This window comes from Staurois parvus, unplaced genomic scaffold (genome assembly GCF_062004578.1).
Source record: "Staurois parvus isolate SC_StPar_1 unplaced genomic scaffold, SC_StPar_1.0 ptg000921l, whole genome shotgun sequence".
Classification (NCBI taxonomy): domain Eukaryota; kingdom Metazoa; phylum Chordata; class Amphibia; order Anura; family Ranidae; genus Staurois; species Staurois parvus.
In genome coordinates this window covers 149029-293207 of record NW_028318717.1, presented here as the reverse complement: position 1 = coordinate 293207, position 144179 = coordinate 149029, and the positions used below count along the sequence as shown (strand labels likewise).

The 144179-nt window shown below is 48.6% G+C and overlaps 2 protein-coding genes and 1 pseudogene across 3 annotated transcripts; 1 reads left to right on the top strand and 2 right to left on the bottom strand.

Annotated features, from left to right (window-relative positions):
- Positions 1-30496: 30496 nt before the first annotated feature.
- Positions 30497-31757, top strand: LOC149442023 (uncharacterized). The gene is made up of 2 exons (XM_089656628.1): positions 30497-31439; positions 31579-31757. The coding sequence occupies exons 1-2, from the start codon at positions 30497-30499 to the stop codon at positions 31755-31757; spliced, it is 1122 nt and encodes a 373-aa protein (XP_089512754.1).
- Positions 31758-41679: 9922 nt separating this feature from the next.
- On the bottom strand, positions 41680-109780 carry LOC149442022 (uncharacterized; annotated as a pseudogene). The gene is made up of 9 exons (XR_016307252.1): positions 109634-109780; positions 89049-91403; positions 68013-68190; positions 67762-67900; positions 67620-67713; positions 66736-66932; positions 66250-66350; positions 50678-50746; positions 41680-46836 (listed from the first exon to the last, which is right to left on the bottom strand). The product of XR_016307252.1 is annotated as an uncharacterized LOC149442022 (transcript).
- Positions 109781-117563: 7783 nt separating this feature from the next.
- LOC149442021 (olfactory receptor 51E1-like) lies at positions 117564-118556 on the bottom strand. The gene has a single exon (XM_089656627.1). It carries the CDS (start codon positions 118554-118556, stop codon positions 117564-117566), a length of 993 nt encoding a protein of 330 aa, XP_089512753.1.
- Between the last annotated feature and the right edge of the window lie 25623 nt (positions 118557-144179).

The window sequence follows — 144179 nt, the reverse complement described above, 5'->3', positions numbered from 1 at the left end:
TACCAGACCCACACGCTCCTACACCTCCCATTCCCATGCCACCCTCCTCACCCTTCTCCTTCTCCTATCCGCTGGGGACATCTCCCCGAACCCTGGCCCCTCACCACCTCTCCCCCCCTCCAGGGACCCCCCTGCCCCCGCCAGCCGCCGCAACCCCCTCAACCTCATACCTGTGCGCCTCCTCCCCGCATCCATCCCCCCTCTCTCGGTTGCACTTCTGAACGCCCGTTCGGTTTGCAACAAACTAACTGCCATCCATGACCTCTTTATCTCCCGCTCCCTCAACCTCCTAGCCATCACCGAAACCTGGATACAGGCCACTGACACTACCTCCCCTGCGGCACTCTCCCATGGAGGTCTCATCTGGTCCCATTCACCAAGACTGAGCGGTCACAAAGGTGGTGGTGTCGGCCTGCTCTTATCACCGCTGAGCACCTTCCAGGTCCTCCCTAACCCCCCCTCCCTAACCTTCTCCTCCTTCGAAGCTCACTGCATCCGGCTCTTCTCACCCACCCCCCTAAGGATCGCAGTGATCTACAGGCCCCCTGGATCCATAGCCCACTTCCTGGATGACTTCGCCGCCTGGCTTCCCTTCTTCCTCTCCTCTGAGCTACCGACCATCATCCTCGGGGACTTCAACATCCCCATCAATGACAACACCCCAGCTACCTCCCAACTCCTCCACCTAACCTCCTCCTTCGCGCTCACACAACACACCCAATCCTCCACCCACATCAATGGGAACACCCTGGACCTCGTCTTCTCCCACCTCTGTACCCTCAACCAGTTCTCTAACACACCCTTCCCTCTCTCCGACCACCACCTCCTCACGTTCTCCACCTCCCCTTCCCCCAACTCCCCCCCCCCAGTGCGCCAAACCATCACCAGCTGCAACCTCCGCAACCTGCACCCGGCCCCCCTCCACTCGGCTGCCGACCGCCTACACGACAGCATCCTTCCACTGTCATGTCCTGACCTAGCCACCTCCACGTACAACGACTCACTGTCAGCTACACTAGACTCTCTGGCACCCCTAACCACACGCAACATCAAACCCAGACCACTCCAACCCTGGCAGAACGACCACACTAAACGCCTCAAACGCCGCAGTCGTGCGCTGGAGAGACTATGGCGCAAAACCAGGTCCCCTCATACATTCTCCCTCTACAAATCTGCCTTCCTCACCTACACCTCCTCCCTCCACGCCGCCAAGCAGGCCTACTTTGTTAACCTGATTAACACCCTCTCCACCTGCCCTCGCCGACTCTTCTCCACCTTCAACTCCCTGCTCTCTCCCCCCCTTCCTCCACTCAGTACCTCACTTACCGCCTGCGAGATTGCCACTCACCTCCACAGCAAGATTGACGCTATCCGCAAGGACATAGTCAACTTGCAATCTACCTCCCCATCTAGCCTCCCCCCTTCTATCACCCCCTCATCTCTCCCCTCCTCTGACCTCGCAACGGCACTGCCCCCCACCACACCCAAGGCCCTGCCTACCGTAACCCCCCCATCACTGCACTCCTTCAGCCCTACTACCACTGAGGAAGTCAGCAGAGTCTTCTCAGAAGCCCGTCTCACTACCTGCCCCCTGGACCCTATCCCCTCTCAACTCCTCCGGTCACCCCCCTCTTCCCTCATCCGCTCCCTTACCCACATCTTTAATCTCTCCCTCTCTACTGGCGTATTCCCCTCCCCCCTAAAACATGCGCACATCACCCCCATACTCAAAAAGCCCTCTCTGGACCCCACTGACCTCAACAACCTCAGACCAATTTCCCTGCTGCCACTCACTTCCAAGCTCCTTGAGCGCTTGGTCTTCGATCGCCTAAGCGCCCACCTAGATGACAACAACCTCCTTGACCCACTACAGTCCGGCTTCCGTCCCCTACACTCCACCGAAACTGCCCTCCTCAAAATCACCAACGATCTACTAACCGCCAAAGCCAAAGGCGACTACTCTGTCCTCCTCCTCCTAGACCTCTCTGCGGCCTTTGACACAGTCGACCACCCCCTCCTCCTTAATAAACTACTCTCCCTTGACATCAGAGACACCGCTCTCTCCTGGTTCTCGTCCTATCTATCCCAACGCTCCTTCAGTGTCACCTACAATGGTGCCACCTCCCCTTCTCTCCCCCTCTCTGTTGGGGTCCCCCAGGGCTCTGTCCTTGGACCCCTTCTCTTCTCCATCTACACCTCCTCCCTTGGCAAACTCATACACTCCCACGGCTTCAATTACCACCTCTATGCTGATGATACTCAAATCTACCTATCCACCCCTCACCTCACCCCCTCATTCTCCGCCCGCATCACTCACCTCCTAAACGACATCTCTGACTGGATGTCGCTCAATTTCCTCAAACTCAACCTCTCCAAAACCGAGCTTCTCATCTTCCCCCCAGCCCACGCCCCCCCCCCATCCTTTCCATCACTACCAACAACACCACCATCAATCCCGCCCAGCAAGCCAAGGTCCTTGGCGTCATTCTGGACTCAAACCTTTCCTTTCAACCTCATATCAAATCTCTCACAAACACATGCAGGCTCCACCTCCGGAACATCGCCAGGATACGTTCCTTCCTCACCCCAGACACCACTAAACTACTAGTACACTCCCTGATTATCTCACGCCTGGACTACTGCAACTCCCTCCTCACCGGCCTACCCCAGTGCAGGCTCTCCCCGCTTCAGACCATCCTGAACTCAGCGGCCAGACTCATCCACCTCACCAGCCGCTCCACCTCTGCCACCCCCCTCTGCCTCTCCCTCCACTGGCTCCCCATTGCCCAACGCATTAAATTCAAATTGCTCACCCTGACCTATAAGGCCATTCACAACACTGCCCCTAACTACCTCACCGATCTGATCCCCAGGTACCACCCTACCCGTACCCTTCGCTCTTCACAGGACCTTCTTCTATCTTGCTCCCTGGTCTCCTCCTCCCACGCACGACTGCAAGACTTCTCCAGGTCCTCCCCCATCCTCTGGAACTCACTACCCCAATCCATCAGACTGTCACCGTCCCTCCTCACCTTCAGGCGCTCCCTGAAAACCCACCTCTTCAGGGAAGCCTACCCCACCCTCACCTAACAGCCGCTGCCCTTCCCTCCTCCTACCACTTCATCCCCCACAGCCGCTTCCTCCGGTGCCTCTACCCCCTCCCTCCTAGATTGTAAGCTCGAAAGAGTAGGGCCCTCTAACCCCTTGTGTACTGTTTACTGTTACTGTTCTGTTTCATGTATTGTCCCCCCCATTGTACAGCGCTGAGCAAACCCTTTGGCGCTATATAAACACGATAAATAAATAAATAATAAATAAATAAATTATCTTGCCAAGTCTCTGAAGCCTCAGTGGGAGAGTCCATTCAGCTATTGGTACATCATCAGCCAGGCTTGAGGTCTCCAGCTAAGCCCACCTTGTCCAATCCTCCCAATACATGTTCCATCTCCTCTCCCATTATCAATGCCTCCTTTCCACATTTTATCTCTCGTTAATATTATTATTATAATACAGGATTTATGGCACCAACAGCTCAGCGCTTTCAATATAACGGGAGACAATACAGCAACAATACAGTACAATACAAGAGGGATAGGAAGGCCCTGCTCCTCAGAGATTGCAATCTAGGAGGAAGGGGCTAGTGGTACAAAAAGTAACTGTGGGGGATGGACTGGTAGGAAGAGTAGAAGATTCCAGTATTAGCTGAGGGTAGGACAGGCTTCCATGAAGAGATAGTTTTTCAGAGATCACCTAAAAGTGAGCAGAGTAGGCAATAGTCTGATTAATTGGAGTAGAGAGTTCCAGAGGATGGGGGAAGCTCTGAAGACGAGTATGGGAGGAGGAGACAAGGGAGCTAGAGAGCAGGAGGTCATGCGAGGAGCGGAGAGTATGGTTCGGGTGATATTTGAAGACAAGATTGGTGATGTAATTTGGGTCAGACTTATAAATGGCTTTATATGTTAATGTTTTTAATTTTATCCGTTGGGCAATGGGAAGCCAGTGGAGGGATTTGCAGAGAGGGGTGGAGGACACTGAGTGGAGACCAGTGGAGGGATTGACAGTAGGGATTGTCGCAAACGTGCTCACCAGAGTCTGACGCAGTCCACCATTTTGTTAATCTCCATGCCCTCAGAAACTTGATCTGCTTACATCCAAGGCTTAATGGCAAGTACCTTAACCCTTTCACCTCTCTCTGTTATCTCTTTGCTGTGCTGTTATTCTTTGTATATTTATATATATATATATTACTTAAATATTTTTCTGTAAATATTTTTATTGCACCCGTTTGACCTTTTTAGTAATAAATCTTTCTTTCTGAAAGTGTTGAACTGTTTCTATAACTCTGTATTGCAATTTACGAATTCCGGCCTCTAAAGAGACGCTACTGTGTTTGTTTAACCCTCTGCATAATCAGCCTGCGATGACCGTAGTATGCAGACAATTATCTCAATCATTATAGTGTTATAGCTGATATCGCCGAGTTTCCTCTTTCTCTGTACAAAAAGGAGGTGGTGGCAGTGTGAAGGGTTAATTGCGTAATTAACCTGACCCAGTAATAATCGCTCAGGCTGCCGGTACATCGATCTGTGGTCCATTATCTGGAAAATCATTGTGCAGGGTGCAGCTGGGTGTGGCATTGTTACGCACGTGACATCACAGTTTTAGATCAGCTAGTCCTTCAGTCATGAGTTTGGTGAGAAGGTCTGGGGTCTGACGCCGCAATCGTGACGGGGTGGCTGATACAGAATGGTTAGTAAGGTGGATGAGTCTGGCAGCAGCATTCATGATAGACTGAAGAGGGGATAGCCTGCAATGAGTTCGGCCAATCAGGAGGGAGTTACAATATTCAAGGCAAGATATAACAAGGGAGTGAATAGGTTGCTTAGTTGTGTCCGAGGTTAGGAACGGGCGTATCTTGGAGATGTTGCGGAGGTGAAGTCTACAAGATTTGGACAGTGATTGGTTTTGGGACTGAAAGGACAGATGGGAGTCTAGGATTACACCTAGTACCCTGGAATGAGGGGAAGGACTGATGATTTTGTTATTGATCTTGATGGATAAGTCAGGGGTGGGGGCATGGGCTGGAGGGAATACTAAGAGCTCAGTTTTGGAAATATTGAGTTTGAGGAAGTGGAGTGACATCCCTGCCGATATGTCACTTAGTAGGTTAATAATGGGAGAGGAGACTGAAAGGGTGAGGCGAGGGGTAGAAAGATAGATTTGTGTGTCATCAGCATAGAGATGGTACTTAAAGCCATGGGTGTTTATCAAGTGACCAAAGGAGGAAGTGTAGATGTAGAAGAGTAGGGGTCCAAGGACAGAATCTTGAGCGACCCCTAACGAAAGAGGGAGTGGAGAGGAGGAGGCAGAGTTAAAGGTAACGCTGAACGAGCTCTGCGATAGGTAGGAGGAGAACCATGAGAGAGCAGAGTCTTGGAGGCCAAGAGGGTGGAGTTTTTTGAGGAGGAGGGGATGGTCAACCATATCAAAAGCCGCAGAGAGGTCAAGCAGTAATAGTACCGAGTAGTGGCCATTGGTTGGGATGAGTACGGAGTAGTGGCCATTTTTTGGGATGAGTACAGAGTAGTTGCCATTGGTTGGGATAAGTACGGAGTAGTGGCCATTGGTTGGGATGAGTACGGAGTAGTGGCCGTTGGTTGGGATGAGTACGGAGTAGTGGCCATTGATTGGGATGAGTACGGAGTAGTGAGACGATTGGTTGGGATGAGTATGGAGTGGTGGCCATTGGTTTTAGCAGTTAGTAGATCATTAGTGAGTCTTAGTAGGGAAGTGTCAGTGGAGTGTAGGGGATGGAAGCCAGACTGTAAAGGGTCAGGAAGGTTGTTGTCGGTGAGGTAGCAGCTTAGGCGATTGTAGAGTAAGCGTTCTAGGAGTTTAGATGTAAATGGCAGCAGGGAGATGGGTCTTAAGTTGTTCAGGTTGGTGGGGTCCAGGGAGGGCTTTTTAAGTATGGGAGTGATCTGTGTATGCTTTAGAGGGGAGGGGAAGGCACCTGTAGAGAGGGAGAGATTGAAGATGTGAGTGAGGGAGCATAGGATGGAAGAAGAGGGTGACCGTAGTAGTTGTGAGGGGACAGGATCCAGTGGGCAGGTAGTGAGACGGGCTTCTGAGAAAACCTTAGTGACCTCTTCGGTAGTAGCAAGGTCAAAAGAGGAAAGTGTTGAGGGAGGTTTAGTATAAGGTGTGCTAAGTGGGATGGATGTCTGTGCAGTGGAGATGCCCCTACGAATTACTTGAATCTTGTTTTTGAAATGATTTGCAATCTCATGAGCAGTGAGTGAGGTACTGGGTGGAGGTGGAGAAAGTTGAGAGTTAAAAGTAGAGAAGAGACGACGAGGACTGGATGACAAGCTATTGATGAGAGTGACAAAGTAGGCTTGTTTGGCAGCATGGAGGGAGGAATTGTATGTTAAGAAGGCAGATTTATATCGGGTGAATGCTTGGTGAGATTTGGTTTTACGTCACATTCGCTCCAGCGCACGACTATGTCATTTAAGATCTCTGGTGTTGTCAGTCTGCCAAGGTTGTAATGGTCGGGGCCTGATGCTTCATGTTAGAGGAGCAAGTGAGTCTAATGCGGATGAAAGTGAACTGTTGTAGACAGCAGTGGCCAGGTCAGGGCAGGACAGGGGAGAGATTCTGTTATAGAGTCGGTCAGTTGCAGAGTGGAAAGGAGAAGGGTTCCGGTTGTGAAGGTTTCTGCAGGTGATTGATGATTGGAGGGATAAGTGTTTGAAGATGAGGAGACTGTGAAGGTAATGAGATTGTAATCATAGAGAGGAAAGGGGGTGTTTGTGAGGTTGTAGGATATCATCTCATGGGTGACAACCTTTCAGGCAGGTCTGCGGCTGTGACACCAGCTAGAAAGAAGTCTCTGTTCAGTGAGAAAACAACATCCCAAGCTGATGCAGGCCTTCCAATACTGAGTTACTGCTGATTTAGGGGATGTATTCAGCAGTAAAACGTAAGCCCAGCTGGCCACTTGTGTTCCATGTGGTTCTGCCAAATGGGATTCCATCAGGTGAAGATCAGAAATCCTTGTTACATGTTTTCTCTTTCCAGCTATTACTCCTCTCCATAGACTAATCACACAATACAACTGCCAGAGATCTGAACTTACAAAGTGCTGAGTGTGCGGTCATATTCCTACCACTTCTTCCGGGGGACTGACATTCCTCTGATTGGGGTTCACAATAATCACTCTGAGTGCACACATCTCTTTTTGGTGTAAAGTTTGTAAAGAAAACTTCTCCCTGGAAATATTACAACGTTGGCACCAAAGTGTAACTATGGACAAAATCACTAATGACATTAATAATGAAATCTGTCATTAGCAGAGCAGGTTTTGTTTTTCCGAGTCTCCTATTGTATTATTTTTTTTTGTCCCTCCCAGTAGATTTTTTTTGTCTACTTCCTGTAGAAGGCCAAGTCTTTTAGGAAAGATGGCAGTTGGAGGGGTCGGGGCAAATCCTATAACACTGCTGGGGGTGCTCACAACTGTCAGTTGTCATTCATATGGGGGGTTGGACCTTATAGAGAACCTATTGCTGTAACTGCTGTAGAAGCGTTAGCTGAAGTTGGGCTTTACTTGTTGTGTGTCTTACTTATAACACAGGTCTGCGACTAAAAAGCTGTTTGATTATTTTCATCTAATTTCCATTTATTTTGGTGTGCTGAAAACAAATAAAATATTGAAAAAACTCCTAAATGTCATGATTTGCCACAAAATGCAAAATTGTCTTCAAATTTCATATTATGGGTTTTTAACCAAATTTAAAGTCCAAATTACTATTAATTCACATAAGTGCATTTAAGATATAAAATGCCAAAAAAAACTTAAAGGGGTTGTCCAAATTATGTAAAAAGAAATACAGTCAGGTCCATAAATATTGGGACATTGACACAATTCTAACATTTTTGGCTCTATACACCACAATGGATTTGAAATGAAACGAACAAGATGTGCTTTAACTGCAGACTGTCAGCTTTAATTTAAGGGTATTTACATCCAAATCAGGTGAACGGTGTAGGAATTACAACAGTTTGCATACGTGCCTCCCACTTGTTAAGGGACCAAAAGTAATGGACAATTGGCTTCTCAGCTGTTCCATGGCCAGGTGTGTGTTATTCCCTCATTATCCCAATTACAATGAGCAGATAAAAGGTCCAGAGGTCATTTCAAGTGTGCTATTTGCATTTGGAATCTGTTGCTGTCAACTCTCAAGATGAGATCCAAAGAGCTGTCACTATCAGTGAAGCCATCATTAGGCTGAAAAAACAAAACAAACCCATCAGAGAGATAGCAAAAACATTAGGCGTGGCCAAAACAACTGTTTGGAACATTCTTAAAAAGAAGGAACGCACCGGTGAGCTCAGCAACACCAAAAGACCCGGAAGACCACGGAAAACAACTGTGGTGGATGAGCGAAGAATTCTTTCCCTGGTGAAGAAAACCCCCTTCACAACAGTTGGCCAGATCAAGAACACTCTCCAGGAGGTAGGTGTATGTGTGTCAAAGTCAACAATCAAGAGAAGACTTCACCAGAGTGAATACAGAGGGTTCACCACAAGATGGAAACCATTGGTGAGCCTCAAAAACAGGAAGGCCAGATTAGAGTTTGCCAAACGACATGTAAAAAAGCCTTCACAGTTCTGGAACAACATCCTATGGACAGATGAGACCGAGATCAACTTGTACCCGAGTGATGGGAAGAGAAGAGTATGGAGAAGGAACTGCTCATGATCCTAAGCATACCACCTCATCAGTGAAGCATGGTGGTGGTAGTGTCATGGCGTGGGCATGTATGGCTGCCAATGGAACTGGTTCTTTTGTATTTATTGATGATGTGACTGCTGACAAAAGCAGCCGGATGAACTCTGAAGTGTTTCGGGAATATTATCGGCTCATATTCAGCCAAATGCTTCACAACTCATTGGACGCTTCACAGTGCAGATGGACAATGACCCAAAGCAGACTGCAAAAGCAACCAAAGAGTTTTTTAAGGGAAAGAAGTGGAATGTTATGCAATGGCCAAGTCCATCACCTGACCTGAATCCGATTGAGCATTTCACTTGCTGAAGACAAAACTGAAGGGAAAATGCCCCAAGAACAAGCAGGAACTGAAGACAGTTGCAGTAGAGGCCTGGCAGAGCATCACCAGGGATGAAACCCAGCGTCTGGTGAGGTCTATGTGTTCCAGACTTCAGGCTGTAATTGACTGCAAAGGATTTGCAACCAAGTATTAAAAAGTGAAAGTTTGATTTATGATTATTATTCTGTCCCATTACTTTTGGTCCCTTAACAAGTGGGAAGCTTATATGCAAACTGTTGTAATTCCTACACCGTTCACCTGATTTGGATGTAAATACCCTCAAATTAAAGCTGACAGTCTGCAGTTAAAGCACATCTTGTTTGTTTCTTTTCAAATCCATTGTGGTGGTGTACAGAGTCAAAAATGTTAGAATTGTATCGATGTCCCAATATTTATGGACCTGACTGTATAGCACTTTAAATCTGATGATCAGCAATATATACATAAGCTAAGCAAGTTTTAGGGAAACAAATTCTTTTTCCTCATTTACCTAGTTCTCTTCCGGCCCTTTGTTGATATGTGCTCTTAACTAGAAAAACGCACTGACTCCTGTTAAATTCAGAACAAATAATATATTTATATTTGTGTATATGTTCACCAGTCCTCACCTCCAGCTGCACTCAGGTTTACGACTGTAGCCTGTTCCCAATGAAACATCCCCCACTATTCATGTGATCCTTATCAGCTTCTAATTGGGGCGGAGTTGAATCCTCATTTGAGCATCTCCCTATAAATTTAGATCAGCTCATGGGGGGAGATCACTGATGGGGGGCACAGTCTCTGATGGGGGTGCTGCGTTGAACGAGTGCTGCGTTGAAGGAGTGCAAAGCAGTTAAACACAGCAGTTGAACTAAAGCAGGAGAACTTCAGCAGCAGGAAGACACAACAACAGCAAGAAACTCTACTGCACGCTGGACAGACTGCAAGCAAACACCCTGGGAAACCTCTTACATGCCTGAGTCCCACTCCGTGTACCTTTATATAATACACCCCTCTTCTCCTTATCATATTACTATCCTCTGTTCCCAAATCTCATTTCTTTACCCCTCTGCTCCACCCCAAAACTTGTACATCTCCCCCTCATTGCTGTCATCTCCCTATTATTGCTCTCATCACCTCCCCAAAATGCCTGTTCCACTCCTCCTCATTTTCCTCTCCTCCGTTCCCAAAATCCATTCACTATATCCCTCTGCCCCTCCCAAACAATTGTATATTGTGTCCTCATTGCTTCCTTCATCCCTCTACGGCACCCACCACCTTTTCCTATTACTCCACTCTCCCAGTGACCCGAACACCTCCACTAGTAGTTTCTCACACTCCTGCACATCCCGCTCCCATGCCACCTTTCTCACCTTCTCCTAACCGCGGGGGACATCTCCCCCAATCCTGGCCCTCCACCACCTCCCTCACCCGCGCAACACCCTCCCGCCTCCACGTCCCGCCGCAACCCCCGCAACTTAGTATCTGTCCCCCTGCTCCCTAAAATCTCCCCCCCGTTTTCATGTGCACTCCTGAATGCCCAATCGGTGTGCAACAAGCTTACCGCCATCCACAACCTCTTTGTTTCCCGCTCCCTCAACCTCCTGGCGATCACGGAAACCTGGATCCAGCCCACTGACTCTACCTCCCCTGCTGCACTCTCCTACGGAGGTCTCACCTGGACCCACTCACCCAGGCCCAACGGTCGTAGAGATGGTGGGGCTGGTCTGCTCCTGTCACCACAGAGCACCTTCCGAGCCCTCCCAAACCCCCCCTCCCTATCCTTCTCCTCCTTCGAGGCCCACTGCGTCCGACTATTCTCCCCAACCTCCCTGAAGATTGCTGTAATATACCGGCCTCCTGGATCCATATCCCGCTTCCTGGATGACTTTTCCTCCTGGCTACCCTTCTTCCTCTACTCTGAGCTACCCACCATCATCCTTGGGGATTTCAACATCCCTGTCAACCTCGACAACCCGGACACATCCCATCTTCTCCACTTAACCTCCTCCTTTGCACTTGCACAGTGCATACAATCCACCACCCACTCCGACTGTAATATCCTTGATCTCGTCTTCTCCAACCGCTGCGCTCCCCACAACCTCACTAACACTCCCTTCCCTCTCTCTGACCACAACCTGATTACCTTCTCTATCTCCTCGTCCTCCAACACCTACCCCCCAAATGTCACACTACTACCAGCCGTAACCTCCGCAACCTTAACCCTGCCCCCTCCACTCCGCAGCTGATCAACTCCATGACCGCATCCTCCCCCTGTCCTGCCCCAACTTGGCTATGACTCCCTACAACAACGCGCTGTCAACAGCCCTTGACTCACTAGCGCCTTTAACCACACGCAACATCAAACCCGACCGCTCCAGCCCTGGCAGACTGATCACACCAAAACCCTCAAACTACACAGTCGTGCCCTGGAGCGACTATGGCGCAAAACCAAATCCCAACAAGCCTTCACCCGCTACAAATCTGCCTTCCACACCTACACCTCCTCCCTCCACGCAGCCAAACAAGCCTACTTCCTGACCCTCATCAAGGCCCTCTCCTCCAATCCTCGCCGACTCTTCTCCACCTTCAACTCTCTACTCTCTCCACCCCCACCTCCACCCAGCACCTCACTCACCGCCCTTGAGATTGCCAATCACTTCAAAAACAAGATTGACACAATTCGCAAGGACATTGCCGCAACTCACACGCCCTCTCAACCCGTCCCCTCTCACACAGCTACCCCCTCATCCCTCCTGCCCCTCGACATAACCCGCAGGGACTTTGTCGCTGCTCAAATTCCCTCCAACCCCCTTCCCCCTCACTCAGCTACCCCCTCATCACCCCTCTCCCACGGCCCCACCACTGCTCTGACCTCCACTTCCACCCCACCCTACATTCCTCATACTGTAGCCCCCCCAACACTCCGCACCTTTGACCTTACTACCATCGAGGAAGTCTCCAAGATCCTCTCTGATGCCCGCCTCACCACCTTCCCCCTCGACCCTATCCCCTCACAACTCCTACGACCTCCCTCCCCCTCCATCCTATGCTCCCTCACCCACATCTTCAATCTCTCCCTCTCCTCAGGCACTTTCCCCTCCCCTCTGAAACATGCACACATCACCCCAATACTTAAAAAGCCCTCCCTGGACCCCAATGACCCGCACAACCTCAGATGCATCTCCCTGCTCCCATTTACATCTAAACTCCTCGAGCGCCTCGTCTACACCCGCCTAAGCTCTCACCTCAACGACAACAACCTCCTCGATCCCCTACAGTCCGGCTTCCATCCCCTACACTCCACCGAAACCGCCTTACTCAAACTCTCCAATGACCTGCTAACCGCCAAAGCTAATGGCCACTATTCAGTGCTCCTACTCCTTGACCTCTCTGCGGCCTTCGACACAGTTGACCACCCCCTCCTCCTCAAAAAACTACACTCCCTCGGCCTCAGAGATTCTGCTCTCTCCTGGCTCTCATTCTACCTGTCACAACGCTCCTTCAGTGTTACCTATAATGCTACCACCTCCCCCTCACTCCCCCTCTCTGTTGGGGTCCCTCAAGGCTCTGTCCTCGGGCCCCTTCTCTTCTCCATCTACACCTCCTCCCTTGGCCAACTCATACACTCTCACGGCTTCAACTACCACCTATATGCCGATGACACACAAATGTATCTCTCAACCCCCCACCTCACCCCCTCGGTCTCCGCCCAAATCACACACCTACTGAGCGACATATCAGACTGGATGTCGCTCCACTTCCTTAAACTGAACCTCTCCAAAACCGAGTTTCTTGTCTTCCCCCCAGCCCGGACACCACCCCCCATTGACTTCTCTGTCACATCCAACAACGCCACCATCAAACCCACCCCGCAGGCCAGAGTACTTGGTGTCATTCTGGACTCCAACCTATCCTTCCAGCCCCAAGTCCAATATTTAACAAACTCATGCAGACTCCACCTCCGCAACATCGCCAAAATCCGCACGTTCCTAACCACAGAAACCACTAAACAGCTCATCCACTCCCTCATCATATCACGACTGGACTACTGCAACTCCCTCCTCACTGGCCTGCCTCGCCGCTGGCTATCCCCACTTCAGTCCATCCTGAATACGGCTGCCAGACTCATCCACCTTACCAACCGCTCCATCTCCACCACCCCCCTCTGCCAATCCCTCCACTGACCTCCAACCCCCCCTGCCAATCCCTCCACTGGCTTCCGATTGCGCAACGGATCAAATTCAAAATCCTAACACTGACGTACAAAGCCGTCCACCATACTGCCCCGAACTACATCACTGACCTAATATCCAAGTACCGCCCAACACGCACACTCCGCTCCTCACAAGACCTCCTTCTCCCTAGTTCCCTGGTCTCCTCCTCCCATGCCCGCCTCCAGGACTTCTCCAGGGTGTCACCCATCCTCTGAAACTCCCTGCTCCAACCCATCAGATTATCACCTACTCTCCTCTCGGCGCACCCTGAAAACCCATCTCTTCAGGGAAGTCTACCCCGCCCCCTGCTAACTTGCCAACCTCCTCCACTCTTCCTACCATTCCCCACAGCTATCTCCTCCTGTACCACTATGCCCTCCCTCCTAGATTCTCCAAGATCCTCTGGAACTCACTACCCCAATCCATCAGATTGTCACCTTCCCTCCTCACCTTCAGGCGCTCCCTCAAAACCCATCTCTTCAGGGAAGCCTACCCCACCCTCACCTAACAGCCGTTCTCCTCCACTCTTCCTACCACTCCATTCCCCATAGCCATCTCCTCCTGTACCACTACCCCCTCCCTCCTAGAATGAAAGGGTCAAGAGAACATTATCTGCATAAAGAGGATTAGTGAGCGATGTGTTGCGTAGGTCAACTCCAGAGACGTTAAGATGCAATCTGATGGTAGAGGCCAGGGGGAAGGTTTCTTTCCAACATGCCAAGAGGAAGGGAGATAGAAGGCAGCCCTGCTTTGTGCCATTAAGAACAGAGGTGGTTGGTGAAGACATATGTTGTAGTGTCACCTCTGCAGTAGGAGTTGTATAGAGAGAGTGGATGTCTCAAAGACTAAAGGGTCTCCAACACATATGTGGAGAACAAGAATAGCCAGCTCATTCGATCAAAGGTGTTTTCAGATTTTAGGCTCAAAAGAAAGACCTCTCATTGGTTTTATTGAGAACATCCTTGTTATCCATAGTCCTGGTGTTGTTTCCAGCCTGGCAGAATATTATAAACCCAACCTGGTCCTTCTGTATAATGTAGGGCAGGAAGGAACCAAACCGAGTAGCCAGAACTACTACAGGCAATAACTAGCTTTGTTTTCTGGGTCTTTGTCCAGTTTAAGGAACAACTTAACCTAAGAGTGTGACATCATAATCAAGATCAGGTGACCTTTCAAAAATCTAATAAACCGATTTGTCATATGAGGGATCAAGGTGTGAGACAAAGTTTTATAACAAAGATATGGAAGTCTATCAGTGGCAGGAGATTTATGGAGAGGTCCTGTAGGTCTGTTCTAGTGGCTGCTATCTCCTCCAGAGTTATTGGACTGTTAAGTTGCATGATATCTATGACTTTCAGCTGAGAAAGACCACTTTAGTTCAGGTAATCTTGGATGTGGGGGGGGGGGGCTCAATGTGAGATAAGTAGTGTACAGGAGATCAGCAAGGCAGAGCACAGAGGACAGTGCAGGGTATGGGGGGGTGTCACAAATTCACCCACATGCCACGCACACAGCGACTAGCTAACCGAGGCGCACACGTGCAGCCGTGACTTGGGGTAAGAGGGAATAAAGGGGACTTAACTTTGAATATATAAAACCTTATATAAGACCAGCCGGGATATACTTTCACAGCCTGCACTACCTCTTGGCCACCACCGGAGGGAGACTCCACTCCAATCCAGATGGCTGACCACACACTGGCAGATACAAATCTTATATACAATCTGGTGCACTGATTAGAGTTGAGGAGCAGCTTAGCAATCACACACCCTTCTAGGATTCCTCCAGCTATCCTACAGCTGAGTGTCGTTAGGAGGAAGTGGGCGTGGTGCTGCACAGACAGTGTGTGGTGTGTGCTGTGTGAGGTCCTGCTAGGCCTCAGTCTGAGCCAGGGACTAAATTTCTGGCACTACCCAGGAGAGGATGGCGGAGCCCGGCCATGATCCAGGAGGAGGGACCCCTGGGGCTCCTAGTACCGGTCCTGACATGCCAGCTATTGAGGACCTGGGAAAAGGCCCTAAAGGAGGGGAATCGTATGCGGATTATCGGGGCCGTGTGGCCGTCCATGTGGCAAGGATCGGGAAGGAGGAAGACAAGCTGGTCAGAATGAAAAATGACCTCAGGAAGTTCAAGTCATCTTATGATCGAGTGTGGAGCACAAAGCTGCAAGCTATGAAGCCTGAGCTGAGCGTATGGAGCAGGCAGTGCGCCAGCAAGGTGATCTAGTGGAGACCCTGAAAGCATCCAGCGGGTTCATGCAGGAGAAATACATGAATGAGGAGCGTTTCAGGCAGGCCCGTGACAGATCCCTAGCGGTCGCGAGGGGCCAGATCGGAGAGTCGGTATCATCTGGGGACCTGTCAGACCCCCCAGGTGAGGTTGGAGAAGGCAGCACAGTTGCTTCTCAGCATGCTGGAGAATGTTTAATACCGGAGGGTGAGTCGGAACCCATCCCCCCTCAGCAACAGCGGCTAGATTGGGGATCCCAGGTGGAGTGGAATTTGTGACTGCATTAGAGTCCCCCCTGCACGGACGGCGTTTCGCATTTTCAACTGATGACACTGGTGATGAGGCAGACAAGTGCCCTAGGCCACTGAAGCCCAAAAAGACTGAGAAATCGGTTTTTGTAAAGCGGGAAAAACTTCCCAGCAAGCTGGAAAACAGTTGCAAATCGCAGGAGGGGTAGGTGGTGAAGCCGCAGTTGAAAGCCTCTCTGGCTGCGGGGACTGTAAGTGATGTGTCGGACACTTGTGTGCGACAAATCTGCAGCAAATGCAAATATTGATATTATGGGTGCTTCATGTGAGGCCAATTTGGTTGGTGCAGTGTCTGCTGCGGCCAGTATAGCCCCATCCCCAGCTGCAGGCCCCGGCTCAGCCCCAGTCTCAGCCCCAGCTGCAGGCCCAGTCTCCGCCCCAGCTCCAGGCCCAGTCTCAGCCCCAGTCTCACTCCCAGTCTCACCCCCAACTGCAGGCCCAGTCTCAGCCCCAGCTGCAGGCCCAGTCTCAGCCCCGGTTGCCGGCCCCATCTCAGCCCCGGTTGCCAAGGGAGCCCTGAGCTATTCAGCTGCTTTAAAAAATAGACAGGGGGTAGCAAGACCACCGGAGGGTCAGGCAGGGGGATCACCACCAACTATAAAAAGAAGGAACGTTGTCCAGCTAAAATGGGAAGGAGGAAGCACCACCCCAAATAGAAGAGATGTTGTTGACAGAATTCTGGATATGGGCTTCAAAGCAGTAGACATATTTGCTTTTATAGCCCTGGTGGGGACCGGCGAGTATGACATGTCATTTGTGAAGCCGGAGTGCCTAGACTTGTTCTGGCAAAAATATGAAAATGAGTGGAAGGGGACCCCCAGGTGGGAGGGCCTGACACCAAAAGTTATTTCTAGACAGCCCCTTGTCAAAAATGTTACAATCCTGGTCAGGAATGAGTCGATCCCCTTGGCGGATATTATTGTATGGCTAAATCGGTTTGGGGAAGTGTTAGCACCCCTTTGGAAAATCTTGGACGATCGTGGGATCTGGACTGGGGGATGGTTGGCGACCGTAAGGCTGCAGGTGGAGGATAACATGGTGAAGCATCTCCCATCTTCGACCTTCCTTGGGAAGGACAGACTAATAGTCTTTTATGCCGGGCAGCCAAAAGTCTGCCACCGGTGTGGCAACAAGGGGCACTTCGCCTCAAGTTGTGAGGTCCTGAAGTGCTCATTATGCCAGGGTATTGGTCACGTAGCCCGTGATTGTAATCAAATTCGGTGTAACCTCTGTCAGGTATTGGGGCATTCCTACAACCAATGCCCTGAAGCATTACATAATTTATCTGATATTGCTGAGGAGTTAGCCAGGATGGATGCAGAGGAGGCGGGTGCAGGCCCAGCTCCTGATGGGGCAACTGCTCCGGATGCCCTGGTGCCAGGTGCACCGTGTGTAACCCCTAGTGTGCCTGTAACCCCCCCTGTTGTGGTGTCTTCCCCCGTCTCTGTATCCTCCCAGCTGTTGTCTGCCCCTCCTCGTGTGCCCCCCCCTGTTAGTTCCAAGTTGGGTGAGGCGGCTAAGGGGGCAGGGGTGTGTAAGCTATTTGTGGTCCCCCCGCCAGTTTTGCTCCCGCAGCGTCGCAGAGGTCGGACAGGGGGCTCGGCGGTATCTAAGGGTCAGGTGAAGGCTGGGCAGGAGAGCTTAGTCCCTGGGAAGGATGGAACATCTAAGGAGAATAAGGAGGGTGTGTGGTCTTTGGTGGGGAAGGGAGGTAGAAATAGGGCAGTGCTGTCCCCTTCTTCTTCAGTTTCCTCACTAGAGGTTGAGGTTATATCTCTTGAAAATAAGTTTGGGGTTCTTTCAGGGGAAGAGGGAGACACTGGAGAGTCTCTGTCCCCCATGGAGGAGGAAGAGGCTGGAGGGTCCCTTAAAAGGACTAGACCCCCAGCTAAAGCTGAGAAAACCAAAGTTAAGAAACGCTCATCTCAACTACCTTAATGGCAGTTCCCGCTCCGATAAAGGTGGCAACCATTAATGTTGCCAGCATAAAGTCTGTAAGTGCAAGAAGTACGGCCTTATTTTTGCTCAGCAGTATTGGAGCTGACATTTTATTTTTGCAGGAGACCAGGCTTACCAGCCTAGCTGACGTCCATCTAGCAAAAAGGGAGTGGAGGTGTGGTCCTTCCTTTTGGTCTCTTGCGGCTGAGCCTTACAGCGGAGTTGCGGTACTTTTTTCCGGCATGGTAAGGTGTCGGCGGGTCATTGAGGTGGAGATTGGAAGGTGTATGGTCTTGGACGTCCTTGTGAAGGGGCAGGAGCTAAGGCTCATTAACATCTATGGTCCCCAGTCTACGTGGGGTAGGAAATGCCTCTTTACAAAGATTAAGCCTTTCCTTTTTACGTCCCGGCAAGTTGTCTTTGGAGGAGACTTTAATACTGTCACTAGGCTTAAGGACAGGAAGGGCTCCATTGACAGGCTGGAGTATGACAGCGTTTTTTTAAATGCGATAGTTAGGGAAGCAGGTCTGGAGGATGCCTTAATTAAGCGCAGCCCAGACAGCACGGGATTCACGTTTAGGCGAGGTAGAAGTGAGAGTAGAATAGATAGGTTTTTTTTAAAGGGGGACTCCGCTTTCTCGGCACCTGAGTGTCAGGCGGTGGAGTTTTCCGACCACCTTTTGTTAACTGTGATTTTGAATGCCTCAGATACACCGCTGAAGGGAAGGGGTGTCTGGAGGATGAATTCGGCTCTGCTGGAGGACGAAGAGGTGAGACGATCCTTTGAGGAGTTTCTTCGGGCTCAGGAGACCATCCTGGATTTCTGCGGCAGTAAGTCGGAATGGTGGGAGCTTACCAAAGTGCGGATTGGCAGGTTTTTCAAGGCCCTAGGTAAGAGGAAACAACTTGAGAAATACATTGCCTATCAGCAGTTACGGAGAAAGCTTGACCGCCTTGTCTCAGAGGGTGGAGATTCTGGGGCAATCTCAGAGGTTAAGCTTCTCTTGAAGAAGTATCAGTATGATCGGCATGCCTCTTTGGTTCTGGAGAGGGACTACGGGAAGTACCATTCACCCGACCCTTACCAGAATTGTAAACGGAGCATAGCAATTAAGACGATCAGCGGCCTGAGGGATAGTACAGGATCCCTGACGAAATCCAGGTCAGGGATCTTGGAGGTTTCAAGGGCTTTTTTTGAGGATCTTTTGAAAGAGAAGCACCTTGACCGGGCAGGGATGTCAAGCTTCCTGGACTCTACACCAGGTTTGGAGAATAACACCCCGCCCACAAGTTTGACAAGTGAGATCACAGCTGAAGAGGTTGCCAAAGCGATAGACAGTCTGGCCATTAAAAAGACACCGGGGCCAGATGGGTTGACAGCGGAGTTTTTTAAGACTTTTAAATCTAGCTTGGCACCTCACCTAGCGGAGGTGTTTAACTGCTGTCTGGATGAAGGTTCGCTCCCTCCCTCCATGAGGAAGTCAGCTGTGATCTTGCTGTCAAAAGGTAAGGACCCTACGATGATTGAGAATTGGCGCCCCATTAGCCTGCTCAATGTCGATAGAAAGATCCTGGCCAAGATCCTTTTCTGGCGCTTGTCGTCAGTGGCAGACGGTCTACTTTCGCAGCAGCAGCACTGTTCGGTCCAGGGCAGGAGTACTTTTTCAGCGGTGTTAGCTGTCCGGGAGGCTCTGGAGCGGTGCAGGGCTGATGGCTGTGGGAAGTACTTGCTGGCATTGGATCAAGCTAAGGCTTTTGATCGGGTCGACCACAAGTACCTCTGGCATCTCCTTGACAGGTATGGCCTGGAGGGGAGGTTCATTGGATGGCTTCAGGCTTTGTACGGAGGGGCTGAGAGCTTCATGTTGATCAATGGTTGGATTGGGCGGCCCTTTGAGGTCGGCTCGGGGGTGCGCCAGGGGTGTCCGCTGAGCCCTCTGCTCTATGCCTTTGCCATCGACCCCTTCATTAGAAGGCTAGATGGCGGGGTGTTGGGCGGGGTGCCGGTGGGCACTACTGGTGAGCCACCTTTGAGGGTCGTGGCTTATGCCGATGATGTATCTGTATTCATCTCTGGGACCGGTGAGGCGCAGGAGGTGGTCTCGGTGATGGAGCAGTATGCAGAGGCATCAGGCTCCAAGATTAATCATGACAAGTGTGAAGTTTTCTGGATGGGCAGGGAAGGTGAAGGCTTCGAGCTTCCGGATGCCTTCCCTGAGCCCCGACAGAAGGTAAAAGTGCTAGGCATCGAATTTGGCCCTGACGACTACAGCAAAACAAATTGGGAGTCCAGGTTGGCAGATGCTGATGTTAAAGTGAGATGCTGGAAGGGGTGGCGGCTGTCCCTAAGGGAAAGGGTTGACCTAATCAAGACTTACTTGGTCCCTGTTTTCTTATACGTCAGTTTCGTTTGTCTCTTGCCGGAGTCTCTCTACACGAGGGTTTACAGCTGCTTCTTCCAGCTATTATGGGGGAACAGACTGAACCTTGTGAGGCGGGATGTGACTTATCGATCCAGGCGGGAGGGTGGCCTAGGTATGGTCAACCCAGTTGTTTTCTTCTCTCTGATGTTTATTAAACATAATCTTGGTAGCATGTTAAAAGAGAGACCGCCTGCATGGGTAGGCCTTTTCCAAGTCTGGTTTAAGCCTTTTCTGAACTGCTGGGATAGAGGCGGGCCAGTGAGAAGCTTGAGAGTCAGGCATGGTAAGCTCCCGGCTTATGTCGCTCCGTGCTTGAAGATACTGAGGCGGTGGTGTGTGACTGCGGAAGAGGTGAGATCACTCCCTGGGAGACTCCTGAGGGAGAGGGTCGTGGCCTCTGCGTTTCATGCACCATTGGCCTTGAAGGATTGCCCGGGCCATATTTTGCGGGAGGGGCTACGTTTGATAAATATGGAAAGGATTCCCTTGAAGTTTAGGGACCAGGCCTGGCTTGCGTTCCACGGCAGGCTCTATGTGAGGGGAAACCTGAAGTACCGTTCTCTGGATAACCGTGGTTGTCCGAGGACGGAGTGTGGGGGTGAGGTGGAATCTATGGACCACTTCTTGCTTCAGTGTCCCTTCAACATAGAGGTGTATAAAGAGGTGGGGAGGGCTCTAGACATCCCCTTCCTACACTGCATGTCTTATGCAGAGTGGGTATATGGGGCATTGGAAAGTCATACTGGTTTTGATTTGAACACTCTTTTTCTAGTTTGTCTAGTGACCCGTTACTACACATGGAATGCACGGTGTCAGGTTTCCATTCGGCAGAAAGTCCTTCCTGTTCAGGTGGTGGTGTGTGACATCCTTGGTGAGGTTGGGAAAATTCGGGGTCTAGAGAAAGACAGGTTGCGGCAGAGGACCTGGATAGAGGCGTGGAGGAACATCAGGCCTGTAGCTGCAATCTGTTGATCTCTTGGTGAGGTTGCTTTCCTGTTTTTCCTCTTCATTCACTCCCCTAGATTTTGCTAAGAAGTCTTTTTGAAGAAAGGCTATGTGTACCTGAAGGTCTAGGTTCCTTAGCTTTGGTTGAGTAGACAAGTAGTGTTTTTTTTAAAGCCATAAAGGCTGTTGTTGTTTAGAGGAAGTTGCTTCCCCTACAAGTGGAGGATGAATTTAATGCTTGATAAGTGGGCCATAAAGGTCTTGGTGATGTTTTTTTTACTTTTTTTTTCTGCTTCTTACCTGCCCAGTTAGTAAAGCCATACAGGCTGTTATTATTCAGTAGAAAGCATATATCTGATTTAGGGAGATGTGTCCTGTTCTTGTTTTTGTTTATGTTTCCAGTTTATTGAATACTGTATGTATTTATTTATTTTTTGTATTTTTGTATAAAATGAAAGCTGGTTGCAAGATTTTATTTCAATAAAATATTTCCAGCTATCCTACAGCTGAGTGTCGTTAGGAGGAAGTGGGCGTGGTGCTGCACAGACAGTGTGTGGTGTGTGCTGTGTGAGGTCCTGCTAGGCCTCAGTCTGAGCCAGGGACTAAATTTCTGGCACTACCCAGGAGAGGATGGCGGAGCCCGGCCATGATCCAGGAGGAGGGACCCCTGGGGCTCCTAGTACCGGTCCTGACATGCCAGCTATTGAGGACCTGGGAAAAGGCCCTAAAGGAGGGGAATCGTATGCGGATTATCGGGGCCGTGTGGCCGTCCATGTGGCAAGGATCGGGAAGGAGGAAGACAAGCTGGTCAGAATGAAAAATGACCTCAGGAAGTTCAAGTCATCTTATGATGGAGTGTGGAGCACAAAGCTGCAAGCTATGAAGCCTGAGCTGAGCGTATGGAGCAGGCAGTGCGCCAGCAAGGTGATCTAGTGGAGACCCTGAAAGCATCCAGCGGGTTCATGCAGGAGAAATACATGAATGAGGAGCGTTTCAGGCAGGCCCGTGACAGATCCCTAGCGGTCGCGAGGGGCCAGATCGGAGAGTCGGTGTCATCTGGGGACCTGTCAGACCCCCCAGGTGAGGTTGGAGAAGGCAGCACAGTTGCTTCTCAGCATGCTGGAGAATGTTTAATACCGGAGGGTGAGTCGGAACCCATCCCCCCTCAGCAACAGCGGCTAGATTGGGGATCCCAGGTGGAGCAGGAGGAGGAGGTTGGTGCCATGGAATTTGTGACTGCATTAGAGTCCCCCCTGCACGGACGGCGTTTCGCATTTTCAACTGATGACACTGGTGATGAGGCAGACAAGTGCCCTAGGCCACTGAAGCCCAAAAAGACTGAGAAATCGGTTTTTGTAAAGCGGGAAAAACTTCCCAGCAAGCTGGAAAACAGTTGCAAATCGCAGGAGGGGTAGGTGGTGAAGCCGCAGTTGAAAGCCTCTCTGGCTGCGGGGACTGTAAGTGATGTGTCGGACACTTGTGTGCGACAAATCTGCAGCAAATGCAAATATTGATATTATGGGTGCTTCATGTGAGGCCAATTTGGTTGGTGCAGTGTCTGCTGCGGCCAGTATAGCCCCATCCCCAGCTGCAGGCCCCGGCTCAGCCCCAGTCTCAGCCCCAGCTGCAGGCCCAGTCTCCGCCCCAGCTCCAGGCCCAGTCTCAGCCCCAGTCTCACCCCCAACTGCAGGCCCAGTCTCAGCCCCAGCTGCAGGCCCAGTCTCAGCCCCGGTTGCCGGCCCCATCTCAGCCCCGGTTGCCAAGGGAGCCCTGAGCTATTCAGCGGCTTTAAAAAATAGACAGGGGGTAGCAAGACCACCGGAGGGTCAGGCAGGGGGATCACCACCAACTATAAAAAGAAGGAACGTTGTCCAGCTAAAATGGGACGGAGGAAGCACCACCCCAAATAGAAGAGATGTTGTTGACAGAATTCTGGATATGGGCTTCAAAGCAGTAGACATATTTGCTTTTATAGCCCTGGTGGGGACCGGCGAGTATGACATGTCATTTGTGAAGCCGGAGTGCCTAGACTTGTTCTGGCAAAAATATGAAAATGAGTGGAAGGGGACCCCCAGGTGGGAGGGCCTGACACCAAAAGTTATTTCTAGACAGCCCCTTGTCAAAAATGTTACAATCCTGGTCAGGAATGAGTCGATCCCCTTGGCGGATATTATTGTATGGCTAAATCGGTTTGGGGAAGTGTTAGCACCCCTTTGGAAAATCTTGGACGATCGTGGGATCTGGACTGGGGGATGGTTGGCGACCGTAAGGCTGCAGGTGGAGGATAACATGGTGAAGCATCTCCCATCTTCGACCTTCCTTGGGAAGGACAGACTAATAGTCTTTTATGCCGGGCAGCCAAAAGTCTGCCACCGGTGTGGCAACAAGGGGCACTTCGCCTCAAGTTGTGAGGTCCTGAAGTGCTCATTATGCCAGGGTATTGGTCACGTAGCCCGTGATTGTAATCAAATTCGGTGTAACCTCTGTCAGGTATTGGGGCATTCCTACAACCAATGCCCTGAAGCATTACATAATTTATCTGATATTGCTGAGGAGTTAGCCAGGATGGATGCAGAGGAGGCGGGTGCAGGCCCAGCTCCTGATGGGGCAACTGCTCCGGATGCCCTGGTGCCAGGTGCACCGTGTGTAACCCCTAGTGTGCCTGTAACCCCCCCTGTTGTGGTGTCTTCCCCCGTCTCTGTATCCTCCCAGCTGTTGTCTGCCCCTCCTCGTGTGCCCCCCCCTGTTAGTTCCAAGTTGGGTGAGGCGGCTAAGGGGGCAGGGGTGTGTAAGCTATTTGTGGTCCCCCCGCCAGTTTTGCTCCCGCAGCGTCGCAGAGGTCGGACAGGGGGCTCGGCGGCATCTAAGGGTCAGGTGAAGGCTGGGCAGGAGAGCTTAGTCCCTGGGAAGGATGGAACATCTAAGGAGAATAAGGAGGGTGTGTGGTCTTTGGTGGGGAAGGGAGGTAGAAATAGGGCAGTGCTGTCCCCTTCTTCTTCAGTTTCCTCACTGGAGGTTGAGGTTATATCTCTTGAGAATAAGTTTGGGGTTCTTTCAGGGGAAGAGGGAGACACTGGAGAGTCTCTTTCCCCCATGGAGGAGGAAGAGGCTGGAGGGTCCCTTAAAAGGACTAGACCTCCAGCTAAAGCTGAGAAAACCAAAGTTAAGAAACGCTCATCTCAACTACCTTAATGGCAGTTCCCGCTCCGTTAAAGGTGGCAACCATTAATGTTGCAGCATAAAGTCTGTAAGTGCAAGAAGTACAGCCTTATTTTTGCTCAGCAGTATTGGAGCTGACATTTTATTTTTGCAAGAGACCAGGCTTACCAGCCTAGCTGACGTCCATCTAGCAAAAAGGGAGTGGAGATGTGGTCCTTCCTTTTGGTCTCTTGCGGCTGAGCCTTACAGCGGAGTTGCGGTACTTTTTTCCGGCATGGTAACGTGTCGGCGGGTCATTGAGGTGGAGATTGGAAGGTGTATGGTCTTGGACGTCCTTGTGAAGGGGCAGGAGCTAAGGCTCATTAACATCTACGGTCCCCAGTCTACGTGGGCTAGGAAATGCCTCTTTACAAGGATTACGCCTTTCCTTTTTACATCCCGGCAAGTTGTCTTTGGAGGAGACTTTAATACTGTCACTAGGCTTAAGGACAGGAAGGGCTCCATTGACAGGCTGGAGTATGACAGCGTTTTTTTTTGAATGCGATAGTTAGGGAAGCAGGTCTGGAGGATGCCTTAATTAAGCGCAGCCCGGATTCACTTTTAGGCGAGGTAGAAGTGAGAGTAGAATAGATAGGTTTTTTTTAAAGGGGGACTCCGCTTTCTCGGCACCTGAGTGTCAGGCGGTGGAGTTTTCCGACCACCTTTTGTTAACTGTGATTTTGAATGCCTCAGATACACCGCTGAAGGGAATGGGTGTCTGGAGGATGAATTCGGCTCTGCTGGAGGACGAAGAGGTGAGACGATCCTTTGAGGAGTTTCTTCAGGCTCAGGAGACCATCCTGGATTTCTGCGGCAGTAAGTCGGAATGGTGGGAGCTTACCAAAGTGCGGATTGGCAGGTTTTTCAAGGCCCTAGGTAAGAGGAAACAACTTGAGAAATACATTGCCTATCAGCAGTTACGGAGAAAGCTTGACCGCCTTGTCTCAGAGGGGGGAGATTCTGGGGCAATCTCAGAGGTTAAGCTTCTTTTGAAGAAGTATCAGTATGATCGGCATGCCTCTTTGGTTCTGGAGAGAGACTACGGGAAGTACCATTCACCCGACCCTTACCAGAATTGTAAACAGAGCATAGCAATTAAGACGATCAGCGGCCTGAGGGATAGTACAGGATCCCTGACGAAATACAGGTCAGGGATCTTGGAGGTCTCAAGGGCTTTTTTTGAGGATCTTTTGAAAGAGAAGCACCTTGACCGGGCAGGGATGTCAAGCTTCCTGGACTCTACACCAGGTTTGGATAATAACACCCCGCCCACAAGTTTGACAAGTGAGATCACAGCTGAAGAGGTTGCCAAAGCGATAGACAGTCTGGCCATTAAAAAGACACCAGGGCCAGATGGGTTGACAGCGGAGTTTTTTAAGACTTTCAAATCTAGCTTGGCACCTCACCTAGCGGAGGGGTTTAACTGCTGTCTGGATGAGGGTTCGCTCCCTCCCTCCATGAGGAAGTCAGCTGTGATCTTGCTGTCAAAAGGTAAGGACCCTACGATGATTGAGAATTGGCGCCCCATTAGCCTGCTCAATGTCGATAGAAAGATCCTGGCCAAGATCCTTTTCTGGCGCTTGTCGTCAGTGGCAGATGGTCTACTTTCGCAGCAGCAGCACTGCTCGGTCCAGGGCAGGAGTACTTTTTCAGCGGTGTTAGCTGTCCGGGAGGCTCTGGAGCGGTGCAGGGCTGATGGCTGTGGGAAGTACTTGCTGGCGTTGGATCAAGCTAAGGCTTTTGATCGGGTCGACCACAAGTACCTCTGGCATCTCCTTGACAGGTATGGCCTGGAGGGGAGGTTCATTGGATGGCTTCAGGCTTTGTACAGAGGGGCTGAGAGCTTCATGTTGATCAATGGTTGGATTGGGCGGCCCTTTGGGGTCGGCTCGGGGGTGCGCCAGGGGTGTCCGCTGAGCCCTCTGCTCTATGCCTTTGCCATCGACCCCTTCATTAGAAGGCTAGATGGCGGGGTGTTGGGCGGGGTGCCGGTGGGCACTACTGGTGAGCCACCTTTGAGGGTCGTTGCTTATGCCGATGATGTATCTGTATTCATCTCTGGGACCGGTGAGGCGCAGGAGGTGGTCTCGGTGATGGAGCAGTATGCGGAGGCATCAGGCTCCAAGATTAATCATGACAAGTGTGAAGTTTTCTGGATGGGCAGGGAAGGTGAAGGCTTCGAGCTTCCGGATGCCTTCCCTGAGCCCCGACAGAAGGTAAAAGTGCTAGGCATCGAATTTGGCCCTGACGACTACAGCAAAACAAATTGGGAGTCCAGGTTGGCAGATGCTGATGTTAAAGTGAGATGCTGGAAGGGGTGGCGGCTGTCCCTAAGGGAAAGGGTTGACCTAATCAAGACTTACTTGGTCCCTGTTTTCTTATACGTCAGTTTCGTTTGTCTCTTGCCAGAGTCTCTCTACACGAGGGTTTACAGCTGCTTCTTCCAGCTATTATGGGGGAACAGACTGAACCTTGTGAGGCGGGATGTGACTTATCGATCCAGGCGGGAGGGTGGCCTAGGTATGGTCAACCCAGTTGTTTTCTTCTCTCTGATGTTTATTAAACATAATCTTGGTAGCATGTTAAAAGAGAGACCGCCTGCATGGGTAGGCCTTTTCCAAGTCTGGTTTAAGCCTTTTCTGAACTGTTGGGAGAGAGGCGGGCCAGTGAGAAGCTTGAGAGTCAGGCATGGTAAGCTCCCGGCTTATGTCGCTCCGTGCTTGAAGATACTGAGGCGGTGGTGTGTGACTGCGGAAGAGGTGAGATCACTCCCTGGGAGACTCCTGAGGGAGAGGGTCGTGGCCTCTGCGTTTCATGCACCATTGGCCTTGAAGGATTGCCCAGGCCATATTTTGCGGGAGGGGCTACGTTTGATAAATATGGAAAGGATTCCCTTGAAGTTTAGGGACCAGGCCTGGCTTGCGTTCCACGGCAGGCTCTATGTGAGGGGAAACTTGAAGTACCGTTCTCTGGATAACCGTGGTTGTCCGAGGACGGAGTGTGGGGGTGAGGTGGAATCTATGGACCACTTCTTGCTTCAGTGTCCCTTCAACATAGAGGTGTATAAAGAGGTGGGGAGGGCTCTAGACATCCCCTTCCTGCACTGCATGTCTTATGCAGAGTGGGTATATGGGGCATTGGAAAGTCATACTGGTTTTGATTTGAACACTCTTTTTCTAGTTTGTCTAGTGACCCGTTACTACACATGGAATGCACGGTGTCAGGTTTCCATTCGGCAGAAGGTCCTTCCTGTTCAGGTGGTGGTGTGTGACATCCTTGGTGAGGTTGGGAAAATTCGGGGTCTAGAGAAAGACCGGTTGCGGCGAAAGGCCTGGATAGAGGCGTGGAGGAACATCAGGCCTGTAGCTGCAATCTGTTGATCTCTTGGTGAGGTTGCTTTCCTGTTTTTCCTCTTCATTCACTCCCCTAGATTTTGGTAAGAAGTCTTTTTGAAGAAAGGCTGTGTGCACCTGAAGGTCCAGGTTCCTTAGCTTTGGTTAAGTAGACAAGTAGTGTTTTTTAAAGCCATAAAGGCTTTTGTTGTTTAGTGGAAGTTGCTTCCCCTACAAGGGGAGGATACATTTTATACTTGATAAGTGGGCCATAAGGGTCTTGGTGATGTTTTTTTACTTTTTTTCTGCTTCTTACCTGCCCAGTTAGTAAAGCCATAAAGGCTGTTATTATTCAGTGGAAAGTATATATCTGATTTAGGGAGATGTATCCTGTTCTTGTTTTTGTTTATGTTTCCAGTTTATTGAATACTGTATGTATTTATTTATTTTTTGTATTTTTGTAAAAAATGAAAGTTGGTTGCAAGATTTTATTTCAATAAAATATTTCAATAAAATATTTCCAGCTATCTACAGCTGGTCGTCGTTAGAAGGAAGTGGGCGTGGTTGTTGCAGACTGCTGTGTGTGTGTGGACTGTCCTGAGCTCCACAGGCCTCATCTGGAGCCTGGAGCTCAATTTTGGAGCCCATCCCAAAAAGGATGGCGGAGCCCGGCCGTGATCCGGGTGGAGGTGACCCCCCAGCGCTTAGTACCGGTCCTGATGCCATGCCAGTGGAGGACCTGGGAAAAGGTCCTAAAGCAGGTGAAAACTATGCGGCTTACAGGGGGAGAGTAACATCTCATATCAGAAGGATTGGGAGCGAGGAGGAGAAGCTGAAGCAAATGAAGATGGAGTTGAAGCATTTTAAGGCTGCCTATAATCGTGTATGGAGCACAAAACGTCAGGCCATGCGGCCAAAGCTGGAGGAAATGGAGCGTGCTGTCCGGGTGCAAGGAGACCTCGTGGCCACGCTCAAAGCTGCGAGCGGCGCCCTCAGAGAGCGGTATGTCAATGAGGAGCGATTTAAACTTGCCTGGGAAAAGTCCTTTGCATCTGGGAGAGGCCGGGTGGAGACCCTGTCATCAGAGGATTCCTCCGATCATGCAGCAGCAGCCCCAGCAGCAGAGTGTCAGCATGCAGAGGAAGCCATGGATGCCGTGACGGTGGAAGAGGAGCAGGGATCTATCCCTCCCCAGCAGAGTGTCAGCATGCAGAGGAAGCCATGGATGCCATGACGGTGGAAGAGGAGCAGGGATCTATCCCTCCCCAACAGCCAGTGAGGGATTGGGCTTCAGAAGTGCCGGATGAAGCTACAGAGGGGGTGATGGAGTTCATTGAGGAACTGGAGTCCCCCCTGCAGGGGAGACAGTTTGCGTTTTCCTCAGCGGACACTGACCCGGAGGATGATGTGGTTCCCAAACCTGTGAGACCCAGGAGGAAGGAGAGAGCTGCTTTTGTTCTACTGGAGCGTTTGCCCAGTGAGATAGAGAAGGCAGCCGGCTTGAGGGAGGTGAGCGGTGCCACAGTGAAGCTGCAGGAAGCACCAGGGACTGTAACTAAATCTATGGATGGTTCTGTCATGTCTGCTGGTAATGTTGTGCCTTTTGTGGTATTAGATGACCTGGATCCCATGTGTGTGCCTGACTCAGCTGCAGCTGTGTCTACTTCAGGTCTTTGCTCTGACAGTGTTTCCATCCCTGCTGACGCTCCTGTTCCCCCACATGTTTCCACCTCTGCTGCAGTCATGGCTCCTGGTGGGTTTCCCGCACATGTTTCCACCTCTGCTGCAGTCATGGCTCCTGGTGGGTTTCCCGCACATGTTTCCACCTCTGCTGCAGTCATGGCTCCCGGTGGTGTTCCCGCACATGTTTCCACCTCTGCTGCAGTCATGGCTCCCGGTGGTGTTCCCGCACATGTTTCCACCTCTGCTGCAGTCGTGGCTCCCGGTGGTGTTCCCACACATGTTTCCACCTCTGTTGCAGTCGTGGCTCCTGGTGGTGTTCCCGCACATGTTTCCGCCTCTGCTATGGCGGATCCCGTCTCAGTACCCACCCCTGCTGCAGTCATGGCTCCCGGTGGTGTTCCCGCACATGTTTCTGCCTCTGCTATGGCGGCTCCCATCTCGGTACCCACCTCTGCTGCAGTCATGGCTCCCGGTGGTGTTCCCACACATGTTTCCGCCTCTGCTATGGCGGCTCCCATCTCGGTACCCACCTCTGCTGCAGTCATGGCTCCCGGTGGTGTTCCCACACATGTTTCCGCCTCTGCTATGGCGGCTCCCATCTCGGTACCCACCTCTGCTGCAGTCATGGCTCCCGGTGGTGTTCCCGCACATGTTTCCGCCTCTGCTATGGCGGCTCCCGTCTCAGTACCCACCCATGTTCTTGCCTCAGCCCCGGTCACGGCTCTTGCCAATGTTCACAACCATGTTCCCGTCTCTACAACGGTGCAGGCAGCAGTCTGTGTACCCACCCCTGATCCCGCCTCTGCTCCGGTCTCAGCTCCCGTTGCTAGTCCTACCCCTACCCCCGGCCAGGCTCCTGCACCCGCTTGTGGTCCCATCCCTGGTCCCGTCTCTGCACCTGTCCCAGCTCACGGCTCAGCTGATCCTTCTGTCCCTGCATCTGTCACAGCTCCCAAGCCAGTGTTGAGTTACTCTGCAGCCGTGAGAGGTGGGCAGAGTGCAGTGAGAACCTCAGAGGCACGAGTTGGGGAGGCAGGTACTGTGATAAAGAGAAGGAATGTGGTACAAATAAAGTGGGAGGGTGGGAGTCCCACCCCCACTAGAAGGGAGGTTATTGATCGTATATTGGACATGGGCTTCTGTGCCAGGGACATATTTGCCTTTATTACACCCATTGGCACAGGTGAATACGATATTTCCTTTGTGAGGCCAGAGAGCCTTGATCTGTTCTGGCAGAGGTATGAAGGGGGGTGGAGGGATACCCCCAGGTGGGAGGGACTGAGGCCAAAGGTGGTCTCCAGGCAGCAGGTAGTCAAAAACATCACAATACTCGTCAGGAACGAGTCCATACCGGCGGCAGACCTGGTAGTATGGTTGAGTCGCTTTGGGGAAGTGCTGAGTCCACTGAGAAAACAGCTTGACGACAGGGGTATATGGACGGGGGGATGGACAGCGGTGGTGAAGCTGCGAGTGCAGGGTAACATAGTGAGTCATATCCCATCATCAGCCTTCATTGGCAAAGATAGGCTGGTCATTTTTTATGCGGGCCAGCCTAAAGTATGCCACAGATGCGGGAGCAAAGGGCACTTTGCCTCTGGGTGCGGTGTACTGAAATGCTCATTGTGCCAAGAGGTTGGTCATGTAGCTAAAGACTGCAATCAAATCAGATGTAATCTGTGTCAGGAGTTGGGTCACTCTTACAGTAATTGCCCAGAGGCTCTGCATAACCTGCCAGGGGTGATGGAAGAGCTGGCTAGAATGGAGGCTGAGGAGGCTAAGGAAGTAGAGGCAGGTCGGGTTTTGGTTGAACCAACAGTTGATGCTGGGCCAGCCTCAGGGGCGCCCAGTGTGTCCCCCAATGTGTCTGTCATTCCCCCTGTTGTTAGTATTCCCCCTGTTTCTGTCTCTTCCCAGTTGTCATCTGCCCCTCCTCGTGTGTCTCCCTCCTCTGGCCAATCAAAAATCAAGGAGGCTGCTAAGGGAGCAGGGGTTTCGGGGCCCTCAGGGTCTTCTTCTCCAGTTTTGCTCCCTCGTCGACGGAGGAGTCAGGTGAAGGGGGATGGGATGTCGGGAGGTAAGCAGGAGTGTTCAGGCTCAGGTCCTGGGGTTGAGGGGTCTGGGACAGAGAATAAGGGGGATGCGTGGTCTGTAGTGGGGAAGGGAAATAGGAATAGGCCTTTAATTTCCCCTGGCATCTTCCCTCTCCTCTTTAGATGTAGAGGAGGTACATCTGACCAACAGGCTTGGGACTCTGTCGGGGGAGGATGGGGACATAGGTGAGTTCCTATCCCCGATGGAGGATGAGGATGCTGGGAGTTCCCTAAAGAGGTCTAGGCCTCCGGGAAAGGGTGGGAAAACAAAGGTTAAGAAACGTCCATCTCAAGTATCCTAATGGCAGTTCCCGCTCCGATAAAGGTGGCAACCATTAATGTTGCCAGCATTAAATCTGTAAGTGCTCGTAGTACAGCCTTATTTTTGCTCAGTAAGATTGGTGCTGATGTTTTATTTTTGCAAGAGACCCGGCTTAATTGCCTGGCCGATTTACATCTGGCAAAAAGAGAGTGGAGGTGTGGCCCATCTTTTTGGTCTCTTGCGGCTGAGCTTTACAGCGGAGTTGCGGTACTTTTTTCCGGCATGGTAACGTGTCGGCGGGTCCTTGAGGTGGAGATTGGAAGGTGTTTGGTCTTAGACGTCCTTGTGAAGGGGCAGGAATTACGTCTTATTAATATATACGGTCCCCAGTCTACGTGGGATAGGAAATGCCTTTTCACAAAGATTAAGCCATTCCTTTTTACGTCCCGGCAGGTTGTCTTTGGAGGTGATTTTAACACCATTACTAGGCTCAAAGACAGGAAAGGCTCCACTGACAGGCTGGGATATGACAGCATTTTTTTAAATGCGATAGTCAGGGAAGCAGGTCTGGTGGATGCCTTGGTTAAGTGCAGCCCGGACAGCACGGGGTTCACTTTTAGAAGAGGTAGATGTGAGAGTAGGATAGATAGGTTTTTTTTAAAGGGGGACTCTGCTTTCTCGGCACCTGAGTGTCGGGCAGTGGAGTTTTCCGACCACCTTTTATTGACTGTGACTTTGAATGCTTCAGATGCGCCGCTGAAGGGAAGGGGTTTCTGGAGGTTGAATTCGGCTCTGCTGGAGGACGAAGAAGTGAGACGATCCTTTGAGGATTTTCTTCAAGCACAGGAGACCATCCTGGATTTCTGCGGCAGTAAGTCGGAGTGGTGGGAGCTTACCAAAGTGCGGATCAGCAGGTTTTTCAAGGCCCTAGGTAAGAAGAAACAACTTGTGAAATACATTGCCTATCAGCAGTTGCGGAGGAAGCTTGACCGCCTTGTCTCAGAGGGTGGAGATTCTGGGGCAATCTCAGAGGTTAAGCTTCTCTTAAGGAAACATCAGTATGATCGGCATGCCTCTTTGGTTCTGGAAAGGGATTATGGGAAATATCACTCGCCCGACCCTTACCAGAACTGCAAACAGAGCATAGCAGCCAAAACGATCAGTGGTCTGAAAGATAGTACGGGATCCGTGACAAAATCCAGGTCAGGGATCTTGGAGGTCTCGAGGGCTTTTTTTGAAAATCTTCTGAGGGAGAAGCACCTTGACCAGGCAGGGATGTCAAGCTTCCTGGATTCTACACCAGGGTTGGAGAATAACACCCCGTCCACAAGTTTGACAGGTGAGATCACAGTTGAAGAGGTTGCCAAAGCGATAGACAGTTTGGCCATTAAAAAGACACCAGGGCCAGACGGCTTGACAGCGGAGTTTTTTAAGACCTTTAAATCTCGCTTGGCACCTCTCCTGGCGGAGGTTTTTAATTGCTGTCTTGAAGAGGGCTCACTCCCTCCCTCCATGAGGAAGTCAGCTGTGATTTTGCTGTCAAAGGGTAAGGATTCTACGATGATTGAGAATTGGCGCCCCATTAGCCTGCTCAACGTCGATAGAAAGATCCTGGCCAAGATCCTTTTCTGGCGCTTGTCGTCAGTGGCAGACGGTCTACTTTCACGGCAGCAGCACTGTTCAGTCCAGGGCAGGAGCACCTTCTCAGCGGTGTTAGCTGTCCGGGAGGCTCTGGAGCGGTGCAGGGCTGATGGCTGTGGGAAGTACTTGCTGGCGTTGGATCAAGCTAAGGCTTTTGATCGGGTCGACCACAAGTACCTCTGGCATCTCCTTTACAGGTATGGTCTGGAGGGGAGGTTCATTGGTTGGTTGCAGACTTTGTACAAAGGGGTTGAGAGCTTCATGTTGGTCAATGGTTGGGTTGGGCGGCCCTTTGAGGTCGGTTCGGGGGTCCGCCAGGGATGTCCGCTGAGCCCTCTGCTCTATGCCTTTGCCATCGATCCCTTTATTAGGAGGCTCGATGGTGGGGTGTTGGGCGGGGTGCCGGTGGGTGCAACTGGTGAGCCGCCTTTGAGGGTGGTGGCCTATGCTGATAATGTGTCTGTTTTCATCTCCGGGGCCAGTGAGGCGCAGGAGGTGGTCTCGGTGATGGAACAGTATGCAGAAGCATCAGGCTCCAAGATCAATCAGGATAAATGTGAAGTTTTCTGGATGGGCAGGGAAGGTGAGGGCTTCGAGCTTCCGGAAGTCTTCCCAGAGCCCCGGCAGAAGATCAAAGTGCTAGGCATCGAATTTGGCCCGGAGGATTATAGCAAAACAAATTGAGAATCCAGGCTGTCAGATGCTGATGTTAAAGTGAGATGCTGGAAGGGGGTGGCGTTTGTCCCTAAAGGGAAAGAGTTGACCTAATTAAAACTTACTTGGTCCCCATTTTCTTGTACGTCAGTTTCGTCTGTCTCTTGCCAGAATCTCTCTATACGAGAGTCTACAGCTGTTTTTTCCAGCTATTGTGGGGAAACAGGCTGAACCTTGTGAGGCGGGGATGTGACGTACTGATCCAGGCGGGAGGGTGGCCTAGGTATGGTCAACCCAGTTGTTTTCTTCTCTCTGCTGTTTATTAAACATAATATTGGTAGCATGTTAAAAGAGAGACCGCCTGCATGGGTAGGTTTTTTCCAAGTCTGGTTTAGGCCTTTTCTGAACTGTTGGGAGAGAGGCGGGCCAGTGAGAAGCCTGAGGGTCAAGCACGGTAAGCTCCCGGCTTATGTCGCCCGTGTTTGAAGATACTTAGGCGGTGGTGTGTGACTGCGGAGGAGGTCCGGTCACTCCCTGGGAGGCTCCTGAGGGAGAGGGTCGTGGCTTTGACATTCCATGCACCTCTGGCCTTGAAGGATTGCCCAGGCCATATTTTGTGGGAGGGTCTGAGATTGTTAAATATGGAGAGGATTCCCTTGAAGTTTAGGGACCAGGCCTGGCTTGCATTCCACGGCAGGCTCTACGTGAGGGGAAATTTGAAGGGCCGTTCTCTGGATAACCGTGGTTCTCCGAGGACGGAGTGTGGGGGCGAGGTTGAAAGTATGGACCACTTCTTGCTTCAATGTCCCTTCAATGTAGAGGTGTATAAAGAGGTGGGGAGGGCTCTGGACATCCCTTTCCTGCACTGCATGTCTTATGCAGAGTGGGTATATGGGGCATTGGAAAGTCGTGCTGGTTTTGATTTGGGCACACTGTTTCTAGTTTGTCTAGTTGTCCGTTATTACACCTGGAATGCACGGTGTCGGGTTTCCATTCGGCAGAAAGTCCTTCTGTTCAGGTGATGGTGTGTGACATCCTTGGTGAGGTTGGGAAAATTTGGGGTCTTGAGGAAAGACAGGCTGAGGCGAAGGGTCTGAATAAAAGCGTGGAGGAATATCAGGCCTGTAGCGGCAGTCTGTTGATCTCTTGGTGTGGTTGCTGTCCTGCTTTTCTCCTCTTTTTCACCCCCTTAGATTTTGGTTGAAGGTTTCTTTTTGAGAATGGTCACGGACACCTGATGGTCTAGGTTTCTTAGCCTTTGTTGGGTAGTATAGTAAGTTTTCTAGTTTTGTTAAAGCCATATAGGCGAATAATTTAAAGTGTGTGGAGGTTTCCCCTCATAAGGGATATGTTATTTATGTGTGATGGTGGGCCATATGATGTCCTGGAGATGTATCCAGTTTTTTTCTTTGTTTATTTCTGGTAGGAAGTTTATGTTATTTATTTATTTTTTTTTATACTTTTGTAAAAAAATATGTTTGCTGGTTGCAAGATCTATTTTTGAAATAAAAATATTTCCAGCTATCCTACAAGCCAGAACCCCCGGTGTTAATCACTCTTCCACTGTCCACAACCCCCCCCCCCCCCACACCAGACACACCACAAATGGTAGATGGCCACCACCCAACAGTTTATCCACAGAACGGTCTGTTGGGACACCACACACACACGCAGATCTCCATCTGGCAGATCTGTTACCTTTACAATCTGCACGCAATCTGCCCACACACAGTGCAATTGCATACAGATTGGCAATGAGCTTGACTGAGCAAATAAAGACACTAACATACAATGCAATCTAATCCAGGGGTCCTCAAACTTTTTAAACAGGGGGCCAGTTCACTGTCCCTCAAAGTGTTAGAGGGCCGGACTATGGTTTATAAAAAAACTAAGAACAAATGCGGACACAGTACAGGAGATGAGCAGAGACTGCGGACATAGTACAGGAGATGACCAGAGACTGCAGACATAGTACAGGAGATGACCGGAGACTGCGGACACAGTACAGGAGATGAGCAGAGACTGCAGACAGTACAGGAGATGAGCAGAGACTGCGGACAGTACAGGAGATGAGCAGAGACTGCGGACACAGTACAGGAGATGACCAGAGACTGCGGACACAGTACAGGAGATGACCAGAGACTGCAGCCATAGTACAGGAGATGACCAGAGACTGCGGACACAGTACAGGAGATGACCAGAGACTGCGGACACAGTACAGGAGATGACCAGAGACTGCGGACACAGTACAGGAGATGACCAGAGACTGCGGACACAGTACAGGAGATGACCAGAGACTGCGGACACAGTACAGGAGATGACCAGAGACTGCGGACACAGTACAGAGATGACCAGAGACTGCGGACATACAACGATGGTGGGAATACTGGGCCAGACGCTCCATAAGACACACAGACATTTCCCCCCAAGTGTGTCTTATGGAGCGAAATAGTGCCCCATCGTTGGTGTCAGTGGGAGGAATAGTGCCCCATCGTTGGTGTCAGTGGGAGGAATAGTGCCCCATCGTTGGTGTCAGTGGGAGGAATAGTGCCCCATCGTTGGTGTCAGTGGGAGGAATAGTGCCCCATCGTTGGTCTCAGTGGGAGGAATAGTGCCCCATCGTTGGTCTCAGTGGGAGGAATAGTGCCCCATCGTTGGTCTCAGTGGGAGGAATAGTGCCCCATCGTTGGTCTCAGTGGGAGGAATAGTGCCCCATCGTTGGTCTCAGTGGGAGGAATAGTGCCCCATCGTTGGTCTCAGTGGGAGGAATAGTGCCCCATCGTTGGTGTCAGTGGGAGGAATAGTGCCCCATCGTTGGTGTCAGTGGGAGGAATAGTGCCCCATCGTTGGTGTCAGTGGGAGGAATAGTGCCCCATCGTTGGTGTCAGTGGGAGGAATAGTGCCCCATCGTTGGTGTCAGTGGGAGGAATAGTGCCCCATCGTCGGTGTCAGTGGGAGGAATAGTGCCCCATCGTCGGTGTCAGTGGGAGGAATAGTGCCCCATCGTCGGTGTCAGTGGGAGGAATAGTGCCCCATCGTCGGTGTCAGTGGGAGGAATAGTGCCCCATCGTCGGTGTCAGTGGGAGGAATAGTGCCCCATCGTCGGTGTCAGTGGGAGGAATAGTGCCCCATCGTCGGTGTCAGTGGGAGGAATAGTGCCCCATCGTCGGTGTCAGTGGGAGGAATAGTGTCCCATCATCAGTGGGAGGAATAGTGCCCCACTGACACCAACGATGGGGCACTATTCCACCCCCCACTGACACCAACGATGGGGCACTATTCCACCCCCCACTGACACCAACGATGGGGCACTATTCCACCCCCCACTGACACCAACGAAGGGGCACTATTCCACCCCCCCACTGACACCAACGAAGGGGCACTATTCCACCCCCCCACTGACACCAACGATGGGGCACTATTCCACCCCCCCACTGACACCAACGATGGGGCACTATTCCACCCCCCCACTGACACCAACGATGGGGCACTATTCCACCCCCCCACTGACACCAACGATGGGGCACTATTCCACCCCCCACTGACACCAACGATGGGGCACTATTCCCCCCCCCACTTACACCAACGATGGGGCACTATTCCTCCCCTCACTGACACCAACGATGGGGCACTATTCCACCCCCACTGACACCAACGATGGGACACTATCCCCCCCACTGACACCAATGTTGGGGCACTATTCCCCTCCACTGACACCACTGATGTACTATTCCTCCCACTGACACCAATGACGGGGCACTATCCCCCCCCCCACTGACACCAATGATGGGGCACTATTCTTTCCACTGACACCAATGATGGGACACTATTCCTCCCACTGACACCAATGATGGGGCACTATTCCTCCCACTGATACCAATGATGGGGCACTAATCCCCCCCCCCTACACTGACACCAATAATCGGGCACTATTCCTTCCCCCACTGACACCAATGATGGGGCACTATTCCTCCCACTGACACCAATGATGGGGCACTATTCCTCCCACTGACACCAATGATGGGGCACTATTCCCCCCCACTGACACCAATGATGGGACACTATTCCTCCCACTGATACCAATGATGGGGCACTATTCCTCCCACTGACACCAATGATGGGGCACTATTCCTCCCACTGACACCAATGATGGGGAACTATTCCTCCCACTGATACCAATGATGGGGCACTATTCCTCCCACTGACACCAATGATGGGGCACTATTCCTCCCACTGACACCAATGATGGGGAACTATTCCTCCCACTGATACCAATGATGGGACACTATTCCTCCCACTGATACCAATGATGGGGCACTATTCCTCCCACTGACACCAATGATGGGGCACTATTCCTCCCACTGATACCAATGATGGGGCACTATTCCTCCCACTGACACCAATGATGGGGCACTATTCCTCCCACTGACACATAACTTGCTGACCCCTGTTCCAGTATACCTGGTTGCAGCAGCACCATCAGCACGGCACACTTACCTGTCAGCTGTCCTTCACTCCGGCCTCTCCCTCACTCGGCTCCGCCTCCTCACAGGTGACTGGCCGCCTGTGTGCCTTTCCTGAGCTACAGTTCTGACGCCCAATCACCGGTGAGGAGGTGGAGCCGAGCGGCAGGAGTGAGGGAATGGCCGGAGTGAATGAAGGAGCAGCGCTTCCTGGACTGGATCGTCGTGGGACTGGGACCGGAGCCAGGTAAGGTACAGCAGCCCCCTGCCCACCCCTGTACTTAGTGTCCCTTCCTGTCCCGCCCCTGCAGGCGGGCCGGATAAATGGCCTCGTCGGGCCGCATGTGGCCCGCGGGCCGTAGTTTGAGGACCCCTGATCTAATCTCTCCGGAGATATGAGCCCATGCTTAACTAGTAGCCGACCGCAGATAGCCGAATGACGGCTGCAGTGCGGCCGGCCAGTTCTGAGTGGACGTCATATGACGTCCCCCCAGAACGCGCTCTCCTGCGCGCCCCAGGGGGCGCGCACCCGGCGATCTCCGTGATCGCTGTGTCCTACGGACACAGCTGATCACGTGATGTGGTAAAAGGCCAATCACAGCGGCCTTTTACCACGTGATCAGCGGTGTCCAATGAAACGCTGATCAGAGGGAAATGCAAGTGCCGGTTCTCAGCTGCACTTTCCTCACGCTGTCAGATCGTGAGGAAAGTACTGCCGAGAACCGGCAGTTGTCAGAGCGGGGATCGGCACCGATCATCAGGGCACTGATGATCGGTGCCCAGCAGTGCCACCCGCAAGTTCCGCCCACCTGTGCCCAGCAGTGCGCCCACTAACTCCACCCACCTGTGCCCAGCAGATCACCCACCTGTGCCCAGCAGTGCATCCACCTGTGCCACTCTGCAGTGTCACACACCTGTGCCCAGAAGTGCCACCTACCTGTGCCCAGCAGTGCCACCCACCTGTGCCCACCAGTGCCACCCACCTGTGCCCACCCACCAGTGCTGCCCACCAGTGTCACCCAGCAGTGCTGCCAGTCAGTGCCACCAGTCAGTGCCCAGCGGTTGTGCCAGTCAGTGCCGCCAGTCAGTGCCCAGCAGTGATGCCAGTCAGTGCCGTCTATCAGTACCCATCATCAGTGTCACCTATCAGTGCCGCCTATCAGTGCTGCATATTAGTGCCGCCTATCCGTGACACCTCATTAGTACTGCCTATCAGTGCCCTTTAGTGCTGCCTATCAGTGCCGCCTATCAGTGCCCATCAGTGCTGCCTCATCAACGCACATCAGTGAAGGAGAAAAATTACCTGTTTGAAAAATTTTATAATAGAAACAAAGAAACCTTTTTTTTTTTTTCAAATTTTTTGCAACTTTTTTATTTATAGCGCAAAAAGTAAAGCGCCCAGCGGGGAGTAAATACCACCAAAAGAAAGCTCTATTTGTGAGAAAAAAATGATCAAAATTTCATATGGGTACAATGTTGCATGACCGCGCAATTGTCAATCAAAGTGCGGCAGCGCTGAAAGCTGAAAATTGGCCTGGTAAATAAGGGGGTAGAAGTGCCCGGTAGGCGAGGGGTTAAGTACACAGAAGTCACTTATTAATTTTAAGATTTAATATCCCGAAAGTGGGCGGAGCATAAAATATGTACAAAGTATAAAAAGTTACAGAAATACAAAAAATACAAGAAGACACACATAGACTATTCACTATAAAATAAAAGGGAATCAAACTTTTACCAAGATTTACCCTCCTGACTGAGGAAATATAGGTGGCGCCAGACAACAATGTTATAAATGATAGTATAGATCCTAATTAATAGACCAGCTGCAAAGTCTACCCTCAGTGAAGGTGCAAATATATAGAAATAAGACTGCGCTAGTAACAAATACAAAACACAATATATACCGGGACATAAACAGACCAAGAATATAACAAACTCAAAAAAAATATATCATATTTTTAAAAGTCCCAAAATATATCATAAAAGTCCCAAAAAATATATGTGATAATGAAGATAAAAAATGAAGATGAAAAAATTATTATTTGAAATAAAATCCACCGAGTGAATCCACCACCAAATGAACTGAATAAACTCACCAGAGCAGGGGCGGACTGACCATTTGGAAACTCGGGCACTGCCTGAGGGCCCAGGGTCAGTAGGGGGCCCCATGAGATGCCCCTGGTACATTTTTCATAGGCTTTTTTGAGTTTGGGCAAGGACACAGGGACCCCATGATCCCCTATTGCCCGGGGGCCCCATGAGTTGTCAGTCTGCCCCTGCACCAGAGCAATATGCTGATTATATGATAAACCAGCGTAAACGCTTTTTTGCTCCGGGAGCAACGATCTGCAGACAGTTAAAACACAGCTTAGGCTTGGAAGAAACGATTTCCTGGAGCAATACTCTGCAGGAGACTCTGAAGATCCACTTTATTCACATCCCATCTTGTTTTAAGAGGTATTGGAAAGGCCGCTCGGAATATAAAAAAAGAAGCTCGTGGTGCAGTACTTCTTAACCACTTCCCGACCGGCCGTTGCATATAAACGGCCGGACGGTGGCAGTGCAGGGTCGGGTGGCCGTCTATAAATGGCCTCCCCGCACCCTGCTTGTGCGTGCTCCCTGGGAGCGCGCAGCACCGCGATCCGGTGCCCGCTGTGTCCTCCGGACACAGTGAAACACCGATCGTCGGACGGGACCTCTGTACGAGGTCCCGATCATGTGATCACTGATTGGCCAATCAGTGATCACATGCAAAGTAGTAAGCAAGATGTCACTTGTGACATCATTGCTTACTACGTGTGAAATCTGTGAATGATCACAGAGGTCACATGGTACAGGGCTATTCACAACAGCCCTTGTACCATGTGACAAGCTGTGACCAATCACAGCTCACTCAGTACTTCTCAATGGCTGCAGGAATGCACACAGAGAGAAAGAGAAATGATTGCTTTTACATCCTATATGGGTGTAAAAGAAATCAGTGTAAAAAAAACAAAAAATCTTCATCACCCCCCACAAGTAGTACAGTGTCACCATGGTGACTGCACTGCTAGGGTGACAGTATGTAAAAATAAATAAATAAAAATAATATAAAAAAAATAAAATAAAAATGTAAAAAAAAAATTTAAAAAAATTATAATTTTTGGTTATAAACTAATTTGTTTTTTTTTACTGAAAAGATAACGGAATACATTTTGGCAAAGATTTATGATGAAATATTATTTATTTGCAAAATTTTATTTAAAAAAAACACTTTTGTTCAAAATTTTTGGACTTTTTCCATTTACATAGCAAAAAAAATAAAAATCCCAGCGGTGAATAAATACCACCAAAATAAAGCTTTATCCGTCTCAAAAAAATGGTAAAAAATTAATTTGGGTACAGTGTTGCATGACCGCGCAATTGTCATTCAAAGTGTGATAGCGCTGAAAGCTGAAAATTGCCCTGGACAGGAAGGGGGGGAAAGTGTCCAGTCTGGAAGTGGTTAAAAACACTGCTTTAATAATGACAAAAACACACAAGAAATGGTGTCCAACCGACAGCAGCATATTCAGCATAAAACAGATGCCAATAGACCCAGCCACAATACATATGTGCTCTTGCGATGCTAGGAGCACGCTGACGTCACAACACTTAAACCACGCCTTACTCTGTGAGGACGTCGAATGACAAAACACGTAGGGCGTGGTTTGAGTGTTGTGACGTCATCTGTTTCAATTTGTGTGTATGCGCATGGGGGGAATTTAAACAATTTTTTTTTCTTTTAACGATTTTTATTATTTTTTTATGTATTTTTTAAACTTTTTTTTTCCATCTAACTTTATCCAAATTCAGCATTTTTAACCTCCTCGTAATAACAATAAATTACAGGAAAATGCTTAACTTTTTACTAAGTATTCTCGTTAAAAAAAAATGTACAGAACTGAGATATTGCCATAAATACAAACGTTCTGGGACCAGGGATGTCTTAATTTATGGGCAATGCCCAGGGGCCCCATGATAATCTTGTATTACAACATACTTGCCAACTGTCCCGGATTTGCCGGGACGGTCACAATTTTTACTAAGCTGTCCCGGGGTGGCCTGGGCAGTGTCCAAGAACCTGCACTGTCCCCTCCTGATCCCTGTATTGTGCCCTCCTGACTCCCCCCTCTACTGTGCCCTTCTGCCCCTGATTTACGGAATGTTTTCCTATTGTTTCCATTTTATTGAAAATACTAACAAATACAAATATAGGTTTAATTTTATCAACAAATTAAACTTTAATTATTCAGAGTAGGTGTGTAAATTGGGACAGACTGGTGTGGGTCCCGATGTATTACTTTGCCCAGGAGCCCATGATGCTATTAAGATGGCCCTGTCTGGGATATAGAGAGGGAAAGGCCCGGGGATTAAAGTGGTTAATGACAGATTACAGCATTCATGTAATTATTGATTTTTCCCATAGTTACGCTCTATGGTGTATTGTTTCCAGGGTCAACAAAATGTTCTTTTTTTTAAAGTTCTAAAGTTTAACCAAAAAAAAAGAGATCTGTCCACTCAGAGCCATTAAAGAGAACCCCAATCAGAGGAATTTCAGTCCTGCAGAAGAAGTTGTAGGAATGTGACTGCACACTTAGCAGTTTGTAAGTTCAGATCTCTTGCAGTTGTACTTTGTGATCAGTCTATGGAGAGGAGGAGTAGATGAACAGAGAAGCAAGATAATGAGGACATCCAATCTTCACCTGATGAAATCCCTTAGACTTGTGGCAGAACCGAATGAAACAAGTGACCATCTGGGCTTAAGTGGTCCCATTGAACACATCCCATAAAACAGCTGCAACTCTCTGTTGGAAGGTCTACACCGGCTTAGGAAGTTGCTTTCTCCGAGGCTTCTCCATGGCCAGTGTCCCATCCTCAGACCTGCCTACAAACCTGTCATCCATAAGAGGAGGAGGAACATTGGAAATGAGGCATGGATCGTGGGAACCCAGGTGGAACATATATCAGGAGGTGGGCTTAGCTGGAGTCCTCAAACTTGGCTGCAATAACAACAGTCAGCAGAACCTGGAAAGGACTCTCCTCTCTGAGGTTTCAGAGGCTCGGCAAGATGCTTCTTGATTGCAACCCAGTCTCTGGTACTGAGGCAGTGTTAATCAAGTATTAACTCAGGATCTGTCAATGAAGAAAACACTTGGGAACAGATCAGTTAGAACGGATGCAAACGCATTACATGTTCAGTCAAAGCTCCATAAAAAAGATACAGATGAGGATCACGAGGAAACACAGTTCAGTCATCAATCCTTCTCCGAAAAAAAAGGTAAAATACAAAACCGTATGCGCCAATAGGAGAATGATTGGTAGGACTGGTGCAGGCATATGGAATTAAAAGTCCATTATAAATCCATGATAAAAAGGGGGGAGGGGACTTAGAGATAAGATGGTCCACTTGGGCAGCTGGTTTCCAGAGTAGAAGACGGCTCTCTAGATGCGCACAACGGTAAACAGAAATGGAAAAAGTGCCTCTAAGTGTAATGCCACAAATGTATTTATTAAAAACAATGTAGGTTAACAAATGGCAACTCAAGTGCTCTAAAAGAGTAAAAGGTGCAAAATAAAGCCCGTGCGGGGTCCTGGATGGTGAAGCTTGGGAAAGGAGCGATTCTGCGCACCCTGGTGGTGTCCCCCGATGTGCTATATTTAGCTCCTGTGCTGCCCTAGGAAACATTAAATTGGGAACCAGCACACCCCTCCCCCCCAGTCCATGCCAACCTCTAAAACTGGGCGCCCCCACTGCCACTAAAATTAAGTACCCCTAGCCCCTGCTGCCACTAAAATTGGGCATCCAGCACCGCGCCCCCTACAGCCACTAAAATTGGGCACCAGCACCCCCACAAACCCCCCTGGGGCCAGCTGCCACCACTCTCTTCCAAACAAGCCCTTGCCGTAGCTTGCAGAGAGATAGAGTTAGTCAAGCACTAACCTTAACCTCTCTGGAGCCAATTTCCTTCTTTGTGCCAGAAGCTTACACCTTCCAGCAGCATACAGCCTCCTTGGATTCCATGGCAGAAACTCATCAGGTCCCCAGGTGGCTCTCCCCCCCCTTCCTCCCAAAAATTGCTGCCCTAGGCAAACGCCTTGCTTGCCTCATGGTAAATATGCCGCTGGTCCCGTGCATGCTCCGAGACGTGTTGCGTCACTTCACCTCTGGTTCAGCATTGCGGTCCATGCTTGGCTCCACAAGCCTCCAGAGCTATCGGCCTTGTCTTCTCCACTGAGCGGCTGCTTGAGATCCATCTCCTGCCATTCCGAAGTGATCCCTGGCCAGACTACTACACCATTCAGCACATTGCACAGACTTTATTTTGTGCCCTTTACTCTTCCAGAACACGTAAGTTGCCATTTGTGAGCCTACATTGTTTTCAATAAATACATGGATGGTATTACACTCAGAGGCGCTTTTCCCATTCTGTTAAAAAAAAAAAAAAAAAGTAAAATAGTCGAGGACTTTCTAGGTGTGTGCCTGATGGAGATAAGCACTAAACTCCATGCTCCATTCATTATATTCCTTTTTGCTCACGGATTTTATTTTGTCCTTCAAAGTAGCATTATACCTTGTTTGCTTTTTTTTTACGAGCTTGTGAGATGACACGAGGTGTGAAACTAACGAGACACCAGCAAATCTTTCATTACGGCTTAGCTGCTACATCTTTTACAACCCTACCCCCCCTTCCCTTCTTCCGGAGGTTCCTCTCTGCAGTAAAAGCGTGTGAATCCTCTGGTGTTTGATTAACTCAGAACACTGATAGGACTTCTCTCCGGTGTGAACCACTTGGTGTATGATAAGATACTGCATCTGTGTGAAAGCTTAATCGTATTCAGAGCACGGATGTGGTTTCTCTCCGGTGTGGACCCTCTGGTGTCTGTTAAGAGATAACTTCACTGAAAAACCTTTGCCACATTCAGGGCAAAGGTACGGTGTCTCTCCTGTGTGGACCCTCTCATGTACGATAAGTTCGGACTTCCGTTTATAAGCTTTGCCACATTCAGAACATTTATGTGGTTTCTCTTCGGTGTGAACCCTCTGGTGTTCGTTAAGAGTTGCCTTCACTGAAAAACCTTTTCCACATTCAGAGCAAAGGTACGGTTTCTCTCCTGTGTGGACCCTCTCATGTACGGTCAGTTGGTACTTCTCTCCAAAAGCTTTGCCACATTCAGAACACTGATGTGGCTTCTCTCCGGTGTGAATCTTCTGGTGTTGAGTAAGTGCTGCCTTTCGTGCAAAACCAGTGCCACATTCAGAACATTTATGTGGTTTGTTTTCGGTGTGACCCCTCTGGTGTCTTTTAAGCCCTCTGTTGTCTGTAAAAGCTTTGTCACATTCAGAACACTGATATGGCTTCTCTCCAGTGTGAAGCATCTGGTGCGAGATGAGATCTCTCTTCTCTTTAAAAGATTTGTCACACTCGGAACACGGATATGGCCTCTGCCCAGTGTGAACCATGTTGTGTGTGTTAAGATGTGCCAATATTTTATAAGCTTTGTCACATTCGGAACACTGATATGGCTTCTCTCCGGTGTGAACCCTCTGGTGCGTGGTGAGCTCTTTCTTGGTATTAAAAGCTTTGTCACATTCAGAACACTCATATGGCTTATCTCCGGTGTGAATCCTCTGGTGTGTGATAAGATTTGACTTCATTGTAAAAGCTTTGCTGCAAGCCGAACACTGATATGGTTTCTCTGCGGTGTGAATCATCTTGTGTGTGATAAGATTTGATAATCGTGCAAAAGCTTTGTCACATTCCGAACACTGATATGGCTTCTCTCCAGTGTGAGTTCTCATGTGTATGATAAGATATGGCTTGCTTGCAAAAGCTTTGACACATTCTGAACACTGATATGGCTTCTCTCCAGTGTGAGTTCTCATGTGTGTGATCAGATTGGATTTGCTTGCAAAAGCTTTGACACATTCTGAACACTGATATGGTTTCCCTCCAGTGTGAGTTCTCATGTGTGTGATAAGATGTGATTTGCTTGTAAAAGCTTTGACACATTCTGAACACTGATATGGTTTCCCTCCAGTGTGAGTTCTCATGTGTCTGATAAGATGTGATTTGCTTGTAAAAGCTTTGACACATTCTGAACACTGATATGGCTTCCCTCCAGTGTGAGTTCTCATGTGTGTGATAAGGCGTCTCCTCGCTGCGAAACCTTTGTCACATTTAGAGCATCGATACGGCTTCTCTCCATCGTGTGCCTTGTGGTGTGCGATACGTTTGGCCTCCATTGTAAAAATAAAATGGAGAAAACCTTTGTCACATTCCAAACAAGAAATGGCTTCTGAAATGGCTCCTCTTACGTATACAAGGGTTGGATTTGATTGTCACTTGTAGAACACTGAAATGACTTCGTGCCTGTCTTTTTTTTTTTTTTTTTTAAAGCATGTATATTGTTGCACCCCCAAGTGATTTCAATTTTAAAAGTATATGGTACTAGATATAAATAAAATGTCTAAATATATATTTTCAGTAGTTGGGTCAACTTCCAGTAAAAATCCAACTGAGAGTGCTGATAAGTGAAACGCGTTGACCTCTTCGGATGATCTGACACGAAGAAGCCACACTGAATTGAACAGACCATGTATTATGACTACGGCGTGGGGTTTTGTTGGGTTTTTCTTTTTGTGAATGTTGGTTTTAAATTTTGTAATAAAAATACATATTTTTATTGATGAATAGACCGTTCCTTAGTACCAGTAAAGTCCGGCCTTTTTTTGTACTTTCTCTTTTTTTTCTCTCCTGTTGTCCGCAGAGGTTTGATCAATGTTGAAGAGGATCCAAAACATTTAGAACACCGATAGGTCTTCTGTCCTGTGTGAATCCTTCAGTGAACTGCTGTAAAGACTTTCAGCCACTTAAGACACCCATTTGGTTCATTTGGTGTTTATGAAGATAAACGTGACGGAAAACCTGGTTCATCAATCTACCTGTATAGAAAAGAAAAAAATAATAAAAACCAGAATTTTATATAAAATAACTAAAGTTGCTTTCTATTTTTAACGTTCATTATTAAATATAATAATATACAGGATTTACCCATATGGAAGAGAAATATATTTTCAATACATTTCGAAAAAAAATTATAAATGTGACATATATTTACAATACATTGGCCTACGCAAATATATTTTTAAACATGTATTCCAAAAATGTCAATTAAAATATATTTTCCAAAAGGCATATATTTAAAAATATATTTTTCAAAATATACTTTCCAGATATTTTTTGAACATCTAAAAAAAAATGCATTTAAACATAGATTTTTAAATATACTTGTAAATGCATTCCAAATGACACCTTGATATATATCACAGCGTACGTTCTGAATATATTTTTAATAATATATTCACAAATGTATTGAAATATATTGAATACGGCCAACATTGTAGTATTTGAAATATATGTCGATATATTTGGGAAGAATATATTAAGAATGTATTTTTAAAATATATTTGTCTTCCATGTGGGTATATGGCTCCAACAGTTTGCTCATATAAAGGGAGACAATACAGCAACGGTACAAGTCAATACAAGAGGGGTTTGGAAGGCCTGGCTCCTGGGAGCTTACAATCTAATAGAGAGGAGCTGGTGGGACAAAAGGTAATAATTGTGAGGAATAAACTGATGGGAGAAATAGAAGATTTGGTTATTAGCTGAAGGCAGGAGATAAATGGGCCGTTATTTAGCTCCTGGAATCAGAAGTCCTAATCTGGTCCTTTCTGCACGGCAAAAACATTTAATACATTAGATACATTCCTATCTCAGCTCTCACTACAAGGTGGGACAAGTAACCTTTTGTTCTAAATTTTTGTACAGAGGCAGGGTGGGGTTAAGGCCTCAGATTTCTTTTTTTTTTAAGATGGCTGCCAGCAGGGTCGGGCTGACCATTTGGAAACTCGGGCACTGCCTGAGGGCCCAGGGTCAGCAGGGGGCCCCACGATATACCCCTGGTACCTTTTTCATAGGCTTTTTTGAGTTTGGGCAAGGACACAGGGGCCCCATGATCCCCTATTGCCCGGGGGCCCCATGAGTTGTCAGTCCGCCCCTTGCTGCCAGATTGCATGCTCATGTTTGCTTCTGAGGAGGGATGGCGTGACTATAAAAGAAAGAACATTTTTTAACCCCTCGCCTACCGGGCACTTATACCCCCTTCCTGCCCACCGGGCACTTATACCCCCTTCCTGCCCAGGCCAATTTTCAGCTTTCAGCGCTATCACACTTTGAATGACAATTGTGCGGTCATGCAACACTTGATCCATATGAAATGTTTATAATTTTTTTGTGACAGATAGAGCTTTATTTTGGTGGTATTTAATCACCTCGGGGGTTTTTATTTTTTCTTAAACAAACCAAAAACCACTGAAAATTTTGAAAAAAAAAAAGTTTTTTTCTTTGTTTTTGTGATACAATTTTGTAAATAAGTGATTTTTCTCCTTCACTGATGTACGCTAATGAGGCTGCAGTTATGGACACTGATAGGTGGCACTGATGGGCATTGACAGGCATCACTGAGGGCACTGAAAGGCAGCACTGATATATGACACTGGTAGGTGGCACTGACTGGCACTGATGGGTGACACTGAAAGGCCGCTCAGATGGCATTGATATGTGGCATTGATGTGGCACTGAAGGGCACTGGCAGGTGGCATGGATGAGCACTGAGAGCTGGCACTGATGGACACTGACAGGTGGCACTGCTGGGGCTACACAGATCATCAGGGCACACTGATCATCAGTGCTCTGATGATCAGTGAACATGTCCCCTCCGAGGGATGCCAATTACCGGCTCTCCTCTCCTCTGTCAGCGTGACAGCTCGTGGGGAGAGAAATGCGATAACCGGCATTTCCCTGTTTACATGTGATCATCTGTGATTGGACACAGCTGATCACATGACCGAGCCGACATCTTCAGGTCTTTCCGTGGATCGGTGATCCGCTGTGTCCAAGGAACACAGCGCACTACCGATCGTCATGCTGCGCGCTCCAGGAGCCGCACATGCGTGGTTAGAATGGGAGGACGTCATATGACGTCCTCCCAGAACAAGAGAACCACCTTGCGTCCATCATATTACTATATGGCAGGCGGGAGGTGGTTAAACATACGTTGCACCCCTCTAGATAGGCAGGTGGAGCTAGTTTTAATTGCAGAAAGAAAGGCTGAGTAGCAACCTGGGCATGAGTCAGCCAGGACAATTTAGGTCAGGGCTGATGGGTCTGCAGATCAGTTCCCTGAGACCTCCCCCTGCTCTAGAGACTTGAGAGGTTTCTAGAAGGCAATGGGTGGGGATGAGGAGGGGCTGATCCTCATACTTAAGAGATACTGACCCAGGCAGGAGGCTTGGCATGGGGCCAGGTCAGCCCTTAAGTGTGACTGAGCCTGCTCAGCAGCAGGAGAGTTTGGGTGGGAGATAAAGTGAGAGGCTGGGATGCAGGAGCCTGGGAGGGGGCCCAGTGAGAAGGCCTACCTCCAGGCTGAAACTAAAAGGAGGATCTCTCAATCTCAGCAGTCCCCTGAGAGAAGACAACCTGTGCAGCAGGGAAGGAGCCAGCCCAGTGGAAGGCCTGAAGGCAGCTACCAATGCAACAAGCTCATGGGAGAGGAAGAGTGAGTGGTCCTACATCCTCTGGGCCAGTTAAGGGGAAAAGGCATTCGGGTGGGAAACCTGAATAGTCCCCATCTGGGACTGTGGTTTTGCAAAGACAGATTTTGGGTACCCTTGCCCAGAGATTGACCCAGTACAGCTGGATGAGGAAAGGATTCATCTGGGGTGGTACATCAGGAGAGGCTGGAGAGCTCTCCAGGAAAAAACCCTGTTTGCTGTAGAGACTTGTACATAGTTGCCAAGGAGTTGTCCTCAGTTGCGGTTCCCTTGGGCATCCCATACACCCCCCAACCCCATCCAAGTTCAATGCCCCTAATATAACTAAAGTATGTAGATCCAGCACAGGGTTCATTCTCTAGCTGCCAACATCCCAAAGGCTATGTACCCAAAGATATGTCCCCCGACAATTTGTACTGGGACTTTTAAGGCAACTCAAGACAAATGATATAAACATGCAAATCGTTTTATTACAAAATTGTTGTGAAACATCATAATTTGGCACGTTACACAAATGTTAAAATCATACATGGAAGGAAATGGAGAAAAGGCCTGTAAACTTACCGTAGGCTGAAGGCTGGTGTTCACCCTCTCCTGTAAGCCAGAAGAAAGCGAAGGGCGAGTAAACTTCAGCTGAAAAGACGCATTTCAGAACAAAAGTCTTTCTTCAGGAGTGTGCTGAAGGGGAAGGATGGCCACGAAAAATTCTACAAAAGGGGGGCGTGTTCAAGATGGCGACTGGGGCGGCCGCATAATCTGGAGCTCTGCCACATCTCTACCGAATCCACTGCCATCCTGGTGGCAGCGGACTGACAGAACTCCCCGGAGGTCCCACCGTCCCTGCTGGTACTTGACGGAGGAGAACCGAGTGCTTTGAATCCTCTCCGTGGCAGCGGACCATCGCGGCCTGTTGCGACCTAGTGAGGCCTCGGTGGATGCCGGGCTCACACCCAGCCAAGGGACACGTGAGTGCGGTCCATGGTGGGAGAGGGTGTACGACCATCAGGCCCCACCACCCGGACCATCGGGCCCCCTCACCCGGACCCAGGGGACTGCGGCCTACAGTTAAGCAAGTTTTCAAGTTCTCCCACTTCATGGAGGGGTCTGACATTCACATTGTAGGTGCATTCCCACTCTGAGAGACAGAATTTAAAAAAAACAATTCAGGAAATCCCATTGTATGATTTGTAAAGAATGTATTTGTCTCGCACTGCTGAACAGAAGTATTTGAACACCTAAAAAACAGCAAGAATTCTGGCTCTCAAAGACCTGTTACTGTGCCTTTAAAAGTCCACCTCTACTCCACTCATTCATCTAACTTAGTAGCACCTGTCTGAGCTCTTTAAAGACACCTGTCCACCCCACAGTCAGTCAGACGCCAACTACTACCATGGGCAAGACCAAAGAGCTGTCAATAGACACCAGAGACAAAATTGTGGACCTCCACAAGGCTGGAAAGGGCTACGGGGCAATTTCCAAGCAGCTTGGTGAAAATAGATCAACTGTTGGAGCAATTGTTAGATAATGGAAGAGGCAAAAGACGACTGTCAGTCTCCCTCGGACTGGGGCTCCATGCAAGATGTCACCTCGTGGGGGATCACTGATGATAAGAAAGGTGAGGAATCAGCCCAGAACTACAAGGGAGGAGCTGGTCAATGACATGAAGAGAGCTGGGACCACAGTATCAAAGGTCACTGTCGGTAGAACACTACGCCGTCATGGTTTCCAATCATGCATTGCACGGAAGGTTCCCCTGCTCAAGTCATCACATGTCTAGGCCCGTCTGAAGTTTGCCAATGACCATCTGGATGATCCAGAGGAGGCATGGGAGAAAGTCATGTAGTCAAATGAGACCAAAGAAGAACTTTTTGGTCTAAACTTCACTCGCCGTGTTTGGAGGAAAAGGAAGGATGAGTTGCATCCCAAGAACACCATCCCTACTGTGAAGCATGGGGGTGGTAACATCATGCTTTGGGGGTGCTTTTCTGCGAAGGGGACAGGACGACTGCACTGTATTAAGGAGAGGATGAATGGGGCCATTTATTGTGAGATTTTGAGCAACAACCTCCTTCCCTCAGTCAGAGCATTGAAGATGGGTCGTGGCTGGGTCTTCCAACATGACAACGACCCGAAGCACACAGCCAGGAGAACCAAGGAGTGGCTCCGTAAGAAGCATATCAAGGTTCTGGAGTGGCCTAGCCAGTCTCCAGACCTAAATCCAATAGAACATCTTTGGAGGGAGCTGAAACTCCGTGTTGCTCAGCGACAGCCCCGAAACCTGACAGATCTAGAGGAGATCTGTGTGGAGGAATGGGCCAAAATCCCTGTTGCAGTGCAAACCTGGTCAGGAACTACAGGAACCGTCTGACCTCTGTAATTGCAGACAAAGGCTTCTGTACCAAATATTAACACGGATCTTCTCAGGGGTTCAAATACTTCTGTTCTGCAGTGAGAGACAAATGCATTCTTTACAAATCATACAATGGGATTTCCTGAATTTTTTCTTAAATTCTGTCTCTCAGAGTGGGAATGCACCTACAATGTGAATGTCAGACCTCTCCGTGATGGAGAAGTGGGAGAACTTGCAGAATCGCAGGAGGTTCAAATACTTCTGTTCCTCACTGTACGATTCTCAATACAGGACGGCGTAGCTGGACTACACTGTCTCCGGATTTTGTTTCGTAAGAGAAGTTTTAGGACCACACAACACATGTGTGGGTTTTTATTGTAGACGCCTAACACTTTTCACCTCTATAATTTTCTGATTTCTTGACTCTCTCAATTTTTTTCCACTCCTATTTCTACTTTTCATTTTCTCTGCCCTCTGGGGGGGCTGTTTGGAATTTTTTTTTCCTCTCTCCCTCCCTGTTTCTCTCGTTTGCCCCCTCCTTTGTCTCTCACTCTTTTGCTGCACGTTATAGACCTTGAGTAGTACTTTTTTTGCCATCCAGACCAGGGGCGGACTGACCATTTGGAAACTCGGGCACTGCCCGAGGGCCTGGGGTCAGTAGGGGGCCCCATGAGATGCCCCTGGTACCTTTTTCATAGGCTTTTTTGAGTTTGGGCAAGTACACAGGGGCCCCATGATCCCCTATTGCCTGGGGGCCCCATGAGTTGTCAGTCCACCCCTGATCCAGACAATGTCTACTAAACCCACATCCGTACGAGCCCACCATACACTTTCTGTGGCATCTCTTAATGCAAGAGGTCTAAATATACCTGAGAAAAGTTCACAACTCTTGACTTACATGAAAAGCTTACGAGCAGATGTGCTCTTCATCCAAGAAACCCACTTTCATGCTGATCATATCCCTAAATTTTCCAATGCTAATTACCCAACAGTCTACCATTCAGTTAATACAGAGGTGAAAGCAAAAGGTGTGTCCATTTTGATCTCCAAATCACTCCCGCCCACAATTACTGAGTCTCTCGAGGACCCGGAGGGAAGGTTCCTCTTCCTTAAAGGCACCCTCTACAACAAACCGCCAACATTTACAGCCCCAATACGGCACAAGTGAGCTTTTTCCGTAAAGTTTATAATACACTTGCAACATTTCAATTGGTTATCCTGATTCTTGGGGGCGATTTTAATGTAGCACTGAATCCGTTGGAAGACACTTCGACAGGCTCTTCATCGAAACCCTTCCGAGCACTTAAACAGAGGAAAATTGAACTGAACGAACTTCTTCTCCATGATACATGGCGTACTCTACACCCCTCTGACAAAGACTACACTTTCTTCTCCGCACCCCACAAGCGTTATTCCAGAATCGACTATCTCTTTCTTTCACAAAAAGACTAACACACATTAACCACTTGCCCTCCTGAGGATTTACCCCCCTTAATGACCACGCCTCTTTTTGCTACTCGGCGCTGCACTAATTCAACTGATAATTGCGCGGTCATGCAATGCTGCACCCAAATGAAATTTATGTCCTTTTTTTCACACAAATAGAGCTTTCTTTCGGTGGTATTTGATCACCTGGGCGCTTTTTATTTTTCATGCTATAAACAGAAAAAGGCCAAAAATTTTGAAGAAAAACAATATTTTTTACTTTCAGCTATAAAAAAATATATAGTAAACTCAAAGTTGGTTATAAATTTAGGCCAAAATGTATTCTGCTCCATGTTTTTGGTAAAAAAAATCCCAATAAGTGTATATTGATTGCTTTGTGTGGAAGTTATAGCGTCTACAAACTATGGTATAGATACTGCAATTTACGCCATTTTTCTGCTATACAGCGCTGCGCTAGTTTAACGGACAATTGCGCGGTCATGCAATACGGTACATAAATTAAATTTACATCCTTTTTTTTCCCTCAAATTGAGCTTTCTTTTGGTGGTATTTGATCGCCTGTGTGGTTTTTATTTTTTGCGCTATAAAAAAAAAAGGCTGACAATTTTGAGGAAAAAAAAACAATATTTTGGACTTTTTGCTATAAAACATGTCCAGTAAAAAAAATAAATAAATAAATAAAATTTAGTCATAAATTTCTGCCAAAATGCATTCTGCGACATGTCTTTGCTAAAAAAAAAAACCCAATACGTGTAAATTAATTGGTTTACATGAAAGTTATAGCGTCTACAAATGGCGGGAAAGATACTGGGATTTTTAGGTTTTTTTTATACTAATAATGGCGGGACTGCGGTGGACATTCTGACATTGGGGGGTACTGACTTGGGGTCACTGACATCCCCAGTGACACCAATACAGTGATCAGTGCAAAAAAAAAAAAACACTGACACTGTACTAATGGCACTGGGGAGGAAGGGGTTAAGTTTATTTTTTAGGGAAGGGTTATCTGTGTGAGGGGAGTGTTTTACTAGGGGGCGGGGTGGGGGGGTGTACTGCAGGGAACACCGCTGATCGGGAGAGAGAAACTCTTCTGTCCCGATCAGCGTGTCCCGGAGCTGTCAGGGAACTGACAGAAAGCAGAGCTACTGCAGCTTTGCCCCGTCAGCGATTGCCGCCGATCGCCGGGACATAGCCGGTAAGGACCGGCTGTGACCCGGTGACTGACATCCGCGGCTGTGATAGGCGGGACATGTAGGGCGGCGGCGCGCCTCGCGCGCGCCCCCTACCTATTTACAAAACACACATTTTAAAACGTGGTTTTGCTCAGCCATGCCGCCCTGACGCCATATTTATACAGTGGCTGGGCGGCATGTGATTAAAATCAGCCTCTATTGAACCAATGATTCTTTCTGACCATCACCCGATCATGATGACCCTACATCTTCCCGATGCCCCACCTATGTCCAAAACATGGAGATTAGATCCCTTTCTCCTTACGGACTCATCTGTTACCCTCCAAATTCGTGAATCTCTGACCAGTTATTTTAAGGAAAATACGTCCCCGGAAACGACACCTCTCATTCAATGGGAAGCACACAAATGTGTGATACGTGGGCTCCTGCTCTCCATCACTGCTTCTCGAAAACGTATAGCTCAGGCATCTCTTACTTCTATACTTCATAAAGTACGTAAACTGGAATGCTCACATAAATGCTCCAAGGCCGTAAACTCTGCGACCGAACTTGACCAGGCACGCAAACAACTTCGAGACATAGTGGAAGAGAAAACCAAGCGTAATTTTACTTTATCTCAGAAACTCTTTTATGAACATGGAAATAAGAGCGCAAATTTTAGCCAGGGCCTTGCAATCTAAAAAAGCGGCTCGCACCGTTCATCAACTCAACTCCAAACAAGGTCACGTACTTAAAACTTCTGCAGATATCGCAGCCGAATTTGAGAAATATTATACTACCTTCTACAACCTACCCTTAGCCCCAAAACCGACAGGGGATATTAGATCACGCAAGGCCATTAGCCAGACTTTTCTCTCCTAATACCTTCCTAAACCTATCTGCCAATCACAAGCAAGAGAACTAGATGGAGCTTTGACCCTGACAGAACTACAACAGGCTATCGCACAATTAAAACCAGGTAAAAGCCCGGGCCCAGACGGACGTATAACCACATATTACAAATCCTTCATAGACTTCCTCGCACACCCATTCCTAAAGGCCTTCAATTCACTAGATACCCCAGGACAGTCCATGCGCCATCTTTCTGAAGCCCACATAACGCTTATACGGAAAGACAACAAGGACCAGACATCTCCAGCTAACTATCGGCCAATCTTCCTCCTGAACGTTGATCTAAAGATTTTCACCAAAATATTAGCCAATCGTTTACTACACATCATAGACCCCATTATTTCCACTGACCAGGTAGGGTTTGTACCCAGTAGAGAGGCAAGAGACAATACGATCAGGGCGATAAATGTACATTATTGGTTGACACAGAAGAAACAATCTGGCTTCTTCCTCTCTCTAGACGCTGAGAAGGCCTTCCACAGATTGGCATGGGACTACATGGAGGCCGTTCTGACTGGCCTTGGGCTCCCTCCTCGTCTCTTGAACTTTATCATATCTTTATATACAACACCAACGCCTAAAGTTAGAGTCAATGGCCTCCTTTCAGACGCCTTCTCGATAAGCAATGGGACCAGACAGGGTTGTCTACTATCCCCCCTCCTATTCATTCTCACTTTGGAACCTTTTTTGAACTGCATTAAACAGAATGACATCAAAAGGAATTTCAATCAATGGCAAAGTCCACAAAATAGCTGCCTTTGCCGAGGACATCTTACTTTTCCTGACAGACCCGCATATCACGTTACCTAACTTACTACACGATTTCAAATTATTCCAGTACTTGGCCAATTTTAAAATTAACTTCAATAAATCCCAGGCCCTTAATGTCTCCTTAACCCAAGATATGGTCAGACAGGCGAAAATGAACTTTCCGTTCTCATGGCAGTCTGAGGCCATTACATACTTAGGAATCCAATTACCGACTCGCCTGACAGAACTCTATGCCAAAACCTTTTTACCCATTTTACGTAGCATCACCAAAGATCTACAGACTTGGGACAAACCATTCTTTTCTTGGTTTGGCAGAGCAGCTATTATTAAGATGAACGTGCTTCCTAGACTACTATACCTGATGCAAACGATTGCAATCAAACTGCCCAATTCCTTCTTTAGGTCCTATAAAACATTATGTACCTCTTTTTTATGGTGTAATAAACGCCCCAGAATCGGTTTTGAACAACTTACCATGCCTAAGACGGGCGGAGGTATTGGACTGCCTGATATCACCCGTTACTACAGAGCCTGTCACATGGCAAGAATAGTAGATTGGTCTACGAACCGCAACCGTAAGGCTTGGGTTAATTTGGAAGCTGCATTTTCCGGGACCCCGCTCACCACTTCTCCTTGGCTGAAAAATTCCCACATCCCGTCTGAGTTCAGGGAACACCTTCTTATAGGCCCTACTCTATCGTCTTATCATCTGATAAGTCAGAAAATGGATTTTTCTTCGGCCCCTGGTCCACTCACTCCTATCAAAATGAACCCAGACTCCCCCCCTGGTATGTCCTGTGCCTTTCTCGCCGGGTCTAACCCCCCAGACAATTTGAATCTGCATCAACCCTTCAAGGATGGGACATTCTTACTTAGAGACCACCTTTTGAACAAATGGCCATCCCTAACCCTGACGCCGTGGATGTACAGACAGCTCCACCACTTCATACATAGCTCATCACACCTAAAAGGCTATACTAGACCACTCACCCCATTTGAAAAACTTTGCTCAACGGACTCTCCTCAGAGACATCTTATATCTAAGCTCTACACAAGCCTCGAAAACCCCATTGACCTTCCGTCTAGGAAAGCTTGCAAGGCCTAGAGCTCTGACTTACAACTCCAACTATCGCCAGAAGACTGGGATCACATTTACGAACATTTACACAAAGGGTCCATATGTGTCTCTACACAAGAAAACAATGTTAAACTATATTCCAGATGGTACAGAGTGCCGGCACTACTTCACAAATTTGACCCTAACATCTCAGATTCGTGTTGGAGATGTCACCAGGCGATGGGTACACTCCTACATATCTGGTGGGATTGTCCATTGCTGCAGCCATTCTGGGAGAAAATCCAACCCATAATCACGCAAGTAACTACGTACTCCCTAGACCTCTCCCCCGCACAATTCTTGCTCCACCGCTCCACACTTCCATGTAGGACGTACCGTAAATCCCTTGCCATGCACATGGTAAACGCGGCAAAACAATGCATCCCAGTCCACTGGCGTTCAACACCATTCGAGAATGGGATGCAAGGATCAACAAAATTGATGAAATGATTTCTGTAGCAAAAGACCATCCCGAGAGATTCAGGAAGACATGGGCTTGTTGGAGTCATTTCAAAGCCACCACTGCCTATCACCTATTATTGCATGAACAGCCTACACCTCCTGATTGAATGATTGGACACAATGTTGCCTCGGGGGACGCTCTGTCTGCCGGTGACGCATTTGAGGCACATTTAGATTGAGAATTGGCATCGTTGGCCTGTCTTTTGGATTTCTGACCCACGTGTTACCCCATTGAATGATATTGTACGTATTGAGTCCTAAGCTATATGGCTATCTTTCTGGCTCCTACAAAACAATGTGATTTATTTTATCTGCAGCTACCCATTCTAACATCCCCTCCACTCCTTACCCATTCTCCCCTTTCCCCATCCTCCCCCCTACTACCTCATTCTACATCTCCTCTTCTATCTATTCACCGCTTTGACTTCTCCTTATCTCACACCTCTTGTATGCGGCAGGAAGGGGGTAGAAGTGCCCGGTAGGCAGGAAGGGGGTAGAAGTGCCCTGTAGGCAGGAAGGGGGTAGAAGTGCCCGGTAGGCAAGAAGGAGGTAGAAGTGCCCTGTAGGCAGGAAGGGGGTAGAAGTGCCCGGTAGGCAGGAAGGGGGTAGAAGTGCCCGGTAGGCAGGAAGGGGGTAGAAGTGTCCGGTGGGCAGGAAGGGGGTAGAAGTGCCCGGTAGGCAAGAAGGAGGTAGAAGTGCCCGGTAGGCAGGAAGGGGGTAGAAGTGTCCTGTAGGCAGGAAGGGGGTAGAAGTGTCCGGTAGGCAGGAAGGGGGTAGAAGTGTCCGGTAGGCAGGAAGGGGGTAGAAGTGCCCTGTACGCAGGAAGGGGGTAGAAGTGCCCTGTAGGCAGGAAGGGGGTAGAAGTGCCCTGTAGGCAGGAAGGGGGTAGAAGTGCCCGGTAGGCAGGAAGGGGGTAGAAGTGCCCGGTAGGCAGGAAGGGGGTAGAAGTGTCCGGTAGGCAGGAAGGGGGTAGAAGTGTCCGGTAGGCTTGTGGTTAAGATCAGCTAACAAATCTCGGCCTAATAGGGACACTGGGCAATGCGGGATCACATGACATTTATGGTACCAAACCTGTCCATCCATTGTCTGTACTGGAAGGGGAAATATAATACAAGTGGGTGTCTCTTTTCCCTCTATTCCTATTGACTTTGTGTTACTGGAGAAAATATCCAAGGGGGGGTCCCATACTTCTTATGCCAACCTTCGTACAGCTGTCTACCCAACTAACATGGGGCAAGGCTCCATTCATCCATGATTGGATAACAATAGATCCACTTTCCCATTATTTAACTGCCTCCCTCCATCTTCCAGCCATACCTTTGTAGCCTCCCTGGCGGTATTACCGAGTGTAGCTCGGGGTAAAGTTTCAGCACCGCAAGCGGTAAACCCCCCCCCCCCGAGCTACACTCGGGATTACCATGCGGCGTTGCTCCGGGATCTGTTCTTCTCTTACCTTGTCCTGCGCTCCCGCGATGTCCCTCCTGCAGTGTCCCCTGCAATGTCCTCTTCATCCGTCTTCCGGGTTCCATTCCCTGTGACGTCATGACGTACGGGGGACGGAACGGCGGGAAATTTGAAAATGACATTCACTAAATACACTAAAATCACATCGTATAACATTCCTGTATCAAACCATTTCACATACATTTTGTCCCGAGTGCTTTGTCCGGCGCCCTGCCTGCATTTTTACTGTTCTTTCTGCCTGGAAACGGAGAAACGTCCATGGCGTCCAAAAAGCGTCCCTTTAGGTCAAAAGCGGTTTTAGACCGGCTAGAGAACAGCGATAGTAAATCAGAACCACTTGCAGAATTGAGTGATAATGATTCGTGGGGGAAATTCCTCATCAGACACTGAAAACGATTTTACAACTTTTTGGTTTGATTATATTATTGAATTAAATTTATTATATTATTATTTTTTATGATTATTTATTAAATTATAGTTTATGATTTCGTGTTTCTAGTTTTATCCTCCCCGGGATGTTTACTAGACTCTTGTTCAGACAGATTTCAGTGAGTTATTCCTAAGAATTACAGGCCTACAATAAAAAAAATACATATTTCCATGCAAAAAAAAGTACCGCTTTGAGCACAGAAATCCTGACATCATCAGACCACTGGGGAGGATAAACCTTCTTATAAGCTCTGTGGCAGTTTCAGGGCAGGGCCATTAGGGGGCCCCATGAGATGCCCTTTTTTCATAGGCTTTTTGAGTTTGGGCAAGGACACGGGGGCCCCATGATCCCCTATTCCCCGGGGGTCCCCATGAGTTGTCAGTCCCCCCTTGGGGGGAGCAGTATCCTGGTTAAAAAGGACGTGTAGGAAGAAATTAAAAGATGGAGGATTGCAAGTTAATTGTAGAAAAGATATTGGGAGATATTACAGATGAATTTGAATGGGATAATTGTCCAATATTTAACAACGAGGATAATATTGAGTTGGGACATAAGGCGTGGTCCCCAAAGCGGGGGATGGATAAATATCCCCCTGACCTAGGGAACAATGGGACGCAGCGTGGGAGGAAGGTAAATGTGAGTCGGTAAGGCTTTACAATCATTTGCTCCAATTGTAGCATGTAGACAAAATATTACTGAAACTGCCACAGAGCTTATAAGAAGGTTCCTCCCCAGCGGTCTGATGACGTCAGGATTTCTGTGCTCAAAGCGGTACATTTTTTTGCATGGAAATATGTTGTTTTTTTATTGTCGGCCTGTAATTCTTAGGAATAACTCACTGAAATCTGTCCGAACAAGAGCCTAGTAAACATCCCGGGGATGATAAAACTAGAAACACGAAATCATAAATTATAATTTAATAATCATAAAAAATAATAATAATAAATGTAATTCAATAATATAATCAAACCAAAAACACTGAAATGTGAAATAGAGCGCCAAGTTCGCACATCGCTGAGCTCAGTCGCAGAATCGTTTTCAGTGTCTGATGACGAATTTCCCCCACCAATCATTATCACTCAATTCTGCAAGTGGTTCTGATTTACTATCGCTGTTCTCTAGCCGGTCTAAAACCGCGTCTGACCTAAAGGGACGCTTTTTGGACGCCATATAATTAGACAGCTTTTTGGACGCAGCTATAATTAGACAGACAGATAACCTCTCCTCCCTTAACAAAACTACAAACAAAAGAAATAACATTCAATCAGTATATACAATCTACAAAGTATACAGTCCTGACACACTAGTCTAGCTACAAAGGGGTTTTTAAACATACCGCCGATATTTCCGATAGGCTGACAATAGACTGCAGCTGGACACGTGTGTAGTCCTCTGGAGGAGGTGTAAAATGGCTGCCAGGAAATGTCTCTAAGACCTCATGGTGAAGCCCATAGGATGATGGGAAAACTACTGTGGCCTTTAAGCTACAAAATATGTAACTACAGAAACTGATCTATAAAACTGTAATACAAAAGAGCCACTAGATGGCGATGTAACTACAGAAACTGATCTATAAACTGTAATACAAAAGAGACACTAGAGGGCGATATTACACTTTCCCTCACATTCCATATCATAAGAAGCTAACAATGGACATTATTATTATTATTATACAGTATTTATATAGCGGCAAAGGGTATGCTCAGCGCTGTACAATAGCAAGGGGGACGGAACATGAGACAAGACAGTAACAATACAATACACGAGGGGATCGAGGGCCCTGCTCCTTGGAGCTTACAATCTAGGAGGGAGGGGAAGGTTGTACAGGAGGAAGTGGCTGTGGGGGATGGAGTGGTGGGAGGAGTGGAGGAGGTTAGTTGTTAGGTGAGGTTGGGTGTTAGGTGAGGGCAGGGTAGGCTTCCCTGAAGAGGAGGGTTTTCAGGGTGCGCCTGAAGGTGAGGAGGGTAGGTGACAGCCTGATGGATTGGGGTAGGGAGTTCCAGAGGATGGGGGAAGTCCTGGAGAAGTCCTGCAATCGGGTGTGGGAGGAGGAGACCAGGGAGATAGAGAGTAGGAGGTCCTGTGAGGAGCGGAGGGCACGGGTAGGGTAGTATTTGGGTATCAGGCCAGTTATGTAGTTTGGGGCGGCATTGTGAATGGCTTTGTAGGTCAGAGTTAGCAGTTTGAATTTGATACGTTGGGCAATCGGGAGCCAGTGAAGGGATTGGCAGAGGGGGAGGCAGATGTGGAGCGGTTGGTGAGGTGGATGAGTCTGGCCGCTGAGTTTAGGATAGACTGGAGTGGGGATAGCGCTCGTTTGGGTAGGCCGGTGAGGAGGGAGTTGCAGTAGTCCAGGCGTGAGATGATGAGGGAGGCCGGTGAGGAGGGAGTTGCAGTAGTCCAGGTGTGAGATGATGAGGGAGGCCGGTGAGGAGGGAGTTGCAGTAGTCCAGGCGTGAGATGATGAGGGAGGCCGGTGAGGAGGGAGTTGCAGTAGTCCAGGCGTGAGATGATGAGGGAGGCCGGTGAGGAGGGAGTTGCAGTAGTCCAGGCGTGAGATGATGAGAGAGGCCGGTGAGGAGGGAGTTTCAGTAGTCCAGGCGTGAGATGATGAGGGAGGCCGGTGAGGAGGGAGTTGCAGTAGTCCAGGCGTGAGATGATGAGGGAGGGTACGAGTTGTTTGGTGGTGTCTGGGGTGAGGAATGTGCGTATCTTGGAGATGTTGCGGAGGTGGAGCCTGCATGATCTAGATAGCAGTTGGATGTGGGGTAGGAAGGAGAGGTGGGAGTCCAGGGTGACACCTAGGACTTTGGCATGTGGGGTGGGAGAGATGGTGGCGTTGTTAGTAGTGATGGAGAGGATGGGGGGGGGCACGGGGAGGGGGGGAAGACCAGGAGCTCGGTTTTGGAGAGGTAAAGTTTGAGGAAATGGAGCGACATCCAGTCTGATATGTCGTTTAGGAGGTGGGCGATGCGGGCGGAGAGTGAGGGGGTGAGGTGGGGGGTGGAGAGGCAAATTTGGGTGTCATCGGCATAGAGGTGGTAATTGAAGCCATGGGAGTGAATAAGTTTGCCAAAGGAGGAGGTGTAGATGGAGAAGAGGAAGGGCCCGAGGACAGAGCCTTGGGGGACCCCGACAGAGAGGGGGAGGTGGCAGTGTTGTAGGTGACGCTGAAGGAGTGTCGGGATAGGTAGGAGGAGAACCAGGAGAGAGCGGAGTCCCTGATGCCAAGGGAGTGCAGTTTGGCAAGGAGGAGGGGGTGGTCGACAGTGTCGAAGGCTGCGGAGAGGTCGAGGAGCAGGAGGACAGAATAGTGGCCATTGGCTTTGGCGGTTAGCAGGTCGTTGGTAAGTAGGGCGGTTTCGGTGGAGTGTAGGGGACGGAAGCCGGACTGTAGGGGGTCGAGGAGGTTGTTATCAGTGAGGTGGGCGCTTAGGCGATTGTAGGCCAGGCGCTCAAGGAGCTTGGAAGTGAATGGCAGCAGGGAGATGGGTCTAAGGTTGTTAAGGTCAGTGGGGTCAAGGGAGGGTTTTTTGAGTATGGGGGTGATGTGCGCATGCTTGAGGGGGAGGGGAAGGTGCCGGTGGAGAGGGAGAGATTGAAGATGTGGGTGAGGGAGCGAATGATGGAGGAGGGGGGGGTGACTGGAGGAGCTGTGAGGGGATAGGGTCCAGGGGCAGGTGGTGAGGCGGGTTTCAGTGAAGACATAAAGATATGCTGAAGGCATGACAGGGTGTGAAATGGTTGGATACAGGAATGTTATACTCTGTGATTTTACTGGATTTAGTGAATGTCAGTTTTTAAACATTTCAAATTTCCCGCCGGTTCCATCCCCCGTACGTCCCGACGCTCACAGGGGGAGGAACCCAGAAGACGGATGACGGCATCGGCCGGAGGAGATGGCCGGGGACACTGCAGTAGGAACATCGCGGGAGCACAGGACAAGGTAAGTGATCGAGGGATCCCAGAGTATTCCCGATAATTAACCCCGAGCTACACTCGGGAACACCGCCAGGGGGGTGAAGGTTCTATATCCTGGTGCAGATGTCAACCAATTCTTACCTCCCTCAAACATATAATCCGTGTCCCATGCTGGGGCTCCCTTCCCCCACATCTCTACCTCTGGCTGTTCATGCAGGCACATACCCAGGGGCGGACTGACAACTCATGGGGCTCCCGGGCAATAGGGGATCATGGGGCCCCTGTGTCCTTGTCCAAACTCAAAAAAGCCTATGAAAAAGGTGTCAGGGGCATCTCATGGGGCCCTCTACTGGCCCCGGGCCCTCGGGCAGTGCTGAGTTTCCATATGGTCAGTCCTCCCCTGCACATACCCTTTATCATATCCATACACATTGTATCATTCCCTCCTTCCCGGGGAAAACTGGCTCCTCCCAATCCTTCTGACCAGCCTGCTAAATCCTCCCCCCATGGACTACCATCATAGTAGTCAGAAGGAGGAACTCGCCACAAATCCTTTACAAGTCTCATTTATGGGAACAATTGCATTTTATTTCCTTTCTGCTTTCTATTTCTATGTTTTCTTAACAGTTTAACCGCCTCCCACCCGCCATATAAGGAGATGAGGCAAGGCGGTTCTCTCATTCTGGGAGGAGTCATATGACATCCTCCCATTCTCACCGCGCATGTGCGGCTCCGGGAGTGCGCAGCACGGCGATCGGTGGTGACCTATGTGCCTCGGACACAGCGGATCACCAATCAACGGAGAGAGCCAAAGATGTCGGCTCGGTCATGTGATCAGCTGTGTTCAATCAACAGGGAAATGCCAGTTATCAGCATTTCTGTCCTCACGAGCCGTCACGCTGACAGAGGAGAGGAGCGGAGAGCCGGTAATCAGCATTCCACAGAGGGGACATGTACAGTGCGCCCTGATGATCAGTGTAGCCCCAGCAGTGCCACCTGTCAGTGCCCATCAGTGCCACATATCAGTGCCCATCAGTGCCACATATCAGTGCTTGATCAATGCCACCTGTCAGTGCCCATCAGTGCCACATATCAGTGCTTGATCAATGCCACCTGTCAGTGCCCATCAGTGCCACATATCAGTGCTTGATCAATGCCACCTGTCAGTGTCCATCACTGCAGCCTCATTAGCGCACATCAGTGAAGGAAAAAAATAATTTACACAATTTTATAACAAAAACTAAGAAAAAAATTTTTTTTTCAAAATTTTCAGTGGTTTTTCCTTTACATTGGTGTCAGTGGAGATGTCCCTTACATTGGTGTCAGTGGAGAAGTATGTCCTTACATTGGTGTCAGTGGAGAAGTATGTCCTTACATTGGTGTCAGTGGAGAAGTATGTCCTTACATTGGTGTCAGTGGAGTAGTATGTCCTTACATTGGTGTCAGTGGAGAAGTATGTCCTTACATTGGTGTCAGTGGAGTAGTATGTCACTACATTGGTGTCAGTGGAGAAGTATGTCCCTTACATTGGTGTCAGTGGAGTAGTATGTCCTTACATTGGTGTCAGTGGAGAAGTATGTCCTTACATTGGTGTCAGTGGAGTAGTATGTCACTACATTGGTGTCAGTGGAGTAGTATGTCACTACATTGGTGTCAGTGGAGAAGTATGTCCCTTACATTGGTGTCAGTGGAGAAGTATGTCCTCACATTGGTGTCAGTGGAGTAGTATGCCCTTACATTGGTGTCAGTGGAGAAGTGTATATATTAATATCACACCAAAGATCTATATTGTACAGACATGTACTCAGGTGATGACATCCCAGCAGGGACAATATTCTGGGTCCAGGTAGGGCTCCTTTCTCAGGCGTGTGATGAGATGCACAATACAGTGCAAAGGCATTCAAAGTGAAATCCACCAATCAGAAAACATCGCAGGGAGCCACCCGACGTGACCTCTGACACCATGAGACATTGAAAAACTGTCCAAAACCGACAAACGATCCTCTCCATATCTCATAACCATAGTGGCCGTGTCTGGGGTCATCGCCTTCATTATCGCCTTCATTTATCTGTGATAAACATTTCCCGCACTTTCCCCCGTGTCAGATCTTTGATGGATGACAAGTTCTGATTTATTTGTGAAACATTTCCCGCACTCAGGACAGGGATAGGGCTTTCCCCCTGTGTGAGATCTTTGATGGATAACAAGGTCTAATTTCTTGATGAAACATTTCCCACACTCAGGTCAGGAAACCGGCTTTCCCCCCGTGTGAGATCTTTGATGTACAACAAGGTCTGATTTCTTGATGAAACATTTCCCGCACTCAACACAGGATTTCCCCCAGTGTGAGTCTGATTTCCATGAAAAATATTTCCCGCACCAAGGACAGGACCTCGCCCCCCCTCCCCCCCATTTGAGATCTTTGATGTACAACAAGGTCATTTCCATGAAAAACATTTCCCGCACTCTCGTCAGGAATGCGGCTTTCTCCCCCCGTGTGAGATCTTTGATGGATAACAAGTTCTGATTTCTTTGTGAAACATTTCCCGCACCCAGGAAAGGGATATGGCTTTTACCCCATGTGAGATCTTTGATGGATAACAACGTCTGATTTCAATGAAAAACATTTCCCGCACTCAGGACAGGAGATATGGATAAAGGGATATGGCTTTTTCTCTGTGTGAGATCTTTGATGGATAAAAAGATCTGATTTCATTGTGAAACATTTCCCGCACTCAACACAGCAATTCGGCTTTCTCCCCCCGTGTGAGATCTTTGATGGATAACAAGTTCTGATTTCTTTGTGAAACATTTCCCGCACTCAGGACAGGAACATGGCTTTCCCCCTATGTGAGATGTTTGTTGGCTAACAAATTCAAATTTTTGGGAAACATTTCCCGCACTCAGGACAGGGATACGGCTTCCCCCCGTGTGAGATCTTTTTTGGATAACAAGTTCTCATTTCTTTGGGAAAAATTTCCCACACTCAGGACAGGGATACGACAAGTTCTGATTTCTTTGGGAAACATTTCCCGCACTCAGGACAGGGATACGGCAAGTTCTGATTTCTTTGGGAAACATTTCCCGCACTCAGGACAGGGAAACTGCAAATTTTGATTTCTTTGGGAAACATTTCCCACACTCAGGTCAGGGATACGGCAAGTTCTGATTTCTTTGGGAAACATTTCCCGCACTCAGGGCAGGAATACGGTTTTCCCCCGTGTGAGATCTTTGATGGATAACAAGTTCTGATTTCTTTGAGAAGCATTTCCCACACACAACACAGGAATATGGATTTTCCGCAGTGTGAGTCTGATTTCTATGAAAAACATTTCCCGCACCAAGGACAGGACTATGGCACCCCCCCTCGTTTGAGATCTTTGATGTATAACAAGTTATGATTTCTTTGGGAAAAATTTCCCGCATTCAGGACAGGAATACAGCTTATCCCCTGTGAGACTTTGTGAGATCTTTGATGTACAACGAAATTTGATTTCCATGAAAAACATTTCCCACACTTGGGGCAGGAATACAGTTTTTCCCCCGTGTGAGATCTTTGATGGATAACAATTTCCTTTTTCTTTTGGAAACATTTCCCGCACTCAACACAGGAATACGGCTTGCCGCCCGTGTGAGATGTTTGATGGATAATAAGTTCCTTTTTCTTTTGGAAACATTTCCCGCACTCAACACAGGAATACGGCTTGCCGCCCGTGTGAGATGTTTGATGGATAACAAGTTCTGATTTCCATGAAAACATTTCCTGCACTCTAGTCAGGAATACTGCTTTCCCCCCGTGTGAAATCTTTGATGGATAACAAGTTCTCATTTCTTTGGGAAACATTTCCCGCACTCAGGTCAGGAATACGGCTTTCCCCCATGTGAGATCTTATATGTATGAGAAGGTCTGATTTCCATGAAAAACATTTCCCGCAGGAAAGAAATATGGTTTCCCCCGTGTGAGATCTTTGATGTACAACAAGGTCTGATTTCTTGATGAAACATTTCCCACACTCAACACAGGAATATGGCTTTCCGCCAGTGTGAGTTTGATTTCCATGAAAAACATTTCCCGCACCAAGGACAGCACTACAGCACCCCCCCCCCCCCTCCCCGTTTTAGATCTTTGATGGATAACAAGTAATGATTTCTTTGGGAAACATTTCCCGCACCCAGAACAGAACTGTGGCTTCCCCCCATGTGAGATCTTTGATGGATATTGTTACGGTCGCCCGATCGCCACCTTCAACATGCGACAATCGCACGACTGCGACCAACAATAATACGTCACGCCCGCGGCGTCAGACCCCAGACCTTCTAACCAAACCAATACGGTGACCGCAGGCCGATTGGACAGAGGATTAAACACACACAGTAGCGTCTCTTCAGAGGCAGGAATTGGTGAATTGCAAGTAAGCGCTTAGAGACAGTTCAACACTTTCAGAAAGAAAGATTTATTACTAAAAGAGTCAAACAGGTGAAATAAAATATTTACAAAGAAGATGTGACTAAGATATATATTTATATATAAAAACAGCTCAGCCCAGAGATAACAGGGAGGAGTTAGAAGGGGAAGTTACTTGCCATGTTCATCCTTGGGGTCGCAGATCCAAGTTGCAGAGCGAAGGGTCTCTGATCTCCTCTGTTATGATGTCACAATTAGGAGATCTCTTCAGCTTCTCTCTTTAGGCCGGTTACCTCAGTTATTAAAAGTCCCCCAGCAGGAGGAACGGCGCCGAGTACCTGACCAATACGCTGTTTAGGGCGGGGTCAGTCGGGGAACTCTGAATTAGAACCAACATCTGTCATAATCCATGACATGAATATCGGGGAACCTGACTGGAGGAATGTTCATTTCATTCTGTCACCTTTAGCTGTTCGGGTTTATGAGGTTCCAATCTCCTCCAATCCCGGGGAGAAGCCGCCTCATCTGTTGTATGATGGGTGGAGCCTACACAGGTTCTGGGGTCAGAGCTCCCCAATCCCGGGGAGAAGCCGCCTCATCTGTTGTATGATGGGTGGAGCCTACACAGGTTCTGGGGTCAGGGATCCCCAATCCCGGGGAGAAGCTGCCTCATCTGTTGTATGATGGGTGGAGCCTACACAGGTTCTGGGGTCAGAGCTCCCCAATCCCGGGGAGAAGCTGCCTCATCTGTTGTATGATGGGTGGAGCCTACACAGGTTCTAGGGTCAGAGCTCCCCAATCCCGGGGAGAAGCCGCCTCACCTGTTGTATGATGGGTGGAGCCTACACAGGTTCTGGGGTCAGAGCTCCCCAATCCCGGGGAGAAGCCGCCTCACCTGTTGTATGATGGGTGGAGCCTACACAGGTTCTGGGGTCAGAGCTCCCCAATCCCGGGGAGAAGCTGCCTCACCTGTTGTATGATGGGTGGAGCCTACACAGGTTCTGGGGTCAGAGCTCCCCAATCCCGGGGAGAAGCTGCCTCACCTGTTGTATGATGGGTGGAGCCTACACAGGTTCTGGGGTCAGAGCTCCCCAATCCCGGGGAGAAGCTGCCTCATCTGTTGTATGATGGGTGGAGCCTACACAGGTTCTGGGGTCAGAGCTCCCCAATCCCGGGGAGAAGCCGCCTCATCTGTTGTATGATGGGTGGAGCCTACACAGGTTCTGGGGTCAGAGATCCCCAATCCCGGGGAGAAGCCGCCTCATCTGTTGTATGATGGGTGGAGCCTACACAGGTTCTGGGGTCAGAGCTCCCCAATCCCGGGGAGAAGCTGCCTCATCTGTTGTATGATGGGTGGAGCCTACACAGGTTCTGGGGTCAGAGCTCCCCAATCCCGGGGAGAAGCTGCCTCACCTGTTGTATGATGGGTGGAGCCTACACAGGTTCTGGGGTCAGAGCTCCCCAATCCCGGGGAGAAGCTGCCTTACCTGTTGTATGATGGGTGGAGCCTACACAGGTTCTGGGGTCAGAGCTCCCCAATCCCGGGGAGAAGCTGCCTCACCTGTTGTACGATGGGTGGAGCCTACACAGGTTCTGGGGTCAGAGCTCCCCAATCCCGGGGAGAAGCTGCCTCACCTGTTGTATGATGGGTGGAGCCTACACAGGTTCTGGGGTCAGAGCTCCCATATCCCGGGGAGAAGCTGCCTCATCTGTTGTATGATGGGTGGAGCCTACACAGGTTCTGGGGTCAGAGCTCCCCAATCCCGGGGAGAAGCCGCCTCACCTGTTGTATGATGGGTGGAGCCTACACAGGTTCTGGGGTCAGAGCTCCCCAATCCCGGGGAGAAGCTGCCTCATCTGTTGTATGATGGGTGGAGCCTACACAGGTTCTGGGGTCAGAGCTCCCCAATCCCGGGGAGAAGCTGCCTCATCTGTTGTACGATGGGTGGAGCCTACACAGGTTCTGGGGTCAGAGCTCCCCAATCCCGGGGAGAAGCCGCCTCATCTGTTGTATGATGGGTGGAGCCTACACAGGTTCTGGGGTCAGAGCTCCCCAATCCCGGGGAGAAGCTGCCTCACCTGTTGTATGATGGGTGGAGCCTACACAGGTTCTGGGGTCAGAGCTCCCCAATCCCGGGGAGAAGCTGCCTCACCTGTTGTATGATGGGTGGAGCCTACACAGGTTCTGGGGTCAGAGCTCCCCAATCCTCTGAGGAAGGCTGGCCTTATCATGACTTAGGTGAGGAAGGCGACACTTCTGCAGACTGCCCGGCACCAGACTGAGGATGCCCTAACCTGGGGCTGACCCATAACCAGCCCCCCACCTGTCACTGTGCCTCTCAGGAAGGGAGGGGGAGGGAGAAGAAAGGACTGAGGAATACTCCTAATATAAAGGGGAACTCCGCCTCCAACTCTGATGAACAGGTTTGCTACAATATTGGCTTCTATGAGTGAGGGGGAGGAGCTGAGGGGACACACCCAGGACCACCAGGACTGGAGCCTGACTGCCGCCATGTTCACAATTCCCCAATTAGTGAAGTGACTAGGTCAGGGACAGGGACTCGCTGCTCAGGGACAGGGTGTCTAGCACAGGGAAAGGTTCCAGTGGGGGAGGGACAGACTAGGGACCACTCACCTGTGTCACCAGCCAGGAGCCCTTCCACATCCAAGTTCCTTGTTGTCAGACCACCTTCCACCCTCCTCCTCTGTCAGAGGCTGTCGGCATGAGAAGTTGTTTTGGGAATCCTCTGCAATGTTAGTGCTGCTGGGCCAGTTCAGCCGTGTTACATTGTTTCTGTTCCCACCTTGTCACAATGTTTCTACCAATACACGTTCCTGCAATCTCTGGTCTCCATGTGTATTCTCTCCTCTCTAGGTGTCAGTCACCTGGCCCCGCCCACACGTGTACAGCAGGCGGGTGCGGAATGACGTCAGTGGGTTACTAAAGGCCAATAGACTGGGCACTCTGCAAGTGCCGCCGCCTCATTGGCCCCAGAGATTAGTGAATGGGGTGAAGCTTCACTTTGTAAAAATCATCCAATCAGGTGCAAGGAAAATACTCCCAGCATGCCGCGGTCATTTCATCCACAAACACATTGTCAGCCATCATTTTCCTCAGCGGCATTTTTCCAATGATGACAACAAAATGAAAATGAGCGACATATTCATCAATGGAGGGAAACTGAGGAAAATCATTTCATTTCCACCAATGAATGACAATGTGAGGGAGGGACGTTCACCTATGGGGACTTCCGGGGTCCTTGGAGCTCCACCTGTAAAGCCCGAGAGTGCTTCCCCTCCCAGCAAGCAACGTATTGACTGTAGTGTGCTGAGTGGTGTGCCTAATACTGTGTGCCTTCAGGACCTCCTCACACCACCCCGAGAACTGTGTGCCTTCAGGACCTCCTCAGACCACCCCGAGAACTGTGAACCTTCAGGACCTCCTCAGACCACCCCGAGAACTGTGTGCCTTCAGGACCTCCTCAGACCACCCCGAGAACTGTGTGCCTTCAGGACCTCCTCAGACCACCCCGAGAACTGTGTGCCTTCAGGACCTCCTCAGACCACCCAGAGAACTGTGTGCATTCAGGACCTCCTCAGACCACCCAGAGAACTGTGTGCATTCAGGACCTCCTCAGACCACCCCGAGAACTGTGTGCCTTCAGGACCTCCTCACACCACCCCGAGAACTGTGTGCCTTCAGGACCTCCTCAGACCACCCCGAGAACTGTGTGCCTTCAGGACCTCCTCACACCACCCCGAGAACTTTGTGCATTCAGGACCTCCTCAGACCACCCGGAGAACTGTGTGCATTCAGGACCTCCTCAGACCACCCCGAGAACTGTGTGCCTTCAGGACCTCCTCAGACCACCCCGAGAACTGTGTGCCTTCAGGACCTCCTCAGACCACCCAGAGAACTGTGTGCCTTCAGGACCTTCTCACACCACCCAGAGAACTGTGTGCCTTCAGGACCTCCTCACACCACCCCGAGAACTGTGTGCCTTCAGGACCTCCTCACACCACCCCGAGAACTGTGTGCCTTCAGGACCTCCTCAGATCACCCCGAGAACTGTGTGCATTCAGGACCTCCTCAGACCACCCCAAGAACTGTGTGCCTTCAGGACCTCCTCAGGCCACCCAGAGAACTGTGTGCATTCAGGACCTCCTCAGACCACCCAGAGAACTGTGTGCATTCAGGACCTCCTTACTACCCAGAGAACTGTGTGCATTCAGGACCTCCTCAGACCACCCAGAGAACTGTGTGCATTCAGGACCTCCTCAGACCACCCAGAGAACTGTGTGCATTCAGGACCTCCTCAGACCACCCAGAGAACTATGTGCATTCAGGACCTCCTCAGAACACCCAGAGAACTGTGTGCATTCAGGACCTCCTCAGACCCAGAGAAATGTGTGCATTCAGGACCTCCTCAGACCCAGAGAACTGTGTGCATTCAGGACCTCCTCAGACCACCCAGAGAACTGTGTGCATTCAGGACCTCCTTACTACCCAGAGAACTGTGTGCATTCAGGACCTCCTCAGACCACCCAGAGAACTGTGTGCATTCAGGACCTCCTCAGACCACCCAGAGAACTGTGTGCATTCAGGACCTCCTCAGAACACCCAGAGAACTGTGTGCATTCAGGACCTCCTCAGACCCAGAGAAATGTGTGCATTCAGGACCTCCTCAGACCCAGAGAACTGTGTGCCTTCAGGACCTCCTCAGACCACCCAGAGAACTGTGTGCATTCAGGACCTCCTCAGACCACCCAGAGAACTGTGTGCATTCAGGACCTCCTCAGACCACCCCGAGAACTGTGTGCCTTCAGGACCTCCTCAGGCCACCCAGAGAACTGTGTGCATTCAGGACCTCCTCAGACCACCCCGAGAACTGTGAACCTTCAGGACCTCCTCAGACCACCCCGAGAACTGTGTGCCTTCAGGACCTCCTCAGACCACCCCGAGAACTGTGTGCCTTCAGGACCTCCTCAGACCACCCCGAGAACTGTGTGCCTTCCGGACCTCCTCAGACCACCCAGAGAACTGTGTGCATTCAGGACCTCCTTACTACCCAGAGAACTGTGTGCATTCAGGACCTCCTCAGACCACCCAGAGAACTGTGTGCATTCAGGACCTCCTCAGACCACCCAGAGAACTGTGTGCATTCAGGACCTCCTCAGACCACCCAGAGAACTATGTGCATTCAGGACCTCCTCAGAACACCCAGAGAACTGTGTGCATTCAGGACCTCCTCAGACCCAGAGAAATGTGTGCATTCAGGACCTCCTCAGACCCAGAGAACTGTGTGCATTCAGGACCTCCTCAGACCACCCAGAGAACTGTGTGCCTTTAGGACCTCCTCAGACCACCCAGAGAACTGTGTGCATTCAGGACCTCCTCAGACCACCCAGAGAACTGTGTGCATTCAGGACCTCCTCAGACCACCCAGAGAACTGTGTGCATTCAGGACCTCCTCACACCACCCAGAGAACTGTGTGCATTACAGGGCCTCCTCAGACCACCCAGAGAACTGTGTGCCTTCAGGACCTCCTCAGACCACCCAGAGAACTGTGTGCATTCAGGACCTCCCCAGACCACCCAGAGAACTGTGTGCATTCAGGACCTCCTCAGACCACCCAGAGAACTGTGTGCATTCAGGACCTCCTCACACCACCCAGAGAACTGTGTGCATTCAGGACCTCCTCAGACCACCCAGAGAACTATGTGCATTCAGGACCTCCTCAGAACACTCAGAGAACTGTGTGCATTCAGGACCTCCTCAGACCCAGAGAACTGTGTGCCTTCAGGACCTCCTCAGACCACCCAGAGAACTGTGTGCATTCAGGACCTCCTCAGACCACCCAGAGCACTGTGTGCATTCAGGACCTCCTCAGACCACCCCGAGAACTGTGTGCCTTCAGGACCTCCTCAGACCACCAAGAGCACTGTGTGCATTCAGGACCTCCTCACACCACCCCGAGAACTGTGTGCCTTCAGGACCTCCTCAGACCACCCCGAGAACTGTGTGCCTTCAGGACCTCCTCACACCACCCAGAGCACTGTGTGCATTCAGGACCTCCTCACACCACCCTGAGAACTGTGTGCCTTCAGGACCTTCTCACACCACCCGGAGAACTGTGTGCCTTCAGGACCTCCTCCCACCACCCGGAGAATTGTGTGCCTTCAGGACCTCCTCAGACCACCAAGAGCACTGTGTGCATTCAGGACCTCCTCACACCACCCCGAGAACTGTGTGCCTTCAGGACCTCCTCAGACCACCCCGAGAACTGTGTGCCTTCAGGACCTCCTCAGACCACCCAGAGAACTGTGTGCATTCAGGACCTCCTCACACCACCCCAAGAACTGTGTGCCTTCTGGACCTCCTCAGACCACCCAGAGAACTGTGTGCCTTCAGGACCTCCTCAGACCACCCCGAGAACTGTGTGCCTTCAGGACCTCCTCAGACCACCCCGAGAACTGTGTGCCTTCAGGACCTCCTCAGACCACCCCGAGAACTGTGTGCCTTCAGGACCTCCTCAGACCACCCCGAGAACTTTGTGCCTTCAGGACCTCCTTACGCCACCCAGAGAACTGTGTGCATTCAGGACCTCCTCAGGCCACCCAGAGAACTGTGTGCATTCAGGACCTCCTTAGACCACCCAGAGAACTGTGTGCATTCAGGACCTCCTTACTACCCAGAGAACTGTGTGCATTCAGGACCTCCTCACACCACCCAGAGAACTGTGTGCATTCAGGACCTCCTCACACCACCCAGAGAACTGTGTGCATTCAGGACCTCCTCAGACCACCCAGATAACTATGTGCATTCAGGACCTCCTCAGAACACCCAGAGAACTGTGTGCATTTAGGACCTCCTCAGACACAGAGAACTGTGTGCATTCAGGACCTCCTCAGACCACCCCGAGAACTGTGGTCCTTCAGGACCTCCTCAGACCACCCAGAGAACTGTGTGCATTCAGGACCTCCTCACACCACCCAGAGAACTGTGTGCATTACAGGGCCTCCTCAGACCACCCAGAGAACTGTGTGCCTTCAGGACCTCCTCAGACCACCCCGAGAACTGTGTGCATTCAGGACCTCCCCAGACCACCCAGAGAACTGTGTGCATTCAGGACCTCCTCAGACCACCCAGAGAACTGTGTGCATTCAGGACCTCCTCAGACCACCCAGAGAACTGTGTGCATTCAGGACCTCCTCAGAACACCCAGAGAACTGTGTGCATTCAGGACCTCCTCAGACCCAGAGAACTGTGTGCATTCAGGACCTCCTCAGACCACTCCGACAACTGTGTGCCTTCAGGACCTCCTCAGACCACCCCGAGAACTGTGTGCATTCAGGACCTCCTCAGACCACCCAGAGAACTGTGTGCCTTCAGGACCTCCTCACACCACCCCGAGAACTTTGTGCATTCAGGACCTCCTCACATCACTCAGAGAACTGTGTGCCTTCAGGACCTCCTCAGACCACCCCGAGAACTGTGTGCCTTCAGGACCTCCTCAGACCACCCAGAGAACTGTGTGCATTCAGGACCTCCTCAGACCACCCAGAGAACGGTGTGCCTTCAGGACCTCCTCACATCACTCAGAGAACTGTGTGCCTTCAGGACCTCCTCAGACCACCCCGAGAACTGTGTGCCTTCAGGACCTCCTCAGACCACCCAGAGAACTGTGTGCATTCAGGACCTCCTCAGACCACCCAGAGAACGGTGTGCCTTCAGGACCTCCTCAGACCACCCAGAGAACTGTGTGCATTCAGGACCTCCTCAGACCACCCAGAGAACTGTGTGCATTCAGGACCTCCTCAGACCACCCAGAGAACGGTGTGCCTTCAGGACCTCCTCACACCACCCCGAGAACTGTGTGCATTCAGGACCTCCTCAGACCACCCCGAGAACTGTGTGCATTCAGGACCTCCTCAGACCACCCCGAGAACTGTGTTCATTCAGTTTGACCCTTACCTTGAAGCTAAAACTAACCATATACAACACAGTGACAGATGATGTTTGTTTTTGTATCGCCTTCTGACAGCGATGAGGTCTGGGCACGTTTACCTGTTGGACTGATGACTGTCATTGATGAAAGTCTGCCTGCTTCTCCAAATCATCTCCACCTTGACCCAAAGTCTATCGCCATCATAGCCGAGGGAGGTATTGTAATAGAGGATCTCCAGAACCCACCTCAAGCACTTTGCCTCTTCTTTGGACTTTTATATGCTTTACACCTGGAATACCCTAAAGCCATGAAAAACACTTAACTTCATTCAAAGAGTGACGCTGGGCCTGGGGGGGAACAAACTCCCACCAAAACTGCAGAGTCTTCATCTCCTGTTGAGTTACAATGTTTGTCTTTGTGTTTTTGTTTTGTTTTTCTGCATGCCTGGGACCTGTTTTCAATGGACTAAAGTTAGCTGACGTCACAGAGCTCAGAAACCTTCGTGTGTTCTAAAATGTATTGTAATAGATGTTCAAGCGCTGCATCAAAATGATCTGCCAATCCCTTCATTGGCTCCCGATTGCCCAACGCATCAAGTTCAAGCTGCTAACCCGGACCTACAAGGCCATTCACAATGCCGCCCCGAACTACAGAACCGACCTGATACCCAGATACTACCCTACCCGTGCCCTCCGCTCCTCACAGGACCTCCTACTCTCTAGTTCCCTGGTCTCCTCCTCCCACGCCCGATTGCAGGACTTCTCCAGGACTTTCCCCATCCTCTGGAACTCCCTACCCCAATCCATCAGACTGTCACCTGCCCTCCTCACCTTCAGGCGCACCCTGAAAACCCTCCTCTTCAGGGAAGCCTACCCCACCCTCACCTAACAACTAACCTCCTCCACTCCATCCCCCACAGCCACTTCCTCCTGTACCACCATCCCCTCCCTTCTAGACTGTAAGCTCCAAGGATCAGGGCCCTCGATCCCCTCGTGTATTGTATTGTTACTGTCTTGTCTCATGTTCTGTCCCCCTTGCTACTGTACAGTGCTGAGCAAACCCATTGGCGCTATATAAATACTGTATAATAATAATAATGATCTGTCTCTGGTCCTTACATACCAAATCACCAAAATAGAAAATATAGACCTACCTCAGTGCTTGTACAGAACCAATACAGGCTAAAGTAATGTCATATATTGCCATTGATGTTCAATTGCCTCAAAGTAATGTATCTGTGATCATACAACAAACATACCTGAGTGGTTGTATGTTACCAATGTGGGCTAAACTCATTCCATGTCTCACAATTGGTATTAAAGCCAACCGACTGCCTCAAAGTGATCTGTACTGACATGGAATAAATGCATGGAGTGATCTGTACTGACATGGAATAAACGCATGGAGTGATCTGTACTTACATGGAATAAACGCATGGAGTGATCTGTACTGACATGGAATAAACGCATGGAGTGATCTGTACTGACATGGAATAAACGCATGGAGTGATCTGTACTGACATGGAATAACCGCATGGAGTGATCTGTACTGACATGGAATAACCGCATGGAGTGATCTGTACTGACATGGAATAAACGCATGGAGTGATCTGTACTGACATGGAATAAACGCATGGAGTGATCTGTACTGACATGGAATAAACGCATGGAGTGATCTGTACTGACATGGAATAAACGCATGGAGTGATCTGTACTGACATGGAATAAACGCATGGAGTGATCTGTACTGACATGGAATAAACGCATGGAGTGATCTGTACTGACATGGAATAAACGCATGGAGTGATCTGTACTGACATGGAATAAACGCATGGAGTGATCTGTACTGACATGGAATAAACGCATGGAGTGATCTGTACTTACATGGAATAAACGCATGGAGTGATCTGTACTGACATGGAATAAACGCATGGAGTGATCTGTACTGACATGGAATAAACGCATGGAGTGATCTGTACTGACATGGAATAAACGCATGGAGTGATCTGTACTGACATGGAATAAACGCATGGAGTGATCTGTACTGACATGGAATAAACGCATGGAGTGATCTGTACTTACATGGAATAAACGCATGGAGTGATCTGTACTGACATGGAATAAAGGCATGGAGTGATCTGTACTGACATGGAATAAACGCATGGAGTGATCTGTACTGACATGGAATAAACGCATGGAGTGATCTGTACTTACATGGAATAAACGCATGGATGCCGTTGTCTAGTTTGTACATCTCTAGAATATATGCAATGAGTTTATTCCATGTAAGTACAGATCACTTTGAGGTAGTTGGTCAGCTTTAACAATAATGGTGTGAACCTCCTGCGCTCACTAGTGTTCAACTCTATATATAGAGAAGAGAAGCTGCTAACATTAAATCACATACCAATGATTACCATAGACATATAAATAATAAATAATAATGTAGCGCCACTCACATAATAAACAAGTGCATATAAATATATGTACCAAGTGTATCAATTAGTGAAAAATGCCAAATCAACTATTGACCAAATGATTGCATGCAAAAATCCAAACAATTATATGTGAACACAAAATGTGATGGTGATAATAATTGAAAACAATTGATGCTGATTAAATACAATCTTCAAAAATAATTATAATGACCTAAATTATATGGAGAACATATATATCTCTTTATAGAAAACATATGGAAGATTGTATTTAATCAGCATCAATTGTTTTCAATTATTATCACCATCACATTTTGTGTTCACATATAATTGTTTGGATTTTTGCATGCAATCATTTGGTCAATAGTTGATTTGGCATTTTTCACTAATTGATACACTTGGTACATATATTTATATGCACTTGTTTATTATGTGTATCTTTAAACTGAACCTCTCCAAAACAGAGTTTCTTGTCTTCCCCCCCCCAGCCCGGACACCACCCCCCATTGACTTCTCCATCACAGCCAACAACGCCACCATCAAACCCGCCCCGCAGGCCAGAGTACTTGGTGTCATTCTGGACTCCAACCTATCCTTCCAGCCCCAAGTCCAATCTTTAACAAACTCATGCAGACTCCACCTCCGCAACATGCAAACTCCGCCTCCGCAACATGCAGACTCCACCTCCGCAACATGCAAACTCCGCCTCCGCAACATCGCCAAAATCCGCACGTTCCTAACCCCAGAAACCACTAAACAGCTCATCCACTCCCTCATCATATCACGACTCGACTACTGCAACTCCCTCCTCACTGGCCTGCCTCGCCGCTGGCTATCCCCGCTTCAGTCCATCCTGAATACGGCTGCCAGACTCATTCACCTTTCCAACCGCTCCATCTCCGCCACCCCCCTCTGCCAATCCCTCCACTGGCCTCCACTCAGTGTCCACCACCCCCCTCTGCCAATCCCTCCACTGGCCTCCACTCAGTGTCCTCCACCCCCCTCCGCCAATCCCTCCACTGGCCTCCACTCAGTGTCCTCCACCCCCCTCCGCCAATCCCTCCACTGGCCTCCACTCAGTGTCCTCCACCCCCCTCTGCCAATCCCTCCACTGGCCTCCATTCAGTGTCCTCCACCCCCCTCTGCCAATCCCTCCACTGGCCTCCACTCAGTGTCCTCCACCCCCCTCCGCCAATCCCTCCACTGGCCTCCACTCAGTGTCCTCCACCCCCCTCCGCCAATCCCTCCACTGGCCTCCACTCAGTGTCCTCCACCCCCCTCCGCCAATCCCTCCACTGGCCTCCACTCAGTGTCCTCCACTGGCTCCACCCCCCTCTGCCAATCCCTCCACTGGCTCCACCCTCCTCTGCCAATCCCTCCACTGGCTCCACCCCCCTCTGCCAATCCCTCCACTGGCCTCCATTCAGTGTCCTCCACCCCCCTCTGCCAATCCCTCCACTGGCCTCCACTCAGTGTCCTCCACCCCCCTCTGCCAATCCCTCCACTGGCCTCCATTCAGTGTCCTCCACCCCCCTCTGCCAATCCCTCCACTGGCTTCCGATTGCGCAACGGATCAAATTCAAAATCCTAACACTGACGTACAAAGCCGTCCACCATACTGCCCCGAACTACATCACTGACCTAATATCCAAGTACCACCCAACACGCACACTCCGCTCCTCACAAGACCTCCTTCTCTCTAGTTTCCTGGTCTCCTCCTCCCATGCCCGCCTCCAGGACTTCTCCAGGGTGTCACCCATCCTCTGGAACTCCCTGCCCCAACCCATCAGATTATCACCTACTCTCCTCTCCTTTAGGCTCACCCTGAAAACCCACCTCTTCAGGGAAGCCTACCCCACCCCCTGCTAACTTGCCGACCTCCTCCACTCTTCCTACCACTCCATCCCCCACAGCTATCTCCTCCTGTGCCACCATCCCCTCCCTCCTAGATTGTAAGCTCCAAGGAGCAGGGCCCTCAATCCCCTCATGTTTTGCATTGTATTGGTATTGTTCTGTCACATGTTCTGTCCCCCTTTGTAATGTACAGCGCTGAGCGAACTATTGGCGCTTTATAAATACTGTATAATAATAATAATAATAATAAAAACTACTATAGGCAATAACTAGCTTTGTCCAGTTTAAAGAACAACTTAACCTAAGAGTGTGACATCATAATCAAGATCAGGTGACCTTTCAAAAATCTAATAAACCGATTTGTCATATGAGGGATCAAGGTGTGAGAGGAAGATCTATAACAAAGATATGGAAGTCTGTCAGTGGCAGGAGATTTATGGAGAGGTCTTGTAGGTCTACAGTGGCTGCTATCTCCTCCAGAGTTATTGGACTGTTAAGTTGCATGATATCTATGACTTTCAGCTGAGAAAGACCACTTTAGTTCAGGTAATCTTGGATGTGGGGGGGATGCTCAATTCTGGGTCAAATGTGAGATAAGTAGTGTATGGGAGATCAGCAAGGCAGAGCACAGGGGACTCAGGAGAGAACAGTGCAGGGTGGCAAGTAGAGAACAGTATAGGGGGGACAGGAGAGAACTGTACAGGGGAGGGCAGGAAGGAACATTATAAGGGGGCCAGAAGAGCCCAGCATAGTACAGGGAGGTCATGAGGGAATAGTACAGGGGTGCCAGGAGAGGACAGTATGGGGGTCAAGGAGAGGATAGTATATGGGGGCCATGAGAGAACAGTATAGGGGGGACAGGAGAGAACTGTACAGGGGAGGGTAGGAAGGAACAGAATCAGGGGGCCAGAAGAGCCCAGCATAGTACAGGGAGGTCATGAGGGAATAGTACGGGGGTGCCAGGAGAGGACAGTATGGGGGTCAAGGAGAGGATAGTATATGGGGGCCATGAGAGAACAGTATAGGGGGGACAGGAGAGAACTGTACAGGGGAGGGCAGGAAGGAACATTATAAGGGGGCCAGAAGAGCACAGCGTAGTACAGGGAGGTCATGAGGGAATAGTACAGGGGTGCCAGGAGAGGACAGTATGGGGGTCAAGGAGAGGATAGTATATGGGGGCCATGAGAGAACAGTATAGGGGGGACAGGAGAGAACTGTACAGGGGAGGGCAGGAAGGAACATTATAAGGGGGCCAGAAGAGCACAGCATAGTACAGGGAGGTCATGAGGGAATAGGACAGGGGTGCCAGGAGAGGACAGTATGGGGGTCAAGGAGAGGATAGTATATGGGGGCCATGAGAGAACAGTATAGGGGGGACAGGAGAGAACTGTACAGGGGAGGGCAGGAAGGAACATTATAAGGGGGCCAGAAGAGCACAGCATAGTACAGGGAGGTCATGAGGGAATAGGACAGGGGTGCCAGGAGAGGACAGTATGGGGGTCAAGGAGAGGATAGTATATGGGGGCCATGAGAGAACAGTATAGGGGGGACAGGAGAGAACTGTACAGGGGAGGGCAGGAAGGAACATTATAAGGGGGCCAGAAGAGCACAGCGTAGTACAGGGAGGTCATGAGGGAATAGGACAGGGGTGCCAGGAGAGGACAGTATGGGGGTTAAAGAGAGGATAGTACATCGGGGCCACAAGAGAACAGTATAGGGGGGTCAGGAAGTAACAGTATAGGGGGGCCAGGAGGGAACAATATAAGGGGGGTCAGGAAGGAACAGTATAGGGGGGAAAATAGAGCACAGAGGTCCCTAGAGGGTCTTCTACAATCTCCCTTTCCATCAGAGAGGGTACAAGGAGGCCAGGAGGAAACAGTACTGAAGGGTTGCAGCGGTTTTCCTCATGCAGAATAGCTCAGGAAAGCTGCTGGATCATATCTGGTGTGCTGATCCCCACCCGTCCTCCTCTCTTGTCCCTGGGATAAGACCTGGGACAGACAGAAGGGGAGGGCTGGCTGGGATCAGGACATGACAGGGATGCAAGTTGTTCCCTCTGCAACTCTGCATCTTGACTATTAGCTATGTGGGGATGCGATCTACCCGTCTTCTGCTTGTGATGGATGGGCAGATCCTGGTGGAGCCATTGGGGACCTCTCACGGAACCTCGGTTGAGAAACATTTTTCTAGATGGTGGTCTCACCATTTTATTGAGAGGAGGAAAAAAATACCACTTTACTGAGCAGACTATAAGAAAACATTATACTGTGATGGTGGAGAACATCAATAGGAAGTTTAAATGTTATAAAGATAAACTAATTTGTCAAATGTACCCTCTTACCTGTCAATTAAGGCCTGAGAGGAGGACAGAAACTATCATCTACTGTATCCCAACACTCAGTCAACTGTAGGAGGTACACGATGGAGCCCACAAGCAAACTAAATTGGAACCTTATCCCTGCAGTGACCCCTAGTGGCAGATTTTTCTTGTCTGAGAACTGAACTGAGAAGAACAGTGTTACTTGAATTGTATTCCAGGCAGGGGCAGACTGACAACTTATGGGGCCCCCGGGCAATAGTGGATCATGGGGCCCCTGTGTCCTTGCCCACACTCAAAGCACACCCAAAAAAGCTTATAAAAAAGGTGCCAGGGGCATTTCATGGGGCCCCCTACTGACCCTGGGCCCTCGGGCAGTGCCCGAGTGCTCAAATGATCAGTCTGCCCCTGATTCCAGGCTTTGAGTGTCTTCAGCTGAACTTTCCATAAAGTGTCAGAAACCCTTCATTAAGGTCTTCATGTTATATACAATAGTTTAAATACTGTCATAGATATAATATTTATCATTTTAAAAGAACATATTCTACACTTTTTATTTTATTTTTTTTTCAAATTTTCTTGACTTTGGAAAGAAAATGAAAAAAAATTATTTTCAATTTTTTTGTTTTTTCCAGGCCTTCTCATCTCAAGCCATAAATCATAGAGATCAGGTGTTTTTCTGTTAAGGGGACAGGACAACTGCACCGCATCAAAGGGACGATGGACGGGGCAATGTACCATCAAATCTTTTGTGAGAACCTTCTTCCCTCAGCCAGGGCATTGAAAATGGGTGGTGGATGGGTGTTCCAGCATGACAATGACCCAAAACACACGGCCAAGGCAACAAAGGAGCGGCTCAAGAAGAAACACATTAAGGTCCCGGAGTGGCCTAGCCAGTCTCCAGCCCTTAATCCGATTGAAAATCTGTGGAGGAGCTGAAAGTTCGAGTTGCCAAACGTCAGCCACCAAACCTTAATGACTTGGAGAGGATCTGCCAAGAGGAGCGGGCCAAAATCCCTCCTGAGATGTGTGCGAACCTGGGGGCCAACTCCAGGAAACGTCTAACCTCTGTGATTGCCAACAAGGGATTTGCCACCAAGTACTAAGTCATGTTTTGTGAAGGGGATCAAATCCTTCTTTCCCTCATGAACATGCAGATCAGTCATCATTTGTTAGACGCATTTCTGCTGAATTTGTTGTTGTATTCTGTCTCTCAGTGTTACACCGAACATTCCATTTTTAGACCGATCATTTCTTTGTGAGGGGCAAACATTCAACATCAGCCGGGGAGCAAATACACATTTCCTTCACTGTAATATAATACCCACATTTTTGGTAAAATATAAGAGATTAGGTTGCATCGAGTAAATAGATACCAAACATAAAATTGTGTGCACCCGGGAAATGGCGACAAACTACTGTACCTAAAAACCTTTACAAATTTGCAGTTAATCATGAACAATGGCCCTAGAAATATTACTCTGACTCTGAGATTTGTAGCCATACCTAACAATTGTGGTGCAATCATTGTTTACACTACCCATGCTTTTGTTTGAATTTGTGTGTATGTGCATGGGGGATTTTAACCACTTGACCTCCAGAGGATTTACCCCCCTTAATGACCACGCCTCTTTTTGCTACTCGGCGCTGCACTAATTCAACCGGTAATTGTGCGGTCATGCAATGCTGCACCCAAATGAAATTTACATCCTTTTTTTCACACAAATAGAGCTTTCTTTCGGTGTAATTTGATCACCTGTGCGCTTTTTATTTTTCACGCTATAAACAAAAAAAGGCCAAAAATTGTGAAGAAAAACAATATTTTTTACTTTCAGCTATAAAAAATATATAGTAAACTCAAAGTTGGTTATAAATTTAGGCCAAAATGTATTCTGCTCCATGTTTGTGGTAAAACATATCCCAATGAGTGTATATTGATTGCTTTGTGTGACAGTTATAGCGTCTACAAACTATGGTATAGATACTGCAATTTACGCCATTTTTCTGCTATACAGCGCTGCGCTAGTTTAACGGACAATCGCGCGGTCATGCAATACGGTACATAAATGAAATTTACATCCTTTTTTCCCCTCAAATTGAGCTTTCTTTCAGTGGTATTTGATTGCCTGTGCGGTTTTTATTTTTTGCGCTATAAAAAAAAAGGCTGACAATTTTGAGGAATAAAAAACAATATTTTGGACTTTTTGCTATAAAACATGTCCAGTAAAAAAAAAATACAAAAATCAAATTTAGTCATAAATTTCTGCCAAAATGCATTCTGCGACGTCTTTGCTAAAAAAAAAACCCAATACGTGTAAATTAATTGGTTTACGTGAAAGTTATAGCATTTACAAATGGCAGGAAAGATACTGGGATTTTTAATTTTTATTTATACTAATAATGGCGGCAATCAGCGACATATGGCGGCGACCAGCGACTTATGGCAGGACTGCGGCGGACATTTTGACACGGGGGGGGAACTGACTTGGGGTCACTGACATCCCCAGTGACACCAATACAGTGATCAGTGAAAAAAAACACTGAAACTGTACTAATGTCACTGGGGAGGAAGGGGTTAACATTTTTAGAATTTGCTGTGTAAGGGGAGTGTTTTACTAGGGGCGGGGGTGTGTACTGGACGGGGGGAGGGAGGGGGGAGCTGATCCAGGGAGAGAAACTCTGCAGCTTCTCACAAGCTGTCAGAGAACTGACACAGAACAGGGCTGTGTGTAAACAATGCAGCCCTGCTCTGTGTCAGCGATCACCGTCAATCGCGGGAAAACGACCGGTAAAAACCGGCCATGACCCGGCGGCTGACACCCACGGGACAGGTAGGGCGGGCGCGCGCCCCCTACCTGTTTTGAAGGCAGCCGTTTTAAAACGTGCTTTTGCCTATGAGTGCCGCCCTGCCGCCGCTAATATGCGGTGGCTGGGCGGCAAGTGGTTAAACTATTTTTTTTTCTTTTAATGATTTATATTATTTTTTTTCATGTATTTTTATAACTTTTTTTTTCCATCTAATTTTATTGTTATTACGAGGAGGTTAAAAATGCTTAATTTGGATAAATTACAGGAAAATGCTTAACTTTTTACTAAGTATTCTTGTTAAAAAAAAATGTACAGAACTGAAATATTGCCATAAATACAAACGTTCTGGGACCAGGGATGTCTTAATGTATGGGCACTGCCCAGGGGCCCCATGATAATCTTGTATTACAACATACTTGCCAACTGTCCCGGGATTTGCCGGGACAGTCACACTTTTTACTAGGTGGCCTGGGCAGTGTCCAAGAACCTGCACTGTCCCCTCCTGATCCCTGTATTGTGCCCTCCTGACTCCCCCCTCTACTGTGCCCTTCTGCCCCCCCATCTTTGATTTACGGAATGTTTTCCTATTGTTTCAATTTTATTGAAAGTACTAACAAATATAGGGTTAATTTTATCAACGAATTAAGCTTTAATTATTCAGAGTAGGTGTGTAAATTGGGACAGACTGGTGTGGGTCCCGATGTATTACTTTGCCCAGGAGCCCATTATGCTATTAAGATGGCCCTGTCTGGGATATAGAGAGGGAAAGGCCCGGGGATTAAAGTGGTTAATGACAGATTACAGCATTCATGTAATTATTGATTTTTCCCATAGTTACACTTTTTGGTGTATTGTTTCCAGGGTCAACATGTTCTTTTTTTTAAAGTTTACCCCAAAAAAAGAGATCTGTCCACTCAGAGCCATAAAGAGAACCCCAATCAGAGGAATTTCAGTCCTGCAGAAGAAGTTGTAGGAATGTGACTGCACACTTAGCAGTTTGTAAGTTCAGATCTCTTGCAGTTGTACTTTGTGATCAGTCTATGGAGAGGAGGAGTAGATGAACAGAGAAGCAAGATAATGAGGACATCCAATCTTCACCTGATGAAATCCCTTAGACTTGTGGCAGAACCAAATGAAACAAGTGACCATCTGGGCTTAAGTGGTCCCATTGAACACATCCCATAAAACAGATGCAACTCTCTGTTGGAAGGTCTACACCGGCTTAGGAAGTTGCTTTCTCCGAGGCTTCTCCTTGGCCAGTGTCCCATCCTCAGACCTGCCTACAAACCTGTCATCCATAAGAGGAGGAGGAACATTGGAAATGAGGCATGGATCGTGGGAACCGAGGTGGAACATATATCAGGAGGTGGGCTTAGCTGGAGTCCTCAAACTTGGCTGCAATAACAACAGTCAGCAGAACCTGGAAAGGACTCTCCTCTCTGAGGTTTCAGAGGCTCGGCAAGATGCTTCTTGATTGCAACCCAGTCTCTGGTACTGAGGCAGTGTTAATCAAGTATTAACTCAGGATCTGTCAATGAAGAAAACACTTGGGAACAGATCAGTTAGAACGGATGCAAACGCATTACATGTTCAGTCAAAGCTCCATAAAAAAGATACAGATGAGGATCACGAGGAAACACAGTTCAGTCATCGATCCTCCGAAAAAAAAGGAAAAGGGTAAAATACAAAACCGTATGCACCAATAGGAGAATGATCGGTAGGACTGGTGCAGGCATATGGAATTTAAAGTCCATTATAAATCCATGATAAAAAGGGGGGAGGGGAGTTAGAGATAAGATGGTCCACTTGGGCAGCTGGTTTCCAGAGTAGAAGACGGCTCTCTAGATGCGCACAATGGTAAACAGAAATGGAAAAAGTGCCTCTAAGTGTAATGCCACAAATGTATTTATTAAAAACAATGTAGGTTAACAAATGGCAAATCAAGAGTAAAGGGTACAAAATAAAGCCCGTACGGGGTCCAGGATGGTGAAGCTTGAGAAAGGAGCAATTCTGCACACCCTGGTGGTGTCCTGCAATGTGCTGTAATTAGCACTGGTGCTGCCCTAGGCAACACTAAAATTGGGCACCACTAGCACCCCCTGTCCCTGCCAACCACTAAAACTGGGCACCCTCTCTGCCACTAAAATTGAGCACCTCCCACCACCACCCTCACCTCCCCCCTAGCCCCTGCCGCCACTAAAATTGGGTATCCAGCACCCCGACCCCAGCCACCACTAGAATTGGGCACCACTACCAGCACCTCTACAACCCCCCCCGGGCCAGCTGCCGCCACACTCTGCCAAACAATCCCTCCCGGCCCTTGCTGCCGCTTGCAGAGAGATAGTTAGTCAAGCACTAACCTTAACCTCTCTGGAGCCAAGCCCAGTGTCTTCCTTCTTTGTGCCAGAAGCTTACACCTTCCAACAGCCTCCTTGGATTCCATGGCAAAGGCTCACCAGGTCACCAGGTGGCACCCCCCCCCCCAAAAAATTGCTGCCCTAGGCAAACGCCTTGTTTGCCTCACGGTAAATATGCCGCTGGTCCCGTGCATGCTCCGAGATGTGTTGCGTCACTTCTGGCTCTCGGAAAACCTCTGGTCCAGCATTACGGTCCATGCTTGGCTCCACAAGTCTCCAGCGCTACCGGCCTTGTCTTCTCCACTGAGCGGCTGCTTAAGATCCATCTCCTGCCATTCCGAAGTGATCCCCGGCCAGACTACTTCACCATTCAGCACCTCACACAGACTTTATTTTGTGCCCTTTACTCTTCCAGAACATGTAAGTTGCCATTTGTGAGCCTACATTGTTTTTAATAAATACATGGATGGTATTACACTCAGAGGCGCTTTTTCCATTTCTGAGAAAAAAAAAGGTAAAATAGTCGAGGACTTTCTAGATGTGATGTGCCTGATGGAGAAAGCACTAAACTCCATGCTCCATTCATTACATCCCTTTTTGCTCACAGATTTTAGTTTGTTCTTCAAAGTAGCATTATACCTTTTTCGCTTTTTTTACGAGCTTGTGAGATGACACGAGGTGTGAAACTAATCAGACACCAGCAAATCTTTCATTACGGCTTAGCTGCTACATCTTTCACAACCCCCCCCCCTTCCCTTCTTTCAGAGTTTCCTCTGCAGTAAAAGCGTGTGAATCCTCTGGTGTTTGATTAGCTCGGAATTAACTGTAAAAGCTTCATCACACTCAGAACATTGATAGGGCTTCTCTCCGGTGTGAACTGCTTGGCGTTTGATAAGATACTGCATCTGTGTGAAAGCTTTAATCACATTCAGAGCACAGATGTGGTTTCTCTCCGGTGTGGACCCTCTTGTGTTCGTTAAGAGTTGACTTCACTGAAAAACCTTTGCCACTTTCAGAGCAAAGGTACAGTTTCTCTCCTGTGTGGACCCTCTCATGTACGATAAGTTTGGACTTCTCTTTAAAAGCTTTGCCACATTCAGAACACTGATGTGGCTTCTCTCCGGTGTGAATCTTCTGGTGTCTGGTAAGTGTTGCCTTTTGTGCAAAAGCAGTGCCACATTCAGATCATTTATGTGGTTTGTCTTTGGTGTGACCCCTCTGGTGTCTGTTAAGAATTGACTTCCCTGAAAAGCCTTTGCCACATTCAGAGCAAAGGTACGGTTTCTCTCCTGTGTGGACCCTCTCATGCATGATAAGTTGAGACTTCTCTTTAAAAGCTTTGCCACATTCAGAACACTGATGTGGCTTCTCTCCGGTGTGAATCCTCTGGTGTCTGGTAAGTGTTGCCTTTTGTGCAAAAGCCATGCCACATTCAGAACATTTATGTGGTTTGTCTTCGGTGTGACCCCTCTGGTGTCTTTTAAGCCCTCTCTTGTCTGTATAAGCTTTGTCACATTCAGAACATTGATATGGCTTCTCTCCAGTGTGAAGCATCTGGTGCGAGATGAGATCTCTCTTTTCTTTAAAAGCTTTGTCACACTCAGAACACGGATATGGCCTCTGCCCTGTGTGAACCATGGTGTGTATGTTAAGATGTGCCAATATTTTATAAGCTTTGTCACATTCGGAACACTGATATGGCTTCTCTCCGGTGTGAACCCTCTGGTGCGTGGTAAGCTCTTTCTTGGTTTTAAAAACTTTGTCACATTCGGAACACTCATACGGCTTCTCTCCGGTGTGGATCCTCTGATGTGTAATAAGATTTGACTTCGATGCAAAAGCTTTGCTACAATCCGAACACTGATACGGTTTCTCTGCAGTGTGAGTCATCTCGTGTGTGATAAGATTTGACTTCGATGTAAAAGCTTTGCCACATTCTGAACACTGGTACAGTTTCTCTCCGGTGTGAACCCTCTCGTGTGTGATAAGATTTGGCAGCATTGAAAAAGCTTTGTCACATTCCGAACACTGATATGGCTTCTCTCCGGTGTGAGTTCTCATGTGTGTGATAATATGTGACTGCTTTCGAAAAGCTTTGCCACATTCTGAACACTGATATGGTTTCTCTCCGGTGTGAATCATCTCATGTGTGATAAGATTTGACTTCATTGCAAAAGCTTTGTCACATTCTGAACACTGGTACGGTTTCTCTCCGGTGTGAACCCTCTCGTGTGTGATAAGATTTGGCAGCATTGTAAAAGCTTTGTCACATTCCGAACACTGATATGGCTTCTCTCCGGTGTGAGTTCTCATGTGTATGATAAGCTGGCTCCTCACTGCGAAACCTTTGTCACATTTAGAGCATCGATGCGGCTTCTCTCCATCGTGTGCCTTGTGGTGTGCGATACGTTTGGCCTCCATTGTAAAAAAAAAAAAAAAAAAAAAAACCTTTGTCACATTCCAAACAAGAAATGGCTTCTGAAATGGCTCCTCTTACGTATACAAGGGTTGGACTTGATTGTCACTTCTAGAACACTGAAATTACTTCTCGCCTGTTGTCTTTTTTTTAAGCATGTATATTGTTGCCACCCCCAAATGATTTCAATTTTAGAAATATATAGTACTAGATATAAATAAAATGTCTAAATATATGTTTTCAGTAGTCGGGTCAATTTCCTGTAAAAATCCAACTGAGAGTCCTGATAAGCGAAATGCGTTGACCTCTTCGGATGATCTGACACGAAGAAACCACACTGAATTGAACAGACCATGTATGATGACTACGGAGTGGGGTTTTGTTAGGTTTTTCTTTTTGTGAATGGTGGTTTTAAATTTTGTAATAAAAATACATATTTTTATTGATGGATAGAGCGTTCCTTAGTACCAGTAAAGTCCGGCCTTTTTTTGTACTTTCTCTTTTTTTTCCTCTCCTGTTGTCCTGAGAGGCTTGATTAATGTTGAAGAGGATCCAAAACATTTAGAACACCGATAGGTCTTCTGTCCTGTGTGAATCCTTCAGTGAACTGCTGTAAAGACTTTTTAGCCACTTAAGACACCCATTTGGTTCATTTGGTATTTATGAAGACAAACGTGACGGAAAACCTGGATCATCAATCCACCTGTAAAGAAAAATAAATAAATAATAAAAGCCAGAATTTTATATAAAGAGCTAAAGTTGCTTTCTATTTTTAACGTTCATTATTAAATATAATAATATACAGGACTTACCCATATGGGAGAGAAATATATTTTCAATATATTTAGAAAAAAAAAATTATACATGCGACATATATTTACAATACATTGGCCTACGCAAATATATTTTTAACATGTATTCCAAAAAAGTAAATTAAAATATATTTTCCAAAGGCATATATTTAAAAATATATTTTTCAAAATATACTTGCCAGATATTTTTTGAACATCTAAAAAAAATACATTTAAACATAGATTTTTACATATACTTGTAAATGCATTCCAAATGACACTTTGATATATATCGCAGCGTGCGTTCTGAATATATTTTTAATAATATATTCACAAATATATTGAAATATATTTTTGAAATATATTGAAAAAATTGAATAAATTTGACCAAAATTGTAGTATTTGAAATATATGTCAAAATATTTGGGAAGAATATATTAAGAATGTATTTTTAAAATATATTTGTCTTCCATGTCTGTATATAGCTCCAACAGTTTGCTCATATAAAAGGGAGACAATACAGCAACGGGACAAGTCAATACAAGAGGGGTTTGGAAGGCCTGGCTCCTGGGAGCTTACAATCTAATAGAGAGGAGCTGGTGGGACAAAAGGTAATAATTGTGAGGAATAAACTGATGGGAGAAATAGAAGATTTGGTTATTAGCTGAAGGCAGGGGATAAATGGGCCGTTATTTAGCTCCTGGAATCAGAAGTCCTAATCTGGTCCTTTCTGCACGGCAAAAAGATTTTTTTAAAACATTAGATACATTCCTATCTCAGCTCTCACTACAAGTTGGGACAAGTAACCTTTTGTTCTAAATTTTTGTACAGAGGCAGGGTGGGGTTAAGCAGAATAAAAGAAATATAAAATTGAGCGCTGGGTATAGAGCAGTGATGGCGAACCTATGGCACGCAGAGCCATCTCAGTGGGCACGCCAGGAGGAAGAGAGGAAGAGGAAGAGAACGCGCTCTCCTGCGCACCTCCGGGGGCGCGCACCGGGCGATCTCCGTGATCGCTGTGTCCTGCGGACACAGCTGATCGCGTGACATGGTAAAAGGCCAATCACAGCGGGCTTTTACCACGTGATCAGCCGTGTCCAATGACACGCTGATCACCGGGAAATGCAAATGCCGGTTCTCGGCTGCACTTTCCTCACGCTGTCAGATCGTGAGGAAAGTACTGCCGAAAACCGGCAGTTGTCAGAGCGGGGATCGGCACCGATCATCAGGATCACTGATCATCAGTGCCCTGATGATCGGTGCCCACCTGTGCCACACACAAGTTCCGCCCACTTGTGCCCAGCAATGCGCCCACCTGTGCCCAGCAGTGCGCCCACCTATGCCCAGCAGTGCGCCCACCTATGCCCAGCAGTGCACCCAAGTGTGCCCAACAGTGCGCCCTCCTGTGCCCAGCAATGCACCCACCAGTGCCCACCTGTGCCGCCCACCTGTGCCCACCAGTGCCACCCACCAGTGCCCATCAGTGCAGCCCAGCAGTGCTGCCAGTCAGTGCCACCAGTCAGTGCCCAGCGGTTGTGCCAGTCAGTGCCCAGCAGTGATGTCAGTCAGTGCCACCTATCAGTGCTGTCTATCAGTACCCATTATCAGTGTCGCCTATCAGTGCCACCTATCTGACACTTCATTAGTGCTGCCCATCAGTGCCACCCATCAATGATGCCCAGCTGTGCTGCCGGTCAGTGCCGTCTGTCAGTGCCTCCAGTTGGTGCTGTCAGTGCCGCTTATCAGTGCCCATCATTTCCTGCATATCAGTGCATCATCAGAGCCTCCTCATCAATGCTCACCAGTGCCGCCTCATCAGTGCTACCTATCTGTGCCGCCTCATCAATGCCCATCAGTGCTGCCTATCAGTGCAGCCTCACCAACGCACATCAAAGAAGAAATATTACCTGTTTGCAAAATTTTAGAATAGAAGCAAAGGAAACCTTTTATGTTTTTAATTTTTTGCTCTTTTTTCATTTATAGTGCAAAAAATAAAACACCCAGTGGTGATGAAATACCACCAAAAAAAGCTCTATTTGTGTGAAAAAATGATAAAAATTGCATATGGTTACAGTGTTGCATGACCACACAATTGTCTTTGTTAAGTGCAACAGCACTGAAAGCTGAAAATTGTCCTGGGCAGGAAGGGGGTAGAAGTGCCCGGTAGGCAAGTGATTAATTCCAGTGTTGGCACTTTGAAATAAAAAAGTTGGTTTTGTGTTGCAGTTTGGGCACTCGGGCTCAAAAAGGTTCGCCATCACTGGTATAGAGCATATAGTAGCTGCTAGCATCAAAAGGTACCTCGAGAACCTATACAATAAACGATATAGAGTAAAAAATGCAGCGCTAAATAAATAATCTATAATGGAACATGTTAAAATGGAACAAACTAAAAAGGATGTAAGAAATATCAAGTATGCAATATAAAAGCAATGCGTAATGGAGGTAAAACCAATAGATTCATATCTTAAATAGTGCATATAGGTAGTAGACCTATATGAAGTGACAGCAATAAAGTTCATTAAAGTGCTGAGACGATAGTGGTGATGCGTACATATAATCTCAATATGTCATGGTTATGTGGCTGTCAGGGCTCCAGGTATGACCAGAGGTGTGTGGACTGACACAGGGAAACGCAGGCTTCAGATATGGTATAAACAATACAATTCACCAAGATTAACAATACAAAACGCAGTGCAAAACTAAACATAACCAAACCACCCACCGATAACAATACATACAATACAAGGAGTAGTCAGGCAGGCCGGGTCAGTAGCAAACGGGCAAACGGAGTACCAGGAACAGGCGGGAGAGTGGTCGGGGTCACAAGCTGGGTTCAGTAACTCACGGGCAGCGCGGTACAGAGGGTCAGGCAGAGAATGGTCAGGGATCAAGCAGGAGAAGTCAGCAGAGGTCAGGATCAGGCAGGGTCGGCAACAAGTCAGACAGGAACACAGGATACAAGATACAGGGGCCCATGGAAAACCACACACCAAGGCCCTGACTGTGAGTCTGACCATTCCTTAAATACAACCCCTGCAATCAGCTTCAGGTGTTTGGCTGATTGCAGGGGTGAGTCTCTGATTGCTGAGAGCACCCGCTGGCCAGCCCTGGTACTGCAGCCCACAAGGCAGGTGAGTCCCACCATTATTGGCAAGTCCATTCCTGACAGTGGCTTCCGTGGCGATAAAGAAAGACAAACATTGCACTAACCAGATCGCGCAAAGAAATGCGCATGGAGCAATTAAGACCCGCTCCTGGTACTCAGCATATGTGATACTGGAACAAAGTGGTGTCATCTATGAAGTAGCAGCTAGATGTCATCCATCTGAGAAAGAGGTATCCAGGATCCAGTAATGCCAGTCACAGACACCAGGGGAGGATTTGTTATAACAGCTCCCAGCCACAGCAAAGTACCTTCAAAAACACAGGATTAATGGCTCAGCCACCAAGAGACAGCTGGCCTAGTAGTACCTGTACAAGAAGCAGTGTAATGGCCCTTCCCTGACGCCTATCATTTCCATACACATCATCAGAGGGAATGTGCCACTAGTAAATGCAATAAATATACAGTCTTTGGTGCACCTGCGCACTACAGCACGACCGCGTCATCACGCCCAGTTCGCGCATTAGTAATAGCGACGGCCATTTTCAAGGAGCTCCCATAGGAACATATGTAGGCTTATCACGCATGCGCATTGCGCGCGGGCGGTGGCCATTTTAACGAGGACCAAGAAGCTTAAGTTCAGGTTGCATTTATCTGAGGAGGGATGTCAGATAGGACGATAATGAAAATATAAAAATATAAAGAATACACAGAAGCCTTAGTTCAGCGTATGTGACTTATAATGATGTAGTACAGGAAATATGGTGGTAACCTAATGTAGAAGGAAAAAAGTCTCTGTATATAGAGACACCTAACGCCGTCTAGTGGGCAAATTCAGAAAAAAAACACCAATGGGCGAGTACCAAGGAAAGGTACAAGGAAAATATAAAAGATATATATAAAAACGGGGGAACTAAATATATTGTTCCACTATTTAAAAGTCATCCCATTTGACAGATTCACTACTCGGTGAGTAAGTAATAAATACCAATATAAAATAAAAATATCACAAACAGCAAAAAACACATAAAAATGGATAAAAATTAACCGTATAAACTAAAAACTGAGATAAAATAAGCAGACGGAGAGCAATATATTAGCGAGTGTCAATAAAACAATTAATGTCTAATTCAACGTTTAGCCCATAAGGCGACTGGGTGTGTAGCAGATAAATCCATTTTGTTTCCAGCATTGAGACCGCTCTCTTCTTATGGGTACCTCTCCAGTTACTCTTAATAACGACTATGCCCGTAAAGCGCAAGGACTGAGGGGTTTTTATTGTGTGGTTGGCGGTAATGCATCGATAATGAGCGTTCCTTATATCCTTTCTTGATATTGGTTAAGTGTTCCCTCAGTCTATCTCGTAATCTCCTCGTTGTCCTTCCCACGTACTGTTTACCACAACTGCACTCTAAAAGGTAAACGACGTGGGAACTGTAACAAGTAATGGTAGACTGAATATCAAAAAGTCGGCCAGTTGTATTAGAAGGAAACGTTTCGATTGGATTCTTATGAATGCCATTACAGATGCACATCATACATCTGTTGCATGGGAAGAAACCCTTTCTGTTATGGAAGCTGAATGTGGGTTGTTTAGGAGGATTGACAATGTTGGGAGCCAGTTTATTTCTCAGTGAAGATGCCTTTCGGTAAGTGATCTCTGGATGATCTGGTAAAGCCTTACACAACATCGGATCACTCCTGACAATGTTCGTTTTTTCTGATAATTTTTGCTACTTCTTTGTATTGCATAGAAAAATTGGTTATGAAAGGACAAAATCTTTCAATCTGAGTTCTATTTTGTGGGATCAGCAGATTGGTTCAATCCATATCGGCAACCTTGTTGATCTCCCAGTCCAATATATGGCTGTCATAACCCTTTTCCATAAAACTGCTTTTGAGTTTATTGGACTGTATGGTATAGTCGTGTATATTGTCACAATTCCGACGTATCCGGAGAAATTGGCCCCTAGGGATGTTGTCTGGCCACCTTGGTAGGTGGCAGCTGTCTTTTGGTATATATCCATTTCTATCGGTGCTTTTGAAGAACGTTTTAGTGGTAATTTTGGTTCCGTCACTGAGGAGAGTGAGATCGAGGAAATTAATGTCACTGTAGCTGTACTGAAAAGTAAGCTTAATATTCAAATTGTTATCATTGAGAGTAACGAAGAAATTTTGTAACGAGGACTCGTCGCCTTCCCATAGTAACAAAATGTCATCTATATAACGACGGTAAAACTGCAGATGTGGCCATTCTCGAGAATATATCATGTCCTCCTCCCATCTAGACATGAAGAGGTTAGCCAGGCTTGGTGCAAACTTGGCACCCATGGCAACGCCTGTGATCTGCAGATAATATTTGTCGTCGAACCAAAAATAATTATGCTTCATGGCGAAGCTCAGTAGTTCTGTAACGGAGGAAAGGCAGGACAGAACACACAGAGTGGATGGCAGACGCACAAAGCTTTATTGTTACAAACAGACGGCAGTCCTTCAATACGTTAGGTGGCAGAGAGAATGGATTTGCCACTAAAGGGTAACGAGGGGGCCCCACCCACTTATAGTCCACTAGGAAAGCCAAGGGGGTGTCCCTGTAACAGGGGTAGTCCGACACAGGAGAGGGGTGCGAGGAGTCACCACCGCAACAGTTCAGGTAACACAGTGGGGAAGCAGGTACTCACGGATCCAACAGGGTGCCTGGTCTCCCAGGGGTAGAAGCAGAACGCAGGTACCTGTGGAGTCCGGATCAGGCGGGTGGCCTCTGGCTCTGGCAGACGGGCTGTGGTAGTCTCTCCCTCTTCTGTGGGGTCTCTCGCAATCGCAGGCAAGCTTTCTCTGGTTGTTTCTTCCCTCCTGTGGGGTCTCTGTGAGGCTGGGGTAGGCTTGCAGAGTCTATTCACAAGGGTCTCGCCGAAGCTTGAGATCCCTTGCAGACTACACACCAGAATGAATACGGAGCTCCCAGCATCCACCTCTTAAACTGCTGCAGGACGCTCCCCGGTCGCCTTGGCAACCGGGAGGGGAAAGGGAACACTAGACCCCAGCGAGAATCAGGCTGGTGACATGGACATCCTGGGGACAGGGATGATGTCTGCATAGATTAAAAGCAAGTTGGGAGGTGTGCAGAGAGCTCCCAGCCAGCTGGCCAGGAGGGAGAGGGCCCAGAGTAATTTGATTTGGCCATTTGGCCTAGTGACACAGGGGACAATTGGAACAATACAGAGCAGGACACTGAGGGCATGTGATACAAGGTATTATTAAGGGGGTTAATAATTGGCAGGCTCCCATACCGTGACAAGTTCTAATAGGTATTGCTTTTGTGGATGTGGTATGTCTGTAGCCTCATTCAGATAAAACTCAGCTGCATCTAAGCCACCTTCATGATTGATGTTGCTGTAGAGTGCAGCAACCTCCTCTGTAACTAGAAAGGTAGGGTTCTCGATTTTTATATCTTTAATGTCCAACAGGACTTGTTTGGAATCCCTTAAAAAAGAAGGTGTATTGCAGACTATATAACTCCTGCTCCTGCTCTCCATCACTGCTTCTCGAAAGCGTATAGCTCAGGCATCTCTTACTTCTATACTTCATAAAGTACGTAAACTGGAATGCTCACATAAACGCTCCAAGGCCGTAAACTCTGCGACCGAACTTGACCAGGCACGCAAACAACTTCGAGACATAGTGGAAGAGAAAACCAAGCGTAATTTTACTTTATCTCAGAAACTCTTTTATGAACATGGAAATAAGAGCGCAAATTTTAGCCAGGGCCTTGCAATCTAAAAAAGCGGCTCGCACCGTTCATCAACTCAACTCCAAACAAGGTCACGTACTTAAAACTTCTGCGGATATCGCAGCCGAATTGGAGAAATATTATACTACCTTCTACAACCTACCCTTAGCCCCAAAACCGACAGGGGATATTAGACCACGTAAGGCCATTATCCAGACTTTTCTCTCCTAATACCTTCCTAAACCTATCTCCCAATCACAAGGAAGAGAACTAGATGGAGCTTTGACCCTGACAGAACTACAACAGGCTATTGCACAATTAAAACCAGGTAAAAGCCTGGGCCCAGACGGACTTATAACCACATATTACAAATCCTTCATAGACTTCCTCGCACACCCATTCCTAAAGGCCTTCAATTCACTAGATACCCCAGGACAGTCCATGCGCCATCTTTCTGAAGCCCACATAACGCTTATACGGAAAGACAACAAGGACCAGACATCTCCATCTAACTATCAGCCAATCTCCCTCCTGAACGTTGATCTAAAGATTATCACCAAAATATTAGCCAATCATTTACTACACATCATAGACCCCATTATTTCCACTGACCAGGTAGAGAGGCAAGAGACAATACGATCAGGGCGATAAATGTACATCATTGGTTGACACAGAAGAAACAATCTGGCTTCTTCCTCTCTCTAGACGCTGAGAAGGCCTTCGACAGATTGGCATGGGACTACATGGAGGCCGTTCTGACTGGCCTTGGGCTCCCTCCTCGTCTCTTGAACTTTATCATATCTTTATATACAACACCAACGGCTAAAGTTAGAGCCAATGGCCTCCTTTCAGACGCCTTCTCGATAAGCAATGGGACCAGACAGGGTTGTATACTATCCCCCCTCCTATTCATTCTCACTTTGGAACCTTTTTTGAACTGCATTAAACAGAATGACATCAAAAGGAATTTCAATCAATGGCAAAGTCCACAGAATAGCTGCCTTTGCCGAGGACATCTTACTTTTCCTGACAGACCCGCATATCACGTTACCTAACTTACTACACCATTTCAAATTATTCCAGTACTTGGCCAATTTTAAAATTAACTTCAATAAATCCCAGGCCCTTAATGTCTCCCTAACCCAAGATGTGGTCAGGCAGGTGAAAATGAACTTTCCGTTCTCATGGCAGTCCGAGGCCATCACATTTCTGTAGCAAAAGACCATCCCGAGAGATTCAGGAAGACATGGGCTTGTTGGAGTCATTTCAAAGCCACCATTGCCTATCACCTATTATTGCATGAACAGCCTACACCTCCTGATTGAATGATTGGACACAATGTTGCCTGTGAGGACGCTCTGTCCGCCGGTGACACATTTGAGCCACATTTAGTTAGATTGAGAATTGGCATGGTGGCCTGTCTTTTGGGTTCCTGACCCACGTGTTACCCCATTGAATGATATTGCACGTATTGAATCCTAAGCTATATGGCTATCTTTCTGGCTCCTACAAAACGATGTGATTTATTTTATCTGCAGCTACCCATTCTAACATCCCCTCCACTCCTTACCCATTCTCCCCTTCCCCCATCCCCCCCTTTTTTTCCTTATTTTTCTTTTTCTCTCCCCATACTCCCCCCCTACTACCTCACTGTAAGGGATTTCCGGCAAGACGTACTGCGTTCGGAAATGCGCATGCGCATAGGAATTCCCGCAGAACAATTGCCGGTTGTGTGCATGCGCGATCTCGCACATGCACGGCAAAGATTGGCACAAGACGGCCTATTTAAGGAGCGCCTCTGCTCATGTTCAGTGCTGACTGGTCTTCAGCTTCCCCCCGTGTCCTGCTTGTTTCCTGTGCAATTACCGACCCGGCTTGTTCCTGACCTGACTCTGATTGCTCTCCTGCTACCGGTTCCTGACTTCGGCTCTGCTCCTGACCTTGGCTTTTCCTTCTGATTCTGTACTGTGCTGCCCGACTGTTGATGACCCTGGCTATTCCATGACACTGCTCCTGTCTCTTGTCCTCACTACCTGCCTTGCTCTGCTGCACGACTGGCAATCTACAAAACCTGCTCTGCCTGCTACTCCTGTGCCAACATCAGAGGATCATCAGCCTTCCAAGGTCATCATCTGCAAGAGCTGCAAACAACAACCACTGGCGCTCTTGTCCCCCTGGTCCCTAGACTCCCTCTGTTCCAACTTCAGCGGGGTCAGGGCTAGTGACACAAGTGAGGCCGACCTCGTCAATTCAGTCTCCCATCAGGTACGTGACACTCACTCTACATCTCCTCTTCTATCTATTCACCTCTCTGACTTCTCTTTATCTCACACCTCTTGTATGCTTTCATCATTCATATATCCCCAACAAAATATAGCATCTCATCTCTCATACAGGTGTGACTAATTACTCGTGGATCACAAGCTCCCGAAATGGGCACACAAATCATAACGAACACATCATCATGTGCTATTCTTTCCCAACACTTCATACTTCCTCAACATAAGGGCTTAGAAGTATATAGGTTAGTAATTAATATACCTATAATGATGTATATATTATACTCTATGTATCTGCTGGTTTGCTATATCCCTTTGATATACAGATATACCTCACCTCGATTTGTAATACAGTATAAACCCACGGCCCATCTGTGATACGGGATGCTACATGTTGTGTCTATGTCCGGACTGTCATCTAGATTTGCATGTACATTCATCTGCCTTTACTTTCCTAATAAAAATTTTTTTGGAAAAAAAACACATTCTACAAAAGAATTGAGCTCTGTCATTACACAGCCATTGTTTCTCATTTTTAGGGGATCTTTAATGACTGGCATAGTACCACTGGATTGGTAAAGCCAATGTGGGGCCAATATTTAAAAAGGGTCAAAATCTTTACCAAGTAATTATAGACCTCTTAGTGTAACTTCTATAGTTGGGAAGATACTGGAGAGTTTAATAAAAGAACACAGAGAGGAGTTCTTGCTGGGAAAAAATATTTTAAGCAACAGACAGCATGGATTCATGAAAGACAGCAGTTGTCACACAAATCTGATTTCTTTTTATGAGGAGGTGAGCAAAACCTTGGACAGAGGGGTGGCGGTGGACGTGGTATACTTGGACAGAGGGCTGATGGTGGATGTGGTATACTTGGACAGAGGGCTGATGGTGGATGTGGTATACTTGGACAGGGGGGTGGCAGTGGATGTGGTATACTTGGACAGAGGGGTGGCTGTGGACATGGCATACTTGGACAGAGGGGTGGTGGTGGATGTGGTATACTTGGACAGAGGGATGGTGGTGGACGTGGTATACTTGGACAGAGGGGTGGCGGTGGACGTGGTATACTTGGACAGAGGGGTGGCGGTGGATGTGGTATACTTGGACAGAGGGGTGGCGGTGGATGTGGTATACTTGGACAGAGGGGTGGATGTGGTATACTTGGACAGAGGGGTGGCTGTGGAAGTGGTATACTTGGACAGAGGGGTGGTGGTGGACATGGTATACTTGGACAGAGGGGTGGCTGTGGACATGGTATACTTGGACAGAGGGGTGGCTGTGGACATGGTATACTTGGACAGAGGGGTGGCTGTGGACATGGTATACTTGGACAGAGGGGTGGCTGTGGACATGGTATACTTGGACAGAGGGGTGGCTGTGGACGTGGTATACTTGGACAGAGGGGTGGATGTGGTATACTTGGACAGAGGGGTGGCTGTGGATGTGGTATACGTGGACAGATGGGTGGCGGTGGATGTGGTATACTTGGACAGAGGGGTTGCGGTTGGCGTGGTATACTTGGCCAGAGGGGTGGATGTGGTATACTTGGACAGAGTGGTGGACGTAGTATACTTGGACAGAGGGGTGGCTGTGGAAGTGGTATACTTGGACAGAGGGGTGGCAGTGGACGTGGTATACTTGGACAGAGGGGTGGCTGTGGACGCGGTATACTTGGACAGAGGGGTGGCAGTGGACGTGGTATACTTGGACAGAGGGGTGGCAGTGGACGTGGTATACTTGGACAGAGGGGTGGCAGTGGACGTGGTATACGTGGACAGAGGGGTGGCGTTGGACGTGGTATACGTAGACAGAGGGGTAGCGGTGGATGTGGTATACTTGGACAGAGGGGTGGCTGTGGACGTGGTATACTTGGACAGAGAGGTGGCTGTGGATGCGGTATACTTGGACAGAGGGGTGGTGGTGGACGTGGTATACTTGGACAGTGGGGTGGCGGTGGACGTGGTATACTTGGACAGAGGGGTGGTGGTGGACGTGGTATACTTGGACAGAGGGGTGGCGGTGAACGTGGTATACTTGGACAGAGGGGTGGTGGTGGATGGGGTATACTTGGACAGAGGGGTGGCTGTGGACGTGGTATACTTGGACAGAGGGGTGGTGGTGGACGTGGTATACTTGGACAGAGGGGTGGTGGTGGATGTGGTATACTTGGACAGAGGGGTGGCTGTGGACGTGGTATACTTGGACAGAGGGGTGGTGGTGGACGTGGTATACTTGGACAGAGGGGTGGTGGTGGATGTGGTATACTTGGACAGAGGGGTGGCTGTGGACGTGGTATACTTGGACAGAGGGGTGGTGGTGGACGTGGTATACTTGGACAGAGGGGTGGTGGTGGATGTGGTATAATTGGACAGACGGGTGGTGGTGGATGTGGCATACTTGGACAGAGGGGTGGTGGTGGATGGGGTATACTTGGACAGAGGGGTGGTGGTGGATGGGGTATACTTGGACAGGGGGGTGGTGGTGGATGGGGTATAATTGGACAGACGGGTGGCGGTGGATGTGGCATACTTGGACAGGGGGGTGGCGGTGGACGTGGCATACTTGGACAGAGGGGTGGTGGTGGATGGGGTATACTTGGACAGGGGGGTGGCGGTGGACGTGGCATACTTGGACAGAGGGGTGGTGGTGGATGGGGTATACTTGGATTTTGTAAATGCGTTTGTATCTCATAGTACATTCATCAAATACATTTATTTCTAACATACTCCACAGGATGCGCCTGACCACAAACTTACAGTTTAAGCTGATTAAAGATAAAGGGAAGTTGGAGCTCACAAAGGGGAAGTTTAAGCTCTTGCAGAAGGTGAGACAAACGTAATTATTTCTACAAGTACTGAACAATTGTAAAATGAATTCTTATTCTAAATGGCAGAAGTTCAGCTAACAGGGACAAGGTGGCTTTGCTTAGGTAAAGATTAATTCTTACCACAGAATGGCCCTTGGAGGAGATAGTAAAGCTGATATGCTATAGGCAGAGGTGGAAGACCACAGTGGTCCCGTTGGCAGCAGAGACCATCATTGCAATGCTTTCAACTTGCTGCCTATCCATGTCCTCGGGTACGATCCTGATCCTAGCCAATGTCTGCCATACCTGAGATGTATATTTTGAATATTTTTGGAATAACTGGAGGTACGGGGGGTTCAGTGAAAAAGTCCTCCATAGGGTTGCCACTTCATGCCTTTAAAACCGAACACATTACTGACTGGACGTCCGGCGGAACGGACGTGTAGCGGTGAGCTCCTGTTCCCCTGGCCCCATCTGGGCGGCAGCAGACCCTGACGGGGCCCCCACGACTCTCCGGTCCCTGCTCGTCAGCCAGGGTAGGTCACTGGACCTTTTTCCTGGAGCTCCGGGACTTGCGACCTACCCCGCACCCGCGGCCGACCTGCATCGCCGGACATCGGCCCGGGTCGCTGCTGCTCCGTTCCCTGGTCCCCACTGATTTGCCAGCCTCCCCACCGGTCCTGGGCCCATCCCTGACCACCAGGAACCAGCTCTGGCCCACTGCTGATCGCTGGTCCACCACCCAGCCTGCTGGCCTGCCTGTCTCCCCAGAGCCCTCCCCATCGGCTCTGGGTCCACCTCAGGCCACCCTGCACCCAGCTACCGGCACCCAGCTACCACCCCTGGACACCCTGCACCCAGCTACCGGCACCCAGCTACGACCCCTGGACACCCTGCACCCAGCTACTGGCACCCAGCTACAACCCCTGGACACCCTGCACCCAGCTACCGGGCACCCAGCTACCACCTCTGGACACCCGACACCCAGCCACCGGGCACCCAGCTACCTGCACCCAGGACCTAGGGGCTGCCTCAGACCACCCAGAACCCTGCCTCAGCCGGCACCCAGCCTCGGACCAGGGACCTCTCCAGGCCACCCAGCGAATTGAGACGTCGCCGCACCTCCGCCACCCGCACCGAGAGGGTAAGCCGCCACCGAGAGGGTCAGCACCTGCTACCAGCTGCCTCCCTGCTCCCCTCCGGGTACCACGCGGCCGGGCACCTACCACCGCACAGCCCCGAGCCCTGTCCAATTCGGCAGAGTCAAGCCTGCCACGCGGCCTATAGTACCCACTGACACCAGGCCCTACCGCTCCCACAGACGCTGGGCCCCTAGCATCCCTCAGTCACTGGCCCGCAACATCTGCATGCACTGACCCACTTTGCCCACGGACGCTGAGCCCTTCTGCATCTACCAACGCCTAGCCCACTCCACCTCCAGATGTCCTTCCACACCACCTCCTGACGACGACCCTTCAACACCTCCTGACGCTGGACCCTTCAGCACCTTCAGCGCCCCCGCGACGCCAAGCCCTCAGCACCCGACGCCTGGCCTCAACATCTCCAGTCACCGAGCCGCCAGCATCACCAGATGCCGTGCCTACCAACACCCCCAGACATCGCATCCCTACGACCCCTCCGCTCGCCGAACCACCGTACCCACTGAAGACGTGCCACAGCAACCACGGATGCCAGCATACTGCATCCACAGAGTGCAACCAGTTAGCTGCTGACCCAGCTGCCCTCCACTCTCACCCTCTTCCTACAAAAGGACTCAAATGGACTCCTCCATGGCGATACAGACTCTCCACATCACCATGCCCTGACCTGTACCCCCTCACTTCCCCCGACCTGACCAGCACCCCGCTCACCCCAACATGCCACCTGCATTCCTCCTCCTCGTATTCCTCTCCTCCATCCCAAAACTCGCCTCCCCCTACCCGCCTACCCCCCCAAAACAGCTCTACATTGCCCCTTCACTTCTCCCCTCTCCCCTCTACGGCACTCACCACCTCCTCCTGCTACTCCACTCCCCCGTCGACCCACGTGCCACCACTATCAGAACCACACGCTCCTGCACTTCCCGTTCCCATGCCACCTTCCTCGCCCTCCCCCTTCTCCTATCTGCTGGGGACATCTCCCCGAACCCTGGCCCCTCACCACCTCACCCCCCCTAGTGACCCCCCTGCTCCCGCCAGCCGCTGCAACCCCCTCAACCTCATACCTGTACCCCTCCTCCCCGCATCCATCCCCCCTCTCTCGGTTGCACTCCTGAACGCCCGCTCAGTTTGCAACAAGCTCACCGCCATCCATGACCTCTTTATCTCCCGCTCCCTCAACCTCCTAGCCATCACCGAAACCTGGGTTCAGGCCACTGACTCCACCTCCCCTGCGGCACTCACCCATGGAAGTCTCAGCTGGACCCATTCACCCAGACCAAGTGGTCGCAGAGGTGGTGGTGTCGACCTGCTCCTATCACCGCTGAGCACCGTCCAGGTCCTCCCTAACCCCCCCCTCCCTATCATTCTCCTCCTTCGAGGCTCACTGTATCCGGCTCTTCTCCCCCACCCCCCTAAGGATCGCAGTGATCTACAGGCCTCCCGGATCCATACTCTGCTTCCTGGATGACTTCGCCGCCTGGCTTCCCTTCTTCCTCTCCTCTGAGCTACTAACCATCATCCTCGGGGACTTCAATATCCCCATCAACGACAACAGTCCGGCTACTTCCCAACTCCTCCACCTAACCACCTCCTTCGCGCTCACACAGTACGCTCAATCCTCCACCCACATCGATGGGAACACCCTGGACCTCGTCTTCTCCCACCTCTGTACCCTCAACCAGTTCTCTAACACCCCCTTCCCTCTCTCCGACCACCACCTCATCACGTTCTCATCTCCCCTTCCCCGAACTCCCCCCCCCCAAGGTGCCAAACCATCACCAGCCGCAACCTCCGCAACCTAAACCCGCCACCACCTTGTACAATGACTCACTATCAGCTACCCTAGACTCTCTGGCACCCCTAACCACACGCAACATCAAACCTAGACCACTCCAACCATGGCAGAACGACCATACTAAATGCCTCAAACGTCGCAGTCGCGCGCTGGAGAGACTATGGCGCAAATCCAGGTCCCCTCGTGCGTTCTACCTCTACAAATCTGCCTTCCTCACCTACACCTCCTCCCTCCACGCCGCCAAGCAGGCCTACTTCGTTAACCTGATCAACACCCTCTCCACCTGCCCTCGCCGACTCTTCTCCACCTTCATCTCCCTGCTCTCCCCCCCCCCTCCTCCACTCAGTACCTCACTTACCGCCCACGAGATTGCCACCCATTTCCACAACAAGATTGACGCAATCCGTAAGGACATAGTCAACTCGCAATCTACCTCCCCACCTAGCCTCCCCCCCCCATCACCCCCTCATCTCTCCCCTCCTCTGACCTCGCAACCGCACTGCCCCCCACCACACCCAAGGCCCCGCTTACCATAAACCCCCCAGCACTGTACTCCTTCAGCCCTGCTACCACTGAGGAAGTCACCAGGGTCTTCTCAGAAGCCCGCCTCACTACGTGCCCCCTGGACCCTATCCCCTCTCACCTCCTCCGGTCACCCCCCTCCTCCCTCATCCGCTCCCTCACTCACATCTTCAATCTCTCCCTCTCTACTGGCGCATCCCCCACCCCCTAAAGCATACGCACATCACCCCCATACTCAAAAAGCCCTCCCTGGACCCCACAGACCCAAACAACCTCAGACCCATCTCCCTGCTGCCACTCACTTCCAAGCTCCTTGAGCGCTTAGTCTACAATCGCCTGAGCGCCCACCTAACTGACAACAACCTCCTTGATCCACTACAGTCCGGCTTCCTTCCCCTACACTTCACCAAAACCTCCCTCCTCAAAATCACTAACGACCTGCTAACCGCCAAAGGTGACTACTCTGTCCTCCTTCTCCTGGACCTCTCTGCGGCCTTCGACACAGTTGACCACCCTCTCCTCCTTAGTAAACTACTCTCCCTTGGCATCAGAGACACCGCTCTCTCCTGGTTCTCCTCTTACCTATCCCGACGCTCCTTCAGCGTTTCCTACAATGGTGCCACCTCCCCTCCCCCTCTCTGTTGGGGTCCCCCAAGGCTCTGTCCTCAGACCCCTTCTCTTCTCCATCTACACCTCCTCTCTTGGCAAACTCATACACTCCCACGGCTTCAACTACCACCTCTACGCTGATGACACTCAAATTTACCTCTCCACCCCTCACCTCACCCCCACATTCTCCGCTCGAATCACTCACCTCCTAAACGACATCTCTGACTGGATGTCGCTCCATTTCCTCAAGCTTAACCTCTCCTCGTCTTCCCCCCTGCCCACTCACCCCCCCATCCTATCCATCACTACCAACAACACCACCATCAATCCCGCCCAGCAAGCCAAAGTCATTGGCGTCACTTTGGACTCAAACCTTTCCTTCCAACCTCATGTCAAATCACTTACAAACACATGCAGGCTCCACCTCCGCAACATCTCCAAGATACGTACGTTCCTTACCCCAGACACCACTAAACTACTCGTACACTCCCTGATTATCGTACAGATTATCTGTACAGGAGAGGAGTGTGGAGGTATGACAGTGATCGGTACGTACAGGAGAGGAGTGTGGGGGGTATGACAGTGATCGGTACGTACAGGAGAGGAGTGTGGGGGGTATGACAGTGATCGGTACGTACAGGAGAGGAGTGTGGAGGGTATGACAGTGATCGGTATGTACAGGAGAGGAGTGTGGAGGTATGACAGTGATCGGTACGTACAGGAGAGGAGTGTGGGGGGTATGACAGTGATCGGTACGTACAGGAGAGGAGTGTGGGGGGTATGACAGTGATCGGTACGTACAGGAGAGGAGTGTGGGGGGTATGACAGTGATCGGTACGTACAGGAGAGGAGTGTGGGGGGTATGACAGTGATCGGTACGTACAGGAGAGGAGTGTGGAGGTATGACAATGATCGGTACGTACAGGAGAGGAGTGTGGAGGTATGACAGTGATCGGTATGTACAGGAGAGGAGTGTGGGGGGTATGACAGTGATCGGTACGTACAGGAGAGGAGTGTGGGGGGTATGACAGTGATCGGTACGTACAGGAGAGGAGTGTGGAGGTATGACAATGATGGGTACGTACAGGAGAGGAGTGTGGAGGTATGACAGTGATCGGTATGTACAGGAGAGGAGTGTGGGGGGTATGACAGTGATGGGTACGTACAGGAGAGGAGTGTGGAGGTATGACAGTGATCGGTATGTACAGGAGAGGAGTGTGGAGGGTATGACAGTGATCGGTATGTACAGGAGAGGAGTGTAGGGGGTATGACAGTGATCGGTATGTACAGGAGAGGAGTGTAGGGGGTATGACAGTGATCGGTATGTACAGGAGAGGAGTGTGGAGGGTATAACAGTGATCGGTATGTACAGGAGAGGAGTGTGGAGGTATGGCAGTGATCGGTACGTACAGGAGAGGAGTGTGGAGGTATGGCAGTGATCGGTACGTACAGGAGAGGAGTGTGGAGGTATGACAATGATCGGTACGTACAGTAGAGGAGTGTGGGGGGTATGACAGTGATCGGTACGTACAGGAGAGGAGTGTGGGGGGGATGACGGCGGGCAGTATGTAGGAGAGGAGTGTGGAGGGGATGACGGCGGGCAGTATGTAGGAGAGGAGTGTGGAGGGGATGACGGCGGGCAGTAAGTAGGAGAGGAGTGTGGAGGGGATGACGGCGGGCAGTATGTAGGAGAGGAGTGTGGGGGGTATGACGGTAGGCAGTATGTAGGAGAGGAGTGTGGAGGGGATGACTGCGGGCAGTATGTAGGAGAGGAGTGTGGAGGGGATGACGGCGGGCAGTATGTAGGAGAGGAGTGTGGAGGGGATGACTGCGGGCAGTATGTAGGAGAGGAGTGTGGAGGGGATGACGGCGGGCAGTAAGTAGGAGAGGAGTGTGGAGGGGATGACTGCGGGCAGTATGTAGGAGAGGAGTGTGGGGGGGATGACGGCGGGCAGTATGTAGGAGAGGAGTGTGGAGGGGATGACGGCGGGCAGTAAGTAGGAGAGGAGTGTGGAGGGGATGACGGCGGGCAGTATGTAGGAGAGGAGTGTGGGGGGTATGACGGTAGGCAGTATGTAGGAGAGGAGTGTAGAGGAGCCCCGTACCATGAATAGGATATAATCCTGACTCACCTGTGTGGTGTGACCTGGAATAAATGCCATGCTGTCCCTATGATGGCCGTGTGTTCAGGACGGGGACTGAGAATCTGTTGGTCCCGTTAGAACGACAAGAAGACACGTTTAGATAGATAGGAAGTAACAATTTGTTTCAATCTCAAGCCGGGACTTCCTGGTTCTGTCCCCCAGGGAGGAGCAATAAAACAGCCAGATTGCAGTATGGAGAGAAGACACTAGATGGCGCTGCTCCACCTATCCGAAAAGTATAAAACAGCAAAGGAAAAAAAAAAAGAAAAAATAAAAACTAAACAGCAGAAAAAAAACCCCAAGAAATGTTTAAAAAATCCTTTCAGGCCTGACGATGACACAAACCCCCCAACATGATATATTTTCTGAAAGCAGAGACCCCAGAGAATAAAATGGCGGTAGTCCCAATTCTTCATGTCGCACGATATTACCGCAGGGGTCCAGGAAACGCAACATTTTAGTACCGGGGGCTGTGGAAGCGATCGGGCAGCAGGCAGTTTAGAGTCCCATGGGGCAATCTGAGTCCACCTTCTGCAGGACAACATGAACTCCTGTGCAGGACAGCCATTTTGGGTTCCATTACACAGATTTAGGCCTTGGCCTCTCTGGGACTGACCACCTACATTTTGTCTCCCTGAGAAAAGAACAGAGAGGGACCCCTGAGAGGAGGACAGAGAGGGACCCCTGAGATGAGGACAGAGAGGGACCCCTGAGATGATGACAGAGAGAGACCTTGAGATGAGGACAGAGAGGGACCCCTGAGATGAGGACAGAGAGGGACCCCTGAGAGGAGGACAGAGAGAGACCCCTGAGATGAGGAAAAAGAGGGACTCCTGAGATGAGGACAGAGAGGGACCCCTGAGATGAGGACAGAGAGGGACCCCTGAGAGGAGGACAGAGAGAGACCCCTGAGATGAGGAAAAAGAGGGACTCCTGAGATGAGGACAGAGAGGGACCCCTGAGATGAGGAAAACTCTGACCTACAAAGCCATTCACAATGCCGCCCCGAACTACAGAACTGACCTGATACCCAGATACTACCCTACCCGTGCCCTCCGCTCCTCACAGGACCTCCTACTCTCTAGCTCCCTGGTCTCCTCCTCCCACGCCCGACTGCAGGATTTCTCCAGGACTTCCCCCATCCTCTGGAACTCCCTACCCCAATCCATCAGACTGTCACCTACCCTCCTCACCTCTTCAGGGAAGCCTACTCCACCCTCACCTAACAACCCACCTCACCTAACAACTAACCTCCTCCACTCCTCCCACCACCCCATCCCCCACAGCCATTTCCTCCTGTGCCACCTTCCCCTCCCTCCTAGATTGTAAGCTCCAAGGAGCAGGGCCCTCGAACCTCTCGTGTATTGTATTGTTACTGTCTTGTCTCATGTTCCGTCCCCCTTGCTACTGTACAGCGCTGAGCATACCCTTTGGCGCTATATAAATACTGTATAATAATAATAATAATATCACACTTTTAATGACAATTGCGCGGTCATGCAACACTGTACCCATATGAATTTTTTAGCATTTGTTTGAGACAGATAAAGCGTTATTTTGATGGTATTTATTCAACACAGGGATTTTTTTTTTTTTTGCTATATAAATGAAAAAGTCCAAATATTTTGGAAAAAAAGGCGTTTTTCTTATAAAATTTTGCCAATAAATATTCTTTCTTCATAAATCTTGGCCAAAATGTATTCTGTTATCTTTTTAGTAAAAATAAATAAATAAATAACCCAAATTAGATAATAACCAAAAATAATAATTTTTCAAAAATGTTTTTTTTTACGTTTTTATTTTATTTTATTTTTTTATATTATTATTTATGTTTTTTTTAACATACTGTCACCCTAGCAGTACAGTGTCACCATAGAGGCTGGGTTCCTCCAAAATCTCCCTTATTGGTACCTCTAAGCCAGCTGACCTAAGGCAGTTGCAATGCATTATGGTTACAAAGAATTGTGACCAGCACTTCCCGCATTACTGCAACTCCTCCTGTATTTTGTGTACAGTTCCTGAACTGTGCAGCCCCACAGTACCAAGCTCCCATGTCGAATGTATTGTCTCCCATTGTAATGTACAGCGCTGAGCGAACTATTGGCGCTTTATAAATACTGTATAATAATATCAGACCCTCATCTAGGATGAGGAAGGAAATCCCCGACCTCAGCATCATGGAGCTACCCGTTACCATCACAGACTTCCAAAGTAGAAGCGCCTGTGCTGAAGCACATTGACTGGTATTGCACTGTTGTCCTTGTTTGAACCTTTCACTACCATCAACTTAAAGGAGAAGTACAGCCGAAGCTCTTTGGGTTGTACTTCTCCTGTGGATCACAGGAGTGCAGTTCATCCTGTACTCCTGTGACCCGTTTTCAGCTGTCGGTTGACGTCACTCAGACAGTCCAGGCTGGGAAAGGTCCCGACTTTAAAGTCGGGATCCACCCCAGCGTTTTGATCAGCACTTGGCTCAGCCTCTGAGAGCCTGAGCCAGCCGCTCCCTCCCCCTCCACAGCCCAGCACTCCAGTGAGCACTGGAGGGGGGGGGGGCAGAGTAGACAGCGATGACTGACAGTCACCACTCTCTGCTCACAGCGGCGGTGAGAACTCAGTGATCTGCGGTCATGTGATCGCTGAGTTCTCACCCTTAGAGCCGGCAGGGGACAAATGCAGAATCGGACTGATGCTGCATCCACCCAGGTAAGTATGATTTTGGGAGAAGAAACAAAACTCAAACTTCTCTTTTCAGTTGTGACAGCATAGTCCATGGCTGGTATAGTAGGAGTCTTTTTCTCCTCATCCCACTGTTCTAGTGGACATAATTCGGGCAGCTTTATAGTTGCCTAATCACTTCCACACAGGCTGGAAGGTGCCAACCACCTCCCATGTCCAATGCCACTGCCATGTATCACGGGCACCACCGCCCCTTGTAGACAACCAGCAATCCCATGGTAGAGCTGAAGGAGATCAGCAAATATCCGATACTTGATCATTCCTGCACTCAATTACTTTTTTTTTTAATTTTAGGGGTATATTTTTAGAGGGTTTGTAGGTACCCTGATGCAGCTGGCTTGCCAGTGGAAATATATAAATTTTATGGTCACATTCTGCTACTGGAGCACCTGAATGAGCTTGTGAAGCATTCAAGTTAACCATGCTCCCTAGTTCAGTGAATGATGCCCTCATAATAGAGCTGCCCAAGGAAGGTAAGGATCTCCTCATTTCGACTCCTCACCACCCTGTTTCCCTTCTCAACTCAGATGCAAAAATTCTTGCTAACGTTTTGGCCAATAGGTTGAGCAAGGTTGTGAGGACTCCATACCATGGAATGTATTCCTTCTTCATCCACGGCCACCAATCTGAGAAGACTGTTTTTGAACCTACTACTCCTTGCAGACAAAGAGGGACAGAGAGACGGTTTTTTCACTGGATGTTACTGGCCACCAATCTGAGAAGACTGTTTTTCAACCTACTACTCCTTGCAGACAATGAGGAACAGAGAGATGTTTTTTCACTGGATGCTACTGGCCACCAATCTGAGAAGACTGTTTTTGAACCTACCACTCCTTGCAGACAATGAGGGACAGAGAGACATTTTTTTCACTGGATGATACTGGCCACCAATCTGAGAAGACTGCTTTTGAACCTACTACTCCTTGCAGACAATGAGGGACAGAGAGACTTTTTTTCACTGGATGTTACTGGCCACCAATCTGAGAAGACTGTTTTTGAACCTATCACTCCTTGCAGACAATGAGGGACAGAGAGATGTTTTTTCACTGGATGATACTGGACACCAATCTGAGAAGACGGTTTTTGAAACTACCACTCCTTGCAGACAACGAGGTACAGAGAGATGTTTTTTTCACCGGATGCTACTGGTTACCAATCTGAAAAGACTGTTTTTGAACCTATCACTCCTTGCAGACAATGAGGGACAGAGAGATGTTTTTTCACTGGATGATACTGGACACCAATCTGAGAAGACTGTTTTTGAAACTACCACTCCTTGCAGACAACGAGGTACAGAGAGATGTTTTTTTCACCGGATGCTACTGGCCACCAATATGAGAAGACTGCTTTTGAACCTACTACTCCTTGCAGGCAACGAGGGACAGAGAGATGTTTTTTTTAACTGGATGATACTGGCCACCAATCTGAGAAGACTGCTTTTGAACCTACTACTCCTTGCAGACAATGAGGGACAGAGAGACATTTTTTCACTGGATGTTACTGGCCACCAATCTGAGAAGACTGTTTTTGAACCTATCACTCCTTGCAGACAATGAGGGACAGAGAGATGTTTTTTCACTGGATGATACTGGACACCAATCTGAGAAGACGGTTTTTGAAACTACCACTCCTTGCAGACAACGAGGTACAGAGAGATGTTTTTTTCACCGGATGCTACTGGTTACCAATCTGAAAAGACTGTTTTTGAACCTATCACTCCTTGCAGACAATGAGGGACAGAGAGATGTTTTTTCACTGGATGATACTGGACACCAATCTGAGAAGACTGTTTTTGAAACTACCACTCCTTGCAGACAACGAGGTACAGAGAGATGTTTTTTTCACCGGATGCTACTGGCCACCAATATGAGAAGACTGCTTTTGAACCTACTACTCCTTGCAGGCAACGAGGGACAGAGAGATGTTTTTTTCACTGGATGCTATTGACCACCAATCTGAGAAGACTGTTTTTGAACCTACCACTCCTTGCAGACAATGAGGGACAGAGAGACGTTTTTTTCATTGGATGCTTCTAAAACATCCAACAGTGTTGAATGGCCATATTTATGGGGATTGTTGAGAATTTTTGGTTTGGCAGACAACTTTATTCGGTGGGTGAAAATCCTTTACTCAGCTTCAAGGGCCGGTGTAGAGGTTAATGAGACCTTATCAGGTTTTTCTCTCCATCTCCATTTTTCTCTCCATAAAATGAGGCAGGGATTTCCACTCTCCCCGTTGTTTGCATTTGGCGGTGAAACCCCTGGCTACATCCATTCCACAATTGGATGGCATAATGGGAGAAGGGAAAGAGAATACAAGGTGGCTTCCTATGCGGAGGATTTGGAGGTACATTTGTGCGCATTTACCCACAATTCACCTTATTTATAAAACACCTTCATTATACAACCACCAAAGTTTTGTTTATTTTTTGGATGGAGAGTGAAAGGATTAGACCTCTTGCCAGATTCTCACAGCAATCTAAGAGAGATTTCTCCTCATTTAAAGTTCCAGTGACATGGCTTGAAAAAAAAATGGAATTTAAACCAGAAATAATGATAATGATGATTTCTTTATAAATACTTAAATGCTTGGATTTCCATTATATTCAATGGTGCACCCTTCACGCAGGAGCAGGGGTCTTGACCATCCCAGAACTTCGCTGTTTTAACATCTCTACCCCCGCCAATATGCAACAATTCACACCTTCAGCCATGTACATCAAAGGATTATCACTTATGCAGACTTCTTGACACCAAGGATGGGATGGTGAATCTAAAACAAGATGGTTGCACAACTTTCCCACCTCCCATCCTATTCTTGGACTATCAACATCTACCTTGACCCATCTCATGGTGATTGGATTAAGATGTCTGTACTGTCTGTGTGAATATAAATGGAGAGGGACCTTCCTGACACTGACTGGAACTAAAGAAGAGGATTGGAGAAGCTACGGCCAGAACTAAAGAAGAGGATTGGAGAAGCTACAACTGGAACTAAAGAAGAGGATTGGAGAAGCTACTGCTTGAACTAAAGAAGAGGATTGGAGAAGCTACAGCTGGAACTAAAGAAGAGGATTGGAGAAGCTACGGCCAGAACTAAAGAAGAGGACTGGAGAAGCTACAACTGGAACTAAAGAAGAGGATTGGAGAAGCTACTGCTTGAACTAAAGAAGAGGATTGGAGAAGCTACTGCTTGAACTAAAGAAGAGGATTGGAGAAGCTACAGCTGGAACTAAAGAAGAGGATTGGAGAAGCTACGGCCAGAACTAAAGAAGAGGAATGGGGAAGCTATGACTAGAACTAAAGAAGAGGAATGGGGAAGCTACGGCTGGAACTAAAGAAGAGGATTGAAGAATTTACAACTGGATCTAAAGAAGAGGATTGGAGAAGCTATGGCTGGAACTAAAGGTGAGGATTGGAGAAGCTATGACTGGAATTAAAGAAGAGGATTGGAGAAGCTACGACTGGAACTAAAGAAGAGGATTAGAGAACCTACAACTGGAAATAAAGAAGAGGATTGAAGAATTTACAACTGGATCTAAAGAAGAGGATTGGAGAAGCTATAGCTGGAACTAAAGGTGAGGATTGGAGAAGCTATGACTGGAACTAAAGAAGAGGATTGGAGAAGCTACGACTGGAACTAAAGAAGAGGACTGGCGAAGCAATGACTGAAACTAAAGAAGAGGATTGAAGAATTTACAACTGGAACTAAAGAAGAGGATTGGGGAAGCTACGACTAGAACTAAAGAAGAGGATTGGGGAAGCTACGGCTGGAACTAAAGAAGAGGATTGGAGAAGCTATGACTGGAACTAAAGAAAAAGATTGAAGAATCTACGACTGGAACTAAAGAACTAAAGAAGCTAAGACTGAAACTAAAGAAGAGGATTGGAGAAGCTATGAAACAACTTCAACATTACAGAACAAATCCAGTTGAATGTGAAGAACTCCTGCTAGATGTGCCATGAATTGGATAGATGAGAACCTTCACAGACATCTCTTCTCTCCCTCCCCTCAGACTTTTCTTTTATTGTTACAGGTTATTAAAAAGTTTGATTGTCCACCCAGTGAGTAATATAAAAAGTGTCCATACAATACAAATTACAAATCTTGAACACCTCTTAGAACAAATCCAAAGGAATATTTCCTTTCTTGAATTAAGGGTAAACGGTGAACATTTAGGACCATGTCATCAGAAAGCCAGGACTTTTTTATTAGTTTGGAAATCATGAAGAAGATTGGCAATGAAATCCAGGCCTGGACATCTTTCAACCCTGGAATTCCAATCAGGATGAAATAAGAGGAGCTCAGATTATTACCGCCAGACGTCATGACTCCAAGATGTCCAACATGTCCTCTTCTAATGTGTGACAAAATCAGGAAACACGTTAGAGATTCCTCTCCACCGAGATAAAAACTATTCTCAGCACACAAAACATATGAAAAAGAGGTTCCACAGATATTAGGAATACCACATAGCTGAAATAAGTTTATCATCTCAGTTCAACTGTCTGTTTTTCCTATATTAATCCCTTTATTTGAAATATTAATAACAGACAATTGTTCCTAATGCTGGCACTCTTGATATCCATAAAGGATTCTGGGTGAACTGTCATTTAGGGTGAAATGTCTCCATTAATGTCTTCAAGAATATAGAATCCTTGGAATTTGTATGCCATCTTATTTGTGTGGGTTTCCTGTGAGTGATGTCCTTTGCATCCACAACCTGAGCCTGAGACTGACAGAAATGATTCAGTGATCAGTGAAAGTTTAACTGTCCACCCAGTGAGTAATATAAAAATGTCCATACAATACAAATTACAAATCTTGAACACCTCTTAGAACAAATCCAAAAGGAATATTTCCTTTTCTTGAATTAAGGGTTTTCCATGGAGAATGGTAAACATTTGGGGCCATGCCATCAGAAAGCGAGGACCTCTTTCTTAGTTTGGAAATCAGAGGTCATATAACCGCATACTGGAGTCTAGTGAGTATATTGAAGGTATAGAACATGGCAACATCACGGTGACTAACATACCTCCCCAAAACTTTTAATTACTTATGGCATTAGCAACCAATCAAAAATACTTTTTCATAGCTCTGATTCTGCTCAGTTGATGAAAAGTGATTGGTTGCCAAATTTATCTGCATGTGACGGCTCTGTCTTTATGTGACGGCTTTGTCTTTATGTGATGACTCTGTCTTTATGTGACGGCTTTGTCTTTATGTGCCGAAATCTGGACTTTTGTGGACAAAATACTTTCAAAATGTTTCTCTTGATTTCTTTGGTTTTTATTCCATATATTATTGGGTTCAGCATTGGAGGAACAATTAGATATAGGCTAGATATGATGACTTGGGTGGAAGAAGCGGTTTGCCCCCAAAGCCTTTGAGTGACAACGGAGAAAAGTGCTGGGATGTAAGCCAAAAGAATGACACAAACATGGCTGACACATGTACTCCCGAATTTGTGTCGGGCCTCTCGGGATGGGAGATTAAAGACAGTAGATACAATAATTAAATATGACACTGTAACACCCATTACATCTACTCCAGCTACAAGCAGAGCGACTACTAACCCATACACAATATTGATTCCAATGTCTGCACAGGCCAGCTTAGCCACGGCAATGTGCTCACAATATGCATGCTCAATCGTGTGGCTTTTGCAAAATGGCAACCTCTTAACCAGGAAAGGATGTGGAAATATCAGAAGAGTTCCTCTCATGGCCACCAACACTCCAATTTTTGTGATCAATGGGTTGGTTAAGATGGTAGAATATCTCAGTGGTTGGCATATGGCAACATAGCGATCAAAGGCCATAGCTAAGAGGACAGAGGAGCCCATGATGGAGAAGGAATGGACGAAGAACATCTGAACCAGGCAACCCTCAAAGGAGATCTCTTGGAGGTTGAACCAGAAGAGCAGGAGCATCTTGGGAACGGCAGCACTGGACTGGACAAGGTCTGCTAACAACAACATGGAAAGGAAGAGGTACATGGGCTGGTGGAGGCTCTTCTCTGTTTTAATGGTAAACAGAACACTAATATTGGCCAACAAGGTTATCAAGTACATGGAGAAGATTGGCAATGAAATCCAGACCTGAACATCTTCCAGCCCAGGAATTCCAATCAGGATGAAATGAGAGGAGCTCAGATTATTACCACCAGACGTCATGACTCCACGATCTCCAACATGTCCTCTTCTAACGTTACTCAGTGTGACAAAATCAGGAAACACGTTAGAGATTCCTCTACATCAAGATAAAAACTATTCACGGTACACGAAACATGAAAAAGAGGTTCCACAGATATTAGGACTACCACATACCTGAAATAGGTTTATCATCTCAGTTCAACTGTCTGTTTTTCCTATATTAATCCCTTTCATGGAAATATTAATAACAGACAATTGTTCCTTATGCTGACACTCTTAATATCCATAAAGGATTCTGGGTGAACTGTCATTTAGAGTGAAGTGTCTCCATTAAGGTCTTCAAGAAAATAGAATCCTTGGAATTTGTATGTCATCTTACTTGTGTGGGTTTCCTGTGAGAGATGTCCTTTGCATCCAAAACTGAGCCTGAGAGTGACAAAATGGTTCATTGATCTCTGTACAGCACTATGGAACATGTCAGAGCTATATAAATGTATCATAACAATATTAGTGTGTGTTTGTGATGGGAAATTCCAGTGTAAGCTCCTCTGGTAAAGAGACTGATGGGACCGTGGGGGAGGGGACATTAGAGCGTAAGCTCCTCCGGTACAGAGACTGATGGGACCGTGGGGGAGGGGACATTAGAGTGTAAGCTCCTCTGGTAAAGAGACTGATGTGACTGTGGGGGAGGGGACATTAGAGTGTAAGCTCCTCTGGTGCAGAGACTGATGTGACTGTGGGGAGGGGACATTAGAGCGTAAGCTCCTCCGGTACAGAGACTGATGTGACTGTGGGGGAGGGGACATTAGAGCGTAAGCTCCTCCGGTACAGAGACTGATGTGACTGTGGGGGAGGGGACATTAGAGCGTAAGCTCCTCCGGTACAGAGACTGATGTGACTGTGGGGGGAGGGGACATTAGAGCGTAAGCTCCTCTGTACAGAGACTGATGTGACTGTGGGGGAGGGGACATTAGAGCGTAAGCTCCTCCGGTACAGAGACTGATGTGACTGTGGGGGAGGGGACATTAGAGCGTAAGCTCCTCTGTACAGAGACTGATGTGACTGTGGGGGAGGGGACATTAGAGCGTAAGCTCCTCTGTACAGAGACTGATGTGACCGTGGGGGAGGGGACATTAGTGTGTAAGCTCCTCTGGTACAGAGACTGATGGGACCGTGGGGGAGGGGACATTAAAGTGTAAGCTCCTCTGGTACAGAGACTGATGTGACTGTGGGGGAGGGGACATTAGAGTGTAAATTTTTTGTTTATTAAAATCTTGCAAACAAAAAACATCATAAAAAACATATTTACATATATACAGAATAAAATATATACATTAGAGTGTAAGCTCCTCCGGTACAGAGGCTGATGGGACTGTGGGGGGAGGGGACATTAGAGTGTAAGCTCCTCTGTACAGAGACTGATGTGACTGTGGGGGGAGGGGACATTAGAGTGTAAGCTCCTCTGGTACAGAGACTGATGTGACTGTGGGGGAGGGGACATTAGAGTGTAAGCTCCTCCGGTACAGAGGCTGATGGGACTGTGGGGGGAGGGGACATTAGAGTGTAAGCTCCTCTGGTACAGAGACTGATGGGACTGTGGGGGAGGGGACATTAGAGCGTAAGCTCCTCTGGTACAGAGACTGATGGGACTGTGGGGGAGGGGACATTAGAGCGTAAGCTCCTCTGGCACAGAGACTGATGGGACTGTGGGGGAGGGTACATTAGAGCATAAGCTCCTCTGGTACAGAGACTGATGGGACTGTGGGGGGGGGGGCATTAGAGCGTAAGCTCCTCTGGAACAGAGACTGATGTGACTGTGGGGGGGGGACATTAGAGCGTAAGCTCCTCTGGTACAGAGACTGATGTGACTGTGGGGGAGGAGACATTAGAGCGTAAGCTCCTCCGGTACAGAGACTGATGTGACCGTGGGGGAGGGGACATTAGAGCGTAAGCTCCTCCGGTACAGAGACTGATGTGACCGTGGAGGAGGGGACATTAGAGCGTAAGCTCCTCCGGTACAGAGACTGATGTGACCGTGGGGGAGGGGACATTAGAGCGTAAGCTCCTCCGGTACAGAGACTGATGTGACCGTGGGGGAGGGGACATTAGAGCGTAAGCTCCTCCGGTACAGAGACTGATGTGACTGTGGGGGAGGGGACATTAGAGCGTAAGCTCCTCCGGTACAGAGGCTGATGGGACTGTGGGGGGAGGGGACATTAGAGTGTAAGCTCCTCTGGTACAGAGACTGATGTGACTGTGGGGGAGGGGACATTAGAGTGTAAGCTCCTCCGGTACAGAGGCTGATGGGACTGTGGGGGGAGGGGACAATAGAGTGTAAGCTCCTCTGGTACAGAGACTGATGGGACTGTGGGGGAGGGGACATTAGAGCGTAAGCTCCTCTGGTACAGAGACTGATGGGACTGTGGGGGAGGGGACATTAGAGCGTAAGCTCCTCTGGTACAGAGACTGAGGTGACTGTGGGGGAGGGGACATTAGAGCGTAAGCTCCTCTGGCACAGAGACTGATGGGACTGTGGGGGAGGGTACATTAGAGCATAAGCTCCTCTGGTACAGAGACTGATGGGACTGTGGGGGGGGGGGGCATTAGAGCGTAAGCTCCTCTGGAACAGAGACTGATGTGACTGTGGGGGGGGGACATTAGAGCGTAAGCTCCTCTGGTACAGAGACTGATGTGACTGTGGGGGAGGAGACATTAGAGCGTAAGCTCCTCCGGTACAGAGACTGATGTGACCGTGGGGGAGGGGACATTAGAGCGTAAGCTCCTCCGGTACAGAGACTGATGTGACCGTGGAGGAGGGGACATTAGAGCGTAAGCTCCTCCGGTACAGAGACTGATGTGACTGTGGGGGAGGGGACATTAGAGCGTAAGCTCCTCTGGTACAGAGACTGATGTGACCGTGGGGGAGGGAACATTAGAGCGTAAGCTCCTCTGTACAGAGACTGATGTGACCGTGGGGGAGGGGACATTAGTGTGTAAGCTCCTCTGTACAGAGACTGATCTGACTGTGGGGGAGGGGACATTAGAGCGTAAGCTCCTCTGGTACAGAGACTGATGTGACTGTGGGGGAGGGGACATTAGAGCGTAAGCTCCTCTGTACAGAGACTGATGGGACTGTGGGGGAGGGGACATTAGAGCGTAAGCTCCTCTGTACAGAGACTGATGTAACTGTGGGGGAGGGGACATTAGTGCGTAAGCTCCTCTGTACAGAGACTGATCTGACTGTGGGGGAGGGGACATTAGAGTGTAAGCTCCTCTGGTACAGAGACTGATGTGACTGGCTCAGTGATCTCTGTACAGCCCTGCAGTATATGTCAGATCTATATAAATGTATAATAATAATATTGTGTGACTGTGGGGGGACATTAGCGTACCCCTTTTTTGAAAACAATATGTTTGGCACTCTGCCATAATAAATCTCCACCAAATTTCAGTTGTGATTCCTACTCTCTCCACCCTGTAATATGCTTTCCATCTTTACTTCTTTTCTTTCTCCTTAAATTCCTTTACTCCTCTTCTCCACCCCACAGCCTATATAAAACCCCCTCCCCTCTGTCCATGACCATTTCATCTCCAACTCCTTTACCCTTGTTACTGGAACCTGGCTTCAGGAATCTGCCTCTTCCTCTGCCCTCTCCCATGGTGTCCTTGTGCATTGTGGGGAATGGCGGGCGAACAGTCCGCCGAACGCCCTTACTATTCGTGTGTTCAGCCAACACATGAACGGCCCATGAACATGAAGCCCATCTCTACCTAACACAATGGACACACATGTCTACTCGCTTTGATGGTAGCTCCCTCCACTTTGTATTCTCCAACCTCTGAAACCTTCACCACTTTAACCCTTTTCTTCTCTATGTTGCCGCTGACCACCTCTAGGACAAAATGGCACCTCTGTCCTGCCCTGACCCGGTCACTTCTCGTTACAACATACAATACAATATATTACTTCAATTATTCCATAGGCCTGGACATAAACCCAGCAATATTTTGCTGCTCTATCACCACTATCGTATCCCAGTCTGTAGAAGTCTAAGGGAGGGATCGTTTCTCACCTCAGAGTGTAATGGTGGTCAGAGTACACAGGTTGTCACCTCTTCAGATATTCTTCATTAATGGATGATGTCTGTCATTATAAAGGTTGTGTGATCCTCTGGGGACCCGCACAGCGGACAGGAGAGTGACATTGATGTCAGATCATTTCATTATAATTACCGGGCAGATCACTTAAGAGTCACAAAGAGCAGCTGGGGCCTTCACCTGGATCATGTGTTCCTCTCTATGTGTGTCTGTCAGAAAGAATTCTAATTCTTCTCTCATTGTGACCACATTTACAATATAATATAATACAACATACTATACAATATAATCATTCAATTGTTCCATAAGGCTGGACATAGCCAGCATCAATATTTTGGAAGGGAATACTCTACTTGCTATAGAGATCGGTGAGACAATGGGAATCTACAGTATTTTGGCAATCCATGATGGGAATCCATGCTACAATGAGACCATTTTTTTCTGGTCGTTATGTGACTCTCTAACCTTTTGTGGCCCTCAATGGTAAAGAAATAAAATTGAAGAAGGCCTCATAGGTTCTTCAGCTGATACATCATTTGGCAGCTTAATACTTCAGGAACTGGTCATCTTTCTTGTCCAAGTTTGTAAGTAGGAGTGAGTGAGTCTGGCAAAATTGGTGTAACACTCTCCAGGTTAGCCAGATAGCTGTTTGTTGGTTTTTTAGGCAGAGGATGAGTAGCAGCCTGGGATGAGTCAGCTTGTGAGTGAGACAGGAGTTCACCTCAGGACAGGCTGGGAGGCAGTAACAGGTCAGGGCTTTTAGAGACCTCAGACTCTTCCAGAAACTTAGAGAAACTTCTGGACGAGGGGTGGAGGAGGGGAGGAGGCCCAGATCTGCATGTTTGAGGGACCCTGGCCAATCACCTGGTGTCAGGGACCGCTGCGGCGCCTTCCCCGGTGCACACGCACTAGCGGCGGTTCGCGCCGGGATACAAGCACCAGGTCCCGGCGGGCCGCGGCTAACAGGAATCCGCGCATGCGCAGTAGGAACCGCGGGCGCGCCCTGGGCGGCCAATGACAGCCAGGGGCGTGTCCTGGGCGGCCAATGACAGTGCAGGGCGCAATATTTAAAGATGCCCTGCACTGTCACAGGTTGCCGCAAGGTCTGATCTGTAACCTGAGTTCCTGTGCCCTGTGATTGTTGACCCGGATTGTTTGACCTCTCTGCCTGCTCCAGCTCTGACCCGGATTGTTTTGACTATGCTGCTTTCTCCTGAGTTTGACCCGGATTGCCCCTGACTACGCTGCCTTCTCCTATCCTGACCCCCGGCTTGTTTGACCATTCTGCGGACTGACTACATTACTGACCCTGCGTGTGACCTGACAACTCTCTGCCTGCTGACTCTGTACCTCGCCGTCCCCCACGGTGACAACCACCTGTTTATCCTGCCTGGTCCTGCTGGCCTCCTCACATCTGGCTCTCTTCTGGTGTACACACATCCCCGGAGGTTCCCTCTGCCACTGGTGGGAATGCTCGGAGGTCGTGACCTGGTCCTGGTTCTGCTCCAAGTCCATCCCCACCATCAGGGGCCCTGGTGAAAACGCAGACCGGGACTTAGACTCCACGCTTCGGGTAATCCTGTCAAGTGGGCTGCCAGAGGCACCACCTGGTGGATCCGTAACACCTGGCAGGAGGCTGAGCATGGTGTCCAGGGCAATGCTCAAAAGTGGCAGAGCCTGTGCAGCAGGGTTAAAGTGCCGGGTGGAAGGTGGAGTGAGGAGCTGGAGTGTGGAGCCTGGGAGGGTCCTAAGGGAAGTGGCCTACCTACAAGCAGTTGCTGGAGAAGAGGATCTCCACTGTGGCACCGTCTCCAGGGGAGGACATCCTGAACACCAGGGAAGGAGCCAGCCCAGGAAAGGACCTGAATGAAGCCATCAACCCAAGAAAGGACAGTGTGAGTACTCTTGAACCCCCTGGGCTGGATAAGGGGAGAGGGCAGTCAGGTGGAAAACCCAACTACAGTAGCTTCTCATCTGGGACTGCTGCATTAAATTGTTAGTTTCTGGGCTCCCTTGCCCAGAGAATACCCTCAGGTAGCTGGGAGAAGAGGAGGATTCATCTGGGGTCTGAGGAGGTACACCAAAGAGCTTTGGATGCTCTAAGAGGAGAGACTATTTCTGTCCACATTTTTGTATATAGTTGCTCTAAGTTGTCCTTAGTTCCCTTGGGGATTCCATATACCCCTCAACACCAAGTTCCTAAACCCCTTAATAAACAATGAAACCAAGCTCAAGAACTGCTTACTGTCTCCAGTGTGCAAAGTGTGAAAAAAATGTGTTTTGCCTGGCTGTGTAGAGCTTTAGGGGGACCCAAAACTCAACGACTTCTAAGGGGGTAGTGCTACATTGGGTTTACAGGAGGTTAAGGAACCCAGTGGGAAGTTTGTGAACCCCGCACATAGGGCAAAAATGGATTCTCATCTAGATATGGTCATGACCATTTTTGGCCAATGAATGTCACCCAGAATCATTAGCCAGTATATTTACAAAGGAAAGCTGATCAGGGATCTGTAGTTTTTTTTTGAGGCAATGCGATAGGGCAAGATCATTTGGGTTGCCACGACCTTGCATCTTTGTGACTAACAAGAGTCTACATTTCTGGACAATATAACCAAAGCTGGATTTTCCATTAATCACATTTTTTTCCATAAAAGACATTTTCATGATATGGGTGTCCTTATGTAGGTAAGTGCTGGCTATGGCTTTAACATCCTGAACAGCAGGGAAGGAGCCAGCCCAGGAAAGGGCCTGAAGACAGCCACCAACCCAAGAAAGGACAGTGTGAATATTCTTGCACCCCCCGGGCTGGATAAGGGGAGAGGCCAGTCTGGTGGAAAACCCAACGTATATCAAAATACTGTATGTCTCAACCCTGAGTATCAGAGGTGTTGGGAAGCTTGTAAGATTAGGGCAACCACTGGGGACAAGCATAATCAAGCAGCCCTTACGGGGGTAGCACTACACTTAGATTTTAATATTTTTTTGGGGGGGGGAGTAACAAGGGGTATATGCCATACTCATTCCCCTGGGGGGGCAGAAATCTCAGAATTATTGTAAAGGGAGAATACAGATTTTGATAAGTTCCTGTTATGCAAACCCCCACATCCATACTGCGGGGCACAATGTGGGATGAGGTTCTTGTCCTCAGCATGGGGACAAGGTGCCTTGCAAAAGGGAGATGTAGGGAGCAGGTTTTTGGCTGTTTGCCCCCTAGGGACAAGTAATTCACCTGTGTGGAATGTGGAGGGTATGACAATTGACAGTATATTTATGTGAGGTGTCACAATTTAGCCCGCAGTTTTCCAGCCGGTGTAATTCTTACCTCCTTGCTGCAGTGTTTCTCCTAGTCCTGTGATTCCTTTCATGTGTGGTGTTTGGCTTCTGTGCTCACCTATGGGTGTCATTTGCTATTCTGTTGGTTTATATTTCCAACACTTCCATCACTTCCTGGCCTGCCTCCAAGTCTGCTTCCCCATTATTATTATATTATTATTATTATTATACGGTATTTATAAAGCGCCAATGGTTCGCTCAGCGCTGTACATTACAAAGGGGGACAGAACATGTGACAGAACAATACCAATACAATGCCATACATGAGGGGATCGAGGGCCCTGCTCCTTGGAGCTTACAATCTAGGAGGGAGGGGATAGTGGTACAGGAGGAGATAGCTGTGGGGGATGGAGTGGTAGGAAGAGTGGAGGAGGTCGGCAAGTTAGCAGAGGGTGGGGTAGGCTTCCCTGAAGAGATGGGTTTTCAGGGTGCGCCTAAAGGAGAGGAGAGTAGGTGATAATCTGATGGGTTGGGGCAGGGAGTTCCAGAGGATGGGTGACACCCTGGAGAAGTACTGGAGGTGGGCATGGGAGGAGGAGACCAGGGAACTAGAGAGAAGGAGGTCTTGTGAGGAGCGGAGAGTGCGTGTTGGGTGGTACTTGGATATTAGGTCAGTGATGTAGTTCGGGGCAGTATGGTGGACGGCTTTGTACGTCAGTGTTAGGATTTTGAATTTGATCCATTGCACAATCGGAAGCCAGTGGAGGGATTGGCAGAGGGGGGTGGAGGACACTGAGTGGAGGCCAGTGGAGGGATTGGCAGAGGGGGGGTGGCGGAGATGGAGCAGTTGGAAAGGTGAATGGGTCTAGCAGCCGTATTCAGGATAGACTGAAGCGGGGATAGCCAGCGGCGAGGCAGGCCAGTGAGGAGGGAGTTGCAGTAGTCGAGTCGTGATATGATGAGGGAGTGGATGAGCTGTTTAGTGGTTTCTGGGGTTAGGAACGTGCGGATTTTGGCGATGTTGCGGAGGCGGAGTCTGCACGAGTTTGTTAAAGATTGGACTTGGGGCTGGAAGGATAGGTTGGACTCCAGAATGACACCAAGTACTCTGGCCTGCGGGGCGGGTTTGATGGTGGCGTTGTTGGATGTGACGGAGAAATCAATGGGGGGTGGGGTCCGGGCTGGGGGGAAGACAAGAAACTCAGTTTTGGAGAGGTTCAGTTTAAGGAAGTGGAGTGACATCCAGTCTGATATGTCGCTCAGTAGGTGTGTGATTCGAGCGGAGACCGAGGGGGTGAGGTGGGGGGTTGAGAGATAGATTTGTGTGTCATCGGCATAGAGGTGGTAGTTGAAGCTGTGAGAGTGTATGAGTTGACCAAGGGAGGAGGTGTAGATGGAGAAGAGAAGGGGCCCGAGGGCAGAGCCTTGAGGGACCCCAACAGAGAGGGGGAGTGAGGGGGAGGTGGTAGCATTATAGGTAACGCTGAAGGAGCGTTGTGACAGGTAGGATGAGAGTCAGTGAAAGCCATGTTGCCTGAGTAACTTCCCAGTTCTCTGAGCTCCTGTTTGCCCGCTATTACATGTATTCAGTATCTGACTTCCTGTGTACTGACCCTGGCTTTGCCTACTGTCTGCGCTTGTCTGCTACCCTCCCTGACCTTGGGTTTTCTCCTAGATTTTTTCTGTCTCCTGCAGTTATACTCTGCACATGTAAGGGATCTCCGCATCCTCAGCTGGGCATACCTGGGGGCCATGACCTGCTTCCAGCTTGCTGCAAGTCCATCCCTACCATCAGGGGCCCTTGTGAAGAAGCAGTCTGGAGCTTAGATGCCACAAACTGGGGAACCCCAAGTTGGCAATCTACAAGGGCCCACTATCACAGACATCTGACACCCACGTTATTTTGCTAACCTTTATGTCCTTATTCCTCCAATGATGAACCCAATCATCAATTGCAAAAGGACGAGAGAAAAACAGGAGAGAATATTTATCGTATTTGTCAGATTCTTATTTCCTGTCAACTGAATACATTGTAGAAAAACATTTTCTATGTTCCTGAATTCTACATCCATTTGTAGATGAGTTCCTTTCCAAACTGTATTCAGATTTTGGGTTGTATCTTTCCTCTAATTGTGGTCTTGGCTACAGAATGGCCTTGTGGACAAGGAAGAATAGAGAGCTTCCTCCAAGACCACCAGAGACAAAGAGATTGTTCCTATTTCATTCCCGCTTTATACATTGTAGAATAAAAACTTTATGGTGTTCCTGAATTTGACATCCACTTGTACAGTAGATGGGTCTTTTTCCAAACTTTATTCAGATTTAGGGTGGGAGTGTGTCTTTCAGCTATGTGCGGTCTAATACTGGCTACAGAATGAGAGTGTATCCTAAATGTTATGTTTGGATTGCTAAATTGTAAAATTAAAATACATTAGAATTTTAAAGTTGTCATGTCTTTTGCTACCTAGCAAAGTGTATGACATAAAATACATACAGGATATTGATTGGGACACCAGTTTTGACCAGTAATGGGTTTTTACGGAGCTGTTGAAATAAGATAATGTATTATAAATAATGCATCTCGATGTACATTTCTCATGTTAAACCCTCTTAGCAGTGTTGGTCAGTGGCTGGCTGGAACAATAAACCCCTCAGTATTAGTGGTTAGTGGGTGGCTGGAACAATAAACTTCTCAGAATTGTTGGTCAGTGGCTGACTGGAAGAATATACTCTCCCAGCATTGTTGGCCAGTGGCTGGTTGGAACAATAAACCCTCCCAGCAGTGTTGGCCAGTGGCCAGCTTGAATAATAAGCTTTCAGAATTTGTGGTCAGTGGCTGGCTGGAATAATAACCATCCCAGCATTTGTGGTCAGTGGCTGACTGGAACAATAAGTCCCCAGCATTGTTGGTCAGTGACTGGCTGGACCACTAGCCCCCAGCATTGTTGGTCAGTGACTGGCTGGACCAATAAGCCCCCAGCATTGTTGGTCAGTGACTGGCTGGACCAATAAGCCCCCAGCATTGTTGGTCAGTGACTGGCTGGACCACTTAGCCCCCAGCATTGTTGGTCAGTGACTGGCTGGATTAATAAGCCCCCAGCATTGTTGGTCAGTGACTGGCTGGACCACTTAGCCCCCAGCATTGTTGGTCAGTGACTGGCTGGACCAATAAGCCCCCAGCATTGTTGGTCAGTGACTGGCTGGACCAATAAGCCCCCAGCATTGTTGGTCAGTGACTGGCTGGACCAATAAGCCCCCAGCATTGTTGGTCAGTGACTGGCTGGACCAATAAGCCCCCAGCATTGGTGGCCAGTGGCTGGCTGGAACAATAAACCCCCAGCATTGCTAAAAAATTCTAAATATTAACCACAACATACAAAGCCATCCACAACATCACCCCCAGCTATATCACCAACCTCATCTGTAGATATCACCCAAACCTTCCTCTCCGCTCCTCCCAAGACCTCCTGCTCTCCAGTTCCCTTATTACCTCCTCCAACTCTCGTCTCCAGGACTTCTCTAGAGTCTCTCCCATCCTCTAGAACTCTTTACCCCAGTATGTCTGGTCAGCTCCTACCCTGTCCGCCTTTAGGCAATTCTTGGAAACTCATTTATTCAGGGAATCCTACCGCACCGTCACCTAAGAACTGTAATTGAGTCACCTCCATCAGATCATCCCCCGCAGCTATTACCTTTTGTACCACCTACCCCACCCTTTAGATTGTAAGCTCTATAAGCAGAGCCCTCCTTTTCCTTCTGTATTGAACTGTATTGTAACTGTACTGTCCCCTTTACATTGTAAAGTGCTGCATAAACTGTTGGTGCTATATAATCCTTTCCACGCACATGAACTTTAATGGCCTCCCAGTCTTAGTCCGTAGGGATCAATATTGAGTTGGCCCACCCTTTGAAGCTACAACAGCTTCAACTCTTCTGGGAAGGCCGTCCACAAGGTTTAGGTCATCCCAAAGGTTTTCTATTGGGTTGAGGTGAGGTGCAGGCCAGTCACATTCCTCCACCCCAAACTGGCTCCTCCATGTCTTTATGGACCTTGCTTTGTGCACTGGTGCGCAGTCATGTTGGAACAGTAAGGGGCCATCCACAAACTCTTCCCACAAAGTTGGGAGCATGACATTGTCCAAAATGTCTTGGTATGCTGACACCTTAAGAGTTCCCTTCACTGGAACTAGGGGGCCAAGCCCAACCTCTGAAAAATAGCCCCAAACCATAATCCCCCCACCACCAAACTTTACACTTGGCACAATGCAGTCAGGCAAGTACCGTTCTCCTGACAATCACCAAACCCAGACACACCTATCGGATTGCCAGACGGAGAAGAGTGAGTGGTCACTCCAGAGTGCAAGTTTACAATCCAAACGCACACGTTCCTCTGTTAAAAATGGCTGTGTGTATAAGTGGGTGCTGCAACGACCGCCGGCTGGAACCGAACAGATTCAGCAAGGGAGAATGTCACCAGCACACCAAGGATCACCAATATGGGTCCAAAGGTTTTAATGATTGATCACATAGTTGCAGCAAGGCAACGTTTCGGAGTCTCTCAGGACCCCTTCATCAGGCATGTGAAGATGAAGGGGTCCTGAGAGACTCCGAAACGTTGCCTTGCTGTAACTATGTGATCGCTCATTAAAACTTTTGGACCCATATTGGTGATCCTCGGTGTGCTGGTGACATTCTCCCTTGGTTACTCCAGAGAACACATCTACACTGCTCTAGAGTCCAGTGGCGGCGTGCTTTACGCCACGGCATCCGACGCTTTGCATTGCACTTGGTGATGGAAGGCTTGGATGCAGCTGCTCGGCCATGGAAACCCATTTCATGAAGCTCTCTACGCACTGTTGTTGGGCTCATCTGAACGCAACACCAAGTTTGGAGGTCTTTAGCTATTGACTCTGCAGACAGTTGGCGACTTCTGCGCACTGTGCGCTCCAGCATGCGCTGACCCCGCCCTGTCATGTGACGTGGCCTACCACTTGGTGGCTGAGTGGCTGTTGTTCCCAGTTGCTTCCACTTTGTTATAATCCCACTAACAGTTGAGCGTGGAATATTTAGAAGCCAGGAAATGTCACGGATGGACTTATTGCACAGGTGGCCACCTATCACGGGACCACGCTTGGAGTCACTGAGCTCCTGAGAGCGACCCATTCTTTTACTAATGTTTGTAGAAGCAGTCTGCATGCCAAGGGGCTTGATTTTACGCACCTGTGGCCATGGAGGAAATTGGAACACCTGAATCACATGATATGGAGGGGATTGGAACAACTGAATCACATGGTTGGGAGGGGATTGGAACACCTGAATCACATGATTGGAAGGGGATTGGAACACCTGAATCACATGATTTGGAGGGCTGGCCCAATACTTTGGCAATATAGTGTATATTAATGGATAGGTTAAGAGCAGGTGTTCCTGGAGGAGCCCATCCCTCCTAAGAGGTACAGGGATGCATGTGATGCCCAGGTAGATGCCCAGGTATAGCACAACGACAACAAAGACATCCAGTGCCTCCTAAAACCGTCAATGTATTTATTGGGATTTGATGTGATAGACCAACACAAAGTGGCACATAATTGTGAAGTGGAAGGAAAATGAGAAATGGTTTTCAACATGTGTGGTGTGGCGGCATTTGTATTCAGCCCCCCGGAGTCAATACTTTGTAGGACCCCCTTTGGTCAATAGTTTGGTAGCCCAGTCCAGCCTTGTGTAGGTCTACAATCTTGTCCCTGACATCCTTGGACAGCTCTTTGGTCTTTGCCATGGTGGAGAGTTTGGAATCTGATAGTTTGATGGCTCCTGTGGACAGGTGTCTTTTATACAGGTAACACAATGAGATTAGCAGCACTCCCTTTAAGAGACTGCTTCTAATCTCAGCTTGTTACCTGTATGAAAGACACCTGGGAGCCAGAAATCCTGCTGAATGATAGGGGATCAAATCCTTCTTTCCCTCATGAACATGCAGATCAGTTATCATTTGTTAGACGCATTTCTGCTGAATTTGTTGTTGTATTCTGTCTCTCAGTGTTACAATACACCGAACATTTGATTTTTAGACCGATAATTTCTGTGTGAGGGGCGAACATTCAACATCAGCAGGGGAGCAAATACGCATTTCCTTCACTGTACATCCCTGCTACCCAACCTATGGCTCATGGGTTACATGTGGCTCATTGGCGTTTGACATTGCAGCCCTTGGAACCTAGCAGTCTTTGTGCGATCTTTTGGGTTTTTTTCCTAGGCAGTCCTTGTAGCCTAGCCTTCAGCAGTGGGGGTATTGATGATCTTTAACACTCTGATGTGACATGACCCCAGTCTCTGATAGTCTCCTGCAGAATGTCCCCGATCTCCAACCAGGCCTGTAACATGTCCATAGTCTCTGATAGTCTCCTGCAGAATGTCCCCGATCTCCAACCAGGCCTGTAACATGACCATAGTCTCTGATAGACTCCTTCAGAATGTCCCCGATCTCCAACCAGGCCTGTAACATGTCCATAGTCTCTGATAGACTCCTTCAGAATGTCCCCGATCTCCAACCAGGCCTGTAACATGACCATAGTCTCTGACAGACTCCTTCAGAATGTCCCCGATCTCCAACCAGGCCTGTAACATGACCATAGTCTCTGATAATCTCCTGCAGAATGTCCCCGATCTGCAACCAGGCCTGTAACATGTCCATAGTCTCTGATAGACTCCTTCAGAATGTCCCCGATCTCCAACCAGGCCTGTAACATGTCCATAGTCTCTGATAGACTCCTTCAGAATGTCCCCGATCTCCCACCAGGCCTGTAACATGTCCATAGTCTCTGATAGACTCCTTCAGAATGTCCCCGATCTCCAACCAGGCCTGTAACATGACCATAGTCTCTGATAGACTCCTTCAGAATGTCCCCGATCTCCAACCAGGCCTGTAACATGTCCATAGTCTCTGATAGACTCCTTCAGAATGTCCCCGATCTCCAACCAGGCCTGTAACATGACCATAGTCTCTGATAGACTCCTTCAGAATGTCCCCGATCTCCAACCAGGCCTGTAACATGACCATAGTCTCTGATAGACTCCTTCAGAATGTCCCCGATCTCCAACCAGGCCTGTAACATGTCCATAGTCTCTGATAGACTCCTTCAGAATGTCCCCGATCTCCAACCAGGCCTGTAACATGACCATAGTCTCTGATAGACTCCTTCAGAATGTCCCCGATCTCCAACCAGGCCTGTAACATGTCCATAGTCTCTGATAGACTCCTTCAGAATGTCCCCGATCTCCAACCAGGCCTGTAACATGACCATAGTCTCTGATAGACTCCTTCAGAATGTCCCCGATCTCCCACCAGGCCTGTAACATGTCCATAGTCTCTGATAGACTCCTTCAGAATGTCCCCGATCTCCAACCAGGCCTGTAACATGACCATAGTCTCTGATGCTCTTCTGCAGCATTTTATGTACTGAATATTAGGTGTGGGCCCTTGGCGATTTCAGGGCTCAAGGTTAGGGCCACTTATAATTCCTTTGTTAACCACAACTGGCCTATTTTAAACCATGCCTACCCTATTTTATGGAGGACAAAGTGATCTCACTGATGTTTTACTTCATTGCTCTCGTTTTGTAGGAAGCTTGGAGATGTCCACAGAAGTCTCACTCTTTTTGCGTAATTCAATCCCACCTTAGATGACCCACAAGTACACGATACCAGATTGTACACCTCCTATCATTTCTCTCTCTGCACCACCCACTATACTGTGTTGAGGCCTGTGATTGGTCAGGTACCATGTGACACATTGTCCCCTCCCCTCATTTGTTGTATTGGACTAAAGACGTCAAACTCCCAGGATGCATCTAGAAGGCTCAAGCAACTATGGGCCGGCATGTATTGGGGAACCAATGTTCAATGTATGTCTTTGCAGTATAAGATTTTATATTTGTTTTTTTGTGATCCTTTTTTATCTTTGCTGTGTGGACACTCCGGGGACTGGACGTGTTTACTATTAGACTTGAGGTCCTCCAAGACATTGTACAGGTCCCGGAGACATCCACACTTAATAATGAGCAAGAGAGCTGAGAGTTCCCTGATCTCCGCACAGGTGACATCGACAACTGGAGGAGGTCTTCTGGGATCCCAATATTCCCTATAAATGTTCCATCTATAAGGGGTCCCCGACCTGCCAGAGAGTACAGAGACTGCACTGATACTACTGACACAGGTGAGAGACCTGGACAGAGGAGAGACTGTGCTGATACCGAGAGATAACTGACACAGGTGAGACCTGGACAGAGGAGAGACATTGCTGATACTGAGAGATAACTGACACAGGTGAGAGACCTGGACAGAGGAGAGACATTTCTGATACTGAGAGATAACTGACACAGGTGAGAGACCTGGACAGAGGAGAGACTGCGCTGATACTGAGAGATAACTGACACAGGTGAGAGACCTGGACAGAGGAGAGACTGCGCTGATACTGAGAGATAACTGACACAGGTGAGAGACCTGGACAGAGGAGAGACATTGCTGATACTGAGAGATAACTGACACAGGTGAGAGACCTGGACAGAGGAGAGACTGCGCTGATACTGAGAGATAACTGACACAGGTGAGAGACCTGGACAGAGGAGAGACTGCGCTGATACTGAGAGATAACTGACACAGGTGAGAGACCTGGACAGAGGAGAGACATTTCTGATACTGAGAGATAACTGACACAGGTGAGAGACCTGGACAGAGGAGAGACATTGCTGATACTGAGAGATAACTGACACAGGTGAGAGACCTGGACAGAGGAGAGACTGCGCTGATACTGAGAGATAACTGACACAGGTGAGAGACCTGGACAGAGGAGAGACTGCGCTGATACCGAGAGATAACTGACACAGGTGAGAGACCTGGACAGAGGAGAGACATTGCTGATACTGAGAGATAACTGACACAGGTGAGAGACCTGGACAGAGGAGAGACATTGCTGATACTGAGAGATAACTGACACAGGTGAGAGACCTGGACGGAGGAGAGACTGCGCTGATACTGAGAGATAACTGACACAGGTGAGAGACCTGGACAGAGGAGAGACTGCGCTGATACCGAGAGATAACTGACACAGGTGAGAGACCTGGACAGGGGAGAGACTGCGCTGATACCGAGAGATAACTGACACAGGTGAGAGACCTGGACAGGGGAGAGACTGCGCTGATACCGAGAGATAACTGACACAGGTGAGAGACCTGGACAGAGGAGAGACTGCACTGATACCGAGAGATAACTGACACAGGTGAGAGACCTGGACAGGGGAGAGACTGCGCTGATACCGAGAGATAACTGACACAGGTGAGAGACCTGGACAGAGGAGAGACTGCGCTGATACCGAGAGATAACTGACACAGGTGAGAGACCTGGACGGAGGAGAGACTGCGCTGATACCGAGAGATAACTGACACAGGTGAGAGACCTGGACAGAGGAGAGACTGCGCTGATACCGAGAGATAACTGACACAGGTGAGAGACCTGGACAGAGGAGAGACATTGCTGATACTGAGAGATAACTGACACAGGTGAGAGAAGATAGGTGACAGGAGATAACTGATACAGGTGAGAGGGGATAGCTGACACAGGTGAGAGGGGATAGCTGACACAGGTGAGAGGGGATAGCTGACACAGGTGAGAGGGGATAGCTGACACAGGTGAGAGGGGATAGCTGACACAGGTGAGAGGGGATAGATGACACAGGTGAGAGGGGATAGCTGATAAAAGTGAGAGTAGATAACTGACACAGATGAGAGGAAATAACTGACAGAGATCACAGTAGATAACTGACACAGGCGAGAGGAGATAACTGACACAGATCAGAGTAGATAACTGACACATGCAAGAGGAGATAACTGGCACAGGTGAGAGGGAATAACTGACACAGATCAGAGGAGATAACTGACACAGGTGAGAGAGGATACCTTACACAGGTGAGAGGAGATGACTGACACAGGCGAGAGGAGATGACTGACACAGGCGAGAGGAGATAACTGACACAGGCGAGAGGAGATAACTGACACAGGTGAGAGGAGATAACTGACACAGGTGAGAGGCGATAACTGACACAGGTGAGAGGAGATAACTGGTACAGGTGAGAGGAGATAACTGACACAGGTGAGAGAAGATAACTGATACAAATGAGTAGAGATAACTGACACAGGTGAGAGGAGACAACTGATACAGGTGAGAGGAGATAACTGACACAGGTGAGAGGAGACAACTGACACAGGTGAGAGGAGACAACTGATACAGGTGAGAGGAGATAACTGATACAGGTGAGAGAAGATAACTGATACAAATGAGTAGAGATAACTGACACAGGTGAGAGGAGACAACTGATACAGGTGAGAGGAGATAACTGATACAGGTGAGAGGAGATAACTGATACAGGTGAGAGGAGATAACTGACACAGATGAGAGGAGATAACTGACACAGATGAGAGAAGATAACTGATACAAGTAAGGAGAGATAACTGACACAGGGGAGTGGAGATAACTGACACAGGTGAGAGGAGACAACTGATACAGGTGAGAGGAGATAACTGATACAGATGAGAGGAGATAACTGATACAGGTGAGAGGAGATAACTGATACAGGTGAGAGGAGATAACTGATACAGATGAGAGGAGATAACTGATACAGATGAGAGGAGATAACTGATACAGATGAGAGGAGATAACTGACACAGATGAGAGGAGACAACTGACACAGGTGAGAGGAGACAACTGATACAGGTGAGAGGAGACAACTGACACAGGTGAGAGAAGATAACTGATACAAGTAAGGAGAGATAACTGACACAGGGGAGTGGAGATAACTGACACAGGTGAGAGGAGACAACTGATACAGGTGAGAGGAGGTAACTGATACAGATGAGAGGAGATAACTGATACAGGTGAGAGGAGATAACTGACACGGATGAGAGGAGATAACTGATACAAGTAAGGAGAGATAACTGACACAGGGGATGGGAGGTAACTGATACCTCCTCAGTTTAGCTTTGTTGCCCTTCTCTGGACTCTCTCCAGTTCCTGAGGACTGGTGACCAGAACCCTGGACTTGTTCTAAGTGCTCCTAGTACATTCCCTGCGTCTTGTACTGAGTGCCTCGGATCTTCTACGTAGTCCTATGTAGCACCCTCCTAGATAGGTGTCAGGTTAGGTACATTGATTTCTGGCTCGCTGTATTAAGCGGAGCTGCATGTGATTGTTCTTTGGTATGTTCTGCATTTCAATGGCTGCTTCCCCCTGTCTGGCTGGAAATGTTCTGTAAGATAGCGGGCTGGGAAAGTCTAATCAGCAGCTGAATATTTATGCAACCCAGTGGCGGAACTACCAGGGTCGCAAAGATCGCACTATCAACTGGGCCCTGGCGTTCCGCCACTGTTGGGGGCCCCAAGGCGGCCAAATGGCGCTCGGGTGGGCTCAGGGCCGGGGAGGAGGATAGGCCAGCACTCTGCAATTCCAGACTACACAGGTAAGGAATTATCAGACATAAAAATTCACTTACCGCTTTTTTGGAGGTGATCAGTCTCCGGGTCTGGAATGCTCCACGGTCCCCCTCGTCCACTCTCAGTCGGCTGGTCCGGTGTTCAGAACCCAAGGCCTCACGTTGGGTGCCAAATTGTTTTAGACCGGGTCACTTACAGACCATTGGGTCACCTACAGACCATTTACTGTGATCTACCAGTGAGCCAAATTGATATAGAATTACGTGTACGTGGAAGTAAGACACTGACACTGCAGTTTGCCAACTTCCTAAAATTCTACTTCATTGAGGAACTAACAGTAACATTTATAGGTCTCATGACGCAGGCGCAGCATATACAATGATTGGGTGAAAAGTCCCCAAGGTTTCTGTGTCCTTCCATCCGTGTTGATATCTTCCAATCATTGTCCCCAAAACGACTCATTCCCTTTTATGGGGGTTGTTTACGTTGAGTCACCTCGGGTGAGAGTCCAGACCAAGGCGCCATCTTAATTATCATTGTTCTATCAACCTATATCTGATTGTTTACTTAAGAGAGTAAGGAATTTAACCCCTTCCAGTCTGGACACTTTCCCCCCCTTCCAGTCCGGACACTTTCCCCCCCTTCCAGTCCGGACGCTTTCCCCCCCTTCCAGTCCGGACACTTTCACCCCCTTCCAGTCCGGACACTTTCCCCCCCTTCCAGTCCGGACGCTTTCCCCCCCTTCTAGTCCGGACACTTTCCCCCCCTTCCAGTCCGGACGCTTTCCCCCCCTTCTAGTCCGGACGCTTTCCCCCCCTTCCAGTCCGGACGCTTTCACCCCCTTCCAGTCCGGACGCTTTCCCCCCCTTCCAGTCCGGACGCTTTCACCCCCTTCCAGTCCGGACGCTTTCCCCCCTTCCAGTCCGGACGCTTTCCCCCCCTTCCAGTCCGGACGCTTTCCCCCCCTTCCAGTCCGGACGCTTTCCCCCCCTTCCAGTCCGGACGCTTTCCCCCCTTCCAGTCCGGACGCTTTCCCCCCCTTCCAGTCCGGACGCTTTCCCCCCCTTCCAGTCCGGACGCTTTCCCCCCCTTCCAGTCCGGACACTTTCACCCCCTTCCAGTCCGGACACTTTCCCCCCCTTCCAGTCCGGACGCTTTCCCCCCCTTCTAGTCCGGACACTTTCCCCCCCTTCCAGTCCGGACGCTTTCACCCCCTTCCAGTCCGGACGCTTTCCCCCCCTTCTAGTCCGGACACTTTCCCCCCCTTCCAGTCCGGACGCTTTCCCCCCTTCCAGTCCGGACGCTTTCCCCCCCTTCCAGTCCGGACGCTTTCCCCCCCTTCCAGTCCGGACGCTTTCCCCCCCTTCCAGTCCGGACACTTTCCCCACCTTCCAGTCCGGACACTTTCCCCCCCTTCCAGTCCGGACACTTTCCCCCCCTTCCAGTCCGGACACTTTCCGCCCCTTCCAGTCCGGACACTTTCACCCCCTTTTAGTCCGGACACTTTCCCCCCCTTCCAGTCTGGACACTTTCACCCCCTTCCAGTCCGGACACTTTCCCCCCTTCCAGTCCGGACACTTTCCCCCCCCTTCCAGACTGGACACTTTCCCCCCCTTCCAGTCTGGACACTTTCACCCCCTTCCAGTCCAGACACTTTCCCCCCTTCCAGTCCGGTCACTTTCCCCCCCCTTCCAGTCTGGACACTTTCCCCCCCTTCCTGACCAGAGCAATTTTCAGCTTTCAGCGCTATCACACTTTGAATGACAATTGCGCGGTCATGCAACACTGTACCCAAATGAATTTTTTACCATTTTTTTGAGACAGATAAAGCTTTATTTTGGTGGTATTTATTCATTTTAATTTTTTTTGCTATGTAAATGAAAATGTCCAAAAAATTTAAAAAAAAGTGTTTTTTTTAATGAAATTTTGCAAATAAATAATATTTCATCATAAATCTTTGCCAAAATTTATTCCGTTATCTTTTTTAGTAAAAAAAAAAAATCCAAATTAGTTTATAACCAAAAATTATAATTTTTAAACATTTTTTTTTTACATTTTTATATTATTATTATTTTTTTTTTTTTTTTTTTTTTTACATACTGTCACCTTAGCAGTGGGCTAGGGGGGTGATGAAGATTTTTTTTTTTTTTTTACACTGATTGCTTTTACACGCATATAGGATGTAAAAACAATCATTTCTCCTTCTCTCTGGCTGCATTCTTGCAGTCATTGAGAAGTACTGAGTGAGCTGTGATTGGTCACAGCTTGTCACATGGTACAAGGCTGTTGTGAATAGCTCTGTACCATGTGACCTCTGTGATCATTCACAGATTTCACATGTAGTAAGCAATGATGTCACAAGTGACATCTTGCTTACTACTTTGCATGTGATCACTGATTGGCCAATCAGTGATCACATGATCGGGACCTCGTACAGAGGTCCCGTACGACGATCGGTGTTTCACTGTGTCCGGAGGATCACGGTGCTGCGTGCTCCGAGGGAGCGCGCACAAGCAGGGTGCGGGGAGGCCGTTTATAAACGGCCACCCGACCCTGCACTGCCACCGTCCGGCCGTTTATATGCAACGGCCGGTCGGGAAGTGGTTAAAGAGCAAGAAGCGGAGAGAAGCAAAACTATAAAATTGTCATTTTACTGATTATCTGACAAAGTGCAGATTGTCTATCACAATCCATTACACTGCGACTGGGGAGAAGACTACAGCCTAAGAGGACTTCCCCTGGGCCATTCTGCCATGTGTCTGCAGCTCATGAAGGCCTCAGTGGAGGCTAGCTGGAGACCTACGTTGCTGAGAGTTTGCTGAAGCTGACTGAGGAGCTTCCATCTTAGGATCTAGCCTGGTATCACTGGAAGCAAGTGTCTGGGAGATATTGACAGGAGGCCACCAATATATAAATAAACCCCTTTTCTTTATACAAAATCAAGTAAACATACAAAATGTCCCCAATGTCTTAAACACCAATACGTAAAAGTCTTTTGTTCTTTCAAAATAAATCTCTTTCTTAGTCCGTGAAGTTTCCAATGATCATAAACCTCAAGAAAAACAAACTCAAAATAATGTCATACCCTTTATAAAAATAATTTGTGCCACTCACTGTGAATCATGCAAAGCACATAACTGGTGGAGAAAAAAAAAAAAAAGAAATACATTTATATATACAGTGGGGCAAAAAAGTATTTAGTCAGCCACCAATTGTACAAGTTCTCCCACTTACAAAGATGAGAGAGGCCTGTAATTGGCATCATAGGGAGACCTCAACTATAACAGACAAAATGAGAAAACAAATCCAGACAATCACATTGGCTGATCTGGAAAGAATTTATTTGCAAATTATGGTGGAAAATAAGTATTTGGTCAATATGAAAAGTTCATGTCAATACTTTGTTATATATCCTTTGTTGGCAATGACAGAGGTCAGACATTTCCTGGAAGTCTTCACAAGGTTGGCACACACTGTTGCTGGTATGTTGGCCCATCCTCCATGCAGATCTCCTCTAGAGCAGTGATGTTTTGGGGCTGTCGCTGGGCAACACGGACTTTCAACTCCCTCCAAAGGTTTTCTATGGGGTTGAGATCTGGAGACTGGCTAGGCCACTCCAGGACCTTGAAATGCTTCTTACGAAGCCACTCCTTCGTTGCCCGGGCGGTATGTTTGGGATCATTGTCATGTTGGAAGACCCAGCCACGTTTCATCTTCAATGCCCTTGCTGATGGAAGGAGGTTTGCACTCAAAATCTCACCATACATGGCCCCATTCATTCTGTCCTGTACATGGATCAGTCGTCCTGGTCCCTTTGCGGAGAAACAGCCCCAAAGCATGATGTTTCCACCCCCATGCTTCACAGTAGGTATGGTGTTCTTTGGATGCAACTCAGCATTCTCTCTCCTCCAAACACGACGAGTTGTGTTTCTACCAAACAGTTCTATTTTGGTTTCATCTGACCATATGACATTCTCCCAATCCTCTTCTGGATCATCCAAATGCTCTCTAGCAAACTTCAGACGGGCCCGGACCTGTACTGGCTTTAGAAGGGGGACACGTCTGGCACTGCAGGATCTGAGTCCCTGGCGGCGTAGTGTGTTACTGATGGTAGCCTTTGTTACGTTGGTCCCAGCTCTCTGCAGCTCTTCGGTCTTCACCATAGTGGAGTTTGGAGTGTGACTGTTTGAGGTTGTGGACAGGTGTCTTTTATACTGATAACAAGTTCAAACAGGTGCCATTGATACAGGTAATGAGTGCAGGACAGAGGAGCCTCTTAAAGAAGAAGGTACAGGTCTGTGAGAGCCAGATATCTTGCTTGTTTGTAGGTGACCAAATACTGATTTTCCACCATAATTTGCAAATAAATTCTTTCCAGATCAGCCAATGTGATTGTCTGGATTTGTTTTCTCATTTTGTCTCCCATAGTTGAGGTCTACCTATGATGCCAATTACAGGCCTCTCTCATCTTTGTAAGTGGGAGAACTTGCACAATCGGTGGCTGACTAAATACTTTTTTGCCCCACTGTATGTATATATATAACACATATATATATTCAAATTCTCCAAACATGATAACACTCCAATTGTGTCCACTGCAACAAATCCGTGAATCACTCAAATGTGTGTAAACACACTAAAAACAAAAACAGTGGTCACCTTAAGCCCATAAAATCACAATATAACACTCAGATTCGTGTAGCAGTGAATAATTACCCTATAAATATATCAGAAGGGCATATCATAGGCTAGGATGACATCTTTCTTCAGGATCCAACTCAGTCTTTAGAACTCTCCTCCATTTCCATATAAAATTGGAGAAAACAGCTCCTCATGGCAGAGACAATGTGTAAGTGAAGCAAGGGAACAACCACATGTTCCCACTTCCAAAATGGCCGCGATCGCACTTCCGGTAAACGTCGATGCGTCAGACGTCCCGTATCTCTGACGCGTTTCGTCACTTCCTTTGACTTTTTCTTAAGGGTAAAGACGTCCACGCATCGATTCCTTAAATACTCCCTTATATAGACGGAAGAAGCTTCAAACCGCCATCTTAGAAGATGGAAAACGGCCCACACTTATCCGTATCTCAATGTACATCTCAATACAGACAATATACCAAATTTTAACCCCACTCTCTACCCGATATTACTATCTAATCTCATCATTCACCCTACTTATCTCCATCTTATACACAATATAACAAATATGATACATAAAATAATTATTAAAAATTAAAAACACCGACAGAATAATATCACATATTATATATGTATATATATATGCTCAACATTCACATTTGTAAACCTCATTACCCACCTAATCCACCCAATATTAAAACATATCAAATACATACAATATGCATATACAGTGGGGATGGAAAGTTTGGGCACCCCAGCTAAAAATTTGTATTAATGTGCATAAAGAAGCCAAGGAAAGATGGAAAAATCTCCAAAAGGCATCAAATTACAGATTAGACATTCTTATAATATGTCAACAAAAGTTAGATTTTATTTCCATCATTTACACTTTCAAAATAACAGAAAACAAAAAAATGGCGTCTGCAAAAGTTTGGGCACCCTGCAGAGTAAATATCTTGTACTGCCCCCTTTGGCAAGTATCACAGCTTGTAAACGCTTTTTGTAGCCAGCCAAGAGTCTTTCAATTCTTGTTTGAGGTATCTTTGCCCATTCTTCCTTACAAAAGTCTTCCAGTTCTTTGAGATTTCTGGGCTGTCTGTCACGCACTGCTCTTTTAAGGTCTATCCATAGATTTTCAATTATGTTGAGGTCAGGAGATTGTGAAGGCCATGGCAAAACCTTCAGTTTACGCCTCTTGATGTAATCCCCCGTGGATTTTGAGGTGTGTTTAGGATCATTATCCATTTGTAGAAGCCATCCTCTCTTTAACTTCAGCTTTTTCACAGATGGCATCAAGTTACCATCCAAAATTTGCTGAAATTTTATTGAATCCATTTTTCCTTCTACTCGTGAGATGTTCCCTGTGCCACTGGCTGCAACACAACCCCAAAGCATGATTGATCCAACCCCATGCTTAACAGTTGGACAGAGGTTCTTTTCATTAAATTCTGTGCCCCTTCTTCTCCAAACGTACCTTTGCTCATTCCGGCCAAAAAGTTCAATTTTAACCTCATCGGTCCACAGAACTTGTTTCCAAAATGCATCAGGCTTGTCTATATGTTCATTTGCAAAGTTCAAACGATGATTTTTGTGGTGAGGACGTAGAAGAGGTTTTCTTCTGATGACTCTTCCATGAAGACCATATTTGTACAAGTATCTCTTTATAGTGGAATAGTGTACCACAACTCCAGCGTCTGCCAGATCTTTCTGGAGGGATCGTGCAGTCAAACGTGGGTTTTGAATTGTTTTTCTCACAATCCTGCGAGCTGTTCTGTCTGATGTTTTTCTTGGTCTTCCAGATCTTGCTTTAACTTCCACTGTTCCTGATGACTGACATTTCTTAATTACATTCCGAACAGAGGATATTGACATCTGAAAACGCTTTGCTATCTTCTTATAGCCTTCTCCAGCTTTGTGAGCGTCAACTATTTTCAGTTTCAGTTTTCTAGACAACTGCTTAGAAGAACCCATGGTGCTGATTGTTGGGGCAAGGTCAGATGAGTCTGGGCTTTTTAAAACCTTTGAGATTGACATCACCTGGTCTTCCCAGACGATGATTGAGAACAATCCATGACACTGGCAGGTCTCAGCTTGGCAAAGGGGGCAGTGCATGCTATAAATTCTGCAGGGTGCCCAAACTTTTGCAGACGCCA

Excerpts from the sequence above, each read along its gene's own strand:
- LOC149442023 (XM_089656628.1), top strand. The coding sequence starts at position 30,497 with ATGGGCTTCTGTGCCAGGGACATATTTGCCTTTATTACACCCATTGGC. Across the intron at positions 31,440-31,578 it reads GGGGGATGGGATGTCGGGAG|ATGTAGAGGAGGTACATCTG; the intron begins GTAAGCAGGAGT and ends TCTCCTCTTTAG.
- LOC149442021 (XM_089656627.1), bottom strand. The coding sequence starts at position 118,556 with ATGACGTCTGGTGGTAATAATCTGAGCTCCTCTCATTTCATCCTGATT.